General features: G+C 38.0%; 1 protein-coding gene across 1 annotated transcript; it reads left to right on the top strand.

Annotated features, from left to right (window-relative positions):
- Window positions 1-24,428: 24,428 nt before the first annotated feature.
- On the top strand, window positions 24,429-110,623 carry LOC145683113 (neuronal acetylcholine receptor subunit alpha-2-like). Its single transcript, XM_081754474.1, has 7 exons — window positions 24,429-24,498; window positions 39,868-40,022; window positions 48,160-48,314; window positions 63,050-63,233; window positions 66,932-67,154; window positions 94,569-94,703; window positions 110,397-110,623. The coding sequence occupies exons 1-7, from the start codon at window positions 24,429-24,431 to the stop codon at window positions 110,621-110,623; spliced, it is 1,149 nt and encodes a 382-aa protein (XP_081610600.1).
- The last annotated feature ends 33,556 nt before the right edge of the window (window positions 110,624-144,179 follow it).

Below are 144,179 nucleotides of genomic sequence, written 5' to 3'. Positions count from 1 at the left end.
CCGTTTTGAACGGGTAACGGGTGAATCCTGCTTTCTTCTCTTAGTACCATAAGGTTTTCAAATCGTTAAAACTGTTCCAACGGAGAAATCATCATGAAAATTTAAGACGAAAGTTCTTTTGTGCCCACGTCTATTTGTTTGTTTTCAGGTAATAGGGTCATATTTAGGAAAGCTCGATCCCCTCTGCGAAAAAAATAATAGATTTTAAAACTTCAGGCGAAATTTATGTACTAAATACATAGAAGTTATTCGGGATCGTAATACGGCAAATTTTGGATGCGTTAAAAAAATAATAATTCTTTTGATAAAGTGAATACTTTCAAATATCTAAGATCAATATTAACAGACGAAAACGATATTCACGAAGAAATTAAATGTCGACTAAAAGCAGGGAATTCGTGTTATTATTTAGTTCAAAATCTCTTGTCGTCGCAAATTCTGTCGAGAAATTTGAAGCTTAAAATATATAAAACGATAATCATGCCTGTTGCTCTATATGGTTGCGAAACATGGTCGCTATCTATGAGGGAAGAGCATAGACTGAAAGTATTTGAGAACAAGATCCTCAGACGAATATTCGGACCTAAAAGGAACGGGAATGGGGAATGGCGGAAACTTCATAACGAGGAACTACATAATTTGTACGGTTTACCAAACATTGTTAGGGTCATCAAGTCTAGGAGACTCAGGTGGGCAGGTCATGTAGCCAGGATGGAAAAAAGTAGGAACGCTTTCAAAGTCTTAACTGGAAGACCAATCGGAAAACGACCATTAGGAAGACCTACGCGCAGATGGGAGGACAACTTTTAGATGGATTTCGCAGATATAGGAATACAAATTAGAAACTGGATCCAGTTGCCTAAGGATAGAAGTCAGGGAAAGCTGTTGTGAACGTGGAATTGATCCTATGGGTTCCATACGCCATAGAGTTAGTTAATTTTAGGCGAAATTTATGGACTTTATATGTATTTCGTGCGGCTAGCTAGTTTCGATTTAAAAAAAAATATGGTACTGCCAAACATCAGTAACTTTCGCAAAAAGAAAAGTGTCATATTGATAAACGTTGCTGTAAGTTTTTTCCTTAATGCTTGAGACACATTGTTTGGGATTGAAATAGGTAAACGATTGGGGATTAATTCAAAATTAAATCCCAATACTTCCACCTAAATGACATAATTAACATTTAATACTAATTTCTAATGTCTTTTCTGTAGTTCGCGACTTGTATTATACGAGGAGAAAGTTTTGATTCAAATAAAACAATCGATTTAAATTTAAAACATCAACAAAAATGATATTTAAAAAAACATGATTTTTTCACCCTGGTCAACAGTCTCACACCCAAAAACAAATAAAAAGATCCACACTCTTCATATTATTTTGTCAAAAATAGAAAAAGAGTTTAGTTAGAGTTATATTTATATTTGCGGGTAGTAACTTGCTTCTTTACAAAAATAAAATTAATAATACTCACAATGAACATGCATCAATAAATAAATCAACACATAATATTACTCTGATCCTTAACACACGCCTTCACATTCATACATCCTGTGGAGTATTTCGTTTGTGATTCTAGTGTCAGCAAAAGTGCCTAAGAACTAAAGACGCTTTGGAGTTAACTGCCGCTCAAAAAGGCGAAATTATTGGCCGTGCTGCTAATGGTGAGAAATTGTCTCTCATTGCTAAAGATTTTGGGTGTGATCCTAAAACCGTGAGGAAGTGGCTGGATCGTCATGGGGAGCAGGGAAACAGAGAATGGACTAAGTCAAGACCCAGAAGTGGAAGACCGCGGGCAATATCAAAGACCCAAGATGAAGCTCTCGTTGAAGAAGTACAGAACCATCCTTTGAGTCATCGGTCTGTGTTGAGAGACAAAGCTGTTGAACTAGGATGTTCACACAAGACAGTAAGGCAACGATTTACTGCGGCTGGACTCCATCACGCACAACCAGCTATGAGAACTATTTTGACAGATTACCACAAGGAAAGGCGTTCAGAATGGGCTAAGAAAAACGTGAGCCTTCCACAAGCCTAATGGTATCTCGTCATCTGGTCTGACGAGAAGGTGTTCCTCTCTGATCTGCAAGGGAGAATGATATTATACAGGCCACGCGGGACACGATACTTCCACAACATGTCATTCGCACCGAACATTCGAGACGATTTTCAGCTCATTTTTGGGGCTATATGACAGCTGAAGGTCCGGGCGAGATCGTTCCTGTTCCTGGACGAATGACTAGTGCGACTTATATCCAAGTTCTGGAGGATACACTGCTTCCTTCTCTACACGAAAAATTTCCAGAACAAGAGGAATTCGTGTTTATGGAAGACAACAGCGGTGTTCATACCTCGAGGCAAACTCAAGCATGGTTGGAAGATCATCCAGAGCTAATATGTATAGAATGGCCTCCTCGATCGCCAAACCTTAACCCCATAGAACATCTTTGGGCGTTAATGGTTCAAGAATGGGAAGAACGTTGACAAGACCGTAACAAAGGAATTCTTGAGGCACATGAATAGAACTCTGGAATAATATCCAACAACATCCAACTATATTCTCGAATCTTGTAGCTAGTATACCTAATAGTTTGGGTGACGTTATAGAAGCAGAAGGTGACTACATAAAATACTAGAATTCTTTCATTTCCAAATATTTGCCTTTTATTGATCTTTTCTTCTTTTGTTGAATGGTAAAGAACTTATACATTTCATTTTTGTTCCCAATTAACCTAAAAGACATTTGAAGCTGGATTAAATGTCTTACGTTTTCTTCATCAAATTCAACTTTGATTTTATTTTCATCCCAATTAATGTTCAAGAGACATTTGGAGCTAAAGTTAAATATTTTATTTCGTTTTTAGAAAAATTAGTTTTAATTTTATTTTTTCCTAATTAATGCCGAAAAGACATTTGGGGCTAGAATTACATATTTTATTTCTTCTTTACAAAATAACGTTTTATCACCACTACTTGTGCTGTGTGTTAAAGAAGCGAGCGGATTTCTTTTCAACTTTTACATTTACATTATCTTTCTCCTCATCAGTTTCAGTCCCTACCAACAATAGTAGTTCTTACACTTTCAAAAAAAAATGTTGCTTCATGAAATCATGTTTAACAAAAGCACAGAAGTTATCGTAAAATGTAATCTTGAAATTGGCTTAATTTCCCCAACTCTCATGCATAACAGCATAAACAATAGACCTAACTACAGCCTGAAAGAAAAAATACCTACTATTTCATGAAAATTGGGAACTTTGGAGAAAAAATGTTGTTAACAGTTTCACGAAATGAAATTAATTCACCTTTTTTTCCTCCAACTTCAACTCAAAACAATAACTTTATGCCTCTAATTTCAAACAAAACACATTATGTTTCACAAAACTCTAATTTGCACGAAATATTTCTTCTTACATGACAAGAGGAATGAAATTTACTCCTTTATTATTGGCCAAGTATAATTCCAAACTGCGGAGTTAATTGAAAACCTACAAAATATTTGGAATTTTCTAAAGGAACATGATTGGGAGGGGGCGATTGGTCATTCTTGACTGATTTTACCCCTGAAAGTGTGGCTTGTTCATAAACTCCAAATTACACTCGCACCATATTCTTTAAAAATTAAATACTTTTTACAGAAGTTATACTGGATCTTTTTAAAACGGCAGGGTAAAGTAATTCAACTTCTAATTCTTGATAGCCGGCTTACTTCCGTCTCCTCCCACATTATCATTCCACCAAGTCTACCATCATAATTCACATCCGTAAATCATCGCCCCCCTTTGTCTACAGGGCATAATCATTGGACGTAAAACTGAAAAAGTTAATTTCATTTTTCTCTTGACCCCAATTGACTTCGTTTAATAGGGATGATCGAGAAGCCCCAAAGAAAATATACGCCATATTGAATCAAATTGACTCAATATGGTGGAAGTTATTTTTAAACATATTTTATTATAATATTTAAATAACCAAGTTTCGAAGTTCAGAGGAACTTAGTCCCTTTTACGCGCTTATCCATTGCCAATTTCACCCGCAACCAATTCGAATGATGCGGATGGCCTAAAGTAAAAATAGCCTATGTTTTGTCTAATCAAATGATCTTCAAGTTGTTTTGCCTATAACACAAAATTGTTTTATATGTGTATGTGCAAAGGGTGAGTGTTTTAGCTTTCACCTCTTATTCTTGATAGAGTTAAATCCCAAACAATAGGATTATTAGTTGAAACCATAAGCCAATTTTCATTAAAATGAATCCAAAACAATAAAAGATAGTTGTGGAACAGGCAAACGGCCGCACATACACACAAATGTAAGTTGAGTCGAATTGTAGCGCTTGTCTTTGATCAATTTCACTATGTTCCATAAAAATGGGATTTGTTAAAGATGTCTTCGCGGAACAGTTTTCAGTCAGGGACGAATAATTAACTTCCTCAGTATTGACTGATTTCAGCCCCAAGCAGTAGAATTGTGGGAAAGGCTTATAGAACATATACTTCATATTGTATTAGCATCTAATCACTTTTATGGATTTCCAACCGGCTCGGTATGTTGAGGTGACTGAGTCGTGAGCCGAGCCGCTCGAGCCGTTGACAACACTACAGGCTGCTTAGCTACACCCACCGGCCTCCACTGGGCCACTGCGGCCCCCACCTTTGTAACAAAAATGAAATGAAATCTTTGAGTTTTACGTCCCACGGCTATGCCGGTTAGGCTAAAGGAGACGGTGATGATGAGTAATGAATGAAATGGTGGAATGAAGAAAGTGGGAGGAAACGGGAGAACCCCGAGAAAACCCACGCACACGGTGTTTGTCCACCACAAAGTTCACTTGGCGGGGCACCTTTGTAACAGTTTGTAGTAATATTCATTATCTTCACCCACAGAATCAGCTATCCAGTTGCGATGATTAAATTATAAATATGTATTTTATTTATTTATTTACTAAAATATTTACGATACAGCCAAAAGATCATTATTTTTGTAAAATGTCTATTATTTAAATGAAGCAGAGTGAATATTCTACTTGAGTTTAGAACTATCACTTGCTACACTTTTAATTGACAACTAATATGATAGACAACGTATTTTTAATTTATATACTATGTAGATATACGTTAACAGTATTGTTACTGTCTTTTTTATTTATTTATTGATATAAATGATGTATTAACTTTAATATTTAACAGTATCATACACATTCATCGTGTGTATGACGACGTGTCGTCGTCTTCAGGTCTGTTCCGGTCATGCCGGGACACGAGTGTGATTGTGAAATCCGTAACCAATTATCACTGCTTCCAAATACCAGTATAATAATAGGGTATGTTCTAACCCCAACGGGTAGGAACTGACTGTGGTTAGATTTTTTTTTCTAAAAACGGAGCTCGATTCTCAGTAGAAGCCTATGGTTTCGGATCCCACGTTTAGCTATAAGTCCATGTCTCATATAGCCTCGCTGCTGAATGGGACGCTAAAGTAAAAGCAACTACTACAACTAATAACAGACATTCTACAAAGAGCTCTGCAGACCATTTTCTTCATAAGAAGTATTTTTTTTTTATATCAAACAGAGCAAACATAAATGTATAATTACAAGGATTCTGTTAAAATCTTCCAAAGTATTCAAAAACCTAAGACACAAAAAAAAACAAGAAACAAAAAAAAAAAAAAAAAAAAGATTTGATGTATAAACTTCTACCAAACATAAGTTCTAGCAAGCGAAGTAGGCTATTTTTAGCATTGTTCAATTTGATCAGTTGCTACATTTGCTAATAAAAAGTTGACGTTAAATGTTCTCCCTGAAATATACGCAAAGGATAAAATACTTTTTGAACAAAGATCCGGCTTTAGATTGGTTGATTTATATAAAAAGAGTGAGTTTGTAACGACACAATTACAACACGGGATTCAAACTTGTGTTGCGTTATTCAAGGTTTAAAGTTCTTAACATATTTCAGATTCTATCGAGAATCAAATTCAAGGTGTATATTTCAAGGTTAAGTGTCCCTATCTGTTCAAGAAACTTGTATTTCAGAATCTACTGGCAATATTATTGCTAACTTCAAATACCCTGTATTTCATTCAATTTAGTGTATTATAAAACATTGCTTAGTTCTATTATAAAATTGTTCATAATATTTGTCATATTATTTTCGATATTTTTAAGTATATATATATATATATATATATATATATATATATATATATATATATATATATATATATATATATATATATATATATATATATATATATATAGTTAATTTCATTTCTTTATATAATGAAATGTAATCCCATAGTGACAGTTTGAACAATAATCTCTGTTTTGTTAAGGACTAAAGGATGAGAATTTTATATATAAACGAAAAAAAAAACAGAATTAGTGATATTTAGTTCCAGAAATAGGGATGATCGAAGTCAATATGCTGATCACACACAAAACAGCTTAAATCCATTTCCTTGACCATAGCTAATTATGGACTACAATTGAGGAGAATTCAATTTATTTTGAGCTGTAATCTTATTCATAGTTCTTATTAACAATCAAATCTAGAAGTTTTACGCATCTAAAATTCTACTTCATTTGACAAGGAAAAAATAAATAAATACTTGCAGAATATCGAATCACAGCTTGAACTGTAACCATATGTTTCTTTCTACTGGAGTCCTACCTGATCAATAATAAAATAAAAAGTAAAAGTAACTAGGCGAAGATTCGAACCCGGGTCGAGAGAATGGGAAATCTACTCGGATCCAATGAGCTACGGAAGAAGCTACACGAAACATCTACGCTATAAGTATATGGCAATAATCGTAAGCTTCACGCTGTGAAAGAACTGTTTTTCCTTTAAATAAGTTTTACGATATTTCTATAGTGTTTTAAATGAACTGCAAACAGATAGATCATGCAGTTATCAATTTGGTTAGGGATTGAGCATTAAAAACTTTTAAAACATTTAATTAAATCGCGATACGGAAGCAAGGAATGTGTAGCGATTTCATTCTAATAGTAATGGGAAAAAGATAGTATCCCACGGAAAACATGAATTTTCTTATATGACAGAGAATATATCACTTGGTAGCAGGGGCGTAGCCAGGATTTGAATTCAGGAGGACCGCTGGCTAAATGTTCATTTGGGATGTGTCCGGGGGTTCACCCCGGGAAAAAGTTTAAGTAAAACCAAAAGTAAAATTATAGCATAATTAAACGTGTGATTTTGCCATTTGAATGTAAATTTATGTCCCTTACTGACCAAAACAAATCTTATGGGCGCAATCTGCTTCCTAAGCCCCGCGTGTGTGCTTCTCCCTGTTCCCAATAGAAAATTTAGTTTAGGTATTTTCTGCAAAACTATTCGCGAGATATAGAATTTCATACTCAGTACTTCTGTTTACTTGGTACGGGAATTCATAGAATTGGAAATAATTCCTTTGTGTAAGTATAATTATGCAGAACAGCGATGAATAAATGTTTTGTGTTGCTTAAAATGTATGCAAATTGTTAGGAAATTTTCTAGAGAGGCGGAAAACATTCTTCTCAGGCTGGAACAACAGTAATTAAGTTAGTGCCAAGGAAAGAAAAACTAGAGACGGAGAATTTCCCTAGCTTCCCCCTACAAATAAATCACTGGTCGTAACGAACGCTTTTCCTGACGTATGACCATCTCTCACTCTGTGTGGCTCCGTGGATGAGTGAGCAAAGGCGTGGCATGGTAATCATGGGGTTTAGGGTTCGAGTCCGGTTGAGGCCAGTTGGTATTTTTTTCCATTGTTCTTTCCCCATATCTTAAGATGTTTCTCTTCCTCCCTAATCATCTGATGCTCTCAACTGAGTTCTCCACTTGAATTCAACAACTGGTAATGGGATGCTCTCAAGTTCGGGTGAGCTTTTACATGTCTACTTACAAAATCAAAATTTTCGACAAAATATGGATGCTATCCGAACATTTTGTCTCCAATTCTGAATTTGCACATGTGAGTGTATTTCTCCATCATCATATTTGCATCTCCCGTTCTCTTATGTTGTCAGTTATGAGAAAAGATGGCTTGGGAGCAAGATTTCAAATCATAAAAGCGCTATACCAATGGGCTCATTCTCGCTAAGCATTTGACTAAAAGTATATGTTTTTATACTGTAGGAGGGGAGCATTCGCTCTTCCTACCCCCCCTCCTGAAGTGACAGAATATTTATTTAGGTTCTGCAAAGTCATTTCAGATCAAACGACTTAAAGAGAGTTCATTCCAACAGCAACAGAATTGGGCTTTCATTTGTTGTTGCACTTTATCTTCACGAATAGGACAAATATCAAGTAGTATGTTTGGCATAAGAACTAAACGTCTAAGATTTATCTCATTTTGGAAAAATGATGCTGTAGACGGTAGTGGGAATTTCACCCAAGTGTACGGGAATTTTCAGTGCCTGGCGATTATGCCACCCGCCTTCTTTTTAAGTTAATTCGGTTGCAATACTTCCCGGCAAATACTTTGGACTCAACTGGTGGAGCATTCTTGCCGTAAATCTCCATATGGCTGTACCATCCAGAAGTGTCCCCCGCTGTACAAGTACGGACACTGGGAATCGACACAAGAACACACATATAGAAAGCATTTCTTAGCCAGTTCTACAAAAATGATACTAATATAGGTATAATAAATTCCAAGTAAAAATGTTTAACTGAACAAAGCCTTGATTGGAGTTTAAAATCAGTTTTAATCACTATGGCTAAATGAAGCATGGCCCGAGAGTTTAAAGTAAGATCCGATGCACGTGAGATTACACGGAGTATCGAGATCAAGTCTGTCGTCCTAAGGCTCGTAGTCTAAACATGTAGACACTTGGGAGCCCTGAAAACAGACTTATAATTCGGGAAAAAAGTTCTCAGTATGTGAAGTCGGAACGATTGAAATAATTACCTATTTATTTTCAAATAGTATATCTACTTTAGATTAGCTTTGGGACCACCACCAACCTTAGGAATATCAACTTTGCTAAGACTCTAAGGCACATATACAGTATACTGCAGTAAGATTTGATGGTTCGAAACCCAGACAAGGAAACCTTATACTCCTCTACGAAGTGTCAATGTAAATGATGTTAATGAGCCTTAGGGATGGTGTTTGTGAGCGTGGTGGATTTGGGGGTCACCACTAGCCTTAGGGCTGAAATGTCCCGGCCGTGAAACTAGGAACAGACATCTTAATGTATTCGAATATGTAAGACACCTATATATGGTGAATTGAGTCAATATGAATTGAGATAAAAAAAAAAGTAATCTAAAGGTGTTTTCAATAACAATTTGTATTGTTTGGATAGGCTTTGAGGTAAGGCTTAAGGGTTGAGATTAACCAATAAGTACTTACTGATAACATTTTTGTGCTTTTCTGATCATGAATTTCCAGAGTCCACTGCTTATAAAAGAGTTAGGCGAGCTTTACTTAATTTTCGGCAAAACTTATGTAAATTGTTGCGTTTCTTTGTCTGTTTACATGCGTGCCTACTGATGTGGTTGTACATGTAAAATGACCTACGAAGGGTCCAAGGTGATGGTCTCTATATGAATTTGTATTGGTGTGCGCATTAGGCGGAATAGTGGTAGAAGTTGACGGCTCCGAGGTATCCAGAACACCTGCATCACCTGCCATAGTTTCAACCTGCACATGTCCTTCAAAAATCACTTCCATGTTGGTCAGCAGAAAATACGGAAAAATAATGTAGAAATCACACAAGAGGAACGGCACAGAAAACACTAGAAAAACATTAAACAATTCCAAATAACAAAATTAATACTATGCAAACACTACAAAGCACTTGAAACAAGGGTTCGAACACTGTCAAGATTCACCTAAGTTGAAATGTGGTTCAATATTTGCTTCTTTAGATTAGCATCATTAGATTAACTTGTAAGGAATGGTAGTGCCACTTTCGGAGAAGTGGGCTCGGGTCAAACTACAGAAAAATTCTAAGTATTACAGATATTCTAAGTTTGTAATACCTTAATCGGCAGGTAAATCTTGTTTATTATACGTCATTGAATTGCAATACATGATAATGTTGAACTCTCTTTTTCATTTCTCTCGAAAGTATTAAAAATGGCTCTTACCATTGTCTTTCCCGGTGTTACAGGGTGTTAATGAACTATACCGACAAACTGTAAGATGTGATTCCTCACATCAAAATAAGAGAAAAAGTTCATATGAACCTATGGCGAAAAGTGCATAGTTTCAGAGCTAGGGATGTCCAAAATCGCGAAAAAGCTAAACCTCAACAGGCCCTATTTCGAATTCCAGAAATTGTGGATGGTGGTCCGTATTAGCGTAAATGAAGCCACGAATACGCAATCAAAAATATATTTTTCATCAATTTTTCAATAGAAGTACAGGGTATTCCCTACAGCAGGGCGCAAAATTTCAAAGTCAGCCGCACACGCCAATTAAAAAATGATGGTCGCTAATATCTCTCACATACAAATAATGAGAGCCTCCTCGCGGCCTTTGCTTTGACAAAGAAGGAGATTACATCAGGGCATAAAATTTTAAAAATAGACAATTAAATTCAGGATAATCAATTTGATTGGACAACTCATATATATGTTAAAAAATATCTTACCTTAATACTTAACGTTTGTGTAACTCTCTGTCTCTGCACAGAAGTACCAGTTGTCGATTGCAGTTTTCGGATCAAAGTCCTTAAGTGAAGGGCCACTGATGGAAATTGTGAGCAAATCATCCAGTGTGTCAGTCTTAAGTGGATTCCTGTAGGCAGTCTTAAATCTGTTGAGACTGCTGAAGCCTCTTTCACATGAAGCAGTACTCACAGGTAAAACTGCACAAAATGTGATCATTTCAATTAAGGGTGGGAAAGTAGGGGCGATACAACGTTGTGCAGACTTTGCTTTCCATGACCGTTGTGAAGACTTCACACTCTGTTTTCTCCCACTTAATGACAATTAATTTTGTGCGAAACAAACTGCGCAGACCTATGAATTTCGGCAGAAATCATTCGTACTGAACACTGGTCTCCAGCTCTAAATTTCTAGTCGCCGTTGGCGACCTAGCGACCGGAAATTTTGCGCCCTGCCCTACACGATATAATTATCAGATATACTCTCAATAGAGTTTTCAGATATATCCTGATTTCAAGGAGTGTCCAAATTAGGCAGGAGGTAAGCCTTCACAACAATAAGCATCCAGTGCTTCGGAGGGAAAACGGAAGTGTTAGGAACCGGCAGCTCCATATATTTTTTGTATGTGTGATCAAAATAACGTCTGATGCGATGTATTTCGTCAGGGTATATTTCACGTTTTCTTCACTTATAAGTGAGAAACAAAACATCGCAGCATGCGTTTTCCCGAGTACAAGAGACCGTGCTGCTGACGATCCTTAACACCTTCCGACATCGCGCCAAAGGATTCCGTCTTCAGTGCTATCAAGGTCTACCGTTTGCCTACTTTGGACAAATCATAAAGTCAGAGCATATATCAAAATTCGGTTGACGATATGTCTGGGAATTTTACTCTGCAAGGAAAACTCTATACACCCATTGAACACACGTTCGCTGCTGAGGACACCCATTGGCGTCCAGTACTGAATTTGGCATATGCGCCGGACGCCTCTCAGCGCTTGTCCCTGCAGCTGATTCACTTTACCACCAGCGCTAGTGCAGGTATTGACGGGAAAGTGAATCAACTGCAGGGACAAGGCAGGGACAAGCGCCGAACGGCGTCCGGCGCATATGCCAAATTCAGTACTGGACGCCGATGGGTGACCTCAGCAACGAACGTGTTAATGAAATGTGCATTTTTGGACTGCGTATACATGACTTCCATTACGCTGATAAAGACCACCATCTACAGTTTCTGGAACTCAAAATTGGGCCTCTTGAAATTTGGCTTTCTCGCCACTTTGGACAGCCCTAGCTCTGACATTATGCACTTTTCCCTACAGGTCCATATGAACTTTTTCTATTATTTTGATGTGAGGAATCACCTCTTACAGTTTGTCGGTGTAGTTCATTAACACCCTGTATGTATATACATTCATTGGCGGCAACATACTAGTTTAATATTAAAAAAAGAGTATATTGAACTCATTGACAAGTTCATTCTAACAGCTAGGACCATTGTGAGTAATTTTCAGCGTTCACGGTGCACCTCATAAGGACTTTTTTATTTTTTTTATTTTTTATTTTTATTTATTTATTTTTTTTATTTTTTTTTTTTTTTTTAGGGAAACATCCTTGGTTGAGTTCGTCGTTAGTACTAGAAGGACGCCTGCACTGTTTCACCCTGTAACAGTGACATCTCTGTAATGATGCTAACAGCGCTAGAGGACTTAGTGATCATATTTGCTTATGGTGCAATTTACTGTTGGAAAAGTAGGAATGGAATTATAGATGCCTTTTCAGTTATGAACATTTTATTACACAAATAAAAACAAACGAAACTTAAAGAAATTAACGTAAATAAGATATAAATACAAAGGCATCAAAAGAAATTCAAAGGCATCAAAAGCTGATTTAAAATTAATTTTATTTTCTCAATGCCAGGTAGGATCTATATTCAATTTGACGTTGCACAAAGTGGAATTTAATTTCTGAATTTTACACATTTAAAAAAAAAAAAAATTGTACAGGTTTGACCGGAATACGATAATATGTATTATAGATCTAAATTCTACCAAAAGGGGAATTATGTGTAATAGGAACGCGACCATACATAGGATTAAACTAAGTTACAAAGGTCAAAAGGAAACAGAATACTAAGGCAAATACTAAGAGAAATAATGAATATAAAAAAATATTTTACAAACCGTGCAAACCACTTACACAAAAACAAATAAGACATCTTATTTTCAGATACTTCCGTACTCTTCATAGAGTTTTTAACTCTATGGTACTCCCCCTTCTCTTCCTGGCCCAAGGACCATCTACAGATTGTACCTGCCGTGGCGTGTCTTGTTGCCGGCGACATCTCTCCTTTCAAGATTGTAAATAGCGCTACATGCTTCATTTTCTCCCTCCCTCCGCACCCTAACACTTGCCCCAAAAGCATTGCGTGGGCCCTCAAATCGTGAAGTGGGATGTAGAGAAGGGGCACCAATCCACACTGTCTGCGTGGAGGCCCCCAAACCTTTAGTTACGCCATTGCCGGACAGCACTATGTTCCACTTCCGCTCTTGTAAATACCACTGTTGAAAAAACGAAAGGAATAAAAGTTACTAGGAACAGTGAATTTTTCGTACATTGCCAAATTTTCAATAAGATTCCTTTTTCTCTCCCAAATGTATTTATGAGAAAAGTAGAGGAAGAGAAAGGTACTTGATTTATTGGTGAACGAATTAGAACACTAAAATATTATAAAAGGTACTAGATCTAGTACGAAAGTACTAGCGGTGGTCACACAGCCGCTGAAACATTTCGTAATTCTAAACATACTATCGGCAATATTGCTCAGCTTTTCAGACAGTGAGCATTTGCAACAACTACACCGAACCTCAGCAAAAGATTAAGATATGGAATTACTGTATTTCATAGTTTTGTAATTCCTCTGTGCTGCACATAACGAATAATTAGGACTGTATTTTTTAAATAAAAAATAAAACGTCGTACTACATTATCTGGCTTTTCTCATTCAGAGTAGTGGAGAGTGTTGGGATGCTTAAAGCATGACAACGTCTTTTCGATTGCAGACCTTGCAGCAGGCACGTAGCCAAGGGGGGGTCCGGACCCCTCCCTTCGAGACCAGAAATGAAAAAAAAAATAAGGAAGGATAAAACGAAATGAAATGAGAAAAAGAAGAATTAAAAATTAAAAAAAAAAAACTACAGGAAGCTTTTGGTTAATCTTTCTTATAAGGAGATTTGTATTACTTGCAATACATGGTGGCGGGGTGAGTGGGATATCCTGGAAGAGTCAGGGAATTTGAAATTTCCGGAAGTTACTCAATTCATAGAATTTCTGCTACTAGTCAGGGAGATTTCAAGCTTCTGAAAGCATAATGCCGGTTTTGTAACAGCGTGGACACTTTTGATCATAATTTTTCGTCATCGCATCCTTGCAGTATGAAACATGTTATTTCAAAAACAATTTTCTACTTCTCCTTTAACCTGTCATTTGGAACAGACAGTAGTTGAAGGAATAATAAAAACAAAAATTTATGTGAAAAGAAAGTTCTGTTAACATTTGATTCAACAGAGAAAGGAACGCAGATATTGTAAAATATTTTACAAGACATTATTGAGTTTGTACACTCATGTCCAGAATTATTGTCGCATATCTATAAATATGTTGTTGTAGGAGTATAATTTGATAACAAATTCGCCCGGTATTTCTTATAATGTTAGTGTGTGTATAATCGGCAAATTCGTGTAAGTGGCAAATTTTGTCAAAAGAGCAGTAAATAAGACCAATAACACAAAATAAAACTTTCTTGTCCATTTAGCAACATTTCGTTTTACTCAGTCTAATTTTCGTATTTATAATTCTTTTCCTATGAAATTTACCACAGATAGGGTCTATACATTTCCCGATTATACACATGGTATCAGTATTCGAAGTAGCCTGCAAAATTATTATCAAATTATATTCTTACAAGAAGAAGTCATAGATATGCGACAATCATTTTGGACATGAGTGTACTTTACATAATAGTGAATATGTATCTTTTATAATAGTTGAGATCGTAATGAAAGGGAAATTGTTATATGTGAATGAACAGAGGAAGAACGTAAATATTGTAAAATCATTTTCAATACTTTTTTTATTATTATTATTATTTTACTCGAGATTTCTTCGTAGTTTGTTATTAAAATACTTACCAACATGTCCTCATTTTATTGTCCTAACTAACCAATATATGTTGGTAGTAAAGTAGTTTAGATTAATTGGGCCTTCAGTGTTTCATGTCACGCCCCCCCTCCCCGTTACAAAATCCTGGCTAAACGAACCAGTATATGTTCCAGTAAAATACTTTAGAATGCTCGAGCCACTGGTGTGATGACCACAATATTTCATGTCACGGACTTCCCATTCCCTCTTCACGAAATACTTGCCTGCTTGCAGACCCTAACGTTATGTCGCTGCAATGCTACAGTTCGTCAAATAAATATATTTAAAATTCACTGATGCTGGAAGTGCTAAATTTTTCATTTTCTCTTGAAAGGTAGCAATACCAAGCGTGATTTTAGGGGCTGATCCTGGGGAAAAATTTCCCCAGAACAAATTTCAGATCGTGTTCAACAAGAGTTACCAGCACTTGTTCAATACTTGTTACACTCTCTGTATGTTGATTCCGCCCCCTACCCTCGAGCGATATCGTTTGAAATTATCACTGCGAGTGAATGTAATGACAACATTCTCAGTTGGAATGAAAAGTGAGAGAGAGCAACTTTTTTTTTCTGGAAACATCTAATAAAGGAAGTATTGGAAGATATGACACTCCTGATAACAGCAATAACATTTTGGGGGGCCCGGTTGCTCGGTAGTATTGCGCACATCTCTGGTGCTAGGACTCCCTGGTTCGATTTTCACGTCAAGTGAATATGGGGTGAAGAACATCGTATCCGTGGATTTTCTCCGAGTTCTCCCGTTTCCTCTCACACTCTCTTTCCTCATCATTCTTTCATAATCATTCATTTTCCTCATTCATTCGTCTCCTTTAACCTCAGGGCATAATCGTAAGACTACCAATTTCATTTAATTTATTTCAATAACGTTTTTCGGAAGAGATGAATACGAATGGAGATATACATCTAAGGCAATGAAAAACCTCAAAACTCAATATGTTTTCTGCTAAATACCGTCTACCAAATACCTATGCCTAAAATACAGACAAGGGAGTTGGGAGTCCGGAGAAGGCTCAATCATATTTTTGTGAAATGATTATCCAAAGATGTAGAATACTCGGGATGGTAAAGAAACGCAAGTAAATAGAAGAATAGTGTTCAAAGTGATTGTTGTCATGTGTACCCAAAAGAAAAATAAAGTCAGCATTAGCTGCAACTTGGTTTACACTGATCATCATGTTACAATATTATCTAAACACATGTCTACCAAAATGGATAAAATTTTCTACTTGCTGAAAACAGCTAGAGGGAGAAAGAAAGAAAAGCTTGAAAATGATTTTAAAGTAAAAATAATATCGTGGAAAATATGAAAAAATGTAAGTTATTCAACGGTGAGAATTTGAAGCAATTTTTTTTTTTTTTTGTTTTTAAATTTCTTTAGCATGGCAACACTATTATTTGGGATTGCAAACAAGAAGGATAAAGGATTTCTTTTAAAAGGTATCTGTAAATTTATTTTCTTTAACACACCCATAGTTACATAATTTACGGGAGTGGATCCAAACGTACGCGAGACCTCACAGCATCTCTTGTGGAACATTTTTCATTGTGATACACAAGAGTTAAATTGTCACTGCTTTGTTGAGTTACACGCTTTCGATTTCGCGTAGATGTGGATCACATAGAACTTTAGGACTTTCTGCTAATCTTTCTTTCTCCTCCCAGAAGTACTTTCATTCTTTAACTCCTTATCGTAATGGATCGCTGAACAGCCAATTACAAGCATTATAATTTGAAACGGTTTAGAACGAAAATTCTATTATTTCCTTTCATTTTCCTTTCTATTTATTTACAATTTCTGCGAGTAGTTATTATGTTCAATTATTGATGTAATATTTTCCTATTGACGTAATCAATTATATAAGGTAGCTACTGAATTCATACGTAGCTTATTTTACACAGGAGCTGATTCAGGGAGGGGCGATCGGGGCAATCGCCTCCCCCCAGAAGAGGAAGCTCTCTTATTTTATATATAAACTAGCATATATTACCCGCTTCGCTGGATTGAAATGAAAATTTAAGTGCACAACTCCGTATCGTATGTGTGTAATATCAGTGAAATATGCTGTTTTCGTTTCTAATGACATCAATTTAAACAGCTCCGGAACATCATTGATCATCTCGGCGACCCCGAAAACCATGGATTCGATACTAATATCGGGCATTTTTGATCATTTTTAAATTTCTCTCCAACTTCCTCTCCCCTATGGTATATATGGCTCCCCCTCCTCCGTGCTTCGGCACACGGCATCAAAGTTGTCACTGTTAATCTCAGTTACTCCTAAAACTATGGATTCGACACTAATATCAGTCATTTTCGATCATTTTTAAATGTTATCCCCTCCATCTCCCCAACTATCAGGGCTGGATTTGGATTGAAACAGTATCAGAAGTGTCATTGTTTCCCTCGTCGACCCCGAAAACTATGAATTCAACATTAATATTGGTCATTTTTGATCATTTTTAAATTTCTCTCCTCCTCCCCTACGTTGCATCGTCAAAGTGAATAGCCTAAAGTAATCCCTGTCCCTAAACTCAAGTATGTTGAAAATTTGATTGAGATCGGTCGGGTGGTTCAAGAGTGATGAAGTCACAAAGGCAGTCATTTTAGTTTTATTTATTTATTTATTTATTTATTTATTTATTTTTTACATATATCTCCTCCTCCTCCAGGTTGGCTCGTGAAAGTGAAACGATAAAAAAAAACACCCAAGGCCCGACCCTCATATATGTTGAAACTTTTAATCGAGATTGGTTGGGTGGTTCAAAAGTTATTAAGTTTTGTTAGTTTTTATTTATACGCCCCCTCCCCTCGCCCTCCCCTAGAATCAACCGTTAAAATGAAATTACAAAAATATTTCCAAATCCGAACCTGATGTATCTTGAAAATTTGATTGAGATCGGTCGCATAGTTCAAGAGTTATTAAGTTACAAAAATAGTCATTTTCAGTCTTATATAAATTGATTTTTATATATCTCCCCTCCTTCTCCTCCCCTACGTTGCTCCGTCAAATTTAAATCATAAAAACGATTCCAGACGGCATGAACTTCATCTATGTTGAAAATTTGATTAAGATCGGTCGAGTGGTTCAGGAGTTATTGTTTTATTTATTTTTAATACTCCCTCCACCAACTCCTCAGTTCTCCCATCAAAGTGAATAGCCTAAAACCAGCCCAGCCTCGAACCTCATCCATGTTACAAATTTGATCGAGATCGGTCGGGCGCTTCAGGAGATTTAGAGTCACAAACATAGTGATTTTCAATTTTATATATAGACCCTATAGATAAAACCCATCCCAGAGTTTGGGGCTTAGCGATGCGCACGAGACGAGTCGAGACAAGATTTTCCTGACAAAATTCGAGTCAAGACACGGCTCTTCCAATAGAGAAATATACATTTTTCGAGTCGAGACATCACTTTTACGGCACACTTTCGAGTCGAGACAGCCACAAATCTTGTCTCGTGCGCATCCCTATTGGGGGTCTTAAAAGTAACTCTAAGTACTATTAAAACCTACTGCCCCCTTCCCCCAGAAGTCCGTCCTGGATCAGCCCCTGACACAAGCCGGCAACAGTTCCTTTAATATTGAAGCCAGTAAATTTATCTGTAAAGAGTAAATAAATATACATACAACAAATACAATAAAAATCTATCAATAAGTTTGAAAATTTCTAATTAAATTCTGTATGATAATCAAGTAAAATTATAGAATCATACGACGAAACCTATAAAACAAACAAAACGAATTAACAAAAGCAATACTATCCTGAAAAGTACTGGGTTTGCATCTAAATTGGAAGATTGGAGAACGATTTACAGTTAAACTGCAATTTAAGGTAATCTCCGATTTAAGGTGGATCACCACCCGGAAGTCAGTACATATTTTTAGTGCATTCACTTAACTACTGCGCAATGAAACGTTACATATTATAAATATTGTGCTATGTAATAAAGTTATGTTTCAGCTACAACACAAGACACTGATTCATTTGGTTGTGTCTTCTGATATCGAAAGAGGTAACAAATAAAAGAAAATATTTGATTCGTTTTACAATGAGCACACAAGATGGCACGTGCTGTTGGATCTTTCTGGAAGTGCTCAATTTTATGGAAAGTTTATTTGAATGTGTAAAGTACTTTAAAGTAACGATCCTATTACAAAATAGATATATTGTTTGACCGTTTTTCATGTTATGTTTCATATTTTATTTACATATATATTAATTTATATTTAAGAAAATAGAGTTTGAGGACAAACTTGAGCAGAACGCCATAATGCGTTGTTGCCAAATTTGTATGTTTAATTTATGGATTCTAGCGTTGCAGTTCGAGAAGCGGAACTTAGCTGTGAATTGCGGTATGGATCGAAAATGAATTTCTCTAGTAAGTATCCAAGCAGAATTCCATGATTACTTCCTTTTTTATCTGGCATAAGTAAACACTCAACACTACCTGGCAACGCCGCAAAATTCAAGCAGCGTTTACCATAGCACCGAAAACACAGTGATTCATCTTAAGGTTATTGTTTGTTATTCAAATGAAGTGTTTAGGAGATAATATGAAGCATTTCTAAGCCCAGAATCCTTGTTGTTCTTATATCAAATCACACCAAACGTTGTTGGTTAATATGAAATGACTTAAAAGTTGAATCAACACAAAATTCCAGTAAATCAGAAGTTAACACTTAGACCTAAAATGAATTTAGCACCATGTTTATTATAGTAATTTGAGCTATCCATATGTAAAGATATAACTACACGATCCTAGGTCGAGCTCCTTCGCGGCTAAGCGGTTAGCGTACGCGCCTTTGGCGTAAAGGATCCGGGTTCGATTTCTGGTGGAAGCTCATGTGGATCGGATTCCATGTTAATCAGTACCGTATGTCCCGTCTTATATAGCCTCGCTGCTAAAAAAAAGTGTTAAACTCAAAATTAACTCAACGATTCTAGATCACAGATCGCATCCATAAGATACGTAGCCTACATACAATTTCGGCCTAAGCAGGAAATTTCCAGTAACTAGATAGCTTCTTACTTCAAAATAAGGGATATGTTCAGATAGCAGCACTCGCATCTAGACAAAAATATATTCGTAATATATTGACAAAATGGGTCCAAATTTCTCTGACCCTAAGCTAAGCCTACCATACTATAATATACTCTTTTAGAGCAGTCATACTTATCTATGCGCAGTTGAAGTGTGTATTGTAAAGTTTACCCTAAAATATAGTAGAGAAAATTGAAAGAATAAATATAAAGCAAATACAAAACAAATATAAATATATTGTTTAAATGATAAATATTAATTAATATACAACGTAAATGTGAATAGACTTCGACGAGGACTGCAAAGCTTTGGGATATTCCTCATATAATGGAAAAATTCATAAGTTACCACGCTATACATTAATGTCTAAGGGTATACGTATTACCTAACACTGAACAATATTGACTATAACAGCAGACGTTTCTAAACAAACTCATTAACTACCTTACATACAGCGATCTACATAATACAACTAATAATTCTACAGTTAGGACTACAACTAGAAGCCACTACAACACAATGGCAACATTATCAAATTACTTCTAGCTAGGGTAAAGGAAAGCTACTAGACAAGAATAATTACACAAGGAGATCTACTGTACTCTACAGAGGTGCGTGTTATCTTTTACATTCAAATTGTACTATAAAGTAGGCCGCAAAATTTAAAAGTCAGATGCACTCGCCAATCCAAGAATTTTAGTCGCCAGTACCTCTCACGTACAAATTATGAGAGGCCCTCCCCCCTCCACGGTCTTTGGTTTGACAAAGAAAGAGATTACATCAGGGCATAAAATTTCAAAACAAGACAATTAGATTCAGAATAATCAATTTGGAATTGGACTATTCATATACATGTTGAGTTGTACAAATTACAACTTTGTGAAAACTTCACCTTCCATGTCCGTTTTGAAGACTTCATATTCCGTGTTTTCACTTACTCGGTGACAATTATTTTCGTGCGAAACAGAAACTGCGCAGCCCTGTGAGTTTAGGCAGAAACCATTACTACTGAACACGGGTCGCCAGCTCTAAATTTCTAGTTGCCAATGGCGACCTGGCGACAGGAAATTTTGTGCCCTGCTCTAAAGGCTACAACCATATTCAAGCTAAGAGTACTGTATATTAGGGTTGCCATATTTCGAAAATGAAAATCCCGGACGCTACTAAATTACGACAATCTTTGAAATGCTTAAAATGAAAAGAAGTGTTATATACTAATTTAATTTCTTCTATTAGGCAGAGTTGTTCAAGTATTACATAATAACATTTTTAGTCATTTTAGTAGACCTTCTCGTCGCTAGTTAACCAAACGCAAGCAGATGATTTACCCTTTCCCCCTGGTAAGCAATATATATATAAGCAATATAACACTCCGAAGAGTGTTCTGGGAGAAGGCAGCAGTTCTCCAGTAGCCAAGTTGGCGGAAATCATAGTGATTGGTACGGCAACTTGGACATTTAGTCCCAGGCGTGGTCAGAGTGACTTTAACGGCTGGGATACTGCGGAGTGGAAGGCAACGGGAAACCACCACTCTATTTTCCCTAGTTTGCTGGCAGCAAAAAGAGAACATATGAACAATGGTCTTTCGCAGGTCAAAATGTAGTTCCGGAGGTAAAATATCCCCCATTCGGATCTCCGGGAGGGGGATGGCTTGGGAAGGACAATTGGACGAGAAAATAATAATGGGCGGAAGACAGACAGAGAAAGAAAGACAAGGAAGAGCAAAAGGTTTAGGATAGGAACATGGAACGTACGTACTATATTACAGGGAGGAAAATTAGAACATCTTAAACAAGAAATGGAACAAAATAATTTAGATTTGGTAGGCGTTTGTGAAGTTATATGGGAAGGTGATGGGATATTGAACAGCGAAGGATATTGAATGTTTTACTCAGGTAATGAAAATGGCCGTCATAATGGCGTAGGAATAATTCTTGGAAAGCGCTTAAAGGAGAAGGTAGTGAAAGTAGAATTTATTGATGATAGAGTTATGATGTTAAGACTTAAAGGGAAAACGAAGGATCTAGTGGTGATACAGATATCTGCACCGACGACTTCGCATGCAACTGAAGACGTAGAGGAAAATTATGAGAAAATAGAAGAAATTACAGACAGGGAGAAGGGTGCATGCATAATTCTAATGGGAGATTTCAATGCAGTTGTGGGAGAAAAACAGGAAGGTAGTATCGCAGGCAAATATAGTTTAGGCGAAAGAAATGAAAGGGGAGAGGGACTGGTGAATTTCTGTAGACCAAATGTAGTAATTGGGAACACTTGGTTCAATCAGCACAAGAGAAGAAGATATACATGGAAATCACCAATAGACGGCAGAAGATATCAGATAGACTATGGTATGATTCAGGACAGGTATTGGAATAGCTTAAAGAACGCAAAGACCCTTCCCGGGGTTGATATTTTCTCTGATCATAATCTTGTGCTGGCCGAAGTAGATATTCAACTGAAAAATGTAGGCAGAAGAAAAGTAGGTAACAAAGTGTTGAATACTGAAAAGTTGAAAAACGAGGAAATAAGAAATCTTTTCGTTGAAAAATTCGAAAATGTTCAAACGAGGAAAGAATAGGCGCAGGTAGTAACGCACGGTGGGAACATATTAAACGTTGCTTACAGCAGGCTACAGAAGAAGCAGTAGATTACCGCGAACACAAAACTGCTAAGAAACCATGGGTTACAGAGCAGATGTTGCAGAAAATGAGGGATAGGAAGATGTGGAAACATGTTGATACAGAAGAAGGCAGAAAGATGTACAGAAAGTTAAATAATGAATTACGAAGAGAAACAGACAGAGCAAGGGAAGAGTTTTACAAAAGAAAATGCGAGGACATAGAAGAATTAGAAAGAGTTGGGAAATATGAGGGCGAGGACATAGAAGAATTGGAAAGAGTTGGGAAATATGAGGAGATGTATAAAGAGGTGAAATCTATGGAATTTTGGAGAAAACAACGGGGTATTATGATGGCAGTAGAAAATAAGAATGGGAAGGTAGTGAGCGAGAGAAATGAGGTCAAAGGAAGGTGGAAAGAATACGTTGAAGACTTATGTGAGCGTAGGGATAGACCATGTAGACTAAATGTTGTAGTAGAAAATGAAGTAGACAAGGATGATAAAGGATTTAGTATCTTTCGGGATGAGTTTGAAAAGGTAAATATAGTGTAACACGCCAACAGACAGCAGCGCAAGGCTTCACGCACAGGTTTAGGAAGAACCCTTCTTCGTAAGACAGTGTGCCAAGAGACATCGCCCTGTGCACATCGGGAACCGTGCAGCTGGTGCTATTCTGACCACGTGCGTTACCACGTCTGCGATCTCATCATGAGCAACAAGTTAGAACAGCAAACAAACGTGACATTCTGTATAAAAACAGGAAATCAGCAACAGAGATTCTTGGCGTGATATGGCAAGTGAACGGTGATGCTGCAATGAGTCTTTTGAGGTGTTTCGAGTAGCAAGCACGCTTCAAGAGCGGAAGAACATCGCTGGAAGACAAAGAGATATCAGGACGACCTTCAACGAACACATCCGAAAATGTCGAAACCATTCGGCTAACTTGTGCATGAGCATCGTCGAAGAATAATCCACAATATTGCTGCCATTGTCGGTATGTCATACAGAACAGTGCAGGCAATCTTCACGTGTATTTTGAAGATGCGTCGTGTTGTTGTTGCCAAGTTCGTTCCCAGGTTGTTGACCCAGGAACAGAAGGAACACTGCCTCAAAGTCTACCGAGAACTGCGTGAGCGTTCTGTGGATGTCCCGTCCTTCATGTCTAAATCATTACAGGTGAGAAAACTTGGGTATACGGGTACGAACCTGATAGAAAACAAGTCTTCACAGTGGAAGAGCCAGTCATCCCCACGATCGAAAGAAAGGAAGGCAGATCCAAAGCTCGACAAAGTGCAATCTGATCGTCTTTTACGACATTCGCAACATTTTGCATCACGAATTATCCCCAGAGTCCAAACCATCAATAACGAGTTCTACTGCCAAGTGTTGAGGGGAGGACATCCGGGAAAAGCGAACGGATCTGTGGCGCTCGAAAAACTAGCTGCTCGGTGACGACAATATACTTTGTCACCGTGCTCTTCTCACACGTGAGTTTCTCAATAGAAACAAGATGATCATACTTCCGCACTAGGGTTGCCACCTTTTGAAAATGGAAATACCTGACATCCTCCTGGAGTACATATACTCTTAAGATTGTGATATTATCACTTGTCAAACATGTGAACAACCTCAAAGTGTTAACTTCACATAAAATTGAGCGATTTAGAGTTTCAATTTAATAACTTTAGTTACTTTTGAAGCATTTATTAAACTTACTTATTCCAGTTTTGATTGAGTCACCATCTGTAATTTTTGTAGTCTATCATCAATGAAACGTCGAATTTAAAACAGAAAAGCAAATATAATTATGGCACGCACAAAATATATTTGAAAAATAACCTTCGATCAAGCAGGTAGTGTCTCATAATGTCAACATACTTTTACTGGCTCTGGATGCATTATTAAATTGGAAGATGGACCTGAGGATAAAGCAGTCCTACCTGCGCTCTTTAAATATACCTTTGTTGACCTTTAAAAGATTTGGTAAGTTCAGTAAATTTTATTGCCTTTAATTCTTCAGCAAATTCCGCGCACGACAAGTCGACATCAAAGCGAATTACCAGTATAAGCTCTGCTTAAACCATGTTCATGGAGAAATTATTTCTTTCGTTACTCGAAAATAATCTGAATACAACAGACAATAGGACTAGTAAGAAGGAAAATTACCGGACATTTAATGTCCGGTTTTGAAGTCGTACCGGACACTGGACAAGGAGGTCAAAAAGTGAACTGTCCAGTAAAATACAGGATTGTTTGGCTACCCCAATCCGCACCCACCCCCCTCGCCAGATCTGGCTTCGTCGGATTTCGATATCTTCCCGAAGCTGAAGATCCAGCTCGGGGGGTCGATGTTTGGACACCATTACGGAGATTCAATGCGAATCGCAGAAAGTGCTTGACACGCCTCGAAAAGAAGACTTGCAGGACACATTCCAGTAGTGTTTAAACGTAGATAAATAAAGCACTTTCTTGTAAACAGAACTAGTCTTGAATTTTTTTATATTACCTCGTATATGTCATAAACCTTGTATTATACATATATTGGGGTGGTTCAGAAACAAGTAAACAAAAGAACACTGACTTAGCCTTAAATTTAAAGAAAAATACAAAAAATCAATATTCCTGAAAGAAACAATTAGGGTATATCATAACCACACAGCAGTGTAACTCATTTTCGTTAGAGTACTTACAACTTAAAAAGTGCCGAAAATAGAGACATTAATGAAAAAGCACAACAAAGTTATTATCACCAATTACTTATTTGAGCGGCTTGGGTGAACATAAGATATGTCCCATTATCTAACTTTTGAGTAAATTGGATAAGATGATTCAACATTCCCATGCAATTCAATATAATGACACGTACCAAACAAGTTATCCCCTGCCATCTGCTGGTACATTTCCGAAATTAAACAACCTACATATTCTTCCGTGGTTTGATCACAACCCATTCCACCTAATACCTCAATTTCACCGGGAATGGTGCTTACCACACTGAGGAAAATCCGTTCTCCGGACAGCGGTATATTGTACAAATGTATGGTATTATCTTGTTCATTACAGAAATCAGTACGCAGCATACGTTATCCGTATGCTACATAGGCACTGCACTTAGATGTTATATCATGCCGTTGCAGGATGTCTGACATCCTACAATTTTCCTATATCACATGCATATACTTATGTTACCTTCGTCGGCTATATGTTCTATACGTCCATTTCTATGTGAGATCCTGATCTCCTACATTGTTTCATACGGAAAGTATGTATAGATGGAACACTTATACAGAAAGTATTATAAAACATGCGTTTTCAGTTATACGGCTGCTGTACATTAAGTTCAAAAACTACAGGAATTACGCATGTAACCTACCTTTTTATGTACGCTACCTACATTTTTTCTCAGTGCATTATGTTCGTTCTAGCCACTCATTTTTTAAGTCTGTGACAAGTTAAACCAACTTATGCTTAATAAAAACTACCATTGAAACCATAAATATCCATGTAAATATTACTCGAATTCAGAACCTTATTACTTCAAAAACATTTGTTGATAATAGTAACTTATTATGATATTACATTATGGCTTATTAGCGCTTTTTAAAATTATTTTCTGGTTTTAGAGATTGTGTATTATTTTCTGTTTTTTTAGAACTTTTGTATTATTTTTGCTTTTTAGAGATTTTGTGTTATTTTCTGCCTTGTAGAGATTTTGTATTATTTTCTGCTTTTTAGAGTTTTATATTATTTTCTGGCTTGTAGAGATTTTGCATTATTTTCTGCTTTTTAGATATTTTGTATTATTTTCTGGTTTTTAGAGCTTTTGCATTATTTTCTGGTTTTTAGAGCTTTTGCACTATTTCTTCGTTTTTAGGTTTTTTCCATTGTTTTCTGCTTTCTTTAGAGCTTTTTAAAATTATTTTCTGTTTTTTTTTTTTTTAGAATTTGCACTATTTTCTGCTTTTTAGGGTTTTGTATTATTTCTGCTTCTTAGAGATTTTGTATTATTTTCTAGTTCTACAGCTTTTGTGTTATTTTCTGATTTTTAGAGCTTTCTTATTATTTTCTGCTTTTCAGAGCTTTTGTATTATTTTCTGGCATTTAGCGATTTTATATTATTTTCTGCTTTTTAGAGTTTTGTATTATTTTCTGCTTTTTAGAGATTTTGCATTATTTTTTGCTTTTTAGAAGTTTCGTATTATTTCTGCTTCTTAGAAATTTTGTATTATTTTCTGGTTTTAGATGTTTTGTATTATTTTCTGCTTTTTAGACCTTTTGTATTAATTTTTTGGTGTCTAACACTTTTTCTATTATTTTCTCTTTCTGGCAGTTTTAGTGCTTATGCTTTCTTCATGATACTTTTCGTCATGAACTCCTACCAGCAACTCGAATCCGAACTTCCCACTACGAAGGCGCGAGAGTTATGATATAATATTTCTAACAATGATGATGATAGATTGTAGAACACAACTTAATAGCAAGAAACACTTAAAGTAATATCTTGAACCTTTTCTGCATGCACACAGGAAATACATTAAATGGAAAAGTTAAGGTGAGAGTGTTACAAGAATCAATATATATTTGTTGGTTGCCTATCATTAGTAAAGATCTTATTCTATGCATTTTGTAGGGTACAATAGAATATGTGGTAATTCATCCATAACAGAACCGATATGTATATTTCTTTTCATAAATCAAATAGAGTGGGCGATAACAATACCTTGCTGAAGAAAGAAAGACGAAAGAATAAAGATCGTATTAGGACTCTGAAAGCGTAACAACAATCATTCTTTATGTGCTTACTTAAGGTGACACGATAGCACTTTCCGTAAGAAGGTATTCAATTTGATTGTGTTTATTTCCCTTCACCAAACATTCTTCTTCTAAACATAATTTACTTTTGAAGAGTTCTTCAGTCATTATTCTAGACGGCGTGTTCCGAAAAGAATGATCGTTGTAACTTGCATAACAATAGTGATATTCAGTAAGTAGACCTGCTTTTCACTTTATTATGTTCTTTATACAGTGAATTTTTTAAAGTCAGATTCCTCCATTATCTTGGCTATTTCTTTAGTTTATACATTTCCTTCACATCTAAACTCTGGTGCGTGGGGTCTCTGGTTCCATCCGAGGCCAAGTAAGTTTCTGGTGGACAATATACGTGGGTTTCCTCATGGTAGTCCCGTTTCCTCTTACATTTTCATTCCATTCAATTATTCCATAACCATTCACTTGGCTTAATCCATCTCTCTTTGCCTAACGCGCATAACAGTGAGACGTGAGATTTCATTTCATTTATACCCCCTCAAAAATAACTGTTCCTTATTTTTAGACTAATATAAATGAGATCCTTTTTACAGTGTGAAATTATGCTAGGTTTTCCAACTATGCGAATCAATATTCAAACTTGAAGTAGTACGTATATAACTATTGATTGCAATTGAGGTATAAGATAAAAGATAGAACTCGTTCCTTACAAGTAAACCTTACGTTTGGGTGAATCGAGTTGCTGACTGAGACATATATGAGAAAATAGTACTAAATGTGGTCAGTATTTCAGTGAAGTTGTAGGTGCGAAGCTCCAGGGATTTAGGAGATACAGCTACCAGAACATCACATGGAAGTACAGAAAAGTCTTCATACAGTTGGAGGTAAAAGCTCTGTAAGACCTCTTGTAACGACAAAAGGTGAATAACAAATATATGGGTACATATTAGGACCAGGGGGAAGTCGTATAGTAAGGGTATACCTGACGGTGGCCATCTTGAAATCCGCCATTTTGAATTAAGGTTAAGTTTTTAAAATAGGAATAGGGTCATGTGATACATGATTTAAGGCGTAAATTTAATCAGAAGAACAATGGTGACGTTAATTTTGATTTACGCGCAATTGGTAAAAAGTTACAGGGAATTTAAATATTGTTGCAGGATATGTATTAGTCCTTTACCCCACTTTGTAAATTTTGTGTTCATGATAATAATTAAATAAAAAGCAGGTGGATAAATATTAGGTCTATGGTAAGAGTTGCCTTAATGGCGGCCATGTTCAAATCCGCCATTTTGAATCAGAAAAAGTTTTAAACAAAACGCATAACAGTGACACCTTATTAATAGCAAATTTTACCATAATCCATACGTTAATTTTGATTTACGACTACTGCTTTGACGGAATTGTTAACGACAAATGTGTCAAGTGTAACTCGATTGCCTTTGTGAGGTGCGCTCACTGTGAGCAGAGCATTTGTGCAAGTCATGTATTCTTTTCTGAACTACATATTGATTGTACTAATTGAGGACTTTTCTGGAAGAAAGACCTAAGTTTAATTATGACTCAATTCCACTTTGGTCATTTTTCCTTAAATCAGCAACTTGTTTATGCGACAACAAATGCTGGTGAATGATAAAGCAAAAATGGTTATACCGTTGGATTTATGGTAAAATTTGCTATTAATAAGGTGTCACTGTTATGCGTTTTGTTTAAAACTTTTGTCTGATTCAAAATGGCGGATTTGAACATGGCCGCCATCAAGGCAACTCTTACCATAGACCTAATATTTATCCACCTGCTTTTTATTTAATTATTATCATTAACACAAAATTTACGCAACAATATTTAAATTCCCTGTAACTTTTTACCAATTGCGCGTAAATCAAAATTAACGTCACCATTGTTCTTCTGATTAAATTTACGCCTTAAACCATGTATCACATGACCCTATTCCTATTTTAAAAACTTAACCTTAATTCAAAATGGCGGATTTCAAGATGGCCGCCGTCAGGTATACCCTTACTATACGACTTCCCCCTGGTCCTAATATGTACCCATATATTTGTTATTCACCTTTTGTCGTTACAAGAGGTCTTACAGAGCTTTTACCTCCAACTGTATGAAGACTATTTTGTACTTCCATGTGATGTTCTGGTAGCTGTATCTCCTAAATCCCTGGAGCTTCGCACCTACAACTTCACTGAAATACTGACCACATTTAGTACTATTTTCTCATATGTGTCTCAGTCAGCAACTCGATTCACCCAAACGTAAGGTTTACTTGACAGATGATGAATTCAAATCAAAAGCCATTACTCACTATCCCTTACTGTTGTCTTCAATGACAATAAATGTTGAAACTTGAAATCGTTAATTTGAACCATTTTCGGTTTGAATAGTGGAGTAATGAAGGAGACAGAACCTACTCCTAGAAAACTTAATCGATTTCTAATAATAATAATAATAATAATAATAATAATAATAATAATAATAATAATAATAATAATAATAATAATAATAATAATAATAATAAACAAAAAACGCATCACAATATCTCTTACCGTTTTTGTTCTATGAAAATCTGTATTGAAACCAAAAGTGGCTAAGCGGTTAGTGTGCGCATCTTTGGCGTAGGGCAGCCGGGTTAGTTCCCCAGCACAAGTTGATGTAGTTCATATCTTACGTTAAGCTGTAGGTTCACGTTTAATATAGCATCGCTGCTGAAAAGGACGCTAAACTAAAATTAAATCATATTAAAAGTAGTAGTAAATTTTATGACAGATTCAACATTACCTACAGTGCGTTTCGGGATTCGAATCCGTATACGGAAGTTAACTCAATCTTTCCTCCATGGTTCGGTGCACCAAATCGGCGCATGAAATTACTTATACCCTGTTACTGAGATTGTTTGTTCACATAACCATTAACAAATTTCAAAGAAAGGTAAAAAGAAACAAAGCACCCTCGGTAAGCCCCGGAGTCGATTCTTTGAGTTGTCCCAAGATAACTTCGGGTCTTGCAAAATCCAATTACATGTTACGGCCGATTAAAAAAATGACGATGCACTAATGTTGAGCGATGAAACGAGTCTTTACTGCATTGTATTAAAAAAAATGTAGGAAAAATCTTAAAACTAAAATTCAAAACTTACTCAAGTACAATTAAACATTACTTTAAAATAGAGACCTGCACGGGCCGAATTTTTCGGCCCGAGCCCAATCCAGCCCGAACGTACCTAGGCCCGGCCCAGCCCGAGCCCGAAAAGTTTTGGAGATTTTCGGCCCGAGCCCGGCCCGGCCCGATAAGTTTTTCAAAATTCTTGGCCCAAGCCCGGCCCGGCCCGATAAATTTTAAAAGTTTTTGACCCGACCCCGGCTCGATAATTAAAAAAAAAATAGCTCGAGCCCCAATCTTTCTCAAAATTTAGTACTAAATTTGACCTAACCCTCAGAAACATTTTCTAAACTTTGGTTCACAACCTGACGCTTGCTTCCCGAATGGTACCAAGGCCTCCTAGAACTTTGCCTGTCATCGAGAGAACAAAAACTCCATTCCCTGTAACAAAAATCTAACTTAATTGATTTTTAGCATAAAGTGAAGATGTCAATATTGTTTAGCGACAGGCAAAACATTCCACGCCTTCTTTTTATATTTTGAGTTCAGTGAACGTCAAGGTCAGAGCTCAATTTACCGCATAATGCCTGAAATTGTCTATAGTGAAAGAGGAGCCGCTAAGCAACACAAACTGTAAATAGCTATTGCATTCTTTGTAACATTTTTCGCGGACACACTTCTTCAACGTTTGGCTTTATTCCAATTATTGTTAACGAAAGTCAATAATTATTAAAGAATTGCAATTGATCAGCCCAAGCCCGGCCCGGCCCAAAGAAATAACAGAGTCGGCCTACCCAAGCCCGGCCCGCGGGCCGGGCCGGGCTTAGGGCCTCGGGCTGGGCCCGGCCCGTGCAGGTCTCTACTTTAAAACTATACTTTCACTTAGACTAATACGATTTTTAAATTATCTTAAATTTATTTCCTAGTTTCACTTTTTGTTAGTAATAAATTTGCAATACTTACATTACAGTAATAGAAAATTTAGGCCCTATTTGGTTATTCCGGCGGCACGGTTTTGCGATGCTAGAAATATACGGAAAAATGCTCAAGACGAAAGTTGAGTTACTTTTGCGGAAGAGTTTGCATTCTTGCTGAATTACTAGTCCGCTATACTGCAAAGGTGATCCAGAAAAGGGTAAGAGTAAACAGTAATCTCGATGTCAACCGTACATTAGATCAGTCAGATGCAACAGCCGGCTCTAGGGCCGCACCCTGCCCATGAGCCTTTTATTCCGGCCTCTCGTGACTTGTTATTGAAAATGAATTTCTTAGTAATCTCTTAAACTAAGTTGAAAGTTTTTCTTGCATAACTGATGTTCGCCTTGAAAACTCCCTTCGCATTGGAACATCCAGTGTACAGTGTACCACCGAATATATACAGACTGGTCAAGTGTTCCTCTCAAATAGTAAATAAATAAATTTTACTGTTTTTCTTCAGTAAGTAAATATTTTAGTTGCCGTTAGAACAGTTTTTATGTTCCTGTGATATTAGTATACGACGAACGATTTTATAAATTGAATATGGCTATACAATTCTTCTAAAAGTGTTGTTCACGGTTATCGGCGCCAGTAAGTCCTCTGTGATTGGCCCACTCCTTGTTCCAACTTGCACATGCTCTCATTAGAAAGTCACAAAAACTCAGGATAACATCTTCAATTTCTTCAATTTGGATTCACAGTGTTTTAAAAAAAATTGCTAAGAAGTATCTGAATGACCCGTCTGTGATTTTTCTCCACATTCTTGTGATGCCATCTGAGCCAAATAAGTTTATTTTTGTCTTATCTGACAAGATGACACTATCTCCAAATTCCTGACTGTCATTCAGATGCCTCTTAGCAAACTCACGTCTGAGAGCACGATTTTTCTTGCCGACATGTGGCCTTTTCCTTACTCTTCCACCAAAGGTAGCCGTTTTCCACAGCACTTACGGATTGTCTGGTTGGACACTACTTTTCCACGCACATTTTCTACTGCTGGACGAAGTTGTGGTACACTAATTTTAGGATTTCGTTTGATTTTATTCACAATCATTCACATCTCTTTCATTTCTTACCCCACGTGGTAAGTTTCTGGTTGAGCCGTTGTATTTAAATTTGTTCACAATGTACTAAATAGTTGAATGGAATTTGTTCAAAATTTTTCTATATTTCTAGATGACTTACGTTTTAAGGCAAGGCTTACAATCACTTCCTTCAAATCACTATTTAACTCCTTTCGACGCCCCATTTTCTTCAAAGCAGATTCACGCGTTAACTACCATACACTCGTGTTTCTTAATGCACCCTGTGCCTCTAGGGGGTGACTACGTAGCAAGCTCAGAGAGTCCAAGGAAAGGTGACACCCTACTGAAAACAGTTGGTGTACGAACAAGTATGTTGCACGAAAAAAGTATATTTTTGTTCTTTTCACTATTTTTAGAGTTTGCATGGTACATTTGGTTCATGGATTTCATATATTGATGCTTGTGATGTTTTCTTACAACAAAGCTAGTACATGAAGTTCACTTTTCGGCGGTTACATATATATGTCAAGTGCAACAAGTGCCAAAAAAGCACATATAAGAGGAGAATCTCCGGCTTATGGCAAACGTTTGTTTACGATGTACTGGACTCCATTATTTTGCTTCTGGAATTGTAAACAAGCCTATACTCATTAAATAAGGGACAGGTCTAGTTTAAGGGATTAAGAGTCTCGATAAGAATTTGTAACATACATTTAAATTAAGAACTCTTAACAGTATGATATGTTGTGTTCAGACTGAATCGTTAGCAAAAAAACATGCTTCTCACTATCTGCCACCGTTCTTCTATATCGATAAACACTGAAACCGGAAGTGGCTAATTCCAAATACTTCCAGTTTGAATAGAGGGTTAATGGAGGAGATATATTCTTCGGACGCTGAATCGATTGCAGAAAACTGCTTCATGATATCTCTTACCGTTTTTTGCTTAAATACCTATCGACATACGGACGGACAAAGTCGTTCTATAAGATTTCCGGCACACAAAGTGTATTCTTAGTAATGGACTTGTTTATTGTTGAAGTACAGGAATTAATATATAACACCACTCTGCATGCATTCTGATATTTTCAAACGAATAACATTTTGTGAATTGTATTTTTCCACTGATTTCAAACATGTAATCAGTTTTTTTTCTATCACGTCACATTGATAATTCGACATATTCAAAAATCAAAGTTTAGTGGAAAAACTACTTATGTCTATGGGAAAAACTACTAGAAAACATGAATATATTCTAGTAATCGCTAGCTGATTGACATTAATTTTACTATGGGCGAGTCCTGCAATGTCTTGGTATATTTACAGTCAGATACGATAACTGAATGATAAAACTATTTGCTGTAGTAATGTGTTATTTTGTGTAAAGTGAGGTACTACCGCGGTAACTGTCCCATTCTCTTCTAGAAGTGTATCTCTTCATAAATCATTTGACACTGAAGAAAAACCGGATGACTCACATTCAGAAAATTGTGATTTTATATCAAGTGGCAGTGATAAACCACAACTATTCAACCAGTAAAAACTAAATGAATTGACTCGTGATTTGTATCTATCGAGACAAAGTGCTGAGCTTTTAGGCTCAAGGCACAAATCACAAAACTTACTTTTATCAGGGACTATTTTCTCTTGGTATAGGAAAAAGAGAACATGAGATCATTTCTTTTTTTGCTCAACACGGATCAATAGTTTACTGCCGTGACATGACAGGACCTATAAAATAATTTGATGTGACTTACAATGCTTCTGATTGGAGACTTTTTATCGATTCATGGAAATCAAGTTTGAAGGGCATCTTACTTCACAATGGCAATATCTTTGGGTCAATTTTTGTTGTCTATTCATATAAAAGAGACATATGAAAATGTTAAGTGTTTGCTAGATCGTGTAAACTACAAAGAATACCAATGGCTTCTGTGTGATGATTTTAAAGTTACAGGCCTCCTGCTATGACTTCATTCAGGCTACACCGAACATCCTTGTTATATCTGCGAATAGGGTAGTCGTACTATGGGTGAACATTGGGTTAGGCAAGAATGGTCATCCTGAAAATCTTTGTCACCTGTCATGAAGATTGTTGAACATGAACTACTCGTGAACGTTCAAAAAATGTACTCCCTCCCCTGCAATATAAAGTTAGACATCATGACATAATTAGTTAGTGCTCTAATTAATGGAGGTAAGTGCTTTGAGTATATATGTAAGGCATTAAGTACTATGAGCATCTTACTTCACAATGACAATATCTTTGGATCTATTTACTGGCCCACAGATAAGAAAATTTTTCAACAACACACTTTTTGAGAATACCATGACCAAAATAGAGAAGAAGGAATGACAAAGCTTCAGAAATCTTATAAAGAACTTGCTTAGTAATACAAGAAGTACTGATTACGAACATATTGCAGAAGAGTTGCTGCAATATTTTAGAAACCTTGGGTGTAATATGAGTGTCAAACTACACGTTTTACAAGCACATTTAGAAACTTTCCCACAGATCTTGGGGTTTATAGTGAAAAACACAATGAACTCTTTCACGAAGACTTAAAGGATATTGAAAACAGATATCAAGATGGTTGGACCATTAATATGATGACTGACTACTGCTGGTTACTGAAAAGATAGAATACAGTCGTTGTAACTCCTGAAAAATGGATAAACTAAGGAAATTGTTTTATAAGTAGTAGGGTTTTGTATCATTAATTGTACAGTCAGAAACAATATTAAGTATAGGTTGAAACTATCATTTCTTATACCTCCAACCTACACTTAATCTTGTTTCTGACTGTACATACTAGAGTAAACTATGGTGTTTGTTTGCATTTGTGTGTATTTAGTTACTTTTGTCATTTAGAAAACACTGTATGTACATAAAAAATATATATTATGTATATTATATTATAATGTAGTTTGTGCGTATTGATATAAACACACCACCCCATTTCCATTGAAACGTGACGTGATGTGGAAAAATTGATGTTATATTCGTAATCAGCATCCCAAAATTATAAGAAAACGCCACGCAAACCAAAATCATCGAAACTTCTTCTTCTTCTTCTTCTTCTTCTTTTACAAAATGCAGAGCAGTGTAATAAATCAACAATCACCAAACATGACAGTGACAGAGTAGATTATTCCTCTTAGTTAATTACCGATGACTTATAAAAGCGCAATCTTTTAGGATATCACACGAATGAATTAACTTACATTTTGGAGAGAAATCGGGACGTTTAGAGTCCTAACAATTCCTGGGGAAATAAGTGAGGTAAATTCGGGACTATCCCAGCTAAACCGAGACGTCTGGGAGCACTAGATGTAACATTATAAAATTCTCCATAGGACACATTTGTAAGTAGCACATAATTATCTAAACCTCTGAATTTAGAACATATTTTGAATGATATTACAAGCTAGAATAGGGACTAGACTTTTTTCCATTGAAAGAACACTACATGACATTCTTAACTACGATAAATAATGATCAAAAGTCGTTACTGCAAATTTGCAAATCATGTTCAAGCACTGATTTATTTTCTGCAGTGTATCATGAAGGAAGTGATTGAACAATGATCAGATCCTGCAGTTCATGATTGGACAATGGAATGTGAAAGATCCTGCAGTTCATGAACGGTATTAAAACAGTAAAATTCCTTTGTGAAAACAAAGGAATGAATGACTGGTGAATGGCGAAGGCTATGGTGAATGGGAGTTTCTCATTTTGTGGCAAATAATCTGCCAAATGCCAATAATGGCAGAATACCTATGATGATGATGTGTGTGTTTCTTCTTGAGTACTTTACTAAGTCAACCCACATTACACAGACTCTTACCATAACGAAACTCTTGTACTGTCATTTCGAATTGAGTTATTAATGACGTGAGATGACGCTTTTACACTAGAAGCAAAACAAAGGCTACGATCCTCCTATCAATGACTTAAGTGAATGCTTTTACACTAGGAGCAAAACGAGTATTCCAACTCACCGATGAAAGGAAAAAAGAAATATATCAAAGGAAAAAACAAATATCCCAGTTACAACTGCAGGATCCCAGACGGGGTCCAACTCAAAAGTTTCAAGTGCTAAGGGGAGTAAATAAGCATATGAAAGCTCGTGTTAAATTATACAGAATTGGACATTGGACAAGTCTCGACTGTCCATAAGCATTGCAAAATGGCACGAGTCATTTCCTTTGATACATTCTAGTTTTTGTTTTGTTTTGTTTTGCACCTGTCTCACCGCTTCAGATTAATAGGAGTGGCAATAGACTTTTTCATCAAGAGTCGAGACTTGTTTTCTCTTCTTTCACTTAACATAAGCTTTCATACGATACTCAACTTGAACCCCTTTCCATTTCAATATTTTGAGTTTGACCCCGTCTGGGACCCTGCGAGGGACCCTGGAACATTTTTTTTTTTGTTTGAATCATTATACTTTTGAAATAATGCCATATCCGTATTTTTGTTTCTACACGTATTCCACCATTTCAGATTCATACGAAAAAATATGAAATGAAATCTTTAAGTTTTACGTCCAGATTCATACGAGTGGCCATAGACTTGACAAGAAAGATTGTGTTGATATTTTGACCCACAGCTATTTTGCACAGGCTTATCGTAGAGAGTCGCGACTTGATTTATCTTCTTTTATTTAACACCAACTTTCATACAATATGCAAGTTGACCCCCCTTTCCATTTAAAAAATTTGAGTTGGACCCCATCTGGGACGCTGTGGGGGACTTTTGGGACAATTCATTTTACTTTGATACGTTATACTTTTGAAATAATTAAAGACATGTGTTTCTGTTTTCATATTTGTCCCACCGTTTCAGATTTTTCGGGGTTGCAACGAACTTTAAGACACGCTTAAATGTGTTAATAAAGATGAGTAACGTGCTGTCCTCAAGCGGAATGCTTGAGACCTCCCCAATCTTGGTAACCGGTTTTGATCTTACCTTGACCCAAGCTTTCAGGAAATATATACATCACCCCCACTTTTGGGTTCAGGTTCAAGTACATTCCGTGTCAGTCAAACTGCTATGCTACACCAAAATGTATGAAATGTACAGACAACCACTTCACTTATTAGTGTTCAAAAAGCAGTGATGACCACTAGTATAAATGTTCAAACTGCGGACAAGACCATCGAGCCAACTTTCATGGTTGTTCTATCATTCAGTGCTTCAAAGCCAGGAGTACTCCAGCAAAATTAACTCCATGAACTGATCAACACTTTACGACATATTACCTGCTAAATCTACCCCATTACCAACATATCGATCATCTCCGGAACCGATATACGCCCAGCAACTTACCTTCAAAGGACGTTTAACCAGTTTTCCTTCACCGCCCTTGGTGGACCAACATGAAAATTTCAGTACAACTATTAAGGGACATCTACAATTATTTCGTGACCAGAAACTCACCCTTTTAGAAGCTGTAAAAAGAAGATACCCGACCTTCGTCAGGCTATCGATGTCTTCACTAAAATCACCATTCTCATCGAAATTTTAGGTGACATTGTTTAACTTCAGTACTCCAATTTACAGAACCACACCCTGACGAGGGCTACTTCAGACTGCTACTATTCGTCCTCTTCATAACCAATCAGGACTCACTAAATATCCAGCTGAGACCAATGACCTTGCATCAAGCTTCAAGCAGTCGTATATATATTGGATGGCCCACATAGCATTTAATAATACGAGACTGCGACACAGTGCGACAGTTTGATCATCCACTTCATATGTGAGGCAGGGGTTCTCCTGGAGAACCCGGAACTCAATTCACCAAGTGTCAAAAAAAGCGCCAACGTCAACAATGCTTTGTTTTCAAAAGTTTTAATGGCTGATATATTGTATATATTCCAATATGTTGAGTAAATGAACATACCCAGAAGTTAAGTACGTTATTATTAATCAAAAACCATTAGATATTTTTGTCACACCAGATATAAGAACAAGAGCTTCAATCTGGCAGAAGAAAAAAGTGTGTATGAAATAATACACATTTGAATTATAGGAGTAGTTGGGGCGAATAAGTTGTTTGCATAGAAAATCCTATTGAGCAATATACGAACAATCTTACTAAACTGATTCAACAGCTTCATTTCTTTTCAAGAAATTGTTGATCTAGAATTTGCTTCCCTAACGCTTATGTACAACAGGACGTCCCGAAACTAACATAGGTTGAAAACGGCTAGTTGTATTTGAATGAAATAGGTTGAGTTGATTTTGAGTTTAACGTCCCGTTGGGTCTAGGTCAAAACCCCCACACTCAAGAAATGTCAAAACGCCCACACGATCGGTCAAAACTCCCACACAAATGGACAAAACTCCCATACATAGCAACGGTCACAATCTCCACATAAATGGACAAAACCCCCACACAAATGGACAAAACCCCCACACAATCGGACAAATCCCCCACACTCTGAAAATACCGTGATTGCACGTCTTTGTTGCGGCTCTTTACGACGCCCACTTTAGTGTTTCTGTCATTACAAAACAGTGCAAGAAGAATAGTTGCAACATCGGTTTAAGTGGAATAAAAAATGTTATTAAAAAGTACAAGGGCAAGACATACAACCAGGATCATTTCAGAGTGTGGGAGATTTGACCGATTATGTGGGAGTTTTGTCCATTTGTGTGGGGGTTTTGTCCATTTATGTGGGGATTGTGACCGTTGCTATGTGTGGCTGTTTTGTCCATTTGTGTGGGAGTTATGACCGTTGGAGGTTATGACCGATTACCAGTGTGGGGGTTTTGGCTGTGGGGATTATGACCGTTCGTGTGTTTGGGAGATTTGTCCATTTGTGTGGGGGTTATGACCGTTTGTGTGGGCGTTTTGACATTTCTTGAGTGTGGGTGTTTTGGCTGTGGGGGTTTTGACCGGTTCCCGTCCCGTTCAGCAGCGAGGCTATATAAGATGTGGACCTACTGACTAACGTGGATTCCGAACCACATGAGCTCCAGCAGGGAATCGAACCCGGGTCTCCCAATTGAATGAAATAGGCTACGTACAGTTCAAAAGAGTGAGAAGTCAAGATTCATTTGGTTGTCTGGCAGCAGATGTCACTAGTCTGTATAAGAGTGATGCACGCTAGTGACATCTTCCGTCAACCTTTACTAAATAAGTAAACTACCGTTAGTGTTTCAAATATGGTAAAAGTTTTCAAGTATCTGCTCGATTTGTGCCGTGGGCGAACGGAGTCACATTACCTTTGTAAATTGTGAACTAAAAACTTGATATTTCATTCAAAAAAGCGAATCTTGAACTTTGTATTCCTTGATATATGTTTAGGTGTATTAACGTATATGAATAACATCGAATACTTCTTTCGAACTATAGGCGTTTCTTTCAAATAAAATTAGCCGTTTTGAAAATTTAACAATTTGAAATCGAATAAAGATTTTAGATACATCCTAATGATATTTTGGATTTATTTGCAGTGTTACTTCATGCCAGAGTAAACAGCAGTTCACAAGAAGTACGACTTTTTCACTTTCTGATGAAGAACTATACCAAGGAAATACGGCCAGCAGCCTCTCCTGAAGATGTTGTGAAGATCGAATTGGCTTTATCCTTGTACAGCATTGTAGACATGGTAAAATAGTATAAGCAAGGCTATTTCGTATTACGACCTCATTTTTATCACATTCTATTGCCAGCAATCCCTATAAGTAAATTCCGGTTTGTAATAAATTTGCCATAGACATACAGGGTGTCTCAGAAGTCTACTGACATAGGGTAACTCCGGTACTATCAGACTTACAACAAAATGTAAGAGGGAAAATCTTCTCCAAACATTAAAAAAATCCTTCACTTTAGATTGAAAACATCATATTTGGAGATGGTTTCCCCTCTTATATTTTCTTGTAACTGATAATAAGAGTTATCCTATGTCAGGGGATTTTTGAGACACCCTGTATATACAGCTATACGAAAACAAAACATTAGCCGTATCATTTGGAATGGACATTTCCACTTATTATTATTATTATTATTATTACTATTATTATTATTATTATTATTATTATTATTATTATTATTATTATTATTATTATTATTATTATTATTATTATTATTATTATTATTATTATTATTATTATTATTGCTTTATAAAATGCTTTAGTGCTAGCCGATTACGGAAAACACTACTTTTAGCTTATGCGTACATTCTAACTAGTCGAAATTTGCGGTTAATTTCGGTTTGTTACTCATGTGCTTGAATCCGTTCATTCCATGTTTGTACATCAACTGTCGGTTAAGGGCTCTCTGCGCTGCGCCGATCAAAAAAAAAAAAAAAAGTGCTTATTGAAAGTTACAAGGCATGTTTTTCTTAAAGTGCATATGACATTGCTAATAAAAATAAGAATAAAGAAAAGTAACAGAATTAAAGACTTCTTTAAAAAGTAAACTATTTATCTATTTATATATTACCAGTTAAATACATTTTAATATCTAAGGACTGTTATAATTAGGGATGGCCAGAACCGGTTCCTAATGGAACCGGTTTGCGGCTCTGAACGGATCCGGTTATAGAAGATCCGGTTCCGGAACCGGGTTCTCGGATCCAGGTCTCGAACCAGTTCCGGAACCGGTTCTGAAAAACAGATCTCCAAGAATCGGTTCAGCCGGAACCGGAACTTTGTGGCCATCCCTACGCTATATCGACCTGCTGGCAGGCTGTGAACAGTGTGCTAGATGAAATGCTGAAAGCGATAGTCATTCGCCCAGGCGGCGGCCGCTTGTCTCATTTTGCTAAACAAACTGGGTAACTGGCACACTCATTTGGCTAACACCCACTGATGGACTCAAAAATATGTCTGGGGGGCACAAGCGGTTCTGGGCGGGAGGGCACAAGCGTGTGGTCCTCTTTTGCAGTGTTTTGAAGATGAACTTTGTGCCTTATTTACGGGTCTTTGGGGCCTTTCTGATCCAGGTCTTGAGTCGGTTCAGGAACCGGCGCAAGACTATGCAATGAAGTATCTAACATATATTATTAAAGTGTTAGTCACTAATAAGGCCAATGCATTGTATCTCCTAAACCACCTATATATACTTCTGTATTAACTAATGTTACTTACCTAAGCAACACACACACACAATCAGTGTCTATGAACATACTCTCATCCAACTTTTTCAGTTCTTTAAAATCCATAATGTAAGTTACACGCATAAGCACACGAAGCCAGTTGTCGCAATAATTTTGAGTTGATTTAATTATGAGATGGGAGCTACTGATTACCGTAGAATCCGAACCATATGAGCTCAGCCGGTCGGAGTAATTTTATCTAGTACCTTTACATAAAAGGTAAATTATTTGCAGCCTGAATAAATGCACTAATTAACGTTCTTATTTTTCGGCCACTAACAAACTTACGAAGCGAATCCATTTTTGTATTTCCATTTGTTACACCATGATGTGTAACGATATGACTGCAGATATAAATCCAAGCAATCTGTATTAAACTTAAATTGTGTCAAATTGTCAAAAATGTTTGTTTTAGTTCTTACACCTGCTATATAACTGTCAGGTATCTTCCCAAGATTCCCCCGAAGCGAGTCTTATTCATACTTAAGAAAAAAATCTATGATGTAAAAGCAGAGTGATTTGATAGTAGAGTGCTTGTTTTTGATGTGCAAGTTTGTGCAATGCATTCAGGTAGGAGCCCGAGGAAGTTTACTCAGGAGAAATCATTTTCCCAAATTAAAATAATAATAATAATAATAATAATAATAATAATAATAATAATAATAATAATAATAATAATAATAATAATAATAATAATAATAATATAAATTCTGTACTAATAAAAATATAATCAAATCCATTAGTTTTCTGTAAATTCTCCAATACTATTATTGAACTAATTTATACAAGAACAAAACTTATTTCATCTTTTCTTTCGCGCTCCCCTTCGTCGTCCTTAGCCAGTAAAACATACTAATAAATTGTTTTTGTGGACTCACGTAATCGCTAACACTCTGGCCTTTCTAGTTGGCCCGGAGGGGAACGGGACAGCATTTTAGGCCAGCTATTCTGAGTGAGGTATCTTTGGGTTTTCCTCATCCATGCCAGACAAATGCCGGGATAGTACCTAACATAATGGTTAAAGGCCTTTTCTTCCCTTCTCTATTCCTTCCTTTCTTCCCAGTTGCAAGAGTAGTGTGATAGTTCCTAACCATAATCCTAAATAGTTTATATTGGTCCATGAAATGTATGGGCCGCGGTAGAGCGTTCACCGCTGGTGCATGGGTTTCTTGGTTCAATCCCAGCTCGCGCCAAGTGAGCTTTGTGGTGGACAAGTACCGTGTGCGTAGCTTTTCTCGCGGTTCGCCCGTTTCCTCACACTTTCTACATTCCACCATTTCATTAACTTCTCATCATCACCGTCTTCTTTAGCCTACGTAATATTTAAAGATTTTTCCCCCAAGAAATGCATATAACTTATATAAATGGTAGAGTTTGGTATCTAGTTTCTTTCTTTTGAAAACAGACTAATTTAAATTGACTGAATACTCAATGAAATGAAATGAAATTTACGCCCCATGCTTATGCTTTGTGCAGTGACATAGCTAGGAAATGGTCAGGGGTATGAACACCTTCAGCCCCTTCTAGAACTTTCATTTGAATAGTATGTTTGCATGATTGAATGTAAGGTGAACTCAAATCAGACTCTCCTCTCAAAGAATTATCTCGACTTCCACAGCCTTAGTGTTCTGGCTACGAGCTTTCTTTAGACTAAAAGAGACGGTTAATGTATATGAATAATAATAACATACTGTAATTGGTGAATGACCACACGAAAGGAAATTCCAGGACCGTCAGAAAAATCCACGGACACAATGTTGTACTCCACAACCTCATATTACGTGGGCTCGAACTAAGACCCCTCGACCAAAAATGAGCACTCTACCAGTGAGCCCCTGTGTCTCTTGATTACTGATTAAGTGCGAACGTTTGTGATATTGTAACGAGTAATTTACACAATATTCTGTTTTAGTGAGTGTAGGAATGAAGATAAGTAAACCAACCTACATTAACGACACTTAAACAAAGGGTTATTTTTTTTTAAATGTGCTTTTACGATTTTTTTTCTTCTTGACCTCAGAAAACACATTAAACGCAATACTTTCACGGCGTAATCTTTTGCAAGTATACCTCTATATACATAAAGTTAACTCATACTCAAAGCTGACGAGAACAACTAAATTATTAACATGTTCATATGCTCAGAGCACTATTTCATGTAAAAGTTTAGTACATCATGAATTTCTGCTAATATTCCTTTCGTTTAGTGCTCGAAGAACCTCGGGCGTCAGGTAGCCATGAAGCCTAGATAATTTAAATCCAAAATATGCTTCGAATTGGATTTGTATTATTATGGCACCTAGACTAGAAGAAAAATTTTCAAGCACCTCTCTCGTTCATGCTCTTTTGGCAGCCTAAACCTGTATTACTTGTCTGTGTCTGTTCCTTATATCTTTGTTTCAGCTCCAAACCGCCGTAATAGTGACAAAAGCAATTTCCTCGAGCAAATATGGTAAATGAGTAAAGACGCTAACATAATACAAGTCCTTACAGCATTAACATATGAATATTCCTGAAACAAAACCATAATTGTAGTAATAACGTGGGTTGGGAAGTTATACGACAGTAAATAGTAGAAATAGTGTAAAACATATAGCAGGATACGACTGCAGAAAGTTAGATATTTCTAGTAGCAGCAAGATAGCATGGAGTCTCACTACATTTATAATATGTATACCGGCACATTTACAGTACTTATAATTAAGAGTGGGGGAAGTATATAGGCTGCGACAGCACATACACTTTTCAATCACTGGGGGGTAAGTTTTAGAAATAAAATAAAAAATATTAAAATGTTTGTGGTTGTAAAATGGTAACCTGAATATTCTCAAACTACGCGTGATTTAGTTTTAACTGATATAGTAGTTAGACTCCTAAGGCCTTATGCAGAGTCGTTTGGACTTGTGATTAGCGTCACACTAAGGTCCTGATTACTGTAGAAAGCATACGTTAGTCGAACTCTTTAGTATGGCACTAATAACGCATCAGAACGACTCTGCATAAGGCCCATAATGTTTCTGATCTAAACTAACAATAAAAGAATTCTGTTGATATATGTCTAAAATACTCGTACTAACAGAACATTTCAGGTAACTTGTATGTGTTTTAAATTAGGAGAATAAGTCTTAGTAAGACATTATTTTTATATACAGTGAGTATTGTGCTAGTTTCCTTTTACTGTTCCACTAAATTTATTTCCAGTTTATAGTAACAGGCTGCAATAAAAAAAAAATAAAAAAAAAGAGGTTTCGAAGAGCTTATAATAAGGCTCCAAGACAAGACCCAATATGTTACGTCACGCGAGAACAGCTCGTTTCTGTTTTCGTGACGTAAGCAGTGCAGTTGTGCACTGTTTGATGCTTTGTATCTCCGCACTTAACAAATATATTTTTGAATTTTTTTGGTATGTGTTATACTGAAGACTAGTTCTACACTGTGGAATTATTAAATTAAAACTTTTTGTCAGAAAGGAAATGTTCATTGAATCTCAGCCAAAAAAAAAAAAAAAAAAGTTATATTTGAACCTTTTTATATATTTCGATATGTAGTGTACTTTTTCACAATCTTCATACTTCTTTTTTATTCCTTTTATTCTTTTTAACGGTTCATTATTTCTTTGATATTTCTTATCAGGCCCGCAAGCAGTCACAGAGGTTTCGGGGGGCCATGAATATGTTAGGGGTGCCAGGTCATTAAACATTCTCTTACCACTAGCTAAATTGTGTTTTTTGTATTAATATAGCATTTTGTGTTAAGGTCTGGAGGGGCCACGAAAACTTTAGGGGGAACAAGCCCCCTGGCCCCCCTCTGGTTGGGGGCCTGTTTCTTGTTACGTTTGACAATAAGTATGGAAATAAAAGTATATCGATCAAAATGAGAAATTGAAAATAATGTTTTTAAATGTTTTTTTCGCTAATAAATTTCAATTACATTTATCTTTTTCACCTACCTTCGCCACCGCCCACGCTCGCGTATTTCGGTCGCAACTATTGTGAGTTCCGACATGCACGTTGAGGAACCACTCTTCAAACAATACAAAATAAGCTTCCGAAAGAATTCTATTGTTTAAAAAAAAAAAGCTTACTTTATTAATTAAAGGAATCTATATGAAATTTTTGCAGACATGGTAAATGCAAAAAAAAAAAAAAAAAAAAAAAACTAAATACATAGAAATTCGTCGGGATCGTAATACGGCAAATTATGGATGCGTTAAAATATCGAATAATACTTTTGATAAAGTGGATGCTTTCAAATATCTAGGATCAGTATTAACAGGCGAAAACCATATTCATGAAGAAATTAAATGTCGACTAAAAGCAGGGAATTCATGTTATTATTCAGTTCAAAATCTCTTGTCGTCGCGAATTCTGTCGAAAAATTTGAAGCTTCAAATATATAAAACGATAATCATGCCTGTTGTTTTGTATGGCTGCGAAACATAGTTGCTTACTCTGAGGGAAGAACATCGACTGAAAGTAATTGAGAACAAGATCCTGAGACGAATATTCGGACCCAAGAGGAACGGGAATGGGGAATGGCGGAAACTTCATAACGAGGAACTACGAGACACGTAATTTATACGGTTTACCAAAGTCGGTGGCCAGATCATGTAGTCAGAATGGAAGAAAGTAGGAACGCTTTCCAAGTCTTAACTAGAAAACCAATTGGGAAAACACGCAGATGGGAAGACAATATTAAGATGGATCTGGCAGAAATAGGAGTACAAAGTAGAAACTGGATACAGTTGGCTAAGGAAAGAAGTCAGTGGAGAGCTTTTGTGAACGCGGCATTGAACCTCCGGGTTCCATAAGCCATAGATTTAGTTAGTTATACGATTTTTTTTCTAATTTCACCTCTCGATACACTAGTTCGAAACATGTATCTGTTAAAGCCATGCAAATTCACTTCCCGGGGCTTGTGGACTCATTCTGTAATTGAGCAGTCTTGGGGTGAATTAGTGTGGTGGGGAAGGCCTATATTATGAAGAATTATCTTGCATGATGGTTTGTGTACTCCAACTGTACCGAATTGATTCTCCATTTGAGATTTTGAATCACGTCAATAGCGAGTCCCTGTCCTTCTTAACCTCGATGTTGTATATCAGCGCCAAGCACAAAAATTCAAGCAAGTTCACTTGAAGTTCACTTGACTGAATATGAAAATCATCAGTTAGGTTCCTGTTTAATTATCGAAACAATCTGGTTTAGGATAAGATGATAACTGGCAGCCCTGAGTAAGCTTATTCCATGATTTTCTTTAAGGTGACGCTGAAAATACAGTATCTTACCAGATTGTGAAATTTGAAACAAAAATCTCAGTATATAATCTGCTCATTACAAAATAAGGGGAACTTTATTTTTATTTATTTATTTATTTATTTATTGGACGTTCCTGAAAATTTCTCCTTCATAGGGAGAGGAGAAAATACTTATGTTTTCGTCACATTGAAATAGCCGATGTTTGTTTTGGGTAATATCCATCACAAAGAAATAAGTGAACCGTTTGAAATGAATTTTGGAATATACCTGTATCAAGCTGGGAGTTTGTCATGTCACTTAGCTTAAAGGGTGCATCCTAAAGGAACAAAAGGTTTCAAAATTCAACTCTGAAACAGAATATTTTATGTTTTTCTAATCATTAAACTTTGAATGAAATACATATCCAAAGGAAGGATGGAAGTATAAATATTTTTAATAGTCCATTTTCCTCGTGCATAGAAGAAGAGGCACTTCAGCTAGTCTGGACCCAAGTAGCAAGAAAGCATTCGGTCAGTTGGCGCGTGCTTGGCTTTTAGCTTCCTACGTTTGCCCTTTCTACGCGTGCTTTCATACAATCTGCCTTTCATTGTTCTTGCAAGCGATACTTTAGATCTTTCGCAGAATGTCATAGCATCACTAGTCGTTCATTGGCTATTGACTTGCCGCCAGAGTAAATCTTGCATCAAGTTTGGATAGAACACTGAATGCAAGATTGGCCCCATGTAACTTCGTTCCTGGGATTCACGTTGCGGCATGCTTGCGTGTTTTCCAATCAAGCCAGATGAAAGCTTGCCGACTTCCAATGCAAGCTTACGGTAAGCGGTTTGCAAGTTGTATCTGCTACTAGGGAAATATTCAGGCATTTAGTTACCAAATTATAAGAAATCAAAGAGAGGGTTGAACTTAGTCATATTTTTGGCGAAAACTGTTGCTAAACGTCTTAAGAGGATATCATTGAATCTTGATGAAACTTAACATAGTATCGAAGTAGAACTGGGATCTACTTAATAGCACGTGAAATATTTTGCTGTAAAGATCTTTCGTTCTGGAAAAATGGAGCAATGAAATTTGAGGTTGGAGCTTTTCGCACATGCCTAAAATCAATGAAGAACGAACATTTTTTTTTCAAAAAAGCTAAACTTAAAACTACATAGAACATACATGTTATGAAACGTTAATTTGAGTGATAAGAAAGTAAATAATGAGATATTCCATTAGCTATGTTGAAAATGTAGTTTTTATTTATAATAAGGATTTGTTAAAATCAATGAAGGACGAATATTTTTCAAAATAGCGAAATTTACTAGTTATAAATTTGAACTATGTAGCAACTATTTTGAAACATGTATCTATTAAAGATATAATACTTTTTCCCTTTTTCATACCAGAATGAGAAGAGACAAATTTTAACTACGAATTGCGAGTTAATTCAGAAATGGACAGATGTTAATCTGCGGTGGAATACTTCAGAGTTTGGAAACATCTCTTTCATATTTATTCCTTCAACTCAATTGTGGCTACCTGATACGGTGCTCTACAACAGGTAGGTAACCTTGTTGAAAATTTTAAATCTGAAACATTAGAACTCAGGAAAAGAAATATTGATTTATTATATTTACACATGGCGAAATAGACTGTCCTGATTTTAACGAACAAATATGTATCCAAGTACTATCCACTAAATTGCGCACTGTTTCGAAAAATACATATTTTGTATGACAAGGAAAACAAACGTCTTAAGCAGATCTCCTATATGGAGAGTTAGTGCAACCTACAACAGGTTAGTTGAAGAAAATTTCAACCTGGATGAACTGGCAATGGATATAAGTAGTTTTAAGAAGTCTATTAATTCTGTAAGACAAATGTAATTATTACCAATAGCTTTATTAACCTATATAATCTGTATAACGTATATACTATGTAACACTGTAATTAGGCCTGTGCCTGTTGTGTTATATGTCAATAAATCAAAACAATCAAAAATTAAAACATATCGTATACTCACAGCGTACATTATGGCTATAAGAATTACATTTTAAACGTGAGTCAAAGTCTGAAGTATGGCGAAAAAGTACAAAATAGCTGACAAGCAAGATTTTTCAAGTGTCACACTCCGAATTGCTTGAAACTCCTGGAGTGAATAAAGGAATCAAAAGCAGAACATATGTGTTTTCTTACATCAGCCAACGTGAGGGATGAAGGGTAAACACCCCCTAAAGTGCGAACACAGGGCAATATGACACATTTTAGCAAGGCCATAACTAGCAACGCACAATGGGAATTTGCTTCAAACTCCTGGAGTGAATAGAGGAATCAAAAGTAGGACATACGTGACTTTTTATATCGGCTATCGTGGGAGATGAAGAGCGTAAAACCACCCTAAACCGCGAACATTAAGACACTATAATTAGGCATTAAGCCTGTTGTGTTGTTTTCTAAATAAATAAATAAATAAATAAATAAACATTTGATAATATAACACTATGAAGGAAAGGCTATAAAGAGCAACGCACTCTTCTGATTCGCTAGACGCTTTTAAAATTCGTAGAGGAAGACACACTATGTGGAAAACATTGTAATAATAGTCGATATGTCTGGCAAATGGCGGATCAATTACGAATATTGTGTCATCATCTGCATGCAACGTGAGAAGTGCTGTGAATCCCGGTTGCTGTGGAGAGACTTACGAACGCAATAGATGGATCCCTTGTAAATATAGCCCAAGGTGAGAAATAAGATTCCAATTCATTACCACAGTTTGAATTGTCGTTTATATCTACTTTGAAAAACAATATATTCAGTGTTTAGAGCATGGTTACATCACACGATACTACAAATTAAATTATAATTATAAAAAAATTCATAACACAATTGGACACTGAATTTAATTCGTTTTATCTTTGATAAGCGTGTTACAAGTGGAATATTATCTAGTATTAATAAAAAGACAATTACGCCAGAGTAAAGCGTCTATCAGAGCAACATATTCAAGATCAAGTGTGTCGATAAGTAATAAATGAACAATGGTCATTTGTTAATCGTATGCCTTGGGTCTTATATACCATTGATAAGGTGCACTGAACCATGAATGGTGTATGTATATATATATATATATATATATATATATATATATATATATATATATATATATATATGGTGTTTCAAAACAACACCGTCAACGTTCTGACACCAAAATAAGATGAAAAGTATAGACCAACCTGGATGCATAAATGCTTCCTTTCGGAGTTATAGGTTGCCGAAAACTTGAATTAAATTAACTTTAAAGATACATAGCTCTAATACTATGGAACCAACCGTAGTCGGATCAAGACTTCACTTAGGAACTAGTATGTGCCCTATCCAAATATCTATGTTTCAGAATCCTGCAGTACTTCCGCAACGATTTTTATAGAGGTAGTTGGTGAGTACTTCAAATCATATTCCTGTAGCCAAACTGCCTCTATAAAAATTGTTGCAGAGTACCTTAGAATTCTGAAACATGTATTTTTGGATAGCGCACATGTTAGTTTCTAAGTGAAGTCTTGACCCGACTACGGTAGGTCCCATAATTTTGGAACTATGGACCTTTAAATTTTATTTTTTCAAGTTTTCGGCAGCCTATAACTCCGAAAGGGAGCGTTTGTGCACCCAGGTTGGTCTATACTTTTCGTGTTATCTTGATGTCAGGAATCACCTCCCGAACGTTGTCGGTGTTGTTTTGAAACACCCTATCTATCTTTCTATCTATCTATCTATCTATCTATCTATATATATATATATATATATATATATATATATATATATATATATATATATATATATATATAGGGCTGTATCCAAGATGAATGTAAACCCATTAAATGTCATTCGTCTACTTGCAGTCTATTTTGCTATTGTAGACATTCCAGAACCACCTCCAAACAAGGCAGAAATACACCTTGCAAATTACCTCCGGAAATTAATCAATGAGGCTGCAGATAGAGTTATGTCAATATATAACGAAGATTACTGTACACTTTGATTGGGATGAGGATGCCATAGAACGAAATTATATCATCGACTTTGGAGAAGTGGATGAAACTTACGTGGAATATGTGCGAAGGAGAGCATCGGGGACCTGTGGTGTTAGGAGTGGTGAGTCTGTGGACTTGAAATACAAGAGAAACGTAGAAAAATTGAGGAAAAATGGAAAATGAGAAAGATTGTCGTAACGTCCGTTATGCGACACTATAAGTGAGTAACGTGCCGAAAACAATCGTACCGTTGGGAAAAGGGAAGTCTCTTCAGGTGGAACACGCAAAAACAATTGCATGAGGTGTTGCTCGCCGTCCTTCAGAACTTTCAAACCGCCGTCGGTGCACATTTACCGCTGCATGACGTAGATCCGCAGCGGCGGGCTCTCCAGCAAGTCAGGAGCGTAACCTAGCTTTACAAACGCCCTCAAAATCGTGGTTGTGAGCATTTAAGCGGGCGCACAATATTGTTTCACGTAAAGTAACCAAACTTATAGCTGTTTTTCAACATTAGACAATGTGTATCTCTAACGGCATTGCTAGTTATGGCCTTGCTAAAATGTGTCATGTTCGCACTTTAGGGGGTGTTTACCACTTCCCCACGTTGGCCGATATAAAGAAGCACTTATGTCCTACTTTTGATTCCTTTATTTACTTCAGGAGTTTGAAGCAAATTCCCATTGTGCGTTGCTAGTCTGGCCTTGCACAAATGTGTCATATTGCCCTGTGTTCGCACTTTACAGGGGTATTTAATTTAGCCTCTTCATCCCCACGTTGGCCGATATGAAAAAAAAGCACGTATGTCCTACTCTGGATTTCTTTATTAACTCCAGGAGTTTGAAGTGAATTCCCATTATGCGTTGCTAGTTATGGCCTGGCACAAATGTGTCATATTGCTCTATGTTCGCACTTTAGGGGGTATTCACCCCTTCATCCCCCACGTTGGCCAATATAAAAGATACGTATGTCCTGCTTTTAATTCCTTTATTCACTCTAGGAGTTTCAAGCAAATCGGAGTTTGACACTTGAAAAACCTTGCTTGTAAATCAAATTGTACTTTTAAGGAAGCCCATTTGCATGAAAGTTAGAAATCAGAAACTTGTGTTGGTTTTAAAAGGGTGTTGAAAATTGAAAATGATGATTAAGTAGTTGCAATATGGATGAGAGTGTTTTGAAACGAAATAAAATGGAACCTCTGGTTTAATGGTGTCCGACAGTTATGCCCAGTAAACTAAAGGAGACAGATGATTAATCGAAGTAAATGATTATGAAAGTATTAATGAAATGAAAATGTAGGAGGAAAGGAAAGAAACCCTAGAGAATACATGGACACGATATTGTTCATCTCAAACTCGCTTGACCTAAGATCGAACCAGGGATCCATCGCACCTGAGATGAGCGTATGGAGAGGAGTGTTTGAGGTACGACTTATTTTTGAGGATGAGACAGAGAATTTCTGACCTAGGAGAGGTAAATGGATTTAATGGTAATGGAAAAATAGTATTGAAAGCTAGGTAGCCACGAAACATCAATTGCCGATCACTCCTGTGGACATCAAATTGCCGATCACGATCAAATGGCCTGAATTGAGACCATCTTCTGTATCTGACGAAGTGTGAATCGCAACGCAGGCGTCAGCTGTTGTGAATCATTACGTATAGTCCAAAGTATTATAATACTTATACATTACAATGCGCTTATATATATTTAACTTCGAAATTTAAATGAATTTTACTATAAAACTTAGCGAGCGATACCACCAATCAAACTTATTGATACAAAAGAAACTTCAATTGAAAAGCATCCTTGTTTCGAGGTTAATGGACATATAAGATTAGTGCGAATAAAATATTCATTTGATCTCTAGTTGGAAACTTTCTTCATAACACAACACAAAGGTGGATTAGAGTCACGTATCTAACATCGCAAACTGTACATTTGTAGCAAAACTGACTGGGATATCTAGGCAGTCAGGAGACAATGCGATATTGAATAGGGTCGTGAGAAAGTATACAATGAAGAACACACAATGGTGAATGTTTTTATGGGATATCTACACAGCAAGCCATACAAATATACAAAAGAAAATATATATCAGTGCATTTGTGCCAGGAATAGCGTATGAACGCACTATTCGCTTTTAGTTTGTCCATTTTCGTATTGACACAACATTGCAAAATGAGCACCATGGGCACCATCAAATATCTTGCTCAGCTGAGCCTCTTGGGAACACTGTGGTAGAAGACCCTTGGATAAGTGTTGGTGCCATCACAGATGAAATAGGTATAGACATTACCACCAACATTCGGTGTCTACATGTAATCGGCAAGGTGAAAAAAATTCACATGAGTTGACTCTGAGCAACAAGGATCGTGCTATCTGAAGGTGTGCAGTTCTCTGAGCGCATGGAATGACCTGGAAAGTACCCTATGTCGGATTGTCACTTCAGATTTTTTTTTTTAAATGAATGTGTTATGACAATCGCAAATGGTCAGTTCAATGATTGGATCAGATCAACGACCAGAACGATTTCCTAGGCCAGCCCTCCCTTGATGTTATGCTGATCTATGGTGGGAGTGATCCATCACATAGACTATTCCTCCAATATCTCTCCCACTGACTGTCACCTCTTCCGACAACTCGACCAGTTCTTGCTAGGGAAGATCTCTCCTTGAGGATCTGGCAGTATAACATGAGGTTGAAAACTTCTTCGGATGGTACACTCCAGTCACGGAATACATAATCGTTTTCTGAGTGATTGCATATGTGTGCAGTTAGAGATAATGATTAGGTGTTGTATCTTTTTCTTTCTTTCCTTCTCTTTCTTTCTAGCCTTTAGAAATAAAACACTTGTGGAAGACATTATATTCATACCTACCTGATATTTTTAAACCACTTCAAATCATTAATTTTTTATTAGCTCTACAATGTTTGAAATCGTATTGACATGGTTACCAGGATTCGCACCACCTTTCAGGTTAAGGATGGACACTTTAAATATCTACCTTAAACAGGTTTGTCATCTGTTCTCTGTTGTCTATATAAATCTATAATGCAATTTAATCTGATTTGTTTTCTATGTCTAGTGTTCCAAAATGGCGCCCTCAGAAAAAGAAAAGCTGTTCAAGCGATAAAAATAAAATGAAGATACTATGATAGTACCTAGGTGTAACCTCCGGTGCCTATTTCAGGCTCCAGACCGTATGACAGCGGATAACATTATTTTAGGAATCTATCAAGTAGTTACATTGGTTCTTGCCAGATGGCACTTAAAGCTCTAGACGTTGATACTAACCTCATCTTAGTTCCGTACACGAAAGTTTTTTTTTTCTGAGATCTGACTCTTTTCAGTATGGAAAAATGGCCATCAAGATTTATCACCTTAATAAATTTTTATATATATATATATTAGGATCTAGTGGTCTACTACCATGATTTAACGCTCGCGGCAGATAAGCCTAATTAATGGACTGGTTGCGCCAAACAAGGCATCCTGGCTGTAGTTGCTCCTGTTCGGTCGTATGTTCTCATGTGTGTAGTTCACCGTCAAGATCTGTCCCTTAACATTAACTCGTCTTGGCGATGTAACCCATGTTCACTGAGGAAGTGAGATACGCTCACTGCGCAGCCAGACCGAAGTCCTGAGAGCCTACCAGTTATCTACTGCTTGAGGTGTATTGCTACCGATTCAGTCCTCCCATGCTCTGCAGGCGTTTCGAGGCAAGCTCCTATTGCCCATACCCAGATTCCTGGGATAAGGTCCCACGAGCTGCAGAATTCCAAGGTATGACAACAGTCCGGAAGACTCCAACCTAATCCAGGAGTCCCAGGCATGCCTGAGAGGGCTTATTGATTCCCGGCCCTGTCTACCTCTATTATTCCACGGCAACCGTCTTTGCTTGTTAAGGTACCACACACACGTCGAGATACTCCCTATGTCATTCTGGATAAAATAGTACGTGTTAACACTTTCAATCCGATTGTAGTTCCAGAACGACTGTAAACTTACGTTAAATCCGAGCTTCGTTCGGGAACGACACGGCCATTTAAAATTTAAAATACCAAATAAAAAATTAATTCTGTACGCCGTTTCATTAGCGAAAGAAATTTTGGGTGTTTTGTGAATAATCTACTGGCAACCCTGGTCTAAAAATGCCTTTCATTCATCGTAGGGAGAGAAATAAAGCATTCGTTATCACTATCGCTCCACACGCAAGCGCGATTGATCATTTGTGGGCTTGTAATACCATGGCAGTGGGTACTGTGATGCCCAATAGAAAAGAAATGCCGCGTGCACCATTTGCTAAAAAACTGAAGAAAGGAGAAACAATTTTAATGCAGCGGTACCATCTTCTGGCTATAAAGTGGCGAGATGTACGGGATGTATAATGTCATTAGTACTGCTCATAACCATCAAATGATAGAGCAGCCCACCACAAGAGGAGAGCATCAAAAGGTAAACCCATGTGCTGTAGTTTATTACAACACTTACAAAATAGGTGTTGATACGTCAGATCAAATGCTGTCGTATTACTCCTTTGAAGGGAAATCTGTAAATTGTTGGAAAAAATATTCTTTCGCCTCTTCGATCTGACTAATGTAAATTCGTACATTTTACATAGAAAACTGGCAACGAGCAAAATTGCACTTCGGCACAAATGTGTGATGCAATGTATTTCGTCACGGTACATTTCACGTTTTCTTTACTTATAAGCGTGAAAGAAAGCATTGCAGCATGCATTCTCCGGAGTAGGAGAAACCGTGCTGCTGACGATCCTTAACACTTCCGACATCGCGACAAAGGATTCCGTGTTCACTGCTATCAAGGCTTATCGTTTGCCTACTTTGGACCAATCATCCAGTCAGAGAATATGTCAAAATTCGGTTGATGGCATGTCTGAGAATTTCACCCTGCATAGAATACTCAATGCACCTATTGATCATTGGTGAAATATGCCTTTTTGGATTGCGTATGCCGTCTTCCTTTCCGCTGATAAAGACCACCATCCACAGTTTCTGGAATTCGAAATAGAGCATGTTGAAATTTAACTTTTTCGCGATTTTGAACAGCCCTAGCTCTGAAACTATGGACTTTTCCCCACAGGTCCGTATCAACTTTTTTTTTTTTTATTTTCGTGTAAGGAATCACCTCTTACAGTTTGTTGGTATAGTTCGTTAACAACTTGTATATATATATATATATATATATATATATATATATATATATATATATATATATATATATCGCAAGTTATCCTAAAATGATATGGTGTCCCAATTGATAAAATTCTGTGTGTGCCATAGCCTCATCCACTGACGATGTCTGAACATATTCTCCAGAGGACATCCATATTGAACACAATGGGAAATGTGGCTCCGGATGGAATTATGCAACTGCGCGGGGAAATTCGCCCTCTGGTCTCTCCTGAAGTAATCACTGCTAGTACAGGAACTTTAGGTCAAAATTAGGGGTTTATACAAAAAAATTCATTCAAGCAAGGAACTTTGCACAGTTGTAGTACTTGACCTCCTTATCAATATACTAAAAGTCCCCTAAGATTGACCTTGAGCTTCGGCCGCCATATTGGAAAATGGACACCAATTTTCAGTTTTTCGCCGATAACTCCACAATGACCAGAGATAGTGTAAACTATAAACAGTGATGATATGTAGAGAATGCAAAAGTACACATTTTGGTGTATAATAGATCTATCTATCTTTATTCGTTCAGGATATATGAAGTTTTAAGTTATGGGAACTTTGTTATTTTGTGCAGATAGTATGGTTTCTCCGGCAGAATTCGATCACTATAGATTGCATACTTACTCAACTTGTGCATTAAGATGAAGAGGGTAAAAATACAGATTATATATATATATATATATATATATATATATATATATATATATATATATATATATATCAAGTGGCTTGTAAATCACACAGTAATAACATTTGTAAATCAAGTTTCTATCCGTAAAGTTTAAAATAAATATAATTATTTTGTAATAGACATAAACTTCTATTGAGCATAGTTTATTTTTCTTAGCAAATCCCTAACTTTGACTTAATATTTCTGCAGTGTTTCTATTGTTTTGAAAGGTGCCACTACCTTTCTATATCTAAGGATGCTAAAATACATTAGAATACAAGAACTTATATTGAAAAATATTATTAAAATTGTTCTTAAAAATATGTTCTAAAGTTTGTTCTTTTTTCTATGTAATTTAAATATTAACTGTATACACTGTAAAAAACATCATTGTGTTATTTCAACGACATGCCTATGTGTTAACACAATTGTGTTAAAATATAACACCAACAGGTGGTTAGAACAACTCACTGTCCATTTGGAGTTGTGTGTCAAATGCCGGTAGTTGAAATGACACACAGCCTGTGTGTTAAATTAACACAAGTGTAGAATTCGGTGTTGTTTTCTGCGTGATTGCCAAATATGCTGGCCATCTAATTATAAAGGCTTATGTCTGAACCTTCAGTCAAAGAAAGTACAAAGCAATACTTAAACAAATCCAGGTATTCGCAAATTTCAACTTGCAAACCGCGCGATGTGTTCTCAATTGTTTTGGATAATGTTTCTGAAGAAATATGTCAACAGCGAGAAACAACACCGTATTACGGTGTCACTTCTACACTGCACTAGAGCTCACCAGTCAATACCGTGGTCTGTTTCAAACATGGCGGAAAACCAGTAGAAACACGATTAAGAGGCAAACATACCGTAAGGATATGGATAAGAGTTTCCTATCATTCTTGAAGAAGTTGTTGGTGAAGGTTGTGTTTCGAACAATCAAGAAGTACTTCACAATAAGTGTTGGGGAGGACGACAAAAAAGTTTATGAAGATTTTCTAAATGATGTGTTCTGTAGTTTATTATTCTTATTTTAAAAGTAGAATCTTCGGTAATCGTAAGCATGCACACCACAAGCTTTTCCAACACAGAATAATGGTTCCATCAACACTGCACACGGAGTTATTTCAACACCGAAATAGGTGTCGTAGTAACACAGAACTGAAGTCGAATTAACACCAAAAACGGTGATAATCTAGTGGTCTGACCTTGAATTTTAACACAGAGAGTGTTGATTTAACACCAAAACAATGTTACTTATACGGCTTTGACCTTGAATTATGACACAGATTGTGTGTGAAATAACAAGAAAATAATGTTGAAATAACACAGGGACTGTGTTATATTAATACTTCACATGGTGTAATATTAACACACTACACACTGTGTTACATTCTTCGTGTTGGTGCAATACCGCCACAAGTAACACTCAACATTTTTTCCCACACTACCGACCCTGACATGATGTCGAATCAACACCGGAAGTACTAACACAGATCCGAATTTAACACCGCTCAATACCGGTTGTGTATTATAAACGTAACACACCGCCTGTGTTAAACGCTAACACCATGGAGTCTGTGTTGAATTAACACCGCATAGTGGTAGTTACGCTGGAGCCACTGCTCTGTGTTAAATTTGAGTTGAAATAACACAACCATTTTTTACGGTGTATAATTCATCCTCATTTTGTTGCGAAGTAGGAACATCTGGGTAGTTATCACACGAAACACCCTGGTAATGACCGCTCACGGGCGAATAAGACAGCCCAGCGTTGAGACAAACACAATTCTTCTTACAATTATCTTTACACCCACAAGATATTATGTGCAATAACTCAGAAGTAGCAGGTTCCAGATCTGAGCAAGCCGGCATCAATTTGTTGTTAGATTGTGTCCATGCCCAATATGTAGGCTGCAATGAATTTCCCTTCTATTCGTGCACTTGATGATATACACGAAAAAATAAAACGTGTTGCTTTGTGGCTGCGCTTGTTCGGAGTGGCACTGCGAATTCAAATATGAAACTAAATGTTTATTTACCAATGAGAAAATTGTACTTATAATAATGATGCTCATCAAGGCTCTAGCTTTTCTTTGCGCCATAGAATTGAAGCAGAAAGATTTCACCAGCCTCGGCTATTGTTTCTTTGGTAGACAATCGATCATTGAACACTAAAACTGATACCCTCAAATCTTTATCTTTCTGAAGAAGACACATTGGGCGGTATTCAGAGAAAATTAGTTAATGAAGGGCTAGACACGGAGGGCGGTATTCAGAGAGAATTCGTTAATCAAGTGTTAGTCACAGTCTCATTAGTACCATACTAACTATTTACTAAGGAAGGTGCACTTTTTGGTTTTCAGAGTCTACTTTGAGTACATCTAAAAAGATGATTTGGGTATGATTGACTTATATAACCCCAATGCATCGGGTGAGAAAAATAAATGTGGCAACTACGGAAAAGTAGATCAGCGCATGCGTAGTCTTTAAAAATGAAAACATTAAATACAAAATACGGTCGCACGCTAAACCGTGGGTAAAAGATTAGTCTCTGCTTTAGATTAATTAGTCACATGTGATTAACTTCGCTAAATACTACGTCCTAATCAGAGACTCTGAATACACTTTTGATAACCATCCGTTAGTCAAACCTGTAGTAGGCCTAGGTCATTAATCAGACATCAAAACGACTCGCGCATAACGCCCATTAAGTTTACGCTTTCAATATAAAATTGAAAATGAAATCTTTAAGTCTTACGTCCCACGGTTATGCCGGCTAGGCTATAGAAAACAGTGATGATGAGAAATGAATGAAATGGTGGAATGAAGAATGTGGGAGGAAACGGGAGAAACGAGAATGTCACCAGCCCCAAGAAAACCCACGCACACGGTGTTTGTCCACTACAAAGCTCACTTGGCGTGAGCGGAGATCCCATGCATGCACCAGACATAAACGCTCTATCACTGAGCCACCGTGGCCTCCCTTTCAATATATTTTATCCAAGATTGTATCAAAATCTGTTGGTGCATACAAAAATAACAGTACATCACATATTTCTTCCCCAAATAAGAACTGTTGCTGCTAAATATTAAATATAGTTTTCATTTTCTTAGTCCTAGAGGCAGGCCTTAGAAACCACAAATCACACTTTTTCCTTTGTTCATGCTGTTAACAGAATTAAAAGATCTGTTTCTGACCGATAACAACAGGCACTTGGCATTTTGTATTTTCCAAGGATGCATTAACTATTGAAATATCAGCATTAACTTCTTGGCAAACCTTCACATTTTACTTCAAACAATGACCTACCAAGGCATTTTTAAGGTAATTTTATTATTGCGATTACCTAAAAATTCAGCTTGAGTCCAGGTCGTAACTGAGTTTTCTTCAAAGTGAATTGTTGTCGACCTTGTACGTACTGTTCTCTGTTCCTCGATTCCTTTAGTCGTTGCTAGTTCAGGATATCATAAAAAACAACGATGCAATTTTCACTGTAATGGGATACAATGTATGACATGTAGCAGTCTAGAATATCACATATGTCGCTAGTTTTGGCTAAACAATCGAATGCAGAATGTGGCCTCCATCTAAAACATGAACAGCATTCGTTGATACTTTGAAATTTGTTTCTTCACATTTCAAAGCAGAAACTACAGGTTACTTGATGCCTTTTCTCATTGAGATGTTATCAAATAATGAAGGTGGTTTTGGGAAAAAGTCATATCGGAAGTAATCTTTCAATTCTCCAGTTCCTTTTACGACATAGATAATTCTCTCACTATTGATAACTACGTTATTGTCTTAGATTTTTATTCCTGCATTCATTGAAGCCCAAGGGGTAGCTTTGTTCTACCGTTTCAGTTTAAGAGTACTGAAATCATTTCAATGTACAATTTGAGTAAGTATGCAATCTACAGTGATCTAATTCTGCGTAGCAATCTATAGTACGGAGGAGAAATCGTACTATTTGCGCAAAATAACAAAGTTCCCATAACTTAAAACTTCATATCTCCTGAACGAATAAAGGTAGATAGATATATTATACACCAAACTGTGTGCTTTTCCATTCTCTACATATCATCACTCTTTATAGTTTACGATATCTCTGCTCATTGTGGAGTTATCGGCGGAAAACTTAAAATCGGCTGCCATTATCCAATATGGCGGCCGAAGCTCAAGGTCAATCTTAGGGGAGTATTAGTATATTGATAAGGAGGTCAAGTACTGGAACTGTGCGAAGTTCCTTGCTTGTATGAATTATTTTTTGTTTTCGCAAAATTCCTGCACTGTGCAACCAATTAATAAAAATCGGCGCAAGTTATACCATCTTTCAAGAAAATTAGCTTCTTTAATATTTTCTTTATATGTATTTGTTATGCTTCTGTTAGGTTTTGAATATACAGACGCTAAAAAAGCGGCTTTAGAAACGAGAAAAAAATTAGCGTTATATTGTTTGACTATAAGGACGTTAAATACGCAGCATTTGATTTTCTGCAACAAAATTAATTTTCCTTTCTCAGTTTTGGATGTAGACACGCTTGAAATAGGACGGACGTTCTTTCTTAATGATTAGAAAGTGAAAGTGGCCGGGAAATTAGAAAATGAGGAACTTATCCTTTGTTGACAAATCGGCTTTCTATTATTGGCTAGTTTCATTTAATATTCGGCGGGCACCATTAGTACAAAGATGAATTATTCCAATACTACCGGATGTCAGTGACGAATTGTTGGGATCGGTTGGTGGAAAGCTCCTTAAGAAGAATCTCGTTGGCAGCTCTCGTATAGTCAAGCTCCCCAACACCAACTTCTTGTTAGTCTCAATTTTATATTTTATCATTCACAACAATCACCTTTGTAGTATTACACTAAATTTTGTACCTTGCAAGGGAAGCGTTCCGAATCACAGGCAAAGACGGATGGTCGATCACTATCAACTTTAGCAGCGGACAACCACTATAGTGTACAACACGTAAGAAGGGATCGACGTCAAATAGCGTGTGCAACTGCAAGTGCATTTAATAGGAATACAAGTCGTCCAATCTCACGCTTCACAGGGGCACACCAATTACATCTTTGCCAGACATCTATTACTTTTTGTTCCATTGACACCTAATATCGGCGGAACCATTGGTAGTAGTTCCAAGAACTTCAGGACTGGACAGGGGAAGAGTGTGTCTCGCACTCTTCTCAGTTAAGACCAGATTCCGTGCAAGCACTAATTCCGACCGTACACTCACACAGTCAGAAATGGGAAGACATAATAAACTCAGGGAAAATTGTCGAATGTGATCATTTTGGTGGTACATATGTACTAGAGCGGGGATGCTTAAATGCTTAATGTTGTATGACATACCAACAACCAACGTGCTGAACGTGGCGCACTCACCGGTCAACGTTATTTTAACACTGTGCTCCTTCCCCACGTGCGTCCTTCCAGAGGCACAATTCGCAACAACTTTATCTTTATGAGTGATAATGTGCGCCTGCATCGAACAGTGCAAGTGACGAATGGACGGATCTACCTGTTCCCCTGACTTGAATCCCATCGAGCACACGTGGGATGCTATAGGTTTACATCCTACAGCACATATCAATGCACCAAGAATCACCGAGCAGTTGTCAACAGTGCTCTTGGAGGAGTGAAACAACTTTTTATCAACCTTATGAGTAGCATGAGAGCATGTTGCAGAACATACATTGCTGTCCACGGGAATTACAAACTCTTCTATTTCACTTCTTTTGTAATGTCAGAGGGGTCATTCTGAGTAGCAGTACATTCAGTGTAAGTTATTGTTACTCCATAAGTGTCATTCTTATTCTTATAATCACGTGTTCCTTCCTGTTGTTTCATGTATTATACTATAACACTATTTTCTATGTATGATTCAAGTTTTACCAATCCATGCCATTTGGGAGTGACACAGCATGCGAAACGCACGTACTTTCGTCCTTAAGTTTTGAAGACCAGTGTATAACTTGTAATGGTGCTAGTAGATACGATTAACCTCAACGTTTACCAATTTTAACTGACACTTGAAATGAATCAATGTAACTACTTAATGGTTTTTAGATTAATGCTATGTCCTAATTTATCTACGACGTTGAGCTATAATCAACATTTTTGTTCCTGTAGCGTCTGAAAGGCACTCCGGAGAATCTACTGATACAGTATATAACGTTCTTGCATTGTGTGGGTCTGTTCAACAGTTTTCTGGTGCTCGCGGGCGTCATTTTTAAAACACAAGGGTTACTTCTTATAATGGTCACCAATTCGGTATTAAACTGAAGTAATTACAGATATATATATATATATATATATATATATATATATATATATATATATATATATATATATATAATATGGTATTGATTTTGAATTTATTTGTTTACAGTGGTCAAGGTGGTTACACCGCTGATATAATAAACACAAATGTCAAAGTTGAGAATAACGGTCGAGTGACTCTTTTGTCGCACGCATTATTTCACAGCGCTTGCAGTGTAGATGTCACGTATTTCCCCTTGGATAAGCAGACATGTCCTCTGAGATTTGCTTCATGGACATACGACAGCAGCCAGGTACGTGAATCTTCTTCAAACTAAAAGGTAAAAGTTATTCTTGAAGAATAAAGTATTTTAAAATTTGTTAAATGAACGAAGTGTTAAATTTTACGTTGTATTCGAGAAAAATCTAATGGAAGCTTCATACGTTGTTCGAGCTATTGTTTCTGCCTAGTGCTGGTTGGTGAGGCATCATGAATAAACCGAAACAAGTAGCAATTCCAAGGGACAAGATCAGGCCTATATACATGGCTGTAGTCGATAGTACCTTCTACTTCGAGAGGTACAGTAGGGCCTACTTTTGTTTCGTTTATATTGTTTATTTAATCGGGCTATGATTCCAGTGATATCAAGGATAAATATTAACAGACCAAAACCATATTCATGAAGAAATTATATGTCGACAAAAAGCAGGGAATTCGTCTTATTGTTCATTTCAAAATCCTTTGTCGTCGCGAATTCTGCCGAGGAAATTGAAGCTTAAAATATATAATACGATAATCATGCCTATTGTAGTGTATAGTTGCGAAAGATGGATGCTTACTCTGAACGTAAACTGATAGTATTTGAAAACAAGATCCTGAGACGAATATGCAGACCCAAGAGAAACGTGAGGGAATCGGGAATGGCGGAAACTTCATAACGACGAACCACGTAATTTATACCGTTTACCAAACATTGTAAGGGTCATCAAATGTGAAGGCTCAGGTGGGTAGGTCATGTAGCCAGAATGGAAGAAAGTAGGAACGTTTTCAACTTTTAACTGGATATCCAATCAGAAAATGACTATTAGGAAGACCTAAGCGCAGATGAAACGACAATATTAAGATGGATCTCGCAGAAATAGAAATACAAAGTAGAGTCTGGATCCAGTTGGCCAAGGATAGAAATCAATGGAGAGCTTCTGTGAACACGACATTGAATTTCCGGGTTTTATAGGCCATAGATTTAGTTTGGTTAGTTAGTTACGACTCCAGTGATGACATGACTATATCATGTTCTTTTTTATCCTAATATTGGCCAGTGTTCAAGTATGTTCATCATGCGAAATATCCATTTTTCTGGCTACTCTGCGACCACAAAAGATAGAGGGGGAAGGGAAAGAAAGAAAAAAAATGGAAAGATTAGTTGAGCTCAGTCTCTGTCCAAGTTGTGTTGTTTTGATTAGTGCAGTGGTTCTCAAACTTTCCGATAACGCGGACCCCCTGTGCATTCGGAAAGTGATCCGCGGACCCCTTGTTCATTCGGAAAGTGATCCGCGGACCCCCTTGCAATGCTATCTGAAATTTCACATGGTATTAAAAACTATACTGATTAGAATTACCACTGACAAGAAAAAGATCAAGAAAAATATTGCAATAAGTAATTTGTTCTAAAGATGCATGATTGTTTCTTAGTGAACGAAATTTCAATTGAAAATACGGTAACCTTCAAGACTGAAAATCAATGTACTTTAAAAAAAAAAAGAAAAAAAAGAAAGGAAATTCTCTTGATAAACAATGTTCCCAAATGTGGGGTCACTAATATGAACAAGGAAATTCATTCTGTTTTTTTTTTTTTTTTTCATAATTCCACTGAAATCCGAAATAAGTTTTGCCGCCATTAATCTTAGGTCCGATTCCACATTAAGACGATTTCGCTTTCTATTAAGGCTTTAATACTGCAACGAGCAAAAAAGGTCTGTTCACATAAGTAAGTGATAGGGAAAAGCATCAAATGTTGCAATGCCTTTTTAGACAACTCATCATACTCACAGGGTAGAACCTTAGTAAAGTAGGAAAACATTTAAATTTACAAACCTAAGTATAATTTCTAATTGGTTTCTTTTTATTAACTGAAATAATAATACTTCTTGCAAAACAGCTGTGAGTTCTATTTTATTATAACACATTTCAATGTTTAGGCGTCGCGAACCACCTGGCCACGTCCTACGGACCCCCAGGGGTCCGCGTACTCCACTTTGAGATGCACTGGATTAATGAATATCAGTCTCTACTCCTCATCATACTTTTTTTTTTCTGGTATATCGGATGCAATTTTCTTCGTTCTTTCTCGCAATGAGTTGTTTTCTTCTGAATCTTATGTTCATTTATGTAATTAATGTTGTGGTTTAGCGAAGGAGTATTAAGAAAGTAGCAAAAAATGCTTTGAGATTATAAAACAGTATCACAACCTTAATATTTTAATGGAATTTTAAATGGTATATGTGTTTTTTTATATTGTTAATTAAAAATTTATTTTCTATTGTTATATGTCTGTTATATGTGTTCATAAAGTAGAGTATACCCTATGAAAATTTTAAGCCTACCTGCTTTGACTATATGCACGGTCTGACATTACTTCGATGTAACAAAGTTTTTTTTAAGTTTTCTAGCCGAGTCGTACTTTTGACTATCTTGTTGGAGCAGTTCACGTTTTCGGTTCACCAATGCAGGGTATTTTTGGCTTATGTTAGTGCATCATATGCGTCTGCTTCAACTATTCTAGAAAAATCGGCACTGATAATGCAACTATAAGAACGAACTCGAAGTAAAATACCCTATCGTGGTTTCACCACACACAGAGCATGATTTTATGTCCAAAGTGACCCTGTTTGAAGACCGGTTCTGGAAGTTGGTCCTTGCTTATCCACTATTTTTTACATCTGGACTTCGGAAAGAGCATCCAATTTTCACTTTTCGTCGCAAGTGACAATCCGTTTTGGGAAACTACATCATGCGGATTTTACAACAATTTTTGGCACACATCTATTCTTCTTTTCGTCTGAGCTAGGGTCAATTTATGTGGCACACTGTTGCAGCTCTTGACGAATTTCCCGAGTTCGTGAAGGTGACGTACTACAGTCGACTGGGAGATGTTGTGTTGGTTTCAGAATCGTCGTGTGCTGGTGGATGGAGTTTCCCCCATGGCATGTCATTTGACCTCAGAATCCGTTATGTGACTCGGTTGGACCATTACTGATCTTAGACATTTTTACAACATGCACGAAATTTCTGGAACCACGAGTTGCTGTGCTGTGGTTCACTGTATATCTCCCTTTAGCATGTCATGTTTCGGATTGCTGCCGCATCCTTATACCCAAGTTTGAATTCATACGGTAACAGTTCACGTATCAGACGTTGTTGAGCACTCATCGTCACAGGCACTGAAAACTGACTGAAAATATTGACAGAGTGGCGGCCACCGTGTTAAGTAGTCCGCTTGCCACACTATCTTTGGGTCAGTTTGACCTTGTGTTTACGGTCGATACGGCGTATGCACGCGCCTGTTGCTTGGGTTATGGAAATATTGCAAGACTTATGGCTTCCTCTGTAATTGTTTCACATATGCAAATTACTCTTGGAAAAAGGACTATACTGAAAGGAAAAAATAATTATCCAGGAAATTTAGGAGGGTTGTAGGCAGAAACGACTGCAGGATTGTTCCCAAGGTGAAGCAATAGATTGACAAAAAGCTATTGACAAAAACATAAATACCTTCATGCACGTGTACTTCATGTTAAACAATTGATCTATATTTGTATAACTTTATCCACTACAGAAAATATGTTAAATACTTCAATTTCGAAGAACTGAACCTGCTGCCAGCGCTCATGGTTGTAGGTGCCATGTCTCTGGGTACGTCCCGTCTTTGTGATGAACAATTTCCACTAATTGTATAAAAAGCATTGAAATTTCAACTGATTTTCTGATCTTCTCTGCTATCTATTTAAACAGGTCGATCTTTGGTACAGTGAAAAAAGTAAGTCAAATATGCTGATGGGGTTTAATGAGAATAATGAATACAGTTTGGAGTCTCTTGAAGGAGAAAGATACCTCTTTCATGATCCATGTTGCGAGTCACCTCTCGTCTCCATTACTTTCTTCGTAACCTTCCGCAGAAGACCACCTTTCTACTTATTGACTTTTGTCATGCCTTGTGCTCTTATCAACGTAATTGGTAAGTAAACATGTGTGGAGCAACCCAAATGAAATCGACCAATGATGGTTAATGACAAAATTTACTTTTTTATTAATTTTTTACCTAAGTTTGTACCACATTCAGGGAGTTGAAAACGAGTATTCATTTGCTTTTTAGCCCCGCAGGTTTTCTTGTAGCGGCCATTTTGTATAGACGCCTGAGCGTATTTTGAACTTTTCAGAGGATTTCGTTAAACGCTGTAACTTTTTAGATTTTAAAGATAATGAGTTCAAACCAAAACCATATGAAAGGAAATGGAATGGACAACATTCTGTGTTCTGTTCACATTAAGACGTACTTCAGAACGTTGAAAGAAAAAGCTCTGAACATTGAGGTTGGAAATATAGAAATGGCCATTTTGGAATGTACATTTTGACACAAAATAAATGAGACTTGCCTTCAATTTTTTTTGTCTAAATAGAGACTAAATAGCAAACAACGTCCCAAACAAGTTTCAGATCTGAGAACCATATACTTGATTTTTTGGGAAATTTTAAACATTGCAAATTTTCGAAAATCGAGTAATTTAACCATCAAATATCTCAGGAAGGACACAAGTAAAAAAAATCTCAAATTTGCACAAAATAGATGATAATTGTTCAGTAACAAGTGGGTAAAATTGCATCACTGAGACTTGAGTAGTTTCTGAGTTATAAGTTTCTTCTTCACTGGGACTTACTTAATATCATGAAGCACCATGAGAAGTGGATATAAACTTTGTATTAAAAGTCAAAATAATACGATAGTAATGTTTAATGGGTAAGGTTTTGTTAAATGGATTCAGGATTCCAAAAATTCTGACAGGATTCACCATTCCATTTTCGGTTTTAGCGTTGATTGCTATGGAGCAAAAACAATGAATGATAGCGAAAAATACATATACATATGAATTCAATGTAACAACAATATACCGTGTTTACTCGCATAATAGTCGCACTTTTTATATCAAGTTTTTAATGCGAAAATCCAGCTCCAAATATTACACGAGAAAAGCTACCATTCAATTATTGCTACGATCAAAACAATTTTGTTGATACATACAGTATTATATCAACATAAAAAAAAATAAAATATAGCCTACACACAGTAAAATATTAAAACTTGTAAAAAAAATAATAAATTCGTATCTTACCGATTCGTGGTAGACAAAAATGTCTTCTTGGCATTGGCACAAAAGAGCGATATATTTTCATAATCTGGAAACACATGAATAACAACTATGTAACACCACAAAGAAGAAACAAATGCGCACAATAAGAGTTAGAGCTGTCCATACGTGCAAAAGGCACTATTCACTCTCATCTGAAGTTTCACTTTCTGTCATATCTGACGAATCTGGTTAACTGTTCCACAGAGCATCATCTTCACTTTCGCACTAAGTCTAAACAAAACTTCCTAACTTTGAACTAGCCGACTGATGATCAAATTTTCAGCATAGATGAGGTTCGGACCTAGAATGATTTTCATCTTTTGGCTTTTATAGTGCAATGTAAGGAAGGGGAGAGATATATAGAAAATGAAAATGGAAGAGGCTGTCTTTGTGATTCCATCATTCTTGAACCACCTGACCGATCTCGATCAAATATTCAACATAGATGAGATTCGGAAAAAAAAAATGAAATAAAATCTTTAGTTTTACGTCCCATGGTTATGCTGGTTAGGCTAAAGGAGACGGTGATGATGAGAAATGAAGAAAGTGGGAGAACCCCGAGAAAACCCACGAGCACGGTGTTTGTCCACCACAAAGCTCACACGGTGCGAGCTGGGATCGAACCAGGGACCCCAAGCCCCGGAGGTGAACGCTGTACCACTTTTTTTTTTTTTTTTTTAAAAAAAAAAGTTAACTGACTCACCGAACGTGCCTCAGAAACTTGAACTACTTATTACTAATTTTACTTGCTTTACTCACTTTATCTTGCTTTTCCAGTGATCTAGAACGACAGGGACACGAACACAGAAACATCGAGGACAGTTAAAATCACAAAGGCTCTCCCACCGGGAATTGAACCCGGGACCCGTACACCAAAGGCGCACGTGCTAACCACTGAGCCATCGCGCACCCTCGGATGAGGTTCAGAGCTAGGATGGTTTCTATCATATCATTTTGACGTTGCAACTTAGAGGGAGGGAGGAGACATTTATAATTGATCAAAAATGACCGATATTTGTGTCGAATCTAGTTTCCGGGGTCGCTGAGTTGACAGTGACACTTTCGTTCCCGTTTACATCCACATTCTGCACCACAACTTGGAGAAAAAGTGATACATAAAATGATTAAAAAAAAATCATCAATATTAGTATCGAATCCATAGTTTTCGGTGTCACTGTGATGAACAGTGACAGTTTAGATGAAGTTTAAAACCAAATTCAGGCACGCACATGGGGGTAGGAGGCGGGGAAAAATATAAAAATGATCAAAAATAACCTATATCAGAGTAATAATAAAAGTGACTGACTAACATAACATATTATTTTTTCTTAATTTAACCCAGCGAAGTGGGTAATTGATGCTAGTAGAATATAAAAAAAAAAAAGTCGTTGTTCTTGAAGACAGAAGGGGACTCATATAGTCGCCATATGAAAGTGAATAGTCATAATGCTTCGGTGTTGTTTCGCCACTTCTTTCCCTGTTTTAAATTATTTGTGTTTCTCCCCCGAGTTGGCTTTAGATCACATCACTTTGATTAAACGGCGTATCCTAAGTGAGTAGGAGATTCAAATTGATACCAAATCGGTTTTTTATCTTTACTCTTTTACTGAAATGTGTATCCTGAAGAGGGAGTGGTTCAAACACTTTACATAAACCAGGGTCACAACTAAGTTGAACAAGCGGGGCTCTCACTCCGAGCATGTGGTTGATAGGGTACCTAAAGGGCAATATGCACACATTGAGGGGGCGATGGATTTTGTGCTTACCCCGGGTGACGAAAATCCTAGTTGCAGGCTACCATAAACGTATTCTTCCCGCTCGGAGAACGGACATTTCAGCAAATAGTATATATTGTTGAATGTAAAACGATTTTAACGATTATTCTTTAATACTTATAATAATGTAACATAGAAAACTGTATTCCTATACGCTGAAATTGTTTCAAAAGTTCTAGTATAATTTTATAAAATAATACAACATTTCAAGCTGGTAGGCATGAATAATTTAAAAATGAACTTTTTCTGCATTGTCTCCCATCCACTGAGGTCTCCTGGAGATGTTGTATCCTGCGATTTATTCCACCTGACAAACGCAGCTGACATGCTTAGCTTTCCTGTGATTACATTTTGTAAAATTCAACCGTTCTATGGAAAACACAAAGTAATAATAATATCAACTTTCATTACAGAATTCAATTATTCTTTACATTTTTCATCAAGCTCAAAACACAATGAAATGTGATGTCTCTAAATAAAATAATACAGTAAGTTTTAAAGGTTTTAATTATATATAAATTTAGATTTAAAAGTTTCACATGTTTGCTACAACATACAATATTTTGTAAATGACGTGCACCTGAAACTAACTACACAGAATACACAAAAGTAATTATTTTTTCATATTTTAATTTAGTTTTGATAAAAGCACCTTGTAATATTCATGTTAAGTCGGATATAACAAGCACACCGCCATATACATACATTTGCGATAATTCTCGAGTGGATATATATCAAGCGCACACGTGCATAAGTGTTCTCGTTACTGTCATGATTTTTTTTTTGCTTAGTATTATATATATATATAAAAAAACAAAATTTTTTATGAAAGAAGTTATATCAGAAGACTAGAAGGCAAGGATTCTCTACACAGAGAGGGAAGTGGTAAAGTACTGAGGAAAGGAATAGAAAATAAGAGTGTTGGAGCGATTTCGTAACCTCTCGACAGAACAGGAAGTTAAATGAGAGCTTATTGATAACCTCTTGACAGGAGAGGAAGTTAGATCAGAGCTTATTGATAACCTCTCGACAGGAGAGGAAGTTAGATCAGAGGTTATTGATAACCTCTCGACAGGAGAGGAAGTTAGATGAGAGGTTATTGATAACCTCTCGACAGGAGAGGAAGTTAGATGAGAGGTTATTGATAACCTCTCGACAGGAGAGGAAGTTAGATGAGAGGTTTTTGATAACCTCTCGACAGGAGAGGAAGTTAGATGAGAGGTTATTGATAACCTCTCGACAGGAGAGGAAGTTAGATGAGAGGTTATTTATAACCTCTCGACAGGAGAGGAAGTTAGATGAGAGGTTATTGATAACCTCTCGACAGGAGAGGAAGTTAGATGAGAGGTTATTGATAACCTCTCGACAGGAGAGGAAGTTAGATGAGAGGTTATTCATAACCTCTCGACAGGACAGAAAGTTAGACGAGAGGTTATTGATAACCTCTCGACAGGACAATCCATGTTTTTGTACGAAGAACCAATTTTCGTATCCCATGAAATTATTACCCTCTATTTTTTTTGTTTCACTGATAAAGTCAGATGTTACATTATACACAGGTCAGTCATAGGTTTTTCACTTTCTAGTATACAACATACCTGTATTTATTACAGTACAATGAAAAGAGGTTAACATTTAAAATATAGTCCCTGGTGTTGGACTGTCTGCAGACATTTTCCTGTCAGCTCCTCGAATTCATGTTGGTACTAGGCCTTGTCCTTCGAGACTAAGAAGTTAGTCATTACTATTTGTACCTCCTGCTGCTTGGTTTAAGCATCGCGATCTCAGGAAGTGAGCCACCGACCAAAACATATAATAATCCAAATTCGCAAGGTCAGGATGTCGGGTATGAGATCAGATCAATGATACCAAGTTAATGAATTTTGTGTTGCGCTTTAGGAGCTTAATGTGGATTATCGTTATCCTGTTGCAGTAGGGCACACTTTCCGGTCATCAATGCAGGATATTTTGGGGGGTCGTGAAGAGTATATTCACTCCAACTGTTGGAATGAAGCTTGACATTGATGTTACGACCATTAGAAACGAACTCGAAGTGAATTATCCTCTCATAGTACACCACACACGGAGCTTTCCCTTATTCTCAAAACGTCCCTATTTGAAGACGGGATCTGGAAGTTGGCCTCTGCTTATCCACAACTTTCGCATAATCAGATTTCAGAAAAAAAAAAAACACTTTTCGTCGCACGTGACAATCAGTTTCGGGAAATGTATATCACGTGAATTTTGCAGCACTTAGGAAAATACATCAACTTTCCTCTTTCCCTAAAGCGGGGTGAACTCATATCGCACAATGCAGCAGCTCCTGTTGATTTTCCCGAGCTCGTGAGGATGACACAATTGAGCGGACTGGAATATACCAAATTCATTTGACAATCGTTGTGTGATGGTGGATGGGTTTTCCTCAATTGCGTGTCGTAAAACCTCAGAATCTGTAATTCTGGAGCGGTCGAACTTCAGCTGATCTTCGACTTTCTGACAACCAGCATGAAATTTCTGGAACCTTCCAGTTGTTGTGCTGTGATTAACTGAACCGGTCTTTTTCCATAACAAATTATTTTCATTTCTACCGCAGTGTTGTGCCTGAGTAACAACTCACGTATCACACGCTGTTAACCAATTATCGTCACTGCTACTGACAAAGTCATTAAAGAGACTGACGGAGTAGAAGCCTGCGTGTTAAATAGTTAGCTTCCCGCACTACCTCTTGAACGAGTTCGACCTTGTACTTACGGTCAATCACAGCGTATAGATAAGACTGTGTTTTATTTGGGGAAATATGGCACGACTTATGACTCAGCTTATACATTATTTAATCTAGACATCATTGTCTTAGAAGATGCACACTGAGAAAAAGATGTAACATACGTACGTAAAATCGTATGTTACATTTGAAAATTCGGTAGTTTTTGGACTTAACGTACAGCAAACGTATAACTGAAAACACATGTTTTATAATACTTTCTGTATAAGTGTTCCATCTGTATGTACTTTCCGTATGAAACAATATAGGCGATCAGGATCTCACATACAAATGGATGTGTATAACATATAGCTGACCTAGGTAACCTACATATATACATATAATATAAGGAAGACTGTTAGATATCAGACATCGTGCAACAGCATGATGTAACATCTAAGGGCAGTACCTATGTAGCATACGAATAACGTATTCTCCGTACTGATTTCTGTAGTAAGCAAGCGGATTCCGTATTTGTACAATATACCACTGTCCGGAGAACGGATTTTTCTCGGTTACACTTGCTCTAAGCCCGGTTGTTTTCCGTCTGAAAATTTGATGAACATTACCTAGGAAATGATTATTCTCCTATCGGCTTCTGCTAATTTTAAAGACAATATCGAATATTACACTATTAAAGAACATCAATGTATGTTATCTCCGAAAAAAAAACAATCATTTTGGATCGCCTGATTTCTGAAAAAAATTTGATCCTCCGTCAATTTTCCGGTCACGTCAAAGAAATACTAGGTGTTATAATATTACTTATTATCATTCAATATCATCTCTTAACAGACGCACTCAATCTAGGTTTTCCTGCTTGTTATTGTAAAATTTGATACTTTGATCGTAAGTAACTGTTGCTTCTGTCTCTCTCTCTCTCTAGTTTTACTTATTAATTCTGGAATATGAAACGTCTTTGAATGTTATCTCCGAGGAGACGCATTTATTTCTGGCCCACTTGGTTTCTGGTTTTCAAGATATGGACCTTAGTCGGTGTCTAGTAATTCAAAGTCGATGCCCTATGTTAGAAAATTAATATTCATTTCATATTACATCTTTGCCGTTGTTACTAACTATGAGATTTCTCGTTTTCTAACCTTAAATGTAACGATGACGGTAAAATTTGCTAGGAAATGTTTAGGAAAGTATTACATCTCATCAAAGTTTCGACTGAAAGCAGGTGGGTTCAAGATCTACAAATATTACTACATTTGACCCATTCCTTAGTAACCAATCAGCACGTCAAATTTTCACATAGAAATAGGATGGGATGAAAATGATTTCGTCTTCTGAGATATACAAAAAAAAAAAAAAAAAAAAAAAAAAGAGCTTATTTTCTCTCGCCTTTGAAGTAAACGAAACTGGCAAGTAGGTTAATCTATATATTAAAATGCTAGGTTTATATCTTTGTCTTCAAAGAAAAGTTTATATGTTTGTCTCCAGTCCTTTCGAGCATGATATCTCGAAACCCACAAGTGATAGAAACGTGCCGTTTTCGCTGACCAATTCCAAATTTTGTGTACATTGTCCAGTTTTAATTGAATATTTCAAAAACGTGTCCGTTATTTCTTTATTAAATTTTCTAGGGGTACACTGGAAGTATTGAAATTTTAAAAATCATCATATCCTATGAGTTATAGCCCTACATTCCAACTTAGCATTGTTGTATACAGGGATTATATATCTCTCAGCATTTGTTTCATGGCCAAATGATAATGAAAAATGAAGGATAAGTCCATTTCTCCAGTCTAACAAGGATAGGCATGGGCGCGAGACCAAACGAGACGAGAACTGAAACAAGTCTCGTCTCGTCTCGCAAAATCAAAAGCTGTTCTCGTCTCGCGTCTCGTCTCGTCTCGCAGACCTAAGTTCTCGTCTCGCGTCTCGCAAAATTTTGGAAGTCTCGTCTCGCGGTCTCGCGCGAGACTTCTCGCGTTGGTCTCGCGGTCTCGCAAATCAATACTGGAATAATATAGTCTTCATTCGACCCTTTTAAAATAATGTATACTCAAAGTTTACATAGTTTTGTTTCATAGTTGCATTGTTACACAATGCTTATCCATTCATTCCGATTCACAATGACTGATTTTACAGCCCACATTCTCGGTATTAAAAAATGCCAGTTTTCTGTAGTCTTTGTCTATGTAAAGTATGAACGAAATCGGCATGTTACATTTGAGTAATCTTACTTGCAAGATAAAACTTTCAAATAACTTGGTAAGAACGGTAACTCAAATAGTCGTATTTATAGTAAACATGCAGCGTTAGTAATATATATTTCACAACTTAAATGCACTTTCATCTCAATACAAACCGTCTTTCGCAAACTGAGGAATGGAATGAAATTCACGCAACGAACCAAGCTCATCTGAAATAATATTTCAAACTGTTTGCAATCTGAAACACTAGCTTTTTCCTCAAAATCAAAACAAAACCATAAAAAAGTAGTGGAGTACCGACAGCATTTTTCTCCCCAGTGACGACGCCAGCTTTAAGTTCTTAGGGGGGCAGATACATTTTCAGGGGGGCGGCTATTTGCCATGCCAAATATGACATATTTATTACGTTTGACTTATTTTACATTACATTGTGTAATTTCGTTGCTGTTTTTATATTAGACCGATATGATTATAACTTAAACTTATTTCAGGTAAAGTTTGTAACTAACAAATAAGTAACGTCTGCATATGAAATATTTTTCAATGAAACTTTTGAAATCCAAACATAAATTGAATTACTTTCGCGTATGCTAAGAGTAACACATTCGTCCAGTACTATATGCTACGCATCTCTCTCTCTCTCTCTCTCTCTCTCTCTATATATATATATATATATATATATATATATAGGGAGAGAGAGAGAGAATTTACGAGGAGTTGCTGAAAATATCCTAGTCCAATCCAGAAGGAGTGTAGGTACTAGGTAGAAAAATGAAACCGCAGTTTAGAAAAACATATCTCTGTATGTACAAATACAAATTTGCATATTAATAATGAAATTCCTATTGTTTCTCAGGCTTCTGAAGTGATTATGTGTACCCAAACAGATAATTTCACGAACATTCAGATCCTAACTGTTATACCATTTTTATTCCACCAAGGAAAGTCACCGAAGTAAATTAATTAGGAAATCAGTACCACCAAGGGTCTCTCCTCCGTTATATACAATGGTGAAGAAGTAAGTGGCTTAGTATGAACGTGGTGATTTCTCAACAAATAATGTTTTACATCCACGATGATTAAAAGCAATGACTCTTTCCGAAATCATGGATGCAATATGTGACATTGTTCTTGAAAATTGCAGCATTTCAGTCAGTGGTGGATATAGCCCGGGGCCGGAGGGCCTAGGCCATCCCAATTTTTGAGTGACAAAAATAATTTAAGCTATTGTTTATATACTTTTTAAAGTGTATAGTAAACTCACGATATACATATTATAGTCTGAGGTCTGGCTGCACCCCGCTTTCTCAGTTTTTACCTTCTCAGCAAAACTTGTGTCAGAGATTCTGGGCATTTCTTTGGAACTCGTCGGTAGCATAATTCAGAATGGCTTGGGTATGCTCAAGTTCTCGACATAATGGGTTCCCAAAATATTTGTCAGGAGAATAAAAGAGTGACGGCATTAAGAGAAATCTTCTTTCAATTTGACCGTAATGCTGATCAATTTCACTCACGAATAGTAACCATAGATGAAATATGGTTGTACCACTATGATCCTGAATCGAAACAACAGTCAATGGAGTAATAGCGCTCATTTCTCCAACGCCCCAAGAAGTTCAAGACACAGAAGTAGGTTGAGAAACTGTTTGCAACATTCTTCTGGGGTAAGTATGGAGTCGTACTCATAGACTACCTCCGCAACGGTCAAATAATTAATCCAGAATCTCTACATTCCTTACAAAACTGAAAGAAAAAATCAAATTTCAACGCACTGGAAAATGAAAAGAAAGGAATTGTTTTTTTTTTTTTTTCAGGAGAATACATCTGTCCATCAAGCCCCTGCCAACACAACTGACATTGCATAATCTAGGATTTCAATGTCTAGATCATCATTATTATTCCGCAGATTTAGCTCCGTCTAACTATTACGTGTACTTATTTCCCAAACTTAAATAACACTTGAAAGAACGCAATTTTAGATCTGATAGGGATAGTGCTACGAACAGTGGTGTGAGGAAATCTTCAGATTTTTTAACTTTTCTGCAAAAACTAGAGCAGTGTACAAGGTAGTATATTGACTTTCGGGGAAAGTGTAGAAGAAGTAAAACTTCACCATTCCACGTGCACTCCTTCTGGGTTAGGCTACGAATTTTTCAGCAGCTCCTACTCAATATGGTAGGCGTCACGTCAGTACTTTGAAACAAAATAAGTAAGGGAGCAATAGTGTAAGCCAATTACTAACTAAAGATCAGCACCCTGACAATACGTTTTATTGGGAATCAATTTAATTCCATAAATTTATTATTATCATTTGCAGGAAGGGAAAACACAACTCATTTTATCCCCTTCAAAAAATTAAGCCCTGGTAGTTGCAAACTAAGTTGTTATAAGCACATCCTCTGAATATTGAAAGCTGTGAATAATGTTTCAGAAAAGATAAGTATAGAACCTTTAAATAAAACAAAATATGAAACTGAAAACTTCAAACCTGGATAAATACAAACAAGTTACGTAACTGGTTTTACCTTTCTTTTATTTCCAATCGAAGTTGATCCAATGAGAAGAAAACAAGTCGACCAAATCTACTATTGCTTGCTAGGCACAATAATTAAAAATCATAAGAAGTATAACTAAAATTTACCTCAAAAGGCGCTAAATTAGAAAACAGAAATACTCAGCCGCTCAAAGAAGAAAGCTTGAGGACTTATCTACCACATAGTAAATGCATGGAAAGTACAGTAGACTACAATTTGACAATGAGATTGGTTATGATACTGATATAAAATACTACATGTAAAATGTTTAAAGATTGTAGGAATCTTGAGGGGGGGGGCAGTCTAGGTAGCAGTCAGGGGGGCAGAAGTAGCTACTAGGGGGTGCTCGCCCCCTTGCCCCCCCTCTGGCGTCGTCACTGTTTCTCTCCCCCCTTTTCTGACGAATAAAATCTAAGCAGATATCAGTTCTGGTTTTGGTGAGAGGATCCGTCTTGCAGCCATAAATCCATTTATCCTAAATTTATGTTTACGGAAAGAAACAACTGCTTTATTTGACTAAAAAATTTTTCTTCTTAGACAAGCCAATAGGCCCTTTTTCTGCCTTCATAAAACAAGTTACCGTAAGAAAACAATTTGGTGGGCAGGGGGAACAATATATATAATGCATTGAAAATAGGAAGAAGAAAGTCAGAGTGTCAGGGACAGACAGAAACAGAGAGAGAGAGAGAGAGAGAGAGAGAAGATATGGTATCCTCTGACCGAAGCCTCGAATTTCTGCACTGAAGGAAAAATCAAAGCGAGCCGTATATTTTTGAACTAGGATATTTTTACCGAGGGTGCAATAACAGAAGACCGGAAACCGCAGCCGCGAATATGCAATGTTACCTAAGTTCATTGTTTCGACAAAATTTTCCGAAAAGACAGCTTCCAAATATGTCCTCAATAAAGAAATAAAAAAAAAATGCATTGTACTGGTGTTTGCTATCCTGCTTTTATGATTTGTCAAGATGTTGTCTCATCATCAGGAGGAGGGTGGATACACAAGACAAAACGTGTCGTTTTTTCCCCTATTTTCCTCCCCCTCCTCAAGAACTTTATGACCAAAGATCTTGGCTCACGACCCCAAAGAGAAAATAAAGAAAACAGTGTAGATAATGGAAGAATCTATTTTATTACATTTTGGGAAAGTAATGATAAAGAAAAACTAACACAATCTTTATTTCTTGAATCTTTTGTCATGAGGAAATCTCCTAAAATAATTAGATTTTGACTAACCTTGTTAACTTAAACCTATCATGAAATCAGTAATTGTGACAACCTGACCAAACCATTTCAAGAAACAAGAACAGCTAACTAAGCAACTATCAGTGTTGCCAAAAAGTCACAACACTTACTCCGTTAACTAGATACTTTGAAACTACCAAAATAACAGAAAACATAAAAAAAAAAATCAATACAAATTTCATAATACAAAGGAAAATTGTATTTTTTTCTTTTTATTTCCACTAGTCGACATAATTTATAGTAAATGTTCAAATAAATGCTAGCCCAAAAGTTTAGAAATAAACTATTAGTTACTGACTTGCCTTCGTCTGCGATTGTCTCTACGATTTCAGATGATGATGTGTGGAAGGGATGTTTCGATGAGAACCATGCACTTCTAAGGTATCAATTTTGTAGAACATTAACATCTTTGGGGAGTTCATAATTATGACAGCATTGTTCCTTACTGCAAAGTAAAGCACGAACGCACAATATTGATTTACCTTTTCTGGACCCATTCTGTTCGAGGGTTGGGGACGAGCAAGTTAAAAAAAAATTTCTTTAAATTTGGCTTCATTCGAAATAAAAATATTTTATATCCACTAGAGAACTCGGCTCAAAAAATCTCCAATTCGACTCGATATTTGCTCAAGTTTCGAGTAGTGTCGGGTCCAAACAAGTTTAATTCTATAGTATTAGTAGTTTTTATATTAACTAATGATGCTCACGAGATGCGACAAGAGGAAAAATTAGTCTATCTTGAGACGTCGTTAATGTATTATCTCGAAACAAATGTGAACTGTTTCTTGAATATCACCAGTCCTGGTCACGAGGCGAGACAGATTTGATTTTGTCTCGCCCAGTCTCTATCTCTCGCCTCAAAAACAAGATTAAACAAAACAAAATACGGAAATTTAGCTGTTTGTTTAGGCAAATAGTAAACATTTTCACTTTCGGTATGACCAGGCCTGAATTCAATTCATTTTTGGTGTTTATTTAGCGTGGTAATGGTACAGGAGGAGTTATATACAGAATAAATACGCGAAATCAGTGGACAATTTACTGAAGATATTTTCATCGAAACAATTGTTGTTGTTCTCCTTCTTTTGCGAAAGCTTCATCCTCAACCATATAATTGTCTACACGTTCAGCCGAATCTTTATCGAATTCATCGTCTGAACCGTCTGAATTCTTGTCAGCTTGTCAGAATTTTTCTCGAAACTGTTTTCGTATTGAAAACATGGATGATAAGTTCCAAAGGCTTTTGGCAACAACAGATCCTTTCATTTCTTCTTTGGGCAAATCATTTCATAAGAAAATGAAGAATTTGTCATCTAAAGCTGTAAACCTTTTAATTATTTCCAACACGGAAGCTGACAAAAATTTAGACGACTCAAACGAAGGTGATGAAGGGAATAACTTCCATGGAGATTCGGCTGAACATGTAGACAATACCTATAGAGCTATTCCATGTGGAAACGACAAATTATGCCAAAATCTTCGTGCGGTCGCATTCGAGATTTGAGTGTTTGTCTGAACACTTATCAATATGTGATAGGAAGGAAAATGGAATGGTTTGTAATGCACGCCATTCATGTTGAAGATACGACCATAGTTGAATCTTAAGTTATGTTCATTTTCTTGGAGCTCTATCGAAAATGAATAAATAAATAAATAAATAAATTCAAAATTGCACTATAGGTATGTGGACAGTCCTTTTTTTTTTTTTTTTTACCACGTAGTAGTGACGACGCAAATACACATTTTGGGTTACGAAATATGGATCTTTTTAGTCCAAGTCTATAAATTAAACCAAAATTATATTTTCGGAAGAAATATTGAAAAATTTGTTGTGTCAAAGGGAACGCAATTTTGAGAGAATAAGTATAATCTGTACTTTCTATAGAAAAAAATCATCTTTTGTGTTTCTAATTCCTATTAGTGCTAATGGTATATAGTGCATAGAGAACGGATGCTGAGCTATGCCCCCTCTAACTTCTTATCGGAAATGACTAAAACACTCAAATTTGTGTTTCTGAGCCTCACTAAATTATCTGTTTTCATGTTGTCACTTTATATTGTTGTTGTTGCTCCAAAATTCAAAAGAAGAAAGAAAGAAAGAAAGAAAGAAAGAGAGAAGGAAAGAAAGAAAAGAAAGCAATACATATCAATCTGTAAAACAGATGTGACCATTACAGCCTTTTGAAGCTCCAACGCTACATCAAGATTGTTGTGTTGTCTGCATTCCAGGGTCTGAAACCGCTACAAACAAAATCAAATTTTGCAAACAATTACAAACAATCGTGAACTGAGTCTACTAAAAGGAGTGAAAACAGAAAAACACGACTCTCGTTTGTGATTGCATTCCTTTCTACACCCGGACTTTGTTTACAAGAATGTTTTTGTGGAATTTTACAGCTGCTAAGAAACGTGAAGCCACGTAAACACATGCCGGGACAGAAGTAAGTTGAAATACAAATTGAAATTTTCACCACTTGTGGAGGAAGCATATTTCTTGCTGGAATCAAAATATTATTAGTATTCCACTGTGCGTTTTTGTTCCACACGGTTTAGAACTTTATATATATATTTCTGGTTATTATCATTCACATAACCAACCGTCTTGCTCGATTTTTCGCTTTCAGGTGGAATGACTCTATACGGTTGAGGACTAAGCTTTCGAAAAATAAGGGGGAGAAGAACAATTGTTTAACTGAAAAATTAAAATGACTTCATTAAGTTATATTTTAATTAATAAATGACTGGTAGATTGACTCTGTCCTAGCTACTGAAGTAGACAAAGTATCTTTCCCTCTCGAAACTCAAACTTTTTCAGACGCAGTCCGCTATATGGATCCACAATTTTGAATTTTTAAATTTTAATGTCAAATTAGTAAGTTTATAATCAACAAAGTCAAATGCACCAATGTACCAAGTCCAGTTCGCCAATTTTACTTTTTCCAAATTTGGCCCTCCATTTTTTTTAACTTGATGTCAAATTGATAATTAACAAAATCAAAAGCCTCATTATAGCACTTTTTGTCCATTTTTACTGATTTTGAATTATGACCACGTTTCAAGCATTTGATCCATAGTTTATCGATCTCTGTGCGTCGCCCTTTCGGACCGTCGCTCTCCTTGCTGTCGCTTTCCTTGTGCGTCGCCTTTTGACCCGTCGATCTCTTGGCTAACGCTCTCCTGGTCGTCGCTCTTTTGCCATCACTCTCTTTGCTAGGGCTCTACTGTCGGTACACCCATGTTTATTACAAAACTCGATCCTGACATTATTAACTATCTTCTTTTCAATATGTATGATGGTACTTGCAAAAGAATACCATATCAATATCACAAATGTAAACTATGCGAGACCGCGAGAAGTCTCGCGAGACTTCTCGCGCGAGACTTACTGAAGTCTCGTCTCGCGTTCTCGTCTCGCAAAAGATATCAGGTCTCGTCTCGCGTTCTCGTCTCGCAAAATATTATAAGTCTCGTCTCGCGTTCTCGTCTCGTTTGCGAGACGAGACGAGACGAGACTTCTCGCGTTCTCGCGTCTCGCGCCCATGCCTAAACAAGGAGAAGGCACACTTTGGTAAGTGAACTTCAGGGACACTTTTTGCGAGGTGGTAGTGCACATTTAAAGAGTTAATATTACAAACTGGAAAATCGCAATGGACAAAAATGACGGAGAAAAACCGTCTTCAAGTTTTCTATTCTACGCATATATCGTACGACGCGCAAACTTATCAAGTGACGGCGTGGCAGAGTGAGAAAAATCAGCGACTCAAGTGCAAAGGCCCCCGGGTTCGATTCTCGTTTGAGTCAAACCTTTTTTCCTTGTTTTTTGCTTCAACCAATAAAGTAGGCATTTGTAACTATAAGTAAAATATTAATTCACCACATGTTTATAATGAATAAAACAATAGAAATTTTAAAAACACTTGTAAAATCTTTCAATGTTCCATGTTAACTAGCAAGAAAATTTAATCTATTCCGTAAATGTACTGATATCAAGAGTTGTATTATGGTTACGACAGTCAACGCCGCGGATTTCTCTGTAAATTTGGGAGGCCCATTCATAAAAAATACATACTACAATACAAGTAGCAATAAAAAATACATATGAAAATACATATTCATAAAACTACATGGGGCCCACATGAGCTTGGGGGACAGGCCCCCCATGATCGGCGCCCTTGACGACAGTCATTGTGTAATAGGATAGGTGCTGACTGCCACGGGTGCTGACTGCCACAGCCAATTATCGGTGCTGACTGCCACGACTGTGGCTGATTGCAAATATGAAGGTGCTGACTGCCACGACGGCGTGCTGACTGCCACGAGCCTGGGAGAAACTGTATTTGGAAAGAGAGGAATTAATCCCTCATACTAAATTTATGATTATTAATTAATTTAGTAGAGACTAATTAGGGATTAATTTAGTAATCATCACAGCAAATCTATGTGGCATCCTATAAGTTACAAAGTTGCTCACTAAGTGGAACGACATACGCTTGGATGTTTATAAAGTAATTGTCCTTTCTGTTATATGTACAATTTGCACATTTCATTGTTTATATTAATTGTTTTATTGCATTATTTAATTGATATAAGGGTCTGAAACCAGCTGACAAGGGAAGTTTGGGAGAAGCACTCGCCTGCAGAGAAATAAGCATGTCATTTTAAGGACCAATTCATGCTGATTACTACAGGTAGTAAAACTCCTTTACGTTGAGAACTGTTCGAGATATTCAGCGTGGAAGTTTATATGAGAAAATGAGTGGATGCACGTTTCAATGCGTTAAGTATTCTCTCCCATGGCGAAGCCTGATGGTTTGAACTTGCTATTGCTTGATCACTGGGGTCCATCCACAGACAAATTGTCCATTACAAGTTGCATGACGGATGGCAAAGACCTAATGGTTGAGAAGATACCAAAGAATTGCACACAATTTGTGCAACCATTTGATGTGTTTTGATTCCGATCAATCAAAGATTATGGCAGATTTGTACATAATATGAAACTTCTTCATCTGGACGCTATAATGTAACAACGAAACAATCAAATAAAGTTCGTGTCCATACGAATCACTTCCGATCACCGCTAGACATTGGATTGTTTCAGTTTGTGTTCTAAAAGGCAGGTTACGAACAAATTATAGGCCTATAACTTTTGAATCACTTGTCAAATTTGCTTTTTGCTTTGGTTCTGCGAACTGTTCCCTTGACGGATGCAACGCAATTGCACATATAAAATGTTCATGGTGCAAGGGAGTCTTTTGCCTGCGTCATTTCTTCATAAAACAAAAGAACAACAGTGATCAATTTTCATCTCTTACCTATGATTATTGTGAACAATGTGATGACTAATTGTATTTAACAAACCCGTTAGTTATTGCGAAACACTTTTTTTCTGTTACTTCCGATAGCTTTCAATTCGTATGTCAATATTCGTTACTAATTATGTTGTACTTAACGCGTATAAATGCGTATATCCTCATTTTCTCATATAAATTTCCAAGTTGAATATCTCGAACCGTTCTCAACCGTACAGGAATTTTATTAGCTTGTTGTAATCAGCATGAATTGGGACTTTAAATAGCATGCTTAGTATCTCTGCAGGCGAGTGCTTTATTCTGAACTTCCCTTGTGAGGGACAGCCAGCAGTGCTTTTTTGATGGAACTTTCAAGAGCTGCTCGAAACAATTTGCGCAGCTGTACACAGTTCATGATGACATAGGAAGTTTAAGTGAGAATACATAAATATTACCAATTTTGTACGCACCGCTCCCTTACAAAACTGAAGTACACTCATGTCCAAAATTATTGTCGCATATCTATAACTGTTTTCTTGTAAGAATATAATTTGATAATTTTGCAGAGTACTTTTAATACTGATATGTGTATAATCAGGAAATGTATATTTGTGTTAAATTTCATAGGGAAAGAATTATAAATGCGAAAATCATAATGAGTAAAAGAAAATGTAACTAATGGACAATAAAAATTTATTTTCGTTTTATTGTTCTTATTTACTGCTCTTTTGACATGAAATTTACCACATACTTGTCTTTGCCGATTATACACATACTAACATTATAAGAAATACCGGGCGAATTCGTTATCAAATTATAATACTAGAACAACATATTTATAGTCATGCGACAATAATTTTGGACATGAGTGTACATACAGAGACCTGTTTACCTTTGTTAGGTGTTGGTCTGAACAACACGATCCTAAGGTTCATCACGTTTCTTTCATGCTTCTTGGCGTCCGGTAATGTTACGTCTAGCAACTTTCTCTCAGGCTCGTGGCAGTCAGCACGCCATCGTGGCAGTCAGCACCTTCATATTTGCAATCAGCCACAGACGTGGCAGTCAGCACCGATAATTGGCTGTGGCAGTCAGCACCCGTGGCAGTCAGCACCCCACCGTGTAATAAATGTTCTTGACGCTTCGTGTCTACATCTGTTGACAGTGTGCGATTTACAAAGGAGTTGAGGGGGAAATCCCCTTTGCTAATACTGGATGTTCCTATAACAAAAGCCGATTTCCCCCTCATTCCCCTTGTAATTCTCACACTGTCAACAGATGTAGACACGAAGCTTCAAGTACATTTTTTACACAACGACTGCAGTAACAATAAAATTTACGGAAGAGATTAATTTTTGTTGCTAGTTAACATAGAACATCAAAAGAATTCACAAGTGATTGAAAAATTTCTATTGTTTTATTCATTACAAACATATGGTGAATTAAAATTTTGCTTATAGTTAAAAATGCCTATTTTATTGGTTGAAGCAAAAAACAAGAAAACAAAGGTTTAACTCGAACGAGAATCGAACCCGGGGCCGTTTGCACTTGAGTCGCTGCTTCTTCTCACTCTGCCACGCCGTCACTTGACACGTTTGCGCGTCGTACGATATATGCGTCGAGTGGAAAACTTTAAGACGGTTTTTCTCCGTCATTTTTGTCCATTGAGCTCTCCCAGTTTTTAATATTAACTCTTTAAATGTGCACTACCACCTCGCAAAAATTGGCCCTGAAGTTCACTTACCAAAGTGTGCCTTCTAATTGTAAGATGAATCTTTACTGTCTGAGGTGTTTTGCCCAATGAACACCATATACAGTATCACTTATTACATACTGGATGCAAGAACAAAGGGAACAGTGATAATCATTTATGAATGAGAAACTTCAACCGAAAGTAAGGGCCGCAGTGGTAGAGCATTCATCTTTGGTGCGTGGGGTCCTTCGTTCGATCCCAGCTCGCGCCAAGTGAAATTTTTGGCGGAGAAACACCGTGTACGTGGGTTTCCTCTGGGTTCTCCTGTTTCCTCCCACTTTCTTCATTCCACCATTTCATTCATTCCTTATCATCACCATATCCTTTAGCCTAGCCAGCATATGCGTGGGACGTAAAACTCAAATATTTAAGTTTTGCAACAAAAAGTAGGCTCAATCTTGCAAACGGTGAGAGATATTGAAGAAATAATCGAAAAACTCTCTCCCCTGTACCCCTTGCCGATTTTTATCAAGATGTCTTTCACTTGTGCTTGTAAAGGGACATGTACAGATGTTGTGAGGAATGACAAGATTTATGCTCATATGTCAATGATGTGTTGTGTAGAGAGCGCAGGTTCAACTAGTAATTTCTTATTATACGTTTATTCTCACCTTCACATTTTCGGATTACAAGCAGGAAAAGGTAATATAAAATGATATTAACCTTCGATTTGTATTCGTGTAAGCGCGGTGCTACTTGCCGGAAAACTTATTCATTTCTCATATATTACTAACAGTAGCATTGTGAATTTATTTCTAGCTGTTTTTTGTACTTTCTTAGTCAAAGGATGTAGTCACTGTGGCTACACAACTAGGTCATTTGAAGATATGCCATTGTTAAAAATCGTATGTCGTAAGTGTGAGCGTGGCGCTCACACGTATACCAACGGCGATATATTTTCTAGACTCGCAGTTTGTTATTCTGTTTACAGTTCTGTAATTTTGCACTTTCGTGCGATATGAATAAGCGAAAGCATATCCAAGCATGACTAGAAGTCAGTGAAGTTTAATGTGTCATTTTCAACGGGCTTAAGTAATGTGTTTTAAACCAGTGACGTATGGAAGGGGGGCCCAGAGGGCCCCCCAAAGAGGTCCGACAATGTACTTTGGTACTTTGATGTTTGTAATTTTTTATATATGTTTATGTGTACATATTTTTTGTTTGTAATTTTTCTATATGTACCTATAACAGCACTTGCCCAAAACACAAATCCTGGCTACGCTAGTGCTTTAAACTAAGATTTCTATATGTAATTACGCCTTAGTGAGTGAGTGTGCTGTTTTCTTCTATGTAGCTACAAAGTTTTTGTTAGCATTATTTAGATATTCCCTGTGTTAAACTACAAATATGTCTAATTTCTTATACATAGGAATGCCATAATTATTTGACCCAAAATACGGACGAACATTACAATGACGACCCATCCAAGATACGGTGCCCAAACACGGAATAAAATTTTTGAAATTTCTTACCTAAGAATCACTTTGTTAGGTTATCACACAATTGTTTACTGTAATACTTGAAACACTATAGGAAACTAACATGTTTTATATTTTTTTCATTAACACAAACATAATAAATCATGCCATTAGATTACGTATGTTAAATCCAACCAATACAACCCTGGAATGGAAAAATGAGACACCTTTTAAAAACATAACCTACTTTGTTAATAGTAAATAAAATATAAGTTATATGGTGAAAACACAATTCTTTTCGCCCGAGATTTTAGTGATTTCCTACTCGGAAATTTATGCGCAGCTCCAAAAACTGTCAAATAAGGGCATTTTCCTATTTCATGTTTTGTACGATACGGACACGGACACTTACCCAAAAATACAAACGGTCCGTACAAAATACGGACACATGGTAACCCTACTGATACAGAGAAAAACAATTTTGTCGATATAACGCAAGTAATATTTTCTATAACATTAAAACTGTTTGTGTTTGTAACATAAATATTATATCTGCTTTAAAACGGAATCAGTATATTTAATAAAAAAAACTTTTATTTCGTTTCTTCAAGCAAAAACGTTAGACCATGGTACGTTATATTGACTAACTTTTATGAGTGAGTATGTGCTGCTAAGTCAATATAAGATGTTTTTAATTAAGTGAATTTTTGAGATTGTAAGTGTGGTAATACTATTTCTCATAATTAAAATTTTGGAAAATAAAGTAATATTGTTAAAATGAGTTTTTCGCATTATTAATGGTTCTAATATCTTTGTGTAAATACCATGGTCCACAGAAGCTAGAAACAATACTAAAAAGGGAAAGAAAACAGATGTGAGAGCGGCCCTCACACGTATACCAACCGTATGACATCAGAGATGTATACTAGTTCAGGGTTAAGTAATATTCTAAAACTTTAGTATAGAGTATACAGCAGAAGACATACTGTTGGGTAGGCTGTAAGTCAATTATCAAAAATGCATTTGAAATGAATTGTTTACCAAATAATAAAACTATTGTGCACTATACATATATTATTTACGAACTACGTCAAAAACCAACCATAATGTATTAACTACTTCAAACGACTACTGCTGTTTTAGTCAACTGAGAACAGAAAAGCTGCTAGATCTAGTGTTAAGCGTCTTATGGCTCATTTAAACCCAACTGGGTATGAAGTTAATTAAAGATTTATTTGCTCTATTTTTCCGTGTATAATGTGCGTCTAAGTTTTTGAACAAAGTAAAGAAAAAATGTTCACTTTCGCGTGAAATAATTAAGGAGAAACACTGTGCTGTTGACATTATGGTAAGAAACACAAGTCGCTTACTTTATGGTAAACGATACGTTGCTTACCTTTCGATTATTTCTTGACAGACAGCGAATGCTCTCTTGGTAACAGAAACAGTGAGTAATCCGATTACCATAGACAAGGATACACGGGCGCCTATCTGGGGATTAAGGGAAACGTGACTCTACTCCCAAATAAGCTAATCTAATTTAAACTTATTTCATACTACTCAAATATATTTAAATGGTATAGCACAGGGATAACTAGGAATACGAGTTCAATCTATTTCGGAACCCTTTTCGAGTTCCAAATCGTTCAAGTTCCGAGACAAGCTTTTCTTTAAAATACTTCCGCAATAAAAACTTGATTAATTCGTTCCTTGGTCCCATGAACGTGAATAATTTAAACAGTAAGATACATTGGATTTTAAGATAAAAATTAATATTAACAAATTCTTTAATGAAAGTAAACTTTTTTGGACCCATTTTTCTACAACGAACTAAAAGTCTTCGAAATATGACCCTGGGGCTTCAATATACCTCTGCCAGCGGATTTTCCATTGTTCTTAGGCTTCCTGAAAGTGTTCGCCCTCTAGGCTGTGAAGAGACATTGTCGAAGCCGCCTGGACCGCTGGAATCGTGCCGAATCGCTTCCCTTTCAGGTCTTTGTTCATTCAGGGGACAAAAACAGTCGCTGGGAGCTTGTTCGGGGCTGTAGGCTGGATGCGCTGGTGTTGCCACATTGAACTGCGCCAAACCTTCACTTTTCTCATCTTCAAATGTTCTGTCACTAACTTGAATACAGTAGTCGGACAAACTCCCAGTTCATCGGCAATTAATCTAACACTAAGACGATGAGCAATGTTTAAGAGATCACACACTTTCACCAGATTTTCCTCAGTTAACTTTGTTGCAGGTCTCCAAGGGCGGTCATCATCTTCAACGTCCTCGTGGTCATCTTTGAACCTCTTGTGCCTTAAACAAAGCATTGTACGTAACACGGCGTCTTCTTTGTAGGCTTCCTGAATCATACGAAAAATCTCTGTAGCTGTTTTATTCAGTATCGCACAGAAGTTGACAGCATAACGCTGCTCCAAATATCGCTGCATTTTTCACTCACTCAGGTTTTGACGGGGGCCACTTACACGCACTCACGCCACTAGCGAGCTACTCACTCTCGCGTCTCTGAGGCAACTGACGCTTGTGCGGCGCTTAGCTGACATCCCCTCTACTGCACCCTGTCAGTAGAACAGGTCTGCGCGTGGGCCTCTACTCAGATAAAGTGATTGGTTTCAGAATTACAGGCCGCCATAAACGAGAGAAAAGGAAATTTAGACCGCTATAACGCAACAAACGTGAGTGATAGAGCTAAGGCGGCATAGTCCTCTCAAAGATACCAAACCTGCTCTATGCATAAATGCTTATGTCACAATCGTTCCGAAATCCGTGCGAAAGAAATTCCCCACAGGTGCGTTGGGATTTATGGAAAATATGTCAAGGAAATATGTCAAGGTTTCCCAGCTGACAACCATAAATCGTGTGTGCCATGTCGAGGTCTCAAACAGACACGAAATGGTGGACACTGTCATATCCGCTATGTGTGGTTGCATAACCACCAGGTGACCAACAATGAAGTGGTGGATATAACGTGTAGGCAAGACACGTTGGGAGGTGATTTCGCAACTGAAAACAAGGTAACAAGCCCATACGAACATAGGTCGAAAAATTGGCGTGATCCAGCAGCAATCGGTCCAACACTCCGTCGGCGAAGTAGAATATTTAGCGAACGAAGAGAGATATTGACATCGACTCAAAACAAAAGAATGAAAATCAGACCGGGAAACGAAGGCGTGGGAACAAAAAGAGGCCAGTTGGGGGCGAGAAAAATTGGCGTGATCCAGCAGCAATCGGTCCAGCACTACGTCGGCGAAGTAGAATATCTAGCAAACGAAGAGAGACATTGACGTCGGTCCAAAAACAAAAGAATAAAAATCAGATACAAGGGAAACGATGGTGCAAGCCGAATAGGGCAGAGGAAACTGCGCAAGGGGACACCACACAGAAAGACGAGAGTCACCAAAGCAGACATGGTAGGGGCAGTGCAAAGTGACACAGAAATATGTACGATCACGTGTGACGTCGGGCTTACGTACGAATAGTGGGGGAAGAGCCGGAAAATGGGGATTTCCCATTCCAGCGTTGGGTAGCAAGGCAAATGAACACCGCCGGGCATGGTGTATTGGTGCTATGGTACCGCAATAAGCAGAGTTCGCAGACATTGCAGGGTTGAGAATAGCTATAGGCCCGACTAAGTAGGGAACTGAGGCGTGGAGGACATGTACAAAAGTATACAAATATACTGGCAAACGTAGTATTTTTGCAAGGATGGTACACTTCAGCTCGGACTTATATCCGTGATAAATAACTATCACACAGAATGGATACTAAATGTTACTGCAGTCATACAACAGGCGTACCTGTAGCAAAACTAAAGCATATGCTCAAAATAAAGTCCACCACTCTAAACACAAGCGTTCATACGTCGGCGCACAGACTGGCGCACACATCGAAACGTTGGTAGCTCTCCCGTAAACCGTCACAAACGCCTCGGACGAATTGTTTTGACGTGTGAACATCAGGTACCGGACTAGCACGAACAACAGTTTTTAGATGCCCCCTTAAGTAAAAATCTTGAGGATTTAAATCCGGTGACCGGTCAGGCCATGGCGTAGGACCGTCACGGCCGATTCACTTGACCGGGAATACCCTGTTGAAATAGTCTGTCACGAGAAATGAGACGGAGCACCATTGTTCATTACCACATACTTTGTCGTAAGACCAATGGCACATTCTCCAGAAGTGTGGGAAGTATCTCGCGCAAGAATTCCAGATAGATAGGCAGGGTGAGTAGTGGGGGAAGAGCAAGTGGTCCAATGAGATGGTCATCCTGAATCCCTGCCCACACATTGGTACGAAACTTGTGCTACTGAAAGGCCTGTACTATTCGATGTGGATTATCTATAGACCACAGATGACTATTATGGTAATTGTAGATACCATCCCTTTCAAATTGTGCTTCATCGTTGAACAAAATGCAGGAGACAAACCCGACAGTTGTTGCCACCAAATGGAGACCCTGAGTACAAAAATGCAGCCTGGGACGGAAATTCCCTGATGACAGACTCTGTGCCCGGTGTAAAAATTGTTGACATGCATGATCGACAGCACAATCTCAGAGATGGAATTATATCGACGGGCAAGCTCTCTGCAACTTACACTCGGGTCATTGCGCACACGTCGTAAAATACGTTCTTCTGCATGCAGAGTGCGTTCCCCATGTGGTCTGTCTGTGTCATACATACTAGGGCAAAACGTTTCTGTCCTATACAAACGACGAAACAGCTTTGCAAACGTTGTATGATGCGGTTGTCATTTATTCGAATATCGTTCGTTATATAACCGTGCTGCCTGCAAGCTATGTGCTTCCCTATACACAAAAACCATCTCAGCTTGTTCCTGATTAGTGTAATCGGCCATTACACTATGCAGGTAATGAACAATATGTATGTAGTGTGTTTTATCCGTATAGGAGTTTTAGCCCTTTGTGACCGTGCAATGTCCATGAACCGTCCAAGTGTGGCTGTCATTGTTCCTTTCTGAAAGCCACGTTATTCCACCCACGGTTGTCGAGTCCAGTGGTTCTCAACTTTTTCGAGCCTATGGCCTCCTTGCGTGCATCCGATTGCCTTGATCGTCTCCTCCGAATCCAATTCAGCCATACACAAGGCTTAACGTAAGACTGGGACGACGATCCAGACGAACGGTTTCAAGTCTTTAACTAAGCCTTGATTGGTTTGTAACTCATGCAAACAAGGTCGTAGGCCGAGCCATAAACTGGGTCTTGGGCTGATTCCCAAGCTAGCTGCAGGAACCTGAAAGGAACGCTTGTTTTTCATCCTATGATAGTCATCTTTTGCCCCTCTCCCGAAAACATCGAACAGGTAATGACATCTCTAAATCATGTTAATAGTTTCTCGCCCCCAACTGGCCTCTTTTTGTTCCCACGCCTTCGTTTCCCGGTCTGATTTTCATTCTTTTGTTTTGAGTCGATGTCAATATCTCTCTTCGTTCGCTAAATATTCTACTTCGCCGACGGAGTGTTGGACCGATTGCTGCTGGATCACGCCAATTTTTCGACCTATGTTCGTATGGGCTTGTTACCTTGTTTTCAGTTGCGAAATCACCTCCCAACGTGTCTTGCCTACACGTCATATCCACCACTTAATTGTTGGTCATCTGGTGGTTATGCAACCACACATAGCGAATATGACGGTGTCCACCATTTCGTATCTGTTTGAGACCTCGACATGGCACACACGATTTATGGTTGTCAGCTGGGAAACCTATCCATTCACGCCTATCTTTCCTTGATATATTCTCCGTGAATTCCTACGCACCTGCAGGGAATCCCTTTCGCACGGATCTCACTATTGTAACATAAGCATTTTTGCACAGAGCAGGTTTGGTATCTTTGAGAGAACCATGCCGCTTTAGCTCTATTACTCACGCTCGTGGCGCTATAGCGGTCTAAAGTTCCCTTTCTCCCATTTTTGGCGGCCTATAACTCGGAAACTAATCACTTTTGATCTCAGGTTCATGAGAACGTTTTTTTATTATTTTGATATGAGGAATCGTCTCCCGAAGCTTTTCGTTGGAGTTCCGAAACCACCCTATATATAAATATATAAATATATATATATATATATATATATATATATATATATATATATATAACACAAAGCATATACAAAGGAAGATAATTAGCAATAAAAATTAATCATACAAAATGCTTTCTCTCCAGCTACCGTCAACGAATTCAACGAGAAAAGCGCGGGAGAAACAAACGCGAAAACACACAAGAAATGCTCGTAGGTTTCCTAAGAAAATTTCCCTCGACTGACACGAAATATTTCCTTTTATCAAGAAGATTTGTTCTTCCTCCGAGAGTTTATTCTGTATTGAGGCAAGATCAATCGTTATCTTTTTTTTTTTTTTCGAATTCTAAATTCTGAGTGTTTTTCTAATTTGAACACTGTAGCCTACTATTAGTTTTGATTGTTCAAATATTGTATTTGATTATTGTTCATTTTTCTTATTCAACTTTTGAAAAATACTCAAAGGAATTCTCTAGCACTACAGCCCTTACACTACATCCAATTGTATCGATACATTAACGGAATTTAAGACTAAGGAATAATGGACATACCCTTTTACCCGTATTCGATCCGACATTTTATTCTCGAGCTACGCTTGTTTAAACTTTTTTCTAGAAATTTCGTGGTGATCGCAGCGCTGAGAGGAAGCATTTCTACACCCAGATTGGTCTATACTGTTTCGAAATCACGTCCCAATTAGGAGTAAAAATGAGAAGGAACGCGGGAGGACACTGTCCCGATACTTCTAAGAAATATCTGTGGACGTTCCCCACTTTCTAAAAAATACAATGGGCAAAGATAGGCACGAGAATGACGTGACGTCATGCGTTCCCCTACCTTTTGAGGTCCACTTTTACCCTGTTCCCAAGTATTGTCAACCGTGCTATATTTAACACCATGTATATTGGAAAATACGGTAGTTTTTATGGATTTTATATTTTAGAACTTGTAAATAGCACATATTTCTGAAATGTACGCCAGACAGGGTTCCGGAACCAGAGGGGGTTCAAATCACTAGTATATTAGGTTTGGTAATTTTTTTAATTTGTATTAAGAAAATCTTAAAAAATTTAATATATTTTCGTGAGCCAAGGTGGGTTCAGGCCCCATCCTGACCCCTCTTTGGGCATGGGCACCGATCCAGTAATTCTGGTGAACTTCATAATATATAAACAAACTAACTTCAGTGATTAATGTTTAAGTGTTAATAACCATTTATAAAATGCCTCACTGTAAATAATTGTCTTGTATCTTGGCAGCTTTGCTGGTCTTCGTAGTTCCTGCAGATTCTGGGGAAAAAGTGACGCTGGGTATCAGCGCCATGTTAAATATGATAGTGTTCCTGATGAATGTAAGAGAAGATCTTCCGCCAACGGAGAAACCCTCTTTAATAAGTAAGAAATATTTCTTTTCGGTTTTAATTTTACAAATAGTTGGTGTCTCCTCATAGCTATTATGTATGTATATTCGTCTGTCAGAATAGCGTGGCAAAATGAAATTCTCTTCTGGCTAATTTCAACATACTTATTGATATTCCACACGGAATAGTCGCTTGCTCGTCTGACGCAAAATGCCCGCCTTTTGTTAGAGGCTCACTCGCTGGTCCTTGCATGTCAGCGCCATCTCGACTGCTATTCTTGGAAGTGACATCATTGAATTTAATCTTTTTACGATTGGCCTGGAATTTCTGGTCATTAGCTAGCGCTCGCTGACACTATGAATTTGACATGGCGTCAACGCAGATGCTATTTCATGCAGAATATGTGTGTGTGTGAGAGAGAGACAGAGACAGAGAGGGAGAAAAAAAAAGGATGTTGGTAAAAAATAAAATTGCACTGGTTTGAACGTGCCAGACCTGCATGGAAAAAAAATATATTGTGCCAAATGTTTCCTAGTGCTCAACCGTGAATTTTTTCCCCCTTTTAGTTTTATTTGAAATACACAAAATGAAACAAGCAATAATCGTAGCAATGGTTCCAACCTGTGGTTCGCGACCTTCTTCAAGTCAGCATAACGGAAAACAATCATACTTTTGGTAGCACTATATTCTGACTAGTGATGATAACATTTTTCGAAATAAACTATATCTAAAAATGAATTTTTCAGACACTTAAAATATTCAAAAAACAAAACAAAATGTTAGAAAAGTGGAAAACGAAACATTTTTCAAAAAGCGGAAAACGGAATATCGAAGTGAAATTAGAAAATTTAAAAACAATATGTTTCTTCTTGTAAAGCACATAATAATTATCACGAATATTGTACTTTTTTATCAGGAGGTGATCATCAATGAAGTAAATATGCAATTTTACTTAGACAACAGCTGTCAGGAACTTATTTCAAAAATAAGAAAATAAGCACATTGGAAAGTTGTCATCTGTTCTTATACTGTAAACTGCTGGAACTTTTACCCATGTAATTACTTTACTAGACTGTCATTTTCTAATATGAGAATAACAAAATAAAATAAAAATAATTATCAAAATCACGAACAATATGGAATATTAAAAGAAAAGAAAGTAAAAATGAAAATCTAAAATTATTTTTGAAAATAATAGGAAAAGCAAATATTTTGGAAAAACGAAAAATTTTCAAAAATTTTTCGAAGAGATTTTTTTTTCGAAAAGACGTAAAACGAAAACTGAAAGAAAAAAATGACGTTTTCGATGAGAAAGAAAACAAAATATTTCTTGATAAAAGATTGTCCTTAATTTTGACAACGTAAAATGTTAGCTGTTGGCATTACAATTCAGCTGGATAGATGAGTTATAAAGTTCCGTGATACGTGGTCTGCACTTCAGTTTTCGATGGCGTTGTTTCTTGCTCTCTACTTCGGAATTCGCTAACTCTCTTAATATTTAGCTTCCGACCTCCTCATGATACTGAGTTATCTCCTAAAACTCCGTACTCTTACTGGAGAATTTAAACCGACACCAAATACACAAAACGCACAAGTGCTATCTATCTATTTGAATATACAGCATGACAGTGAAACAGACGTTTGTCTTCAACCAATGAATACGTAGCGCGCTGTTGCCAAATCTGTTGTTTGCAAACCAGTTTATAACGGGAGAATGTTGCGTGTGGAACATTTTGAATGTTAAAATAACACAAAAATAGTGGACCCTAATAGCATCATCATAGATGTGTACTATTAAAAATGCTATTGTCTGTTATAAATGTGATTTTAATAATATATTTCATTTGGTTCTGATCTTCAGAAGACAAGAACACAAATATTAATGTAGATCTAGTTGAAGTTTGCTGGCGTAGTATGTCACTTATAATCACATTTAGATCACTTCGAGGATCAAATATACGACTACACATCCCGAACATCAATACCTTATCATTTTTCTTTTGTCTTTTTTTTTTAATTTCGGGACAAAGATAACATCACATAAGAAATATGTTACTGTCAGGCACGTAGCCAGGATTTCGTGAAGGGGGGGGGGGGTCCGTGACATGAAATACTGTGGTCATCCCAAAAGGGGCTCGATCATTCTAAACTATTTTACTGGAACATATATTGGTTCGTTTAGCCAGGATTTCGTAACGGGGGGGGGGGGGCAGAGTGACATGAAATTATGAAGGCCCAGGAGCACGATCAATCTAAACTACTTTACTATCAACATATATTTGGTTTTTAGGACAATAAAATGAGGATATGTTGGCAAGTATTTTAATAACAAACTATGAAGAAATTTCTAGCAAAATAATAATAATAAAAAAAAGTATTGAAAAAGATTTTACAATATTTACGTCCTTCTCCTGTTTATTCAAATATAATAATTTTCCTTTCGTTATGACTTCAATTATTATAAAAAGTACTTACTCAATACTGTCTTGTAAAGTATCTTCTAATATAAATAAAATAAAGAGTTTGTTTGTGTGTTTGTCTGTCTGTGTGCGGCCTGGGGACCAGATGAGTGGACCGAGAGTTACCAAATTTTGGTCAAGGGTACCTTGGCTCAGGTCCCAGATCAAGACGAAGCGTTTTTTTTAATTTCTAAACAGGGGGTCTCAGAGGGCGTTTACCGGAACCGGTTTGGGAACCAGACAAATTGACCGAGAGTTACCAAATTTTAGTCACGAATACCTTGGTCCAGGCTCCAGACCAGATTTAAATGTTTTTGTCGAAATTCGAACCAGGGGGTCTCAGCGGGCCGTTTACCGGAACATGTAAAAGTAGTAGAAAATGACCGATATTTATTTATTTATTTAACAATCACCAGATACAGCTCAGAGGCCATTTACACTGGTTATCCAACAACATTAACAACGGAAAGGATTTGGGAAGGTATCGGCCAGGGCCTGTTTAGTAGGTACCATCCCGGCATTTGCCTGGTAGGACTGAGGGAAACCCTGGAAAATCTCAGGATGGTCGGCAGCAGGATTCGAAGCCACGACCTCTCGAATGCGAAGTCAACGCTCTACCACTTGAGCTATTAGTGTCGAATTCATATTTTCGCGGTCGTTGAAATCAATGGTGAAACTCGGATCGAATTAACTTCCAAATTCACGCTATTCGGCTCCGGGCCGGGGGTCGCCGGAGGGGAAAGACATAAAAGTAATCCAAAATGATCGACATTAGTGTCAAATCCATAGTTTTCGCGGTCGCTGAAATCAATGGTGACATTTCCATTAGCGATGACGTGCAAATTTAGTTAGAATTGTATGCGGGCTGGGAGTCAGCGGGGGTGGGGGGTGGGGGTGGATACCGAGACATGTAAAAAATAGCCCAAAATGACCGATATTAGTATCAAATCCATAGTTTTTGCCGTCGCTGAGATTCATGGTGATACTCCCACAGGCGTTGACTTCCAAATACAGCCCCTGTGGCGAAGCATGTGTATGTTCAACTAGTTTTACAATATATACGTTCATTTCTCTGTTGAATCAAATGCTAACAGAACTTTCTTTCAACATAAATTATTGTTTTTATTATTCCGTCAACTATTGTTGGTTCCAAATGACAGGTTAAAGGAGCAATAGAAAATTGTCCTTGAAATAACATGTTGGATACTACAAGGATGCGATGACAAAAAATTATGATTTAAAATGTCCACGCTGTTACACAACGGCACTATGCTTTCGAAAGCTTGAAATCTCCCTGACTAGTAGCAGAAATTCTGAGAATTCCATAACTTTTCTTGAAATTTCAAATTCCCTGACTTCCAGAATATCTCGCTTACCTCGCCACCATATTGGAAGTAATACAAATTTCCTCATAAGAAAGAGTAAGCAAATCTTCCTGTAGTTTTCTTTTTAATTTTTAACGGTGATCCTTCATTTCATTTTGTCATTTCGTCATTTCATTTTGTTTTATCCTTCCTTAATTTTTTAATTTCTGGTCTCGAAGGGGGGTCCGGACCCCCAGGACCCCCCCCCTGGCTACGTGCCTGTCGGCATTTGCCTGGTAGGACTGAGGGAAACCCTGGAAAATCTCAGGATGGTCGGCAGCAGGATTCGAAGCCACGACCTCTCGAATGCGAAGTCAACGCTCTACCACTTGAGCTATTAGTGTCGAATTCATATTTTCGCGGTCGTTAAAATCAATGGTGAAACCCGGATCGCATTAACTTCCAAATTCACGCTATTCGGCTCCGGGCCGGGGGTCGCCAGAGGGGAAAGACATAAAAGTAATCCAAAATGATCGACATTAGTGTCAAATCCATAGTTTTCGCGGTCGCTGAAATCAATGGTGACATTTCCATTAGCGATGACGTGCAAATTTAGTTAGAATTGTATGCGGGCTGGGAGTCAGCGGGGGGTGGATACCGAGACATGTAAAAAATAGCCCAAAATGACCGATATTAGTATCAAATCTATAGTTTTTGCCGTCGCTGAGATTCATGGTGATACTCCCACAGGCGTTGACTTCCAAATACAGCCCCTGTGGCGAAGCATGTGTATGTTTAACTAGTTTTACAATATATACGTTCATTTCTCTGTTGAATCAAATGCTAACAGAACTTTCTTTCAACATAAATTATTGTTTTTATTATTCCGTCAACTATTGTCGGTTCCAAATGACAGGTTAAAGGAGCAATAGAAAATTGTCCTTGAAATAACATGTTGGATACTACAAGGATGCGATGACAAAAAATTATGATTTAAAATGTCCACGCTGTTACACAACGGCACTATGCTTTCGAAAGCTTGAAATCTCCCTGACTAGTAGCAGAAATTCTGAGAATTCCATAACTTTTCTTGAAATTTCAAATTCCCTGACTCTTCCAGAATATCTCGCTTACCTCGCCACCATATTGGAAGTAATACAAATTTCCTCATAAGAAAGAGTAAGCAAAAGCTTCCTGTAGTTTTCTTTTTAATTTTTAACGGTGATCCTTCATTTCATTTTGTCATTTCGTCATTTCATTTTGTCATTTCGTCATTTCATTTTGTTTTATTCTTCCTTAATTTTTTAATTTCTGGTCTCGAAGGGGGGTCCGGACCCCACGGACCCCCCCCTTGGCTACGTGCCTGTTACTGTCATACAATAACATCATGAAATACAAATGCGAGTTACAGAGTCGCTCAACTCTGGTACTAGGAGCTCTTTCTTCGATTCAAACCTATACAAACTTTTGGTGAAAACGGGTTTCTAGGTTTTCTAGGTGATATTCCATTATCTTAACTACATTCCATCGTCCTCGAACAAACGTCATTAGATGTTAGAAAATGGCAGAAGTAGGGGGCAGAGTATTCCAACATTACTCGAGACTATCATACTACGAGCTATACGTGACTTTACAATGTAGAAAATCTAGGTGAGGAGAAAATCACAGAGTCACAGGCTGATTGCTTACCCAAAATAACAACAAATAATAAAACAAAATGATCATAACACTGTAAATAATAAACATGCTCAATTCGGTTGCTTCACCAATAACCAATCATTGGGGTAGTTAAAAATATCAACTATCAAGGACAGAGATAAACTCCTGAGCCACATCGAAACGAGGATATAACAGGAAAGAAACCCGGCATCCAACAGGTATTGAACCCTGGTCCTCTGGCTGATAAATATGTCCTTACCGACTGCGCAATCACGACTCTAGTTAATACGGCTACTTGAGTTTAATCAAAAATAAATAATTTAGATACTATTTCAACTAATAAACAAATTACATTAAAATATTGACTGTAGATCTATGGTATATAAATGCTGTTTGTAATCAATGATCATATTATTGAATCAATCGCGACGCTCCACGACTACACAGTGCGTAGTTCTGAAATTGCCGTTATAACTTATTTTATAAAATACATTAAAAAAAATCTTTTCGAAGAGGTGTCCTCGAAAACTTCTGAGATTATATGCACTGGGAGGAAATTATGAACTGAGTTTTGGACCATACGACGCAATTATGGTTTAAACTTCACTTTTATCTGAATATTTTATTACCTGGATTCAGAGCTGATCAAATACTGTAACCTACCTAAACTAAAAGCTAGAAGCAACCGATTAAATTATTATTATTATTATAGGAAAGGGGGGCAAGAGTACGCAAATTTTAATTAAACTTATATATTTTGGTAAAAAATAGTTACAACGGAAAACTTTTACATGGAACACAAAACTTGAACTCTCCTTTACGAAATGTGAACTCAACTTTTATATACCTCTGCCCTTGAAGGAACTATAATTCGTAAAATGAAAACATTCAAATTCGTACTCTTGCCCCTATATGTGGGGCAAGAGTACGAAATCAAAGGGGCAAGAGTACGCACCCAAAGGAGCATTATCAATTATCACAGTTGAAGCTTCCTACTCCTTTATATGATGTGCATTGTTCATGCCACCATTCATGGCATCTTGCGCACTTGATTCAGTCTTCAATTGGTGGATCACTGTAGATGATATTGCATAATGGACACTCTTACAGGTGCATTTCGCCAGCCCCCCCACCTTGGAGTTTCGAAAAAAAACCTATGCCAAACGTTTGTGCTACGTTTGTGCCGGAATGTACCGCAAAAATTTTCGTTTGTACCACTTCCGGTACGAAGTTATAAGGGTTTTAAAGTGGGGGGGCTGGGGAAACGGCAGCCCCCCCACCTTGGAATTTCGAAACGAAACCTATGCCAATCGTTTGTGCTACGTTTGTGCCGGAATGTACCGCAAAAATTTTCGTTTGTACCACTTCCGGTACGAAGTTATAAGGGTTTTAAAGTGGGGGGGGGGGCTGGAAAAACGGCAGCCTCCAAACTTAGAATTTCGAAACAAAACCGATGGCAATCGTTTGTGCTACGTTTGTGCCGGAATGTACCGCAAAAATTTTCGTTTGTACCACTTCCGGTACGAAGTTATAAGGGTTTTAAAGTGGGGGGGCTGGAGAAACGGCAGCCTCCAAACTTAGAATTTCGAAACAAAACCTATGCCAATCGTTTGTGCTACGTTTGTGCCGGAATGTACCGCAAAAATTTTCGTTTGTACCACTTCCGGCACGAAGTTATAAGGGTTTTAAAGTGTGGGGGCTCGAGAAACGGCAGCCTCCAAACTTGGAATTTCGAAACAAAGCCTATGCCAATCGTTTGTGCTACGTTTGTGCCGGAATGTACCGCAAAAATTTTCGTTTGTACCACTTCCGGCACGAAGTTATAAGGGTTTTAAAGTGTGGGGGCTGGAGAAACGGCAGCCTCCAAACTTGGAATTTCGAAACAAAGCCTACAACAATCGTTTGTGCTATGTTTGTGCCGGAATGTACCGAAAAATTTTCGTTTGTACCACTTCCGGTACGAAGTTATAAGGGTTTTAAAGGGTGGGGGCTGGAGAAACGGCAGCCTCCAAACTTGGAATTTCGAAACAAAGCCTATGACAATCGTTTGTGCTATATTTGTGCCGGAATGTACCAGAAAAATTATCGTTTGTACCACTTCCGGTACGAAGTTACAAGGGGTTTAAAGTGTGTGTGGGGGGCTGGAGAAACGGCAGCCTCCAAACTTGGAATTTCGAAAAAAAACCTAAGGCAATCGTTTTTGCTACGTTTGTGCCGGAATGTACCGAAAATTTTTTCGTTTGTTCCACTTCCGGTACGAAGTTATAAGGGTTTTAAAGTCGGGGGGGGGGGCTGGAGAAACGGAAGCCTTCAACCTTGGAATTTCGAAACAAAAACTATGCCAATCGTTTGTGCTACGTTTGTGCCGGAATGTACGGGAAAAATTTTCGTTTGTACTACTTCCGGTATGATGTTATAAGGGTTTTAAAGTGGGGAGCTGGGGAAACGTCAACCCGCCATCTAGGAATTTCTAAACTAAGCCTATGCCAATCGTTTGTGCTACGTTTGTGCTGGAATGTTCCGCAATAATTTTCGTTTGTACCACTTCCGGTACGAAGTTATAAGGGTTTTGAAGTGGGGGGACTGGAGAAACGGCAGCGTCCATACTTGGAATTTCGAAACAAAACCTATTGCAATCGTTTGTGCTACGTTTTTGCCGGAATGTATTGAAAAATTTTCGTTTGTACCACTTCCGGTACGAAGTTATAAGGGTTTTAAAGTGGGGGGCTGGAGAAACGGCAGCCTCCCCACCTAAAAATTGCAAAACAAAGCCTATGCCAATCGTTTGTGCCGGAATGTACCGCAAAAATTTTCGTTTGTACCACTTCCGGTATGAAGTTATAAGGGTTTTAAAGTGGGAGGGCTGGGGAAACGGCAGCTCCCCACCTAGGAATTTCGAAACGAAACCTATGCCAATCGTTTGTGCTACGTTTGTGCCGGAATGTACCGCAAAAATTTTCGTTTGTACCACTTCCGGTACGAAGTTATAAGGGTTTTAAAGTGGGGGGGCTGGAGAAACGGCAGCCTCCAAACTTGGGATTTCGAAACAAAACCTATGGCAATCGTTTGTGCTACGTTTGTGCTGGAATGTACCGCAAAAATTTTCGATTGTACCACTTCCGGTACGAAGTTATAATAGTTTTAAAGTGGGGGGTTGGGGAAACAGCAGCCCCCCACCTAGGAATTTCGAAACGAAATCTATGCCAATTGTTTGTGCTACGTTTGTGCCAGAATGTACCGCAAAAATTTTCGTTTGTACCACGTCCGGTACGAAGTTATAAGGGTTTTAAAGTGGGGGGACTGGAGAAACGGCAGCGTCCAAACTTGGAATTTCGAAACAAAACCTATTGCAATCGTTTGTGCTACGTTTTTGCCGGAATGTATTGAAAAATTTTCGTTTGTACCACTTCCGGTACGAAGTTATAAGGGTTTTAAAGTGGGGGGGGGGCTGGAGAAACGGAAGCCTCCAACCTTGGAATTTCAAAACTAAGCCTATGCCAATCGTTTGTGCTACATTTGTGCCGGAATGTTCCGGAAAAATTTTCGTTTGTACTACTTCCGGTACGAAATTATAAGGGTTTTAAAATGGGGAGCTGGGGAAACGGCAGCCCGCCACCTAGGAATTTCAAAACAAAACCTCATTGCAATCTTTTGTGCTACGGTTATGTCGGAATGTATCGCAAACATTTTTGTTTGTATCACTTCCAGTACAAAAGTATGACAGTTTTAACTAGGGGGCTGCCGTTTCCAGAACCCTCCGCCTTGGAATTTCGAGATAAGACTGTGTCAATCGTTTGTGGTACGTTTTTGCCGGAATGTACCGCAAAAAAATTACGTGTCTGAAGTTGGCCCCCCACCTCTCGCAAATTACACCAAACGTTGCACATCGTTAATGCATCGTTAGTGCACGTTAGTGCATTTAGAACTAACGTTAGTGCTATCAGCGTTTACGAGATATTGAAGATTTTGGTGGGGGACCAACTTTATATGAAGTTAGCCCCCCACCGATCTTTATGCAGACAGATTTTCACTAAACTTAGCGCATCGTTAGTGCACTTAAACACACTAAGCACTACCGTAAGTGCTACCATATTTTGGGATTATTCAAGATTTTCGGTGGGGGTCCAACTTCAGAAATATCAAATTCTATACAAATAGAGGCTGAAACATGGGGTTGACGGTAATCGTTAGTGCATCGTTAGTGCACTTAAAAGCACTAAGCACTAACGTTAGTGTTACCACATTTTGAGATTTATTCAAAATTTTTGGTGGGGGCCAACTTCGGAAATATCAAATTCCATACAAAGTGTCAGTATTTTCAGGAATTAGTAACGAATGCACTAATTACTTTGTTAGTGTTTGAAGAGGGCGCAAATTCACGCTGACCACCAAAGATATTTTACTTGTAGCACCTACACTAATTAAGCACTAACGTTAGGGGTTGGTGCACGAAGAAGCACTAACGATGCACTAAGGATTGTACTGGAAATGATCATTAGTGCTTTTTAATTTGGCAGAAATTGGACACAGTGAAAAACTCCCCTTAAATTTCTTATGTGAGTTTCCTGAGATGTAACTGGCCATAACTACACTAATAGTGAAGCACTAATGAAAACGGCTGTAATTTTTTCGTTATTGGTTGAAGTGGGGCGCCAAGTTTATGAAAGCTTCCAAAGGTTTTTTTACTTGTAGGACCTACATTAATGAAGAACTAACGTTAGGTGTTATTGCACTAAGAAGCACTAACGATTTCAGTAGAAGAGGTCATTAGTGCTTTTGATTTTGGCGGAAATTTGACGCAATGAAAAATTCCACATAAATCTCTTATGGGATTTTTGTGGCATATAATTGGCCATATCTACATCAATAGTTAAGCATTAACGGAACTATGAGTGTTTTGCAGAAGCGCTAACGATACATTAACGAATGGACTTATTTTTCGTTACTGCTTGAAGTGGGAACCAAGTTCACGCTGGCCCGCAAAGGTTTCTTACTTGTAGCACCTACACTAATGAAGCACGAAACTTAGGTGTTGGTGCACTAGGAAGCACTAATGTTACAAGGAAAGAAAACTTTCGAAATTATCGTGAACTTAGCCCCTACTACAAGCACTAACGAAAAAATTAGTTTTATACGTTAGTGCATTGTTAGTACTTCTAGAAGATACAAGTAGTTTCGTTAGTGTTTCACCATTAGTGTAGAAATGGCCAATTATAAGTCTCAAAACTCCCATAAGAAACACATGGGGAATTATTCATTGTATCAAATTCCCATCGCATTCAAAAGCACTAATTACCTCTGTTAGTGCAATTGTTAGTGCATCGTAATTGCTTCTTAGAGCACAAACACCTAACGTTAGTGCTTCATTAGTGTAGGTGTTACAAGTAAAAAAATACCTATGGGGAAGTCAGCGTGAATTTCGCACCGACACTTTAAGCACTAACGGAAAAAGTCCAATTCGTTAGTGCTTCTATAAAGCACTAACAATTTCTTTAGTACTTCACTATTAGTGTAGTTATGGCCAATTACATATCACGAGACTCACAAGATATTTAGGCAAATTTTTCATTGAATAAATTTCCGCCAAATTCAAAATCACTAATAATCTCTTCTAGAGCGATCGTTAGTGCATTGTTAGTGCTTCTTAGCGCATCTACACCTAAGGTTAGTGCTTCATTAGTAAATGTGCTATAATTAAAATACCATTTGAGGCCAGAGTGAACTTAGCGCCCCCACTTCAAGCACTAACTAAAAACTTAGTGCTATTCGTTAGTGCATTGGTAGTGCTTCTGGAAAACGCTAACAATTTAGTTAGAACTTCAATATTAGTTTAGTTATGCCCAATTACATGTAACGAAACACATAATAAATTTATGGGAAATTTTTCATTGTATCAAATTTCCGTCAAATTCAAGAGTACTAATGATCTATTCTAGTGCAATCGTTAGTGGTTCTTAGTGCACCAACCCCTAACGTTAGTACTTCATTAGTGTAGGTGCTACAGGTACAATATCTTTGGAGGTCACGGTGAACTTGCGTCAACTTCAAGCACTAACAAAAAATTAATGCCATTCATTAGTGTATCGTTAGTGCTTCTAGAAAGCACTAAACGTTTGTATGGAATTTGATATTTCTGAAGTTGGCCCCACCAAAAATCTTGAATAAATCCCAAAATATGGTAATGCTAACCTTAATGCTTAGTGCATGTAAGTGCACTAACGATGCAATAACGATTGTCTTTAACTGCATGTTTCTACCTCTATTTGTATAGAATTTGATATTTGTGAAGTTGGCCCCCATCTAAAATCTTGAATAAATCCCAAAATATTGTAGCACTAACGTCAGTGTTTAGTATTTTAAGTGCACTAACGATGCACTAACGATTGCCGTTACCTCTATGTTCCTATATCTATTTGTACAGAATTTGAAATTACTGAAGTTGCCCATCCCACCGAAAATCTGGAATGAATTCCAAAATATGGTAGCACCAACGATAGTGCTTAGTACGTTTAAGTGCACTAAAGATGCACTAACGTTTGCCATTAACCCCATGTTTCATCCCTATTTGTATAGAATTTGATATTACTGAAGTTGACCACTCCACCAAATTTTTTGAATAAATCTCAAAATATAGTAGCACTAACGTTAGTGCTTAGTGCGTTTAAGTGCACTAATGATGCACTAATGATTGCCGTTAACACTATGTTTCTACCCTTATTTGTATAGAATTTGATATTTCTGAAGTTGCCCCCCCCACCAAAAATCTTGAATAAATCCCAAAATATGATAGCACTAACGTTAGTGCTTAGTGCTTTTAAGTGCACTAACGATTGCCGTTAACTCAATGTTTCTATCTCTATTTGTATAGAATTTGATGTTTCTGAAGTTTGCCCCCCACTTTAAAACTATTATAACTTCGTACCGGAAGTGGTACAAACGAAAATTGTTTCGGTACATTCCGGCACAAACGTAGCACAAACGATTGGCATAGGTTTTTTTTCGAAACTCCAAGGTGGGGGGGCTGGCGAAATGCACCTCACTCTTACACTACTTCCTCACTGACCTGAGGAGTTGTAGCTACAACTTCGATTGTAGCTTTCTTGGTGCAAGATGATGTTTGCCTTTGCTCTTTGGAGGGCGCCGTTTCGGAAGTAAGTTCTGCTTGAAAGGAGAGGATGTCAGAATCTCTGATTGACATCGAGAAGATAAGATTTTTTGGTTGAGTCGGAAGAGGACTGACAACCACCAAAAGAGTGCATGATGTGGACGGTCCACATGGGCCCCTGCTTACCTCCAGTGAAGAACCAGCTTTACTGGTTGGAGGTTTGGTAACCGATGAACGAGCAGCCGGCAGAGAAGTGTTTGATGTGGACAATCTGCATGAGCTCCTGCTTGCTTCTACTGAGAATCCAGCGTTACTGGTTCAAGGTTAGGTAACAGATAAATGAGAACGAGCAACCGGCAGAAGAGTATTTGAAGTGGACAGTCCGCATGAACTCTTGCTTGTTTCTAGTGAGGATGTAGTGTTGCTGGTTGAAGATTTGATAACAGATGAATGAAAACTAGCAACCGGCAGAAGAATGTTTGAAGTGGAAAGTCCGCATGAGCTCTTGCTTGCTTCTAGTGAGGATCTAGCGTTACTGGTTGAAGATTTGGAACAGATGAATGAGAACGAGCAAACGGCAGAAAAGTATTTGAAGTGGACAGTCCGCATGAGCTCTTGTTTGCTTCTAGTGAGGATCTAGCGTTATTGTTTAAAGGTTTGGTAACAGATGGAGGAGGACGAGCAACTGGCAAATGAGCGTTTGATCTGGATGCGCCGCATGGGTCCCTTTGTACTTCCAGTGAATCATCCGATGAACGATTTTGGGCTCTATTCAGGTCTGATGCTTGATTTGTTGCTTCAGGAATGCTTTCGTCTTCAGACCTGGCTTCTACCACATCCACAATAGAAGGAAGAAAATCTTCTTCAGTGAACACATCTGGATTCAGTAGGACAACTCCAGATTCTTGAAGGCTGGAAAGCAATGGTTGCAGCTTTGTAGTAAGCCTCAGTAAACAAACTCGCAACTGGGAATTAGGCGGGATGGATGATTCCTCATCCATTATCACACACTGTTGAATACCAGGATTTCAGCGAGTCAAAAAAGGAGCGATCTAATGTTTTCAAATTATGGCTGGGATTTGGTGGTAAACTCAACATCACTATCCCATTTTGCCTGAAGAAATCAATCCCTTCGATTGAAATGTGAGAGGTCTGATTGTCAACAAGTAACTATACCTTTTTCGTAACCGAATTTGATCGCACATGTTGGTGTAAATAATATAACTATTCTACGAAAAGTTGTGAGGTGATGAACCAGAATTAGATATTCCCACAGAACCCGGCGGCGAGCCACCGAATAATTCTTATTTTATTTGTTTTGTGGGAAATATCTAGGGAATAAAGGTACCAGATGCACTCACCAGGAAACAGCTCTTATGTTAACTCCAAAATCACTACATATAGTTTTATTCACAACTGATTTTTAGTCAACTTTTGGAACTTTATGAGGAACCGTATTTATACCAGTTTCGTACATATAGATATCCCGTGGAGGAGAGCCGTTTTGTCTTACAAGATTTTTTAGACAATTAAAGCATTCGACTTGTGGCTTGCTAAAACCACGAGCTCTCCTCAGACCAGTCTTTGAAGGCTGTCGCAAAGCAATTGTTAAATGTGTACGACGGAAAGACTCTGTCCAATTTCTTCCTGCCATTCGATTCACATGGCTAAAGGATATGGGGCAACTAGTTACGTTCAGCAAAATTGTATGCCATTCTTCTTAGATCTTTTGAAGTTAAGTTATAGAAGAATTGATCCAGTAATGTGATAATTCGTTCTCAATTTCGTCGGTAAATAGGCCTACTGGCTTTATTATGCCTAAAGACGTTGCCGATTCTCATTAAAAAAAGAAAAATCCTTAATTCTTCTTATATCAGTAATGGGAATGCATAGAATACAAAAAAAAATCAGATAATATTTAGACCCTTTATAAAAATATATTTCCAAATTCAGCTTATTTCATCAGTTACAGAATGCTTGTCAGCTACGAGGGAAACTTGAAAGCTTCTCGAATTATCCTTGATGAAGCTACATATTGTCAAATGTTGGGTTAGCTTCATATATCTTTATAGGATCCCATACCAATCATTGGACTGATACCGCCTTATGGAGAGTCGTTTTAACGTATGATTACTAAAGGACTGACTACTACAGGAAACATACGGTAGTCGAACTTTTTAGTATGGCACTAATCACGCGTCAGAACGACTCTGAATAAGGCCCATTGAAATTTATTACTGAAGACTACTGACATTTAAGATAAAAGAGGACAAAGCGTAGTATTTCTGAAAACTGAATAAAATAAACAAGCGTAACGTTATTCAATAACTGCAGTTTAACTATCTCCACTGATATCCTCACACGTTTATCTGTTTCGAAAACTCAAACACCACCTTAGATACTGTTATGTAAGGAGTGGTATTTAGAATAAAAATTTATCCCTCGTACATAAGAAAATATCAGGATTCTTCAGAATTCTTAACGTTAGAGGCTACATATGGCGACCAGTATTCGTAAAGTTTGCCGGACTCTCTATTACAACGGAATCTACATTCTTTTTTGATTGTTAGATCTATATCAAATTGGATTCTTTTTCATAGAACAGAAGGGGCAAGAGTACGCACGCGTACCCTTGCCCCGTAGGTATCTGCGTACCCTTGCCCCCTCACTACACAATTGACTTTCCCGTGATGTTGTACAGCCAACTGTTGGAAGAAGGGCAATTTACTCCATCCTGTCAAACAATGGATATGTTAGAAACTAACACTTTATAGTACTTTGAAATCGTTATAAAATTGTGTAAATTATTCATTAACTACTTATGTCCCAATATTATATCAAACTATTAGAAAAACATAAATAATTACCTAGTTTGCCGCAGCACACTCAAACTTGTTTAGGTTCTAGACGCCATTAACATCAAACTCCACGTGACGCATTATTGCCATACGCGAATATATTCACCTGATTTTAGGGAATCGTATCCTTGCCCCCCACGTACTCTTGCCCCCCTCTACTCTATTATTATTATTATTATTATTATTATTATTATTATTATTATTATTATTATTATTATTATTATTATTATTATTATTATTATTTTACATTAATTCTCACTGGCGAAATCAACTTTCATTTTGAAGCAGTAAGCTCAATAAGGAATCACGACAAAACAAAACGTTTTTTTTTTTTTTTTTAAGACACGTTTCTATTTAGTTTCGATCAAAGCAGTCTTCGACTTCATCACGCTAGGAATGTTACTGGAACTGAGTTGGTGAACGTCAGAGTAGCGCTGAGATCAAACACCAATTTGGCTGTAGCGGACTATAAAGACTGTAACCGCACTAAACCAATTTCTTTTCGAGAAAAGACGGTGGCCGAGAAAAGTGACAATGAGTTGTATCATATAGAGGTCGCTAGTGGCTGAGGATATCTGTGGAAAGGTTGGTTATGAGGGCAATAATGGCGAAGGTGGTGGAGGAATGAGTCGTCTGAAATTAGTGATTATTACTTTATTATTTCTTCCCAGACTTCCTCGCTGCCCACTCGGCCTTTTTAAACTATGGTTTATATTCTGTTCTTGTTCGTAGCTGTCTGAGTTACTTAGTCTACTTCCGGATAATTTTTTGGATAAATGGTTGTGTTACTATTATAAGAAACATTCCAAAAGTGGCATAAACAGGGTAAATGAAAATACCATTTTCTTCTAGATCTTTAGATGGTGAACTTTGCTAGAGATATTGTAAACGTTTTCTACTGTACTGACAAGAGAACATTTCGATTTGGTGAATTCAATTGCTAAAAATGATTGCTAGCACTGGATTCAGCACAGTCTTGGGAAGTAACGTAGCGCAAATAACGCGTTACTTGTAACGCGTTACTTTTTAAGTAACGTTTCCTAGTAACGTGTTACATTTTTCCAAAGTAATTGTAACGGTAACGCGTTACAAATTTTTAAGTAACGTACCTAGTTTGCGTTACTTTTTTTGCGTTACATTTCAGATGAGTAACTACAATATATGTATATTTTTTTTTCGGAAACAAATGTTTCTTTCCTGTAAGCGAATTTCTCAGAATGAAGCAATGGAGCATGAACGATGTAGGTGGCCGACAGTCAGTCACCGGTACACAAAGAAACAGATAAGATCATAGTGAAACTTGTTGTTTTTGGAAGATGTGGACAGCCTCAGTCAAATCACGTGTACTGATTTCAAGCATCTGGAACATTTTGTTGTAGATTTTGACAGCTTCAAATCAATACATTCAGTGAGTGAATTACGAGTACAATGGTACCGGTAGTCTATTTTACTTTGATTGCTGTTGTTTTTATAAGAATGGAGAACGAAAATATTTTATCGTTCGAACATTTGAAAGAATAATTTTCGTAAAAGCTAAAGATGATGATGGACAGGATTTAAAGTAAAGTGGTGTCCCTGCGGGAAATATTATCAGCAACTTGGGTGCCATAATTAACAATATACAGTAAGGGGTTAATATGAATAAACTGTGTTCTGATGAGCAGGCTACTTCATTACTAGAAAATAGTTTGTTGATGGTATGTAATATTGGAGTTCTTTCAGATCAGTTTGCGTATCTTAGAGTCCCGTTGATTTTAGAGTTTCGAACAACTAGCTTTAAAAAGCATATATCGATTTTTAGAGTTACTGGCAAGTTTTGATTCACCCTCAGTTCATGTGTTCTACTTTTATTAGCTGTAGTGTAATGTTTCTCTATATTCTGTATTTTTAATTTACGTAACAACATTGTTATAATTATACAGTATAATTAGTTTTGTAGAATAATAATAAGCAACCATTTTTTCAAACGCATAGTTATGGGCACGAGTCAAGCTAAAAATCGACTCGAATTCAAGTCGAGTTTCAAGCCGAGACAAAGGTAACACTCTCGAGTCGAGTTTCGAGCCGATTCACTGTTTTTGGCGTCGAGTTTCCAGTCAAGTCGAGTTTGATAAATGGCTCGCTCGTTTTAACTCGTTTTCAAATCATGGTCTGATTAAACTGGAAAGCAAAAGCCGTGAGAAATGTAAGCTAAGCAGTAATATGGAATTCTTTTAGTGTTGCTTCCGAGAGGGCACACTGCTCGCATCTCGTCTCGTCTCGATAGCGAGACCACAAGAGATTTTTATAACAAGTTGAGCTCGGCTCGGCTCAACTAAGCCGATGGCTCGAGCCGGCTCGCTTGCAGTGAATCATCGGTTCGAGCTGGCTTGGTTGAGATGAGCCATCTGCTTGGTTCGGCTCAACTGAGCCGAGGGCTCTAGCCGACTCGGTTGGGTGAGCTGTTGGCTCCGTGGCTCGGCTCACTCCTCGGTTCGGGTCGATAGTGAATGAGCTGTGAGCCGAGCTACTCGAGTCGTTGACAATTCTAAACCCAAGCCGAACAGTTTTTAAGATATTTGGCCAGTGCCCTATAACTTTTAACAATGTTTGGCTCGACCCGAATACTCAACCTAGACCCTCAACCCAAATTCAGAAGCTCGTGAACAACGTCCTTGATTCCTAGTCTTCACGACTACCGTGGTTGGCAATCAACTACCAATTTTAGTATTTAAATACAAACAGCCTATCTTTCGTGTTTATACACAGTGTTGTTATAATTATTATTATTATTATTATTAATAATAATAATAATAATAATAATAATAATAATAATAATAATAATAATAATAATAATAATAATAATAATAATAATAATAATAATAATAATAATAATAAAAGTTGTAGTAGTAGTAGTATCATTGATAACAATTATATTGCCTATGTAAAATACTTGAAGAGAGTACTCGAAACTACACACCGGATTTGGCTCGACCGGACTCGAAACTCGACCCGAATTCGAGTCAACTTGAAGGAAATTTTTCGAGCCGAGTTCTTGGGTGGAGCTCAAAAATGTCTGTAGTCGAATAGAGTTTCAAAGAAAACTAGCTCGTCCCCATCCCTACGAGTAATGCAGTATGGCATTTTAAATCAATGTTATATTATATGAAAATGTTCATATAGCTGTTAAGTAAAAATTTGTCCTTGCATTTACACAAAGTCATTCAGAACGTGCAATAATAATAATAATAATAATAATAATAATAATAATAATAATAATAATAATAATAATAATAATAATAATAATAATAATAATAATAATAATAAAAATAAAAATAGCGGTAGTAATAGTAGTACCGAAAATTGAAGTAATAAGGTTTTTTTGACATATTCAATGTTTCAAACCTAAAAGTAACGCGTTACTTTCGAAGTAAAGTAACAGTTACTTTTTGGGGGCAAGTAACGCTTTAGTAACGCGTTATATTTTAACAGAAAGTAAAGTAACTTGTAACGCGTTACATTTTTACGAGTAACGTAGCCAACACTGATTCAGCACCACAAGAAACAGAGAAAAGGAGGGTGTTTAGTGGCAGACCGTATACAGGGTGGGAGATAAGTAAGGGCAAAGTGCGAAGATAGAATATAGAGAATGTCTAGAAATACCACGTTAATTTTGAAACGAGTAGAGGGATTGAGGTCAAATGTTGGATATCAAAAATAAATTCTAGAGCTCCACTGAATAGGCGTAATTTGAATCACGGGGGACACCTGAAAAGCCGCCATGTTGGAATTAGCGCAAGAAAAATACACGAAAAAGGAATCGTGTGGCATATAACTCTTGACGCACACCGTCTATTGAAATCAATAGTAGCCAATACAGTTTGAGACCTCTGCAACAGGAGGTGTTCCATGCTATGTCAATGTAGCAATACTGTCGTAAAGGTGACGTGAATGAGAAACAACCACAAACGTGAATGAGGCACCTTTTCAGCCAACAAGCGTTCCGATCCACCCAATATTCGTTCATATACTGGTAAAAGTGCAAATATGACCAAGGATAACCTGAAAGAGTTCATGACTGGCATTTTCTGGTCTTCGATAGAGCAGATAAAACTACTGCTCGTCGCTGATTCATGGACAACCAATAAACGTGAAGAGTTGATGCAGAAACTGGATAATGTTGAACTTACCCGGCTCCTTATCCCTGATGGTTGCACGTCATTCATACAACCGTTGGATGTGTTCTTCTTCCGTATGTATATGAATTTCGTAAAGTATATAACAGACACCGTTTTTCTGTCACCTGACTTCAAAATATGACAACGGGACAACTTCATTAACTTAGAATCATTCACATACTTCCAGACTACAGCACCAAGGTTCCAAACTATGATTAGATATGCTTCCTACAAAACTGGATATTTACGAACAGCACCTGGCGCATCATGACACCTGTCGACTACTACTTTAATTTCAATATCGGAGACAGCTGTGACGAGCCTAATTGTCCATCTTTATTGTTTTTCGAATGCCCACACTGTTGTCTCCATTTTTGTATCAACTACACATCATCCTTAAGTTCTATATTAGTTGCAATTAAGCAGAGGTCTCAAACTGTATTGGCCACTATTGATTTCAATAGATGGTGTGCATCAAGAGCCATATGTCACATGATGCCTTTCCCGTATATTATTCTTGCCCTAATTCTAACATGGCTGCTTTCCAGATGTCCCCCATGATTCACACTACGCCTATTCAGTGGAACTCTCCATGCATTTCTTATATCCAACAATTGAACTCAATTCCTCTACTCGTTTCAAAATTAACATGGCATTTTTAGACATTTTCTACGTTCTTTCTTCGCACTTTGCCCTCACTTATCTCCCTCTTTGTATACGGTCTGTCACTAAACACTACCTTTTTCTCTTTTTCCTTTGGTGCTAAATCCAATGCTAGCAATCATTTTCAGCAATTGAATTCACCAAATCGGAATGTTCACTTGTGAGTAGGCAGAGTTGAACTGATTGACTATATAGTTCTGTGAGGAGTGTTTACTAAGTGCGAAAATTGTATTGTCCTGTCTTCACGAGAACAGTAGGTCTACTCGTACTTCCATTAATGATACGTAAGTTGATTTATTTCACTACAGCATGTATGGCTTAAAGTTTTAAGAACTGAAATCAATTTGATGCTTTTGCTCATTGCAATTCTTTGGCAGGACAACGTGTATATAAGGATATCCTATAAACCAACATACCTGTGTTCACTAGTCTGTAAACTAACATACCTGAACTTTACTAGGATATATGAGTACCTCGCCTTTGCTATGATATCTCAACAATTGTAGAGTGCAAGAAATACCAGGATGGTGATTACCCAGCTCATTATTCACTGAAACGTGAAATATTATGGATAAACTTATAGGAAACGTTTAAAAATGTTTAAGAGCTTAGTTTTCAGTGGCTTATTTCTTTCGATATTGGGCCAAGAAAGAAGTTGATCAAGAGTTATGTATAGGGCATTGGACTGTATGGCTCAAAGACTTGGACATCACGAAAGTTGGAGGAGAAATATTTAGAGAGCTTCGAAATGCGGTATTGAAGGGAGATGGAGAAGATAAAATGGACAGAGAGAGCAACAAATGAAGATGTTTTAAAACGGATAGGAGAAAAGAGGATGCTTCTAGCCACCATCCTTCCCTAGAAAGGCAAAATGAGATGGAATACATCTTGCGAAGAAATTGTCTTCTTCATACTGCCATAGAAGGAAAGATGGAAGGAAAGAGAGAAGCAGAAAGAAGAACACAAATTAATCGATGATTTGAAAAATAGATGAAGATTTTTGGAATTGAAAGAGGAAGCTGAAGATCGAGAAACGCGGAAGAAACATTTCGAAGGCCAAATTAAAAAAAAACTACGTTATTTTCCTATATAAGTCATCCTTTATCAACAGTCACTCCTTGTTTTCTAGAGGGTACTTCGGCACGTATATATAAGAGACTGCCCCAGTGCCAGTCAGGGGGAATTTTTTTGGTTGAAGCATGTAAACTTCACTTCTAAGGGAATTTGAGGTGGGAGTATTCAAGATCCACGCTACGCTACAGGATTTGATTCCGGGTGGGGATCTATTTGGTACAGTCTCCTTTTCGAGTTGGGATCCAGTGGTCTGGAAAATTTAATATCAACCAATAATAATGACTATAATGACTGGGAAATAGGTCCGAAAATTCAGCTTTGATTGAGAAGGCATATATTTCGGGAAAAGTAATTTTCGAATGTATGATCATGGATTTTTTAAAAATACATAACCAAGGTTAAGTGAGACAATTTTCTCAATAAGGAAGTTAGGTTCCTTTCGAAATAATGGAACACTTGGTAGGGAGAATTAAGTGTTTGATGGCCACGTCGAACTTGAGCAATTAATTGATGTTTTAAATTTGTATTAGGAAGGCTTGTTACTATAGCAACGGAGGCTTATTTGACACATTATTATTATTATTATTATTATTATTATTATTATTATTATTATTATTATTATTATTATTATTATTATTTTAGTCAGTCTCTTTACGACCAGCTATGATATTGATTTGAGCTCTGTATTTCTCATCTTCCAGAATATAAACGATTTGTAAGTTATCTTTTGCCTTATTACCGAACCTTTAAAGAAAGTCCTGTATTTCTTCAATGAGGCAATTCTGATCTTATATAACGTATCCTTTATTTGCAATATTAGCTACCTAATTCTTTTAATGGTGCGTCCAATTAAGGGCAATCCATGTTCAGGATTCTTTATAGGCTAGATAGTTCTCTGAGTACTCATTTCATCTTCAAAGAAACTCAGAGGGTTTGATTGCTTGTATCCTCGTCGCCAAAAGTGCCTTTACATCGCCGTGACGGGTATGTGACCGCGCAGTACTCCAAGGAAGGGATGGTTGCATAAGAAATTGTGAATAATTTTGAAGAGTTTTTATTTTGACTAGGGAAATAACGTATGTATAAGGAGTAAAGGAACAGATTTAAAGCATCTGTACACTGTCATCTCTGAAAAGATTCGTATTTTCAGTTTTTCAGTTTATTATCTTCTATGTTCAGTTAATAACTGCTAACAATTGCTACTAGAGCATGTCACTCTTCAGGAATTTACTACGACATGTTCGCAGGACACTTTTCTAAGTCCTAAATGTATGCGTCAATAATTTCTTTCGCCTCACTGTCCTTATTTCAGAATGGAAACTGATTACGCTGAACGTGAATATGTTTCGCTGTCGTAAAGCAAGGTCCGTAAGAAATGTAAATAAGGTTCTTCTTATTAAAAAAAAACACAGATGTATTTATTGTTTGTATAGCACAATATAATACAGTAACTAAGCAACATGATAATCCTTAACACCAGCAAGATTTTTCCAACAGGAGGGGGCACCAAAAGGCCGATATAGAGTTTTTCGATTTATTGCGCTATATATACTAAGTAGGTTCTTAGTCCAAAGGGCTCGAAAAAAACGGCCCTGTGTCAAAAGAGTACGGGTCAAGACGACCCCTCCTCAAAAGGGCCCAGGTCAAAACAGTCCGGCGTGAAAAAGGCCCGAGACAAAATTATCCCGCGTCAAGAGACCCAGGAATAAAGCGACCCATCGTGAAAAAGGTCTGCGTCAAACGTGTCCAAGAAAAGGCAGCTCCACGTCAAGAGAGCCCAGGTCATAATGTCTCAGTGTCAAAAGGGCCAGGGTAAATGACCACCGCGACAAAAGGCCCCAAGTTAAAACGGCCCGAGTCATGAGATCTCAGCGACAAAAGGGAACTGAGCCAAAAGGGCCCGAGTCATTACGGGCCCTGGTCATAAGGGCCCGCAACAAATTGGCCCTGGGTCAGAAAAGGCCGGGTCATAGGAGCGGCCTCTAAAGGGCACAAGTCAAAGGGACCCCGCTACAAAAGGACCCGAGTCAAAAGGACCGGTTTCTAAACAGGAAGGGTGAAAAGAGTGACGCAACGAAAAGGCCTGAGTCAAAACGGCCCAGCGTCAAAATTGTACGGGTCAAAAGGGATAAAGTTAAAAGGCCCTGTGTGAAAAGCGCCTGGGTCGAATGGAACCCTCCTCAAAAGGACCCGAATCAAAACGGCCCAGCGTGAAAAAGTTCTGGGTATAAGGGTATCCGCGACAAAAGGGAACGACTCAAAACGACCCCGCGTGGAAAGGGCTCGAGTTAAAAGGGGCCTGCGTAAAAAGAGCCCCGGTCAAAAGTATCCCGCCTCAAAAGGGCCCGGGTCAAATTGGAACAGCGTGAAAAAGTTCAGGTCAAAATCGTTCTGCGACAAAGAGACCGGAGTAAAAAAGAACCCTGCGTTAAGAGAGCTCGAGTCAAAAGGGCTCTATGCCAAACGGACTGTGCCAAAAGGGGCCCCGCTACAAAAATGCCCGAGTCGAAAAGGCCCGGGTCTAAAGCTCTTTGCAACAAACGTTCCCGGATCAAAACGGCCCAGCGTCAAAAGAGCTCGTGTCAAAAGTGTCCTGCGACAAAAAGACCCGAGTCAAAATGGACCTGAGTCAAACAGGAGCAAGTAAAAAGGGCTCCGCGTGAAAAGAGCCCAGGTCAATAGGGCTCGGATAAAAGAACCCCCCGACAAAAGGCCCGGGTTCAAAATATCTCTGTAACTAAAGGGCCCGAGTCAAAAGGACCTGTGTGAAAGGGTCTCCGCGACAGAAGGTCCCGTGTCAAAATGGCCCCACGTCTAAAGGCTTGAGTTAAAAGGGTCCTGCGTCAAAAGAGCCCGGCTCGAAAGGATCCCGCGAGAAAAAACCCGAGTCAAAAGGTTACTACGTCATACGGACCCGAGAAGAAACGGCCCCGCGTTAAAAGAGCGCAAGTCAAAAAGTCTGCAGGTCAAAAGGGCCTAGCGACAAAAGGCCCCGAGTAGAGACGGCCCCGCGTGAAAAGGAGCCGAGTCAAAAGACCCCGCGACAAATGGTCCCTACTTCGAAAGAGGCCGGGTCAAAAGGATGCAACTCAAAAGGGCACGGTTCAAACCAGCCCCGCTAGAAAAGAGCCCGCGTCAAAAAGGCCTGCGTCAAAAGGTCTCCGCGACAAAAGTACCCGAGGCAAAACAATCCCACGTCAAAAGGGCCCGGGTCAAAACAGCCCAGAGTGAAATGTCCAGGTCAAAAGTCTCCGCGAAAAAAGAGTCCAAGTCAAAATGGCGTGGGTCGAAAAGACTTGAGTTAAAAGTTTCCGAGATAAAACGACCGAGCGTGAAAAAGACCTGGGTCAAAATGGTCCCGGGACAAAAAGAACCGAGTCAAAAGGTCCCTACGTCAAATGAGCCCGAGTATAAACAGCCCCGCGTCAAGAGAGCCTAGAAAAAATAAAGAAACATTCGCAATAATGTTACCTCGCCGGTTTTGAATGCTTAAGGCACCGGCTGAGAGTTACGCGGCTGAGCGAATGTAAAAAACGAGCACAGGTCAAAAGGTCTCCGGGTCAAAATGCCCCGCGAGAAAAGCCTCCGAGTAAAAAGATCTCCGCAACAAAAGGGCCAGAGTCACAACGGCCCCGCTACAAATGGATACGAGTCAAAACAGCCCGCGCCAAAAGAGCTTGGTGAAAGGGCCCCGCGACAAACTGGCCCTACATTAAAAGAGCCCGGGTCAAAAGGACCCGCCTCTAAAGGACACGGGTGAAAATAGTCCCGCTACTAAAAGGCCAGAGTCAAAACGGCCCCGCGTCAAAATTGCCCGGGTCAAAAGGAATCGAGTTAAAAGTCCTGCGTCAAAGCAGACTGGGTCGAAAGAACCCTGCCTCAAAAGGGCCCGAGTCTTACGGTCCAGCATGGAAAAGGTCTGGGCGGAAGTGCTCCGCGACAAAAATGCCCGAGTCAAAATGGCCCCCCGTCAAAGTTACCCGGTAAATACGGTTTTACGTGCAAAAAGCCTGAGATAAATGCAAGAGTGAAAATCAGGTATGCATGAGGGGATAATATCCCCTTCGTAAGTTGAAGTGATTGTGCAAAGGAAGGAGAAACATCTATAGTTAATATTAACAAATAGTAAATTTGAATGGTGATATTAATTTTGTTTTTTTGTTAATTGTTCTGCAACAATCTCTATCGCTTCTCCATCAAAGTTCGCTTGCTCTTCCGACTTTCTGAATCAAACCTTATCTATTATTGACTTTCCCCTTAGGTCTAAAATTCCATTTCAACCCCTGGATCAAAGTATAGAATGAAAAATATTCTGTGGAAAAGATTAGTTTAATGTTGCTCTGAGAATACATATGTGGATCTCTATACAGGGCATTGGGACAGAACAGTAATATAGAGTTTTTCGATTTAATCCCCTATATATATATTAAAAGTCATAGCTTATCATTGATAGCGTATATCCTCTTACGTTTTTAAAATTGCCACAGTAGCCTATTAGTCAGAACATACATCTCCAGATATAATGTAAAGAGAAGAGAAGGAAGCAGATATGCCCACTGGCCTAACTAGTTTTACTGTGCCCTGGATCGACTCATTCTATTGGTGATCGATTTGCTCATACCCTCCTGCCCCACGCATTTCAGCTGCTGCGTTATATATATATATAAGGTTTGTCCGGAAAGTAATAGGACTGAGTTGATTTTAAAAAAAATTATTGAGCCAATCGTTACAATTCTTTGAAAACTTTCAAATTGGCTCCTTCTGCGTCGATGCAGCGCTGCCAGCGCGATTTCCAACCATTGAAGGCGTCACGGAAGTCATTCTCCGGAATAGCCTTGAGAGCCGCGGTGCAAGCTGCTTGGATCCCCTCTGTCGTCTCAAAATGCTTGCCTTTCATCGGGCGTTTCAGGCGAGGAATCAAAAAGAAGTCCAGGGGGCCACATCTGGGCTGTAGGGCGGCTGCGGAAGCGTTGGGTTGCCGGCCTTGGTCAGGTAGCTATTCACAAGAAAGGCGGTGTGAGCCGAAGCGTTGTCGTGGTGCAGCTTCCAGTCAGCTCCGATGTCTGGTCGGACCCGATTGACCCTTTGTTTGAGTCTCTTGAGCACTTCCACGTAAAACTTGGAGTTGACGGTTTGTCCAGGAGGAACAAATTCATATGGGACGAATCCTTTGATGTCAAAAAAGACAGTGAGCATTGTTTTCACCTTGGATTTGCTCATTCTTCTCTTTTTGGGCGAGGAGGCGCCGGCGTGTGCCACTCGGAAGATTGCCTCTTTGTTTCGGGATCATACTCAAAGATCCATGATTCGTCACCTGTGATTACTTTTTTCAAAAATTGGGGGTCACTTTCACATATGTTCAAATTTTCTTGGCACAATTCCACTCGTCGCAATTTCTGGTCGTCAGTGAGCACTTTTGGGACAATCTTCGCGCACACCTTGCGCATGTTCAAAGGCTCCGTCACAATTTCATGAAACACAGTTTTTGGTAAATTTAACATCTGGGCAATTAAACGAATACTTAGTCGACGGTCTGAGTTCAAAACTTCGCGCACACGAGTCACATTGTCGGTGTTTGTTCAAGTCGATGGTTTTCCAGCACGGTCTTCATCGGCGACCTCTTCCCGGCCCTCCGAAAAGGCCTTGTGCCACCGAAACACACCACTTCTTGCTAAAGCATCATCTGGGTAAGCCTGCTTGATCATATCAAACGTCTCTGTCGCAGATTTACCGAGTTTAACACAGAATTTAATCGCGTACCTCTGCTCTAACGAACGCTGCATTTTCGGCTTGGACCACCCACAGAAACACGTCGCGCGAAAAAGCCTGTCCTGACTCTCCGTGTGCTCGGAGACAACTGACCAGCTGATCGTTCGTTAGCTAGGAACGCCCTCTACTGGATTCAGTCGGTGCGCGCACGCTCCGAAGTACAGTCATGGCGGAATAAAATCAGTCCTATTACTTCCCGGACAAACCCTGTAGATATATATATATATATATACTAACAGTATACAAAGTTATTTTTATTAAGAAATCTAAGTTTTTACATATCTTTTTCCTAAGTTATCACTACATACTTAACTCGTAACTACTATCGTGGGGGATCAAATTTGGACCTCCGCAAACACATTTCTAGCTGTGGACAATATATATATATATATATATATATATATATATATATATATATATATATATATAATTATATATATATATATATTGTTTCACTGAGGCTTCAGTCGTCTATTCTCAGTTGAACTTGCTAGGGGGCCGGGGTGGCTCAGTGATAGAGTATTCACCTCTGGTGCATGGGGTCCTGGGTTTGATCCCAGTCCGCGCAAAGTGAACCTTGTGCTGGATAAACACTGTGTGCGTGGGTTTTCTCGGGGTTCTCCAGTTTCGTCCCACTTTCTTCATTCCACCATTTCATTCATTTCTCATTATCGCCGCCTCCTTTACCCTAGCCGGCATAATCGTGGGTCGTAAAACTTAACGGTTGCATTTTTTCACTTGATCTTGAGATTTCGTAGCGACTTTTTGTTCGTGTCCATGCACTTTGTTGTTTCGATAGTTTCGGACCTCTGGGGTCGAAATTTTCCCCAGGATAGTACTTGCGCTATACGTTTCCTGCATTACATTTTTTCTGTGGTTTTCTTGGGGAGTGTTACGGAGATGTGTTCAGAACTCGGAACTGGCAGATTTTACAGAAGGTGATTTCTTGCAATTTTCTATAGAATACTGGACGTTGCATGCTTAAATAGCCTTGTTTTTTTTTACCATCTTTCCAACGAACCAAGAAGACTTCAGAGACGAGACTTCATGAGGAGTATTACGATGACTCTCGCTCAAGATCACCTAAAAGTAAGGGAAGAATGCGGGACACTTTCTCGTAGGCTTCGGCAGTCATTGTTACGACTAACTGATAGGAACATCAATGAAGACTATCCGCAAACAGATTCTCCAGCTAAAAGGAGGAGATGTGCTATTTGTTCTCGAATTGATGGCATAAAACGTTCTTGGATTTGTTCTATGTGCAACCGAAATGTGCATAAGAGTCAATCAAGAAAAATCACTATATGTACTGACTGTCAGTAGAAGAACTAAAGTGTCTATATTTGTTCTGTGTCTAATGGATATGTGATTAAGACACATTTAGGGGTCGTCCACATATTACGTAACGCGGCCAGGAGGGAAGGGGGTTCGGCCTTGCGTTATGAAGAGTGATAAGGGGGAGGAGGGGCTTTAGGTCTTCGCTACGTAACAGTTTTTTCTGCTGTATTTTTTATTTTTATTCTCAGATTTATATGCAATCTTTTAAATAAATAATTTTATTGTTTTTTTTTCTTTTTTATAAATTACCTAGAATACCCGTTTTTCATACGTCGAGAATACGTTTCATTTTGGATATATAGGGCACCAAAACTGTCACCATCAACTTACGGACTCCAAAAACTATGGATTCGACACAAATATCGGTAATATTCGATCACTTTTATATATCTCCCCTTCCCCAAGTTGCATGGCCAAAATTTAATTTAAACGGCATCGAAAGTGTTACTGTTCATCTCAGCGACCCCTGACACCATGGTCTCGACTCTAATATCAGTCATTTTCGAACATTTTGTATATGTCATCCTCCACTTTACCCAAGTTGCGGGGTGAATTTGGATTTAAACTGCATCGAAAGAGTCACTGTTTATTTCAGCGACCCCGGAACCTATGCATTTGATACTAACATCGTTCATTTTCAATCATTTTTTATATAAACCCCATCCCCCAAGTTCCACTTTCAAAGTAAAATGATAAAAAAACATCCCAGGTCAGAACTTCATCTATGTTGAAAATTTGAAAGAGATCGGTCGGGTGGTTAAGAGTTATTAAGTTACAAACATAGTCACTTTCATTTATATATATATATATATACGAGGGTTGGAACTTAAATAGTGGCAACACTGCTGTGGAGACACTATGCAATGAAATGTACTAGTGGCGCTGATAGCCCACGTTGTTGACATATCTACCTAACCTCCGAGCAAATAGACTCGCCCGTCCCACGTCACTGGCAGGCGCACAAGCGAGGGAAGAACAAATCACTTGTGAGCAAGCGGTCTAACGTAAAGGTGTCAAATTCGCTAGTGGACAGTGGACAGTGATCCACGCCTGACGATTAGTGAGCTCGCCCACGAAACCGGATTAGCGCGTAAGGCTGTGCTTCGCATTCTGAAGGAAGCCTGGGCATGCGCAAAACTGCATCACAATGGGTTCCGCATGAGCTGATGGAAATGCAAAAATGGATGCGTTACGACGCTGCTCAGACGCACTTGGAGCGGTATGAGCGCGAAGGCGCGGCTTTCTTACGCCGTATCGTAACACTGGGTGAGACATGGGCCAGATCTTACGAGCCAACACTGAAACGCCAATCCAACGAATGGCGTCATTATGGGTCGCCGCGAAAGTCGAAAGTGCGTCAGAGCCCCAGTATGGTGAAAGTTATGGTGTGTTATCCTAACGCATTACGTTCCTCCAGGGCTGACCGTCAATGCCCTAATCCGGTTTCGTGGGCGAGCTCACGAATCGTCAGGCGTCGATCACTGTCCACTAACGCGGCAACAGCCTGCACTTCTTTTTCAGAGACGCTAGGACGACCTGCCCGATGCATGTCCGCCACAGTTTGCCGACCTTCGTTAAAGATTTTTACCTACCATGCACTGTTCTGTACGGCAATGCCGATTCCCCACACGCCTCTTGAAGCCCTTGATGACACTGTCGTGCTGTACGACTCTGGCACATTCAATCTTGATCCAACTCCGTTGTTCCTGTTTCGAAAACATAGTGCCACCTTTACGTTAGACCGCTCGCTCACAAGTGATTTGTGCTTCCCTCGCTTGTGACCCTGCCGGTGACATGGGACGGGCGAGTCTACTTGCTCAGAGGTTAGGTAGGTATGTTAACAACGTGCGCTATCAGCGCCACTAGTACATTTCATTGCATAGTGTCTCCACAGCAGTGTTGCTACTATTTAAGTTCCAACCCTCGTATATATATATCGATATAGATAAATAAATATTCCTATTGTTTTGGAAAATTGCGAACTATAGCCTATATAAATTGAATCATACAGAAGAGATACGAAGACGCACTAGACACCAGCGTAAATGGTGGCAAATCCTGCATGTATTACAATACAATAAAACTCCGTTTTGTGGCTATCGCAGCATTGGATTTAGGGAACACGCTTTTCCGGAGTTAGTTGTTAGTGATCGTAACCACCGCCTGAAAATCCCCTCATGTTCCCACTAGTATTGCTATTTCTGAGAATGTTATCTGAAACCTTTGATTTGAATCATTACTCACTCTATTCTTCTAAGGGGTTTTGCATGGGAAACAGAAGAAATTCTTTTTCGTGAAATTATATTTTCCGCGGTGGAACGATCCAGGATTTGTAGATCAAAATAAGATATTAAAAAACCTAATTCGTCGGATATTATCTCGTACTAAATTTTTTATTTTTGAATTTGAATATTTCTGAAGAAATTGAGTTTATTCGCATTCTCGCACTGATTTAGGACAAGAAGAATATGAAAAAGATAAACTGAAGTCCGAAGTCCAAAAAAGATGCTCGAGAGCTTCTTCACAAACGAGATGTCCCTGCTTCTTCACATGCACAGCCACTTTGAATCTGCGGTCGACGAGGAAGGCAACTTTGCATCGTCGAAACTGGCGAATTTCAAATGCATGAAGCATCCTGGATCCCTGAAAAAGAGATCGATGTTAGTTCTTCAGATCCTGTTCCACCTTCATCTTCCTTGTCAGTACGAGGGTCACTACGAAAGTTTTCAGATGTGAAATAACTTACTTAAAATCAATTTAACACTTACATTTTCTCAAAGTATTCACCATTACACTGTACACACTTTTGCATCCTCGAAAGCCACTTTTGGAAGCAGTGTTGCCAGGCTTTTTCTTCTAGTGTTGAAAGTTCGTTCTCGTAAGCCACTACAGCTTCTTCAGGGCTGCAAAATCTCTTCCCACGCATGCGATCTTCGATCCCGGGGAACAGAAAAAAATCACACGGGGCCAGGTCAGGGCTATAAGGCGAATGAGACATAAGTTTGGCCTCCCTAGATTCTAAAAACTGAATTGTGATGTTGACCGTGTGTGCGGACGCGTTGTCATGATGAAGCAGGATCCCACGCAATCCAGTTCTTGGACGCCGTTCCCGAAGGTTATGGAACACTTTTGTTAGGCAAACAGTAGTGTACCATTGAGCAGTAACAGTCCTTTGTTCTTCAAGTGGAACAGTAGCAACATGGCCAGATTTGGAGAAGAAAGTTGCGACCATATTCTTCCCCACACTTCGCGGTCGCTTCGCTTTTGTGGGTGGATTTTCGTCTGGAAAGATCCAAACTGTAGACTGGCGTTTATTTTCAGAGTCAAATTGATAGATCCAAGTCTCATCACCAGTAACAATGTCAGAGACGCGTCGAGAATTGCCTCCATCAAATCTTGCAAGCATTTCTTCACACCTATACACACGCATGCGCTTCTGCTGTTCAGTCAAAGTGTGAGGCACCCAACGAGATGAACCGAAGATGAACATGAAGAATTTTTCTTACTGCTGGCGATCCAATGTTCACTGTAGATTCAATGTCCTTGAAAGTTGTTCGAGGATTTTCTCGAATCATTTGTTCCACAGCGGCAATGTTTTCATCTGACACAGCTTTTGCAGCACGTGCAGCTCTCTCTCCATCTTTAAGCGATGTCCGGCCTCTTCTGAATTCACCAAACCACCGAAAAATTGTAGCACGGGAAGGAGCAAGGTCCCCAAATGCCCCCTGCAAACGGTCAAGGCTTTTGTCTCGTTCAAACCACTTTTGAAATCGCAAAGGATCATTCCCCGAAAAGGTTCCCTTTCGAGCTCCATTCTAGACAGCCGAATACTGCTCACATCAACAAACAAGTGAAGGCGATACGCCGTTGAAACCTGCTTCGCTTCTTTGCTCTGGATACCTATACCGAACGCAATTGTTGGAATTCAAATACTGTGCCACAACAATGCGTATCTCAAAACTTTCGTAGTGACCCTCGTTGTCATCATCTGACCGAAAAGGATAGGTGTGATCTCCTTGGGAAACGACAGTATGCAGTTTTGAAAAATTAGGACTGTTAATTAAGCAATCTCATGGGGTTAAAATATTATTACCATCCTACCATTTTCTAATACGTACCGGTACTTTGATTTATTAGTGAAAAATACTACAAATATATTCAGAAAAAGAGCATTTTGTAATAAAATTTGTGCTATTAAAAATAGTTTTTATTATAATAACTCCCAAAATAAGGAAAATTGGTGAGAAAACAAAAATCCAAAAGTGTTACGTAACGAACGGGGGAGGGGTTCAGCCTTGCATTACGAAGTGTGACAAGGGGAGGGAGAGGATAAAAATTGGTCAAAAGTAGCGTTACGTAATATGTGGAGGCCCCTTAAGACTAATCATTGTGTGTATTGGTAGGTAGCCAAGCAGGTAGCTGTAGCCAGCCCAAAAATATGAGGGGGCGGTAGAAGTTAGGGGGCCGATCCAACCATATTATAGTTCATCATTATAGTATAGCAGTTCATTTGCAAGCCTACCGTGAATATTTTAGGGGGCATACGCAGGGTGGGTCCTGGGGGTCCGCCCCCCGAAATTCCGACTTTAAAAAAATGTAATCTACTTTTAGGGGCAATTTTAGAAATTTTCATATAATTTAGCCTCAAATTGTATTTGGACCCCTCCAAAACGCTTTACGCCCCTCCCGAAATAAATTTCTGGGTACGTCCCTGTTAGGGGGAACAGTAAAACTTTAGGGGGGCCCGGCACCCTAGTTCCCCTGTTGGCCTGCAGCCAAGCAAGTAATCAAACACAAAAGCATCAATTGTCAGCTTTTTGAATGACAAGTTACATTTTCTCAGCTCTAATAATTGAATGATTTTTTACATAAAAATAAGTTTATTTTCATACTTTGTTTTCGGATAACAAAAAACTTTATTTCATTTAAGTATGTTCTTTCGCTTCGTAATAATCTATTACGAAAAGACCATTAGTCAAAAAATATTTTGAAAATATCTTTTGTCACCAAAACTAGTTAAGTCCATTAAAGTATAGCACTAGTAAACGGTCCAAAATCAACTGCCAATGGTAACACGTATTAACATATTTTAATTTCAAAACAAATAATGGTGTTAAATCTGACCTCACGATAGTACTTATGAGTATAAAAATAAGGATATTAGTAAAGAGTTAATATGAATTATGTTAATAGGAAATTAAATTAAAAATAGTTTACTCTACATAATCTAAGAAAAATAATGATAATAATAAAATAAAATAATGCAATAATAAAGAGATGGTAATTAAAAGTTTTTTTATTGTAATCCTGGATTCTCTCGTGTTGAACAACATGGCTTTCCTCAATGCAGCCTCCAGAAGGGCGATAAATACGTATTATGAAGCACTCTAGTTCACATGTTTGGTTAGCCAACCACATATCAAGAAATGTCTCAAATTTATTTTTCAGACCTGCCCCCTCCCCCCCTCAAAACTTCCTGGATCTGTCCGTGATATCGGTTGTTGCCAATTAACTGGTAATAGTCATAGCGTACCTTTTGAAATGTTTTCAAACGCTCTTTGCATAAGGAACAGTTTTCCGTATTCTTTATTTTTTCCTTTTTTTTTTACCCTTTTACTGTGCTGGAAAGGGACTCCATGAGTAGTGTTTGGCACTCGACCCACTCGGGAGAGTAATGCTCCCAGAAGTACGTTTTTTTCGCGCGCTACTCTAGTCAGCTGTTCTAAACGCTATCCTAGCCAGTTGTTTTAAGTTGATCACAAAATTTATATCATGGAGTACAAGGGGAACAAAACGAGCCCTGCGGGGCTTTTAACCCGTTCCTACTACTACTACTACTTATCTGCACAAAAGTAAGTAAATCACTTTTTTTGAATATTATTTTCATATTATTTTAATTTAAAAAGTGTTATAAAAATATTTTAAAAATGTAAAAAAAAATCCTCGAGCCGGGTTTGAACTCACGCCAAAAGGGACTCTCATTAAAAGCATATAGCGCTAGCCCACTCGGCCACGAAGACCGACAACAACAATTATTTGACTTCTGCTATTTAAATGCAACGTGGCAAGAAATTGATAACACCAACCAATCAGAACTGTGTTTCTCGTTCCTACTTCCGAGAGCACTACTCTCCTGAGCTAGTCCTTTTGGCACAAGCTATGTGCGAGCAGCTCTGAAGTTGAATGTTTTCAAGGCCAAGGCCACCAACACATTTTGATAAGTACACTGTCGCGTGATTCACCCTTAGGGAGTGAGTATGCCACAGCAGTTGCATTGTGTGTTTCCGTATGATACTGAGATATTTCTTTGGCAGGAAAATAGTTTTGTATGAAACCAAAGACGACTGAATATAAAAACATTTAAAAGGTATACTCGGCCTGCAAGACTTACATAGCGGGCATTACTTTGATGAATAAGGACAACCACTACCACAGTGCATGTTGTGGCACGAAAGTTGTAGTCTACGTGTCTGCCATGAGAAGGTCAGCTGTGTTTGCACACATCAGGCTTGACTTTCCTTTGTTGAGTACAGCACCTGAAATCCATTCATAATTCGATATGAAGGTTTCAACAAGTGACAGTTCTTGTGGATTGTTAATATGTTTTAGCTCCTAAATGAGTGTCTTCATTGTTCGATTTAAAAAGAACAAATGAAGCTTTTTACTTTGGGTTTTCTGTTTTCCAAGCCTAGAGGCATTGTAGAACACGTTATGTATGGTTTCACGCCTTTCTGCGTCGAGACATAGGAGATGATGACGTCAAAACTTTAAAAAATATTTTGTTATTAGGCCGATATTTATTTTTTTATTTTTTTGGCGGATTTACTTTTGCAACTACTTTTGCAAAATTTATCAGATTTTTCAGGTGATCTCTGCGTTAACACTGGGGGTCCATAGGGGCAAAAAGGTAAAAATATATTTTTAACCAAAAAAATCTCTTTTTTTCGCGATTTTCACGCCTTAGATACACGATGGAGACATGTGAATGGTATCGTTTGAAAGCCAGTTCTGAAGAGAATTATGTACGACCCACGATTCTAGGATAAATAGGGATGTCTCAAGGAAACTTCTACACAAGATCCAGTTTTATACGGGAATCTGGGGTAAGCATCTATCATGATACAGGTGTTTGCTTTCATATTCTTACGTAATGCTTGTCCAGTATGATAAGTCGATTCTTCACAATCACATTGTAAAAATATTACTTCGATGTGAATAAGATTTGAACCTATGTTAGATAGCTGTATTATGCATAAAGCCACTGCGTTACCCGAACACTTTCATGCCACCTGAAATTAGAAGCCAAATATTACTTACTTTAAGTGTGATCTTTGGAACGAATCAAAGTGCACAACGAAATTGATTTATTCGACGGCCTAGAGAGAAATTAGTGCCCACTAATAAATGAAGGAAATGCATACAATCCAGGAAAAATTACAGAAATAAAACATATTTTCAGTAATTTCGTCGTGCAAGTTCAAAAGTACGGGAATAATAACAAGAACAACAACAACAACAACAATAATAATAATAATAATAATAATAATAATAATAATAATAATAATAATAATAATAATAATAATAATAATAATAATAATAAATGTGTACATTCACTCTATAGTAGTCTATTATTATTATTATTATTATTATTATTATTATTATTATTATTATTATTATTATTATTATTATTAGCATCAATTACCCGCTTCATTGGGTTAAATTGAGAAAAAATATTAATATGGTCCGTTACTCAGTCACTGTTTCGTGTTACTAAAGCCCTCTTTGATATCGGTCATTTTCGTTGTGTTTTTTATATCCTCTCCCATCCCTATGTTGTGGGGCACAGCATCTGCAGTGTCATTGTTGATCTCAACGAGCCGGAAAACTGTGAATTCGACAGTGATATTGGTTATTTCGATCATTTTTATATGTCTCTCCCTCCTCCCACTAGAGGGACTGAATTTGGATTTAAACAGCATCAGATGTGTCACTATTAATCTCAGCGAATCCAAAAATTACAGATACACCACTTATACCAGTAATTTTTCGTTCTTTGTTAAATGTCGCTCCTCCTCTTTATCTCTTTAGTTCCAACGTCCAAACCATCTCAGGTTCGAACTTCATCTAGGTTGAAAATTTGATCGTGATGGATCATTTGTTTCGCGAGTTATCAATTTTTATTTATACTTTTTAACTTCTCCCTTTCCCTCGTCAAAGTAAATAGATAAATGCTATCTAAGGCCCGAACCTGATCTGTGTTGAAAATTTAATTGAGATCGGTCGGGTGGTTCAAGAGTGATGAAGTCACAAAGACAGCCACTTTCATTTTCAGTTTTTTTTTACATGTACCTCCCTCTCACCGGCCCCTACGTTGCACCGTCAAACTGAAATGACAAAAGTAGTCCCAGATCTGAACCTTATCTATGTTGAAAGCTTTATAGAGATCAGTTAGGTGGTTCAAGAGATTAGGAGCCACACACATAGTTACTTTCAATTTTATAATATAGGTTATTATTATTATTATTATTATTATTATTATTATTATTATTATTATTATTATTATTATTATTATTATTATTATTTGCTTACTTTTGAACTTGCACGGATAAATTACTGCAAAATATGTTTTAATTTTACATTCTTGCCTCGATTGTAAGTTTTTTTTATCAGTGGGCACTTATTTCTCTCTAGGCCGTCGAACAAATCAATTTTGTTGTGCACTTTGTTGCAAATAACGTTACAGGAAGAAGGCGATTCGTTCCAAAGATCAGGGCTAAAGAAAGTAATATTCGGCTTGAAATTTTAGATGGCATGATAGTGTAGGGGTAACGCAATGGCCTTATGAATAATATTGCTATCTATGAGAGCCATCCAGAAAGTGATACCCGTTCGCGCCGCTTGAAGCGCTGACGACTCGGAAAGCCGCTGGGCAAGGTCATAACGCGTCAGTGGCTTGTCTGCCTGCTCTGTGCGAGGTTGCGTGATGCTAGCAGTGCCTGTGCTCATTTATAATGATTAAACGAATTGAGAACCTCGCCAGTTGTGAAGTGAGGGCCGTGATTAAATTTCTTAATGAACGAAACGTTCGACCTTGTGAAATTCATCCCCAATTAAAGGAGGTGTATGGAGACAATGCGATGGACGAGTCGTCTGTTCGGCGCTGGTGTCGCAACTTCAACCTGGGGAGGGGGAGTACACACGACGAGGAGCGTTCAGGGAGACCATCTGTCATTACAGACGAACTAGTGAGGTCAGTAGACGAATGAGTGAGGAACAATCGGCGCGTCACAATTGATGAACTCTGTGAACATTTTCCTAATGTGTCTCGATTTTCTGGCGGGAAAAAGATTTGACAGTGGTGACGAAAACGAGGCGTGACTACGTATCTCAATACACTGGTGGCGGAGGACTATGACCCTGGAACACAAAAACTCGTCACACGGTATGACAAATGCCTAAATTTGCTTGGTGATTATGTGGAGAAGTAGTGTAAAGTATACTCTTTCCAATAAAAATGTGTATATTTGTTAATATGTACTGCTGTGTCTTTATTGCACAAACGGGTACCAATTTCCGGATGACCCTCGTAGCATAGTGATTGTGAAGAATCAACTTATCATACTGGACAAGCAATACATAACAATGTGAAAGCAAACACCTGTATCATGATAGAGACGATTTACGAATGTTGGATGGGAAAGAGGACAGGAATTACCAGGACATTCCAAAGACATCGTTGATCTGCAGTATGCAATTTTCGTGTTATCGTTCTCAGAAAGAAACACTACACCATTTGTTAAACAAAGTTTGGCTAAAGCAATCGGTGATGTAGTGGTAACGTGTCAGACTTCCAAATGAAAAATCTTGGTTCGATACTCCATCAGGTAGTATGATTTTTTCGCATAAAATAATGGCTGCAAAAAGAGACTCATCTTCTGATGGAGAACTTACAAGGCATCACTAGCGACAGTTCGAGTAAATAGTGTGTGCGTTCTATATCATACACTGCAATAGTAAGTATGCTTCATATTTATATTCGTCCCGTCCCTCTCTTTTTCTTTCTTGACGTTTCCCTATCTTTCTTTGCATCTTTCACTTCTCTAGCTCTCTCCCTCTCACACATACATGCAGTTCATATTCCAAAGTTAAAACGGAGCAGAAGCCTGGTCCGGGGAATCTAATTAACTGTTAATTTCTGCGACGTGTTTTTCGCGCTCTGGGGATAACATCAACGGCCCTAGTCATCTCTGACAGAAATACTGTTTAAACGCAAGGAAATAAGTAAAATATCTTTTTTATCCTCTGGGTTACCGAATCTCAGTCGAATTACCGGTTCACTACGGATTTAAATTCCTCGATCCAGTGGTGGTCTATAACCTAACCAACATCATACGACTGACACGATGATGCGTATGAGCTCTTAGCGTGTTCTTTCTCTCTGTGCAAATTACGTTATATTCGGTAGAGATTAAATCAATCCTGGATGTTCGGAACAGAAAACTCTTCGGAAAAGACTAGAAAATGGTACCTCTCTCGTTATTTGAAAACAAAATTTCATTTTACTAGTTCGACACAATATTTGTTCCCGTCCTATAATTCAATGTGTTTTATTCACGTTGAAATTTGAAAGATGCTACATCTATGAGAAACATGAACTTTTCCTTTCCAACATTTGTAGCTTTCCATTACGATACAGTTTGGACTTTTAATATAGGTTATATCTGATAGATATTTAGCAATAAAATAGGACTCTTCAATTTTCTCTTTTTTCTTTCTTTCTGTTTTCTTTTCGTTTCGTTTTTTTCGTTCAGTTCGCATTAGTAGTCTGAAATGGAAGATATGACCAACGCTCTCTACTGGGTATATTAGAATGTATTTTGGATCATTACGTCCAACGAACACTACCGAATTTGCAGTAGAGTCACGCGGAAACAAAGCATGTGTGTTAAACCTTTGACATTATCCTAGATGTGTCTCGGAGATCTACAGTTCTACTTGAAATTGAGTCGCTATCCATTATGAAAGTAACATAATAAATATTTAAAGGATCGTCTATATATCCGAATAGTTCTGAAAAACTATGTAAAAACAAACATTATTTCTATATTACTGTTGGATTTCTGGAAACGGAACTTTATAATGTTAGGTTATTTTCTTACTACGTTTGAATTCCACAGTTTTATCTGTTCTTCCGTTACTTTTTCTTCTTCTCCTCTCCTTTCCTCTTCTCTCTCTCTCTCTCTGCTCATTTCTGAATCTCTGTGTAATATACATTCATTGGTTTCAATTTTTCATTGTGGGTGTTTCAGTTTCTCCCTACATCAACCTATGAATCTTGTTTCGTCTCTTTTTTATTATTTCTTTTTATCTATACTAATACATGTATAGTTTGAAATAAAAATTGCGCTCATGTTGTTAGCTAATTTTAGTATGGAAGAGAAGAAAGGAGGCGAGAGAGGGGTTTCTTTACCTGACACGACTATGTGATAAGAAGATGTATATTTGGTGGCCTAACTGCACGGCGTTAGCTGTCGCAATTTTTTGATGCGGAGTTTACCATTTAAAAGGCTGCTGTATTGTGATAAAACGAGACCTGAAGTATGATCATACGATAAATAGGGATGATGCTGATGTCGCTTTACTGAATATCTGTAATTTACTTTTAAACATCGGACACCCTGTAAAACAGAGCATACTCTGTCCCAAACAGATGATGTGTCACAAACGAGTTCACATTCTCATTTGTAGGAATATTAAGGTATAAGTTAGTCTAAAAACAACCGTTTTTATATTTAATATTAAATAATATTGTGTGATATGCAATATGGCGGAATTCAAGATCGGTTCGAAGGTGACCCCACTCCAAGTCAATGCAATAATCCCAATTGTAACATTTTTTGCCTCCATCCACGCACATCGTTATTATTGTTCTGTCCCAATACTTTTGACTAACCCTGTATACAGCTCCACATGTGTCTTCTGACTGCAAAATTAAACTAATCGCTTTCACAGAATATTTTTCATACTATACTTTGATCCAGGGCTAGAAATCGTATTTTAGAACTAAGGGGAAAATGAATAATATATAAAGTAACGAGAATACAAACTCCGAAAGACGGGAGTGCAATCTTACTTTAATAGAGAATGACTTAAGTAATAGCATTTGTTGCAGAACAATCAACAACCAAACAAAACTTATATCACGATTCAAATTTCCTATTTGCTACTAATAACTACAGATATTTTTCCTTCTTTTGCACAAAACCATCAACTTACCAAAGGGACAATATACACTTGTGCATGCTCGATTTCCTCTCGTGCTTTGATCTCAGTCTTTTTAGGCGTGGAACCGGGCCCTTTTGACGCGGGGCCTTTTTCATACGGGACTATTTTACGCGTGGCACTTTCGACTCGAACGGTATTGGTGCGGGGCCGTTTTGACTCCGGACCTTTTGACCAGGGCACTTTTGAAACAGCGCCCTTTTGACGCGGGCTCATTTGTCGCCGACTCCTTACCCGGGCTCCTTCTACCCGGGGCCGTTTTGACTTGGACCCTTTTGACTCGGCCCCTTTGGTCGCCGAGCCCTTTAGACGCGGGACCGTTTTTAACTAGGGCAGTTTTGTCATGGGGCCCTTTCGCCCGGGGCTCTTTTGACTCGGGCATTTCGGTCCTCGCCCTTCTGGCATAGAATATATATTCACCAGCTGAAATGCGTTGGGCAGGGGGAAGTTATGAGTAAATAGATGATCAACGATCCAGGGCTCAGTAAAAATACTTACGTAAGTGGTCATATATCTTTCTTTCTCCTGATTTCCACTCTTGATCTCAGGCTCTTTAGCCGTGGAATTGTATTTACCGGGCCTTTTATCAAGGGGCCTTTTCGACGCGGGGCCTCTTTTGACTCGGGGCATTTTGTAGCGTGGCCCTTTCGACTCGGGAACTTTTGACACGGGACAGCCTTCACCCGTGCCCTTTTGATGCGGTGTCCTTTTTCACCGGGCATTTTTAGATAGGGCCCTTTTGTCGCGACGACCTTTTGACTTGGGCACTTTTGACAGCGGGGCCCTTTCGATTTGGACCCTTTTGTCGCCGGTCCCTTTTGACCGGGGTCCAGTTTACTTGGGCATTTCTTTCTTCGCCTTTTTGTCCGTGTCCTTCTGACAGAACTATATACAGATGGTGATCAGAAAAATGGAAACACCTGTAGTTGGCAACACGTCAGATGTATGGGTTGGCAGTTGTGTCGTGGCGCCCGCAGCGCCGGACCGCTGGTGGTGGTGTGTTAGGTCGGTCTCCATACTACGTCAGGCGCAGTGGAACAGCAGTGTCCAGTGGCTGCAGCAGAAGGAGGTAGTGTAAAATGGGAGACCTCTCAGATTTTCAAAGAGGGCAAATTGTTGGTGCGCGGTTATGTGGAGTGAGTGTGACGGCAGTGGCTACTGTGTTAGGTGTGTCGCATGGGACAGTGTCGAAGGTGATGACGGTCTACACAACACACGGGAAAACGACATCGGGGAAGCGGAACAGTGGGCGGAAGAAAATCATGAGTGACAGGTTACGCCGGGTATTAAAGCGCATTGTCACGCAGAACCGTCGTGCCACTGCGGAGCAAGTGACGGAGGAACCCACCTCAATCAGCACCTCCCCCACCCTGTTTCGACAATCACAGTCTGCCGCGAATTACATGACATGAACTTACGGGGTCGTGTTGCACGGGCCAAACAGCTCATCAGGGACCATAACGCTTTCGCACGCCGCAAATGATGCCGCGACCATGCAACTTGGACCGTTAAGGACTGGAAACGTATGATATGTTTGGATGAGTCATCCTTCACCCTATTCCCAACCACGGGCCATGTTTATGTGTGGAGAACGCCCAAATAAGCTTATGATCTGCAGTGTCTCCGCAGAACTGTGAAACATGGCGGCGACTCGGTGATGGCGTGGGCCGCCATATCATCGTTTTCATTGGGTCCTGTGGTCATACTTAGTGGATGAATCACTGCCAACGATTATGTCGCAATTTTAGGAGACCATTTGCATCCTATGGTCTGGATGTTGTTCCCGGACAATGACGCCATCTTCCAGGATGATAATGCACCCATTCACACAGCTGGCGTTGTTGCAGCGTGGTTTGAGGAACATCGGGATGAAGTTCAACACCTCCCCTGGCCCGCCCAATCCCCAGATCTGAACATAATTGAACATTTGTGATCCGTCTTGGAAACACGACTCCGGCAACGATTTCCACCTCCATCCTCTCTCACAGAACTGGCCGATGGCCTGCACGAGGAATGGTGTAAAATTCCATTTGCTATCATTCACGACCTCTGTGCCTCCATCCCACGTCGCATCAAGGCTGTTATAAAGGTGAAAGGTGGCCCGACACCATATTAATCTGGTAAGTTGCAATTTCGTTCAGGTGTTTCCATTTTTCTGATCACCATCTGTATATATATATATATATATATATATATATATATATATATATATATATATATATATGTATGTATACATCAACTCTGTGTGGGGCAGGTATGATTAAATACATGATCAATGACCAGGGCGCAGTAAAATTTGTTACACCACTGATCATATCTCTTTCTTTCTCCTGATTTCCAGTCCTGATCTCAGGCTTTTTCGCCGTGAAATTATATTTGCCGGGCCCTTTTGACGCGGAGCCTTTTGAGTCGGTCCTTTTTGACGCAGGGGTCTTTTGACTCGTCCCGTTTTAACGGAGGCCTTTTTGACTCGGGCTTCCTTTCGCGGTGCCCTTTCGCCTGTAACGCTTTTGACCCGGGACCGTTTTGACCCGTGTCCTTTTTGAGGTGAGGTCCCTTTTGACTCGGACATTTTTGATAGGGGCTTTTTGTCGCGACGTCCTTTTGATTCCGGCCCTTTTGACAGCGGGGCTGTTTTGATTCAGATCCTTTTGTCGCAGGGCCCTTTTGACCCTTTTTATTCGGGCATTTCTATTCTTGTCTTTTGTCCGTGCCCTTCTGACATAGAAATATATATATATATATATATATATATATATATATATATATATATATATATATATATATATATATATATATATATATACCAGCTGAAATGTGGGCGGCAGGGGGAAGGTATGAGTTGGATGAACGATCAGGGCACAATAAAATTAGTTGCGCCACTGGTCATATGTATCTTTCTCCTGATTTTCACTCCTGATCTCAGGTTTTTAGCCGTGGAATTGTATTTGCCGACCCCTTTGACGCGGGGCTCTTTTGACCTGGCTTCTTTTGACGCGGGGCCTTTTTGACTCGGGGCCTTTTGCCGCGGGGTCATTTTGACGCGGGACCGTCTAGACCTGTGCCCTTTTGAAACGGGGTCCTTTTTTACCCAGCTTTTTTGACATAAGGCCCTTTTGACTCTGCCTCTTTACTCGCAAGAATCTTTTGACCCGTGTCTTTTTGAGGCGGTGTCCACTTTGTCCGTTTTTTTTTACATAGGGCCATTTTGTCTCGGACTCTCTTCTCGCGATGATCTTTGACCCGGGCCCCTTTGACGAGGGGAACATTTTCACGCTGTGCATTTTCGACTCGGGCATTTTTGTCGCGGGGCCACTTTTGAACTTGCCCTTTTGACGCGGGGCCTTTTAAAACCGAGCCCCGTTTTACTCGGGCCTTTCTATCCTAGCCCTTTTTCGGGCCCTTCTGACATGGAACCATATATATATATATATATATATATATATATATATATATATATATATATATATTTACATCAGCTAATGCTTCTGGCAACAAATACTATTCGAAGCTTTCTTGCACCCACTGGAAAACGTGAAGTATATTAATATTTATTTGCATATATTGTTATTGTAGACTGTTCCCATAATGCCCACCGACTTCGATTTTACAAAATTTGAGAAATAAATTTCACTTTTTATTTAGTGGTCAATTTGAAGGCATTTTGTTATACTACCATTAAGAAACCCATATACATCATATTACGAATCAATCATTATGGAACAATCTTATGTGTGACACGCAGCAGTGGTACCAATCTTTGAAAGTTTCATTTACAACTTTTTTCTTTTTTCTTTTTTAACTGATTTTGTGAGTAATGGTGCATTCAGTATAAAGGTACAACAAGATATTCTCTTTCTCTCTCTCTGTCCCTGTGTGTGAGTGTGTGTGTGTGTGTGTGTGTGTTTGTTTCTAGTTTCCGGCGTAAGCGTGTGGATACTACCAGGTATACTTTCGTGTGTACAAATGCTAGTGTGTGTGTGTGTGGCGCGGGTATATGAACTATTAATTGGGATCGCGTAGTGGAACTTATCAATAGTAGTACGTACATACAAACGGCTGTTACTTCACACGATAACTTTGGACGAATGCGAATTTTTAAATTCTGCTTTTTGCAATAAATAAGTAGAGTGATTCCTCTCGAGGGAGTTCCCCTAAATGGTAGCCCCTACCATGTCCAATTAAATCACAAATTGCCGCAATCGTTTGTACATTGTTTGTACAGAAATGTACAGGCCAAATTTTCGTTTGTACACTATTAGGGGCGCCGCCAGAACGAAAACAAATTGGGGCTGTTTAACTGGTACCCCCCCCCACCAACATGTTCTATTCAATCACTAATTATCGCAATCGTTTGTACTTCGTTTGTACAGAAATGTGCACCCGAAATTTTCGTTTGTACATAATTAAGGGCGCCGCCAGAACAGAAAAATGGGGGCTGTCTAAGTTGTAGCCCCCCCCAAAACCAATTCAATCACAAGTTGTCGCATTCGTTTGTGCATCGTTTGTACAGAAATGTGCAGGCGAAATGTTTGTTTGAACAAACTTAGGGGCGTCGCCAGAACGAAAACAAAGTGGGGAGCTGTTTGAGTGGTAGCTCCCCCCACGATGTCCAATTGAATCACAAAGTATCGCAATCGTTTGTACATTGTTTGTACAGAAATGTGCAGGCCAAATTTTCGTTTGTACACTATTAGGGGCGACGCCAGAACGAAAACAAAGTGGGGGCTGTCTAAATGGTAGCCCCCCCCCACCACCATGTCCTATTCAATCACAAATTATAGCAATCGTTTGTACTTCGTTTGTACAGAAATGTGCACGCGAAATTTTCGTTTGTACATAATTAAGGGCGCCGCCAGAACAGAAAAAAATGGGGGCTGTCTAAGTGGTAGCCCCCCCACCATGTCCAATTCAATCACAAGTTGTCGCATTCGTTTGTGCATCGTTTGTACAGAAATGTGCAGGCGAAATGTTTGTTTGAACAAACTTAGGGGCGCCGCCAGAACGAAAACAAAGTGGGGGCTGTCTAAGTGGTAGCCCCCCCCATCATGTCCAATTGAATCACAAATTGTCACAATCGTTTGTACTTCGTTTGTACAGAAATGTGCAGGCAAAATGTATGTTCGTACACAATTAGGGGCGCCGCTAGAACGAAAACAAAGTGGGGGACTGTCTAACTGGTAGCCCCCCACCAACATGTTCTATTCTATCACAAATTATCGCAATCGTTTCTACTTCGTGTGTACAGAAATGTGCAGGCAAAAGTTTCGTTTGTACACAATTAGGGGCGCCGACAGAACAGAAAAAAGGGGGCTGTCTAAGTGGTAGCCCCCCCCACCATGTCCAATTCAATCGCAAATTATCGCAATCGTTTGTACTTCGTTTGTACAGAAACGGGCAGGCGAAATGTTTGTTTGTTCACAATTAGGGGCGCCGCCAGAACGAAAACTAAGTGGGGTGCTTTCTAAGTAATACCTCCCCACCATGTCCAATTGAATCACAAATTGTCGGAATCGTTTGTACTTCGTTTGTACAGAAACGAGCAGGCGAAATGTTTGTTTGTACACAATTAGGGGCGCCGCCAGAACGAAAACTAAGTGGGGCTGTCTAAGTGGTAGCCCCCGACCATGTCCAATTCAATCACAAATTGTCGCAATCGTTTGTACGTCGTTTTTACAGAAATGTTCAGGCAAAATTTTCGTTTGTACACAATTAGGGGCGCCGCCAGAACGAAAACAAACTGGGGGCTCTCTAACTGGTAGCTTCCCACCAACATGTCCAATTGAATCACAAATTTTCGTAATCGTTTGTACATCGTTTGTACAGAAATATGCATGCGTAATTTTCGTTTGTACACAATTAATGGCGCCGCCAGAACGAAAACAAAGTGGGGCTGTCTAAATGGTAGCCCCCACCATATCCAATTCAATCACAAATTATATCAATCGCTTGTACATCATTTGCACAGAAATGTGCAGGCGAAATTTTCGTTTGTACTCTATTAGGGGCGCCGCCAGAACGAAAACAATGTGAGGGTTTGTATAAATGGTAGAAGCATTAAAAAAATGTGTCACATTTATGGAGTATTTTTCTAACAGGACTTTGTTCACACTATTGTGTGGTTTGGTTTGTTCACACTATCGTGTGATTCACTATATTGATCTTATCCTAACGATGATGGAATTAAATGTTTTTTTTTTGTTTTTTTATATTTATATTTATACTTACAATCATTATTGCTGAGTTAGTTTTTCACTCCTCGGCTCTTATTATTAAACTTATTCATTATTTCTTACGTGAACTGAATCCTTATGAGAAAAATGTATTTTTTTCTTTCTATCTTGCGCAGAAACCGTTATTCTCATCTCGTACAGGAAATTGATAAGTGGAAGATATAACAAATCCACAAAGTAAACTGTTAAAGGGAAAATTATAACACAGTATTTTGTTTTATATGATCATCTTCATTAAACTCATTTTGCAGAAACTATAGAATGCATGGTGAAGTATTTTGGTGCATTCAGCATTCTGATTTACGAGTAGAGTTGCTAACTGGCCGGTATTTGCTGTAATTTTGATTAAGGCCGGTGACCGGTACAAACTTCTGATTAGACCCCTTCTGACCGGTATTTTGGAATCTGCAATCCAGAATATAACATTGAACATCGAAATTTTTCAACAGTGCCTTTACAAACACAAATTTCCGTTGTATTATACATTATCGATATTTTTTTAACGTATGGCAGTTTTTTTTTATTTATTTAACATAACAAATTTGATAACACTTATATTTTATTGTAAAAGAATTTTATTCATTTATTGAGAGTAGAAAATGACTTTTTAAAGCAATTTCCTTTGTTTGAAGTGAAGTTTATAGAATAAATTTCATTTTATGAATCAACTATTGTTACATAAAGATTAATATCCAGTATTATTCATCTGTTTCGATAATTTTAAACAAGTGGCAATTGCTGGTAAATATAATAACGATCAATACAGTCTTCAGTTTCTCATTTGTACAGAGAATTTTGAGGGTGTGCCGGTAATTTTGTTTTCCTGAGTTGGCAACCTATTTAAGAGGTTTTGTTTCAACTCTGCTACGTAGTGGCTCCGTACTGACACTCCGCATGCAAATAAGTATGTAAGGCTACCATACGCCCCGGTTTCTTAAAATTTGTCCCGGTGTGCAAAAATTTTCCTTCTTCTCCTGTTTTTTTTTTTCTTTATTATTATTATTAATTACATATCAAAATTTCTGAAAAGATAATAAAATCGACTTATTCCTTTTGCTTTCAATTCCGACAATACTATAGGAACAATTTCATTCTAATCTTTATTATTATTGCAATCGCTGCTTCCCCGGATATAACATGCAATGTTTAAATCCTCCTAAGTAGCACTCTTATCACTAAAAGTAAGAATGTATACCCCGAGGTGGCAACAAATTCTTGTGACGTTGCAGACCAGCCCCGAAAACACATTTTTTTTCTGCTTCAGAAAAACAATTATGCAAATTGCTTTCTTTTAGTTCGCATTTTAGGTTAACAACAATAAATTAGCCTATTGAAATTTTGAAACAACTTCATAAATCTGGATATTTTTCTTTATAGACATGTAGAGCATGTAAAGGTGGTATGCGTAATAATATTGAAAATATAATTTTTGCCTAAATATTGTATGTTCACTGATTGCGTTTATATTGTATAACAGCTTCTAGCTTCTATAATAATTTTTAGCACTGTTGATTAAGTATGGACAGTGGCGTATTTACGATTTTGTTTTGGGGAGGGGCTTTGCTAACTTCCGTTGGTGCTTTGCCTGAAAATACGAAAATTCTGCAAGATATTTCATATACTTTACTATAGTAAGTAAGATTTCGGTGGGGGGCTTGAGCCCGGAAGCCCTCCCCCTAAATACGCCACCGAGTATGGACTATATTAATACATTATTTTAAGTTGTATAACTAGTGCGATACTGTAGTAAAATTCGAAAGATAAAATTAATACAAAATGCAATATTTATTACTAATTTGTAAGATGTCCCGTTTTTCTGTTTTCAAAAAGTATGGTAGCCTTAAAGTATGCTAAACCATACAAAATAAATTGTACTGTAAATAGTACCCCTCTGATAGTGCTCTCAAACGGGTCGGGTTACGGGTCGGGTTGTCGGGTCGGGTCAGTCGGGTTAGCTCGTGTCGGGTCACTCGGGTCGGGTCGTCACATTCTTCACTTATTTTCTATACGGAATACTATAAAGAGCTTTGTTGTGGAATTCAATTCGAAGTTGGTGAATGAATGATAAATGTGACTAATTGAAGGTGAAATAGTAATAAAATTTTAATTTTACCCTATATTAACTAATTGGTATTGTAATTGTAATTAATATTACTACTGACTTTTTTCCTTTCTGCGTTTCTATGTCAAGTTAAATGTCACATTAAGTGAAATTGAAAGGAAATATCTAGTTAACGTCCCACGTTATGCACCAACGCTAAGAGAGACAGTGATGATGAGAAATAATTGAAGTGGTTGAATGAAGAAAGTGGGAGGAAATGGGAGAACACCGAGAAAACCCATGCACATGGGGTTTGTCCACCAGAAAACTTACTTGGTACGAGCTGGAATCAATACCCATGGACCTTCGGATCAAACATCTGCCTTTGGGCAGGACACATTATTATTATTATTATTATTATTATTATTATTATTATTATTATTATTATTATTATTATTATAATTATAACTTTAAGAGTGCCCAAGAAAGTTCCGCCGCCTTTTCACCAACACCTTCGAACATTGGTATGTAACCTAAGACGTACCTGGAATATCAAAAATCGTCTCCA

Source organism: Thermobia domestica, chromosome 4, assembly GCF_964235325.1.
Source record: "Thermobia domestica chromosome 4, izTheDome1.hap1.1, whole genome shotgun sequence".
NCBI lineage: Eukaryota > Metazoa > Arthropoda > Insecta > Zygentoma > Lepismatidae > Thermobia > Thermobia domestica.
Note: the sequence above shows the minus strand (reverse complement) of the source record. Positions and strands in the feature narration are given on the sequence as shown.

Excerpts from the sequence above, each read along its gene's own strand:
- LOC145683113 (XM_081754474.1), top strand. The coding sequence starts at position 24,429 with ATGGACCTGAGGATAAAGCAGTCCTACCTGCGCTCTTTAAATATACCT. Across the intron at positions 63,234-66,931 it reads GGACATACGACAGCAGCCAG|GTCGATCTTTGGTACAGTGA; the intron begins GTACGTGAATCT and ends CTATTTAAACAG. Across the intron at positions 94,704-110,396 it reads GGAGAAACCCTCTTTAATAA|ACACGTTTCTATTTAGTTTC; the intron begins GTAAGAAATATT and ends TTTTTTTTTAAG.